The sequence below is a fragment of the Carassius gibelio genome, chromosome A3 (assembly GCF_023724105.1).
Source record: "Carassius gibelio isolate Cgi1373 ecotype wild population from Czech Republic chromosome A3, carGib1.2-hapl.c, whole genome shotgun sequence".
NCBI classification, from domain to species: domain Eukaryota; kingdom Metazoa; phylum Chordata; class Actinopteri; order Cypriniformes; family Cyprinidae; genus Carassius; species Carassius gibelio.
Window position 1 is genome coordinate 33,762,313 of NC_068373.1, and position 143,213 is coordinate 33,905,525.

General features: G+C 39.3%; 8 protein-coding genes and 2 pseudogenes across 14 annotated transcripts in view; all 10 read right to left on the reverse strand.

Moving 5' to 3' along the window:
* Positions 1-18, reverse strand: part of LOC127956616 (erythroblast NAD(P)(+)--arginine ADP-ribosyltransferase) — a 2,138-nt gene extending 2,120 nt beyond the window's left edge. The window contains exon 1 of the mRNA XM_052554680.1: positions 1-18. This exon is cut by the window's left edge and continues 81 nt beyond it. The gene's annotated coding sequence lies outside the window, so the exon portion shown is untranslated.
* Positions 19-6,156: 6,138 nt separating this feature from the next.
* Positions 6,157-7,391, reverse strand: LOC127956628 (NAD(P)(+)--arginine ADP-ribosyltransferase 2-like). The gene is made up of 3 exons (XM_052554704.1): positions 7,260-7,391; positions 7,056-7,171; positions 6,157-6,980 (listed from the first exon to the last, which is right to left on the reverse strand). The coding sequence occupies exons 2-3, from the start codon at positions 7,104-7,106 to the stop codon at positions 6,231-6,233; spliced, it is 801 nt and encodes a 266-aa protein (XP_052410664.1). The 5' UTR covers positions 7,107-7,171; positions 7,260-7,391; the 3' UTR covers positions 6,157-6,230.
* A 10,078-nt stretch (positions 7,392-17,469) lies between these two features.
* On the reverse strand, positions 17,470-22,137 carry LOC127956652 (cytochrome P450 2K6-like). Its single transcript, XM_052554769.1, has 9 exons — positions 21,878-22,137; positions 19,604-19,766; positions 19,350-19,499; positions 19,107-19,267; positions 18,843-19,022; positions 18,614-18,755; positions 18,269-18,453; positions 18,047-18,188; positions 17,470-17,965 (listed from the first exon to the last, which is right to left on the reverse strand). Exons 1-9 carry the CDS (start codon positions 22,085-22,087, stop codon positions 17,778-17,780), a joined length of 1,521 nt encoding a protein of 506 aa, XP_052410729.1. The 5' UTR covers positions 22,088-22,137; the 3' UTR covers positions 17,470-17,777.
* Positions 22,138-32,700: 10,563 nt separating this feature from the next.
* LOC127956651 (cytochrome P450 2K6-like) lies at positions 32,701-42,714 on the reverse strand (annotated as a pseudogene).
* A 2,988-nt stretch (positions 42,715-45,702) lies between these two features.
* On the reverse strand, positions 45,703-121,649 carry LOC127956667 (cytochrome P450 2K1-like). 3 transcript variants are annotated; one of them, XM_052554812.1, is made up of 17 exons: positions 63,506-63,781; positions 63,254-63,416; positions 62,974-63,123; positions 62,730-62,890; positions 62,442-62,621; positions 61,468-61,609; positions 61,195-61,379; positions 58,535-58,676; positions 57,469-57,626; positions 54,617-54,779; positions 54,006-54,155; positions 53,680-53,840; positions 53,387-53,566; positions 53,163-53,304; positions 49,982-50,166; positions 46,371-46,512; positions 45,703-46,171 (listed from the first exon to the last, which is right to left on the reverse strand). In XM_052554812.1, exons 1-17 carry the CDS (start codon positions 63,710-63,712, stop codon positions 45,984-45,986), a joined length of 2,799 nt encoding a protein of 932 aa, XP_052410772.1. In that variant the 5' UTR covers positions 63,713-63,781; the 3' UTR covers positions 45,703-45,983. The 3 variants fall into 3 exon arrangements, with proteins under 3 accessions (XP_052410772.1, XP_052410761.1, XP_052410752.1); XM_052554801.1 differs by lacking the exons at positions 58,535-58,676; positions 61,195-61,379; positions 61,468-61,609; ... (3 more) ...; positions 63,254-63,416; positions 63,506-63,781 and adding an exon at positions 121,570-121,649 and having other exon boundaries at positions 57,469-57,639; XM_052554792.1 differs by lacking the exons at positions 45,703-46,171; positions 46,371-46,512; positions 49,982-50,166; ... (4 more) ...; positions 54,617-54,779; positions 57,469-57,626 and adding an exon at positions 58,128-58,458 and having other exon boundaries at positions 63,506-63,780.
* LOC127956674 (cytochrome P450 2K1-like) lies at positions 64,903-73,980 on the reverse strand. The gene is made up of 9 exons (XM_052554827.1): positions 73,766-73,980; positions 73,526-73,688; positions 71,407-71,556; positions 71,177-71,337; positions 67,372-67,551; positions 67,126-67,267; positions 66,854-67,038; positions 66,639-66,780; positions 64,903-66,409 (listed from the first exon to the last, which is right to left on the reverse strand). The coding sequence occupies exons 1-9, from the start codon at positions 73,967-73,969 to the stop codon at positions 66,222-66,224; spliced, it is 1,515 nt and encodes a 504-aa protein (XP_052410787.1). The 5' UTR covers positions 73,970-73,980; the 3' UTR covers positions 64,903-66,221.
* LOC127956681 (cytochrome P450 2K1-like) lies at positions 82,532-92,878 on the reverse strand. 2 transcript variants are annotated; one of them, XM_052554848.1, is made up of 10 exons: positions 92,839-92,878; positions 85,610-85,773; positions 85,360-85,519; positions 84,989-85,138; positions 84,745-84,905; positions 84,409-84,588; positions 84,109-84,250; positions 83,820-84,004; positions 83,588-83,729; positions 82,532-83,211 (listed from the first exon to the last, which is right to left on the reverse strand). In XM_052554848.1, exons 1-10 carry the CDS (start codon positions 92,876-92,878, stop codon positions 83,024-83,026), a joined length of 1,512 nt encoding a protein of 503 aa, XP_052410808.1. In that variant the 3' UTR covers positions 82,532-83,023. The 2 variants fall into 2 exon arrangements, with proteins under 2 accessions (XP_052410808.1, XP_052410799.1); XM_052554839.1 differs by lacking the exon at positions 92,839-92,878 and having other exon boundaries at positions 85,610-85,837.
* LOC127956658 (cytochrome P450 2K6-like) lies at positions 100,226-104,196 on the reverse strand. Its single transcript, XM_052554780.1, has 9 exons — positions 103,948-104,196; positions 102,580-102,742; positions 102,315-102,464; positions 102,072-102,232; positions 101,803-101,982; positions 101,573-101,714; positions 101,213-101,397; positions 100,991-101,132; positions 100,226-100,911 (listed from the first exon to the last, which is right to left on the reverse strand). Exons 1-9 carry the CDS (start codon positions 104,155-104,157, stop codon positions 100,724-100,726), a joined length of 1,521 nt encoding a protein of 506 aa, XP_052410740.1. The 5' UTR covers positions 104,158-104,196; the 3' UTR covers positions 100,226-100,723.
* On the reverse strand, positions 112,930-116,909 carry LOC127956718 (cytochrome P450 2K1-like; annotated as a pseudogene).
* Positions 121,650-122,310: 661 nt separating the features above from the next.
* Positions 122,311-128,098, reverse strand: LOC127956694 (cytochrome P450 2K1-like). Of its 4 annotated transcripts, none has more exons than XM_052554881.1 (10): positions 127,882-128,098; positions 124,846-124,948; positions 124,594-124,756; positions 124,334-124,483; positions 124,090-124,250; positions 123,802-123,981; positions 123,172-123,313; positions 122,909-123,093; positions 122,676-122,817; positions 122,311-122,599 (listed from the first exon to the last, which is right to left on the reverse strand). In XM_052554881.1, exons 1-10 carry the CDS (start codon positions 127,974-127,976, stop codon positions 122,376-122,378), a joined length of 1,545 nt encoding a protein of 514 aa, XP_052410841.1. In that variant the 5' UTR covers positions 127,977-128,098; the 3' UTR covers positions 122,311-122,375. The 4 variants fall into 4 exon arrangements, with proteins under 4 accessions (XP_052410841.1, XP_052410827.1, XP_052410833.1 ...); XM_052554867.1 differs by having other exon boundaries at positions 124,846-124,909; positions 127,837-128,098; XM_052554873.1 differs by lacking the exon at positions 124,846-124,948 and having other exon boundaries at positions 124,594-124,777; positions 127,794-128,098.
* Positions 128,099-143,213: the final 15,115 nt, after the last annotated feature.

Below are 143,213 nucleotides of genomic sequence, written 5' to 3' on the forward strand. Positions count from 1 at the left end.
GACAGCAGACAACAGCAGTCTGAGAGATGAGGAAGTTTGTCCTGTTTTTAACATGGCTAATAATGAGTGTGTGTGTATTCTGAGCCTCCAAAATTAGAGAAATTAACAGGCACAGAAGACAAAAGACAACTTTTTCAATCCTTTCTCAGTCACTCAATGGCCAATAAATGCTGCCTGTCAAAGAGTTCTGTGTGTTTGCAATCTTTTATGCAATGATGCCACCACTGCTCTTTCAATGAGAGACATTTGCTGTCAATATACTAACTCGAAAAGCATGGGGATTTAGCATCATCAGATTAATGTTTAAATATTTAGCTATCTGAATAGATGTCAGTGGATGATAGACATCATAACACTGCCTTTCATTTGGAAACAGGCTTGTTTGAAAAACATGTCTACAAAATATTATTTTGCTCCTTCCACATTTTGCAGCACTTTCAAAGTGAAATATCCTCTTACATTGGACAACATTGTGTGGTTATTTGAAGTGTTCATGAGACTGCTGTGTTTCTTTTGTCATTTCACTCTCAGGTCCTCATTTCACTTTTTTTTTTTTTTTTCTAGAGAAGCTTTGCATCTCGATGTGAAACTGCACTTGTGCACATTCTAAAATAAACGTGTTTGGTTCCCTTGAGATTTCTTCTATCTCTGCTTATCTCGAGTTCAGGCTGGTGGTCTTTTCCCATTCCGGTTCCCTTTTACTCTCTTTACTCTGTTTCCTGTCTCATTTCAAACCATATCAAATTAAGCCAGAGAGGCCAAAAAATATAAAATTCTGCTGAAAAAAATCTTTATAGGATGTAACAAATGATAACCCCCCTTCCCCCGCCCCCCAAAGTTCTGTTCTTGAACACCTTTGACTATACAGACACAATTTTGGACTCTTTTGAAAGATAAGACTTCAGTCATCAAGCATCAGAGAGCACTGAATAATAAAAACTCTGGAAATTTCAGTTTTGTAATGCTGACCAGGAAGAGCGTTTGTTATACAATATAAGTGGGACTCCAGTGTTGCAAGGTCACTCCTTTTCCTTATATTTGCCAGTTAAGAAAAATATATAAATGAACCATAATGGACATATTTATATATGCAGATTTTAAACCACAATCATTTAATTTGCATTACCACAGACTTTAATCTTTTTCCGTTACACTTCTGTGTCAGGAAGAATATCATTCAGTGTCTGAGAAACAATTGTTTCAAGTTAATTCTGAATGTTAAGATGATGCATTTCTGTTTTTAAATTATAATAGTTACTAAAATTGTTTTATTGTTTCAATCCTGATCATTTTGCAATTGTAAACTGAATATGAAATCACCTGCCTGTTAGAATATGAAAGTGACATACAGCCAAGTATGGTGACCCATACTCAGAATTCATGCTCTGCATTTAACCCATCCAAAGTGCACACACACACAGCAGTGGGCAGCCATTTATGCTGCGGTGCCCAGGGAGTAGTTGAGAGTTCAGTGCCTTGCTCAAGGGCACCTCAGTTGTGGTATTGCCGACCCGAGACTCAAACCCACAACCCTAGGGTTAGGTGTCAAACTCTCTAACCACTAGGCCATGACTTCCCAATATGAATATAATTCATGAAATTGATTACAGAAATGTTTTATTTATTTTTTTATTTTTTTATGGTAACACTTTATATAGGGTCCAATTCTCACTTATAACTAGTTGTTTATTATCATGCCTATTATTAACATATTGGCTGTTTATTAGTGCTTATAAAGTACATATAATGCATGACATCTATAATCCTACCCAAATCTTAACAACTACCTTATAAATTTACATTGTATTTGGTCAGTGGCATAAGTTGAGTCCCTCATGTACTGAATAACAGACGCTCTCTCTCTCTCTCTACATACACATATGATAATAATTTTGAAGAGGTTCAGTTCGGCTGTTTTACTGTACATCCTCCTCTCTTTATCATAGCAAAACTAATTTTTTTTTTTTTTACAAAAATATGTTTTGAAATCCACACGTGTGAAGGGGATGATACTACAAAATATTCATATGAATACATAAAATGTACATGTGAACATTATTACATCCTTCGGTTCATTCTTATTTAGGACTACACTATATGGGTCGTACATCAGCAGAAGTATCACTGATACCATCACTGAGCTCAAACATTTAGACAGATCTATATTGTAAATAAAGCCATTAAATCACAAAGCCAAGCACAGTGATGATTTGAACCAAATTTGGTGGCATTAAGTCAAACTTTGACAGAGTAAAAATGATAAAAACATTATTTGAATCAGTTCAAAATGGCAGAAAGTTATATGACCCTTTTGGAATTTGGTACCAAGTCTGGGTTAAGTCCACTTTGACCACTGTGTGGTGCTGTAACCACTTTGCACAAGCAGAAGAGTTTTTTTCTTAAATGCAGCCATTTCTCACAACATGGAAAAAATTAAGCATACATTCATATAATAATTTACTTGTACGTGTATGCTTTGTTTGCAGAAGTTGATGAATCCTCCTCAGTCAAGTGGGCTCTTTGTATTCTGCCTTTGTTTAACTGTCCATTAAAGTTTCCCATGTTTAAACAACAGGTTGCCTGTGTATAATCATTCATCTGTCACTGAAGAACTTCTGACACATACAATACTGAATGAAAGTGCAGGTAAAACAAATATTGATGAGTGGCTGTTTTTAAGAATGGCCCATTGCTCTCGAGGGAAAATTATGGTCGAGGTGGCTTTGAAATGCAGACATTATGGTCGAGGTTGGTAAGAAACACAAAAGATGCATTAGACAAATGAATTAGATAAGATTGTGATCTCCCAAACTCCTCCATACAACAAAGCACTGCAAAGAAGCAAAGACTAAATAACTTTCCAGCAATAATCGTAAATAAATTGTTTAATTCTTTTTTTTTACCCAGTTTATTTTTTTTTTCTTTCATAATGCAGATTATTCACATTGTTACTATAATGATTTTGTAAATGGTTATCAGCAACCGATGATTGATAATGGGGAAGTTACTGCCTTTTGCCTTGGTGTGACTTCTCTCTTTTTGCAGACAATACAGAGACAGAGGAGGGTAACTTAAAAAAAAAGGGGGGTCAAAAGTCAAGTTTGTGGTCAGGATTTTTTTGAAAATCAAATTTTTTTTTATGAAAATCATTTTAATTACTAAAACATCTAATGGCCAGAATTCCAGTGTCCTAAATCATTTGGCTGGACAAAGAAAAAACAAATTATAGTCTTTTGCCCTTGCAGTTCAGGTTTTTATTTATACATACTCCAGTTGATTAAATTTATATACACTTTAGTATAGGGTCCATTTCTCACTAATAACTAGTTGTTTATTATCATGCCTATTATTAACATAATGGCTGTTTATTAGTGCTCATAAAGTACATATAATACATAACATCCATAATCCTACCAAATACCCAAAACTTAACAACTGCCTTATAAATTTACATTGTATTTGGTCAGTGGCATAAGTTGAGTCCCTCATGTACTCAATAACAGACGCTGGACAAAGTCTTTTACCATAAAGTCTTTTGCCCTTGCAGTTCAGGTTTGTATTTATACATACTCCAGTTGATTAAATATATATATATATATATATATATATATATATATATATATATATATATATATATATATATATATATATATATATATATATATATATATATATATATATAGTAATAACTATGTATAAATTATGTAACTTGTTCAGAATTATTTTTACTGACTTGAGCAGAACATAAAACTAAATTAAGAACATGCACCGGTTATCAGGGTCATTGTAGATTACTGTAACCCTTTGACCTGGATAAGTGACACTCTTCATAAATGAACATTTAACCATCAACAAAATTAGACATCCACAGATTCTTCCCCCTGCTTCACAGCCTTTTTAGGTCCAAAATGCACATGTATTTCTGGGACAACAGTGTTAAATAATAACAGAAGTATGCACTTTGCAGATAAAAAAATCAGTGTGTTCAAACACTTTACGGATTAGATTTCTCCAAAGTCCAAGTTAGAAAAACTAGAGTGGGACTTGTTTGGTTTGCTTAGTTTTGTCGTGGCCACATCATATAAACTCTTGGAAACATGATATACCCTGTGTTCCTTTCAGAAGGGCTCATCCGTATGCCCTAACTCCTTCCCTCCAGAGTCAGGGATTCGAAGGGATGAAGGGTGTAAGTTTTTTTTGCAATGCACTTCTGTGTCATCTCAACAAAACAATCAAGGAGGCTCTCATCTCACATTTTGTTTGAGCACTTTAGTTTTGAACAACCCTTCAATTCTTTGTTTTCACTCCAAAATTCCCTTCAGGGGGCTACAGTATATATATATATATATATATATATATATATATATATATATATATATATATATATATATATATATATATATATATATATATATATATATATATATATATATATATATATATATATATATATATATATATATCGAGTTTGGAATGCACCGAATATGTCATGTCAAGGTGATGAATAAACAGCAATGAAGAAATAAACAATTAACAAAGGTCAAGTCCAGCTTCGGAGCACAAATGCAGGATCTGGACTTATCCACAATGCACATCTACAGTATCTTATCTATTGTGTTCATTTTATCTGTCTATTTCATCTCTCCTATATTACTTTTATCTATATCTATTAAGCTTTTTCTTTTTTTTTCTAATTGATTTTATCTAATCTAAATTGAATAATCGTGTATTTATTTTATCACTCTTATCAGTTCTTAAAGAACAAGCATGTCTGGAAAAAAAGGACCTGGCAGCAAGTCAAGATTTAGTACAAGAACATTTTGCAGGCTGGTAGGTGACTTGATGCATATAAAAAAAAAAAAAAAAAAAAAAAAATATGTATATATATATATATATATATATATATATATATATATATATATATATATATATATACATATATATATATATATACATACATACATACATACATACACACACACACACAGGGGCACAGGGTGGCCCTCCAACCCAAGACTTGACAGCAGAGGAGCTGGCCCCGGAGTTGAATAAAGGGAAGCCAGTAATGGAAGGGATCCAGGGAGGGACATCCACTGACTCTGGCCAGCAAGATAGACTGGCCTCTTCATACAAAGTACATCATTGCCATTCTACTGCACATGGAAGACAATCAAATATTTATATTTGGTTATGTGGACTGTCTGACTTTGCCTAACCTTGCACTGGAGCCACCAGACAATGATCTGCTGACGAGTACTCTTTATTAAAACCATAGCCTTGACACATCCTGTCAAAGCTATTAATACAAGTTGTTAGGCACATCTGCGGCAGTTTATTGCACTTCTGCCAATGATGAAACTGTGTTGTGTCATGTCAAGTTTGTGTACATTTTTTGTCCATGATGGATAAGTACAGTAGTTAGCAATGTGTTGCTAATATAAAATATATTTTAAACAGGTTCCAGATGCTGTGCAGTCTGATAAGCAGCCTGGTAACAGTTCAAATTGCCTAAAGTAAATCTACATTATGCACAAATCCTGCTGTGCTAATTGTTAGGTGTTTTACAGATAGAGCTGGCAGAGGGCAAGATTGAAGTGAACAAAATAAAGCTTCACATGGACCTTGAGATGGAAATTAAAGGCAAGACACAGAGGAAACTGGATTTGGAAATCCAGAAACTACTACACATCTTTTACACAGAATCCCCCCCCCCCCCCAAAAAAAAAAAAAAAAATAAATAAATAAATAAGTTGTACAGAAAATGAAACAGCTTATATTTAATACTTAATATTAAGGTTGATCATTTTCTGAAGCACCTAATTTTACTGGTCATTTGTTATAGAAGACGAATATAAGAGAGACAATATCATTCTACATATTTAATCGTTTAGGATCCTTGTGAAAATATGATACATTTTTAAGCTTTAATATCAAGAATTACATAAACAATATAGCGTTTATGGTTTAATATAACATTTTCATGTAAATAGAATACAGTTTACAGTCTACTTAGTTTTCCCATAAACAGCTTACAGAGTAACATGTTAAAATTGGTCAAAAGAAGACAAAGCAGATGATTGCTAACTTTTATTACAGTGCAAAGCATCATTGTTGATTTACTTAAAAGCTTGAGATTATTATAAAAAAAAAAAAAAATCAGAATTAATCAAGCAATCATATATTATAATAGAAACAACTTTCACCCTTGAAGAAATACGGTCAACAAAGATTTAAAGTTTGGCCCTGTCTTTAACTAGTTTTACATCAACAACACAGTTCAGGTAACTTACTGTTCCAGTGCTTTTCAGAATGAACACAGTGTCACACCAGGCTCCTTTCTCCTCTTTTGTCATGACAGCAGTGACTTTAAACTTCTCATACGGAGGAATTAACACCTCTTTCTGGTCAGGATACTTGGAGTATTTTATCACAGAAACACCTTTACAAGTTTCAATTTCAAAACAAGATTTAGGTCCGAAACCACTTGCTACTGCTTTATCAAAAGAGGAGGATGTAAATGAGCCGAAACGAATTTCTTTGTTCACAACATCCTTAGCAAATTCAACTGTAGTACCACGATACGTTAAATAGCATTTAGTTTGTGTTTTCTTCAGAATCTGTGTTGCATCTGTTAACAAAAAGTGAAGTGAATACCATGAGAATGTACCGTCTTTGTACTTTTGTTTTTCACTACGGACAGCGTTGTTGAACTTTCGATATACAACAGAATTATTGTTAGTGTACACATAAATGGCAACTGAATGAATCTGTTTCAAATTATCCTCTGGATTCTTGGCTTTATTTTTACCATCAAGCCAAGTGTTTTTAAAATCAGTACATTTATTCATTTCCTGCTGCAGATATTTTGTTTTCACCAAGTTTGCCATTTTCTCTGTGCATCCATCATATTGATCATCAACAGAATTTGGTGCCATATCCAATGTATAAATCTCTCCTGTGGCAGCAGCTGCTCTGTGATCCTGCAGCAACAGGAATCATAATTATCAATCATCAGTATCCATGTCTGTAATATTCATACTAGAACACAAGCTTACCTGTCCTAGAGCAGCTAAAATGAGAAGAAGAGCTTCAATGATCAGCAGCATCTTGATTCAGTCGAATCTCTCAGATGATCTAGTAGATCTAGTGAAGATCAGATGCTGAAAACAACCTATAAACAAACACTATGCAATTAAACCTGACTGTGACATTCACTGATGGAAGCATTACATTGACTTTTACTTTAAGCCCAAACTTACCTGAGAATACTGTTGTCTCTTTCTGTCAGATTCTGTTTTCAGTATTTTTCTGGAGTTCAGGAGCAACAATTAGATTAGAACATCAGAAAAGTCACAGTCAGACAACAACGACTGTTCAACACAAGAGATGGGAGCTGTTTTATACCACTGATAATGTGTGTGTGTGTGTGTGTGTGTGTTGTGGGATATAACAGCTGAAGTGTGTTAAACAAACAGTTGAGCTCATCATAAAGGTCTATGTGTGAATGTCTATGTGTGGTTTCACACTGGACAAACTCTGGGCTTCTGGTTAGATGTGAAACAAAACTTCACACGCCTCAGGCTTTTACTCCAGATCAGTTGTTCTTTGGGTTGAAATTGAATTAATATTATTCAGTTTAGTTTGCATAATCATTTCCTGATCTGGTCTAGAGAGGAGTTTCATCAGTTTTCATTAAAAAATGTAAAAAAAAAATATTTTTCTGTTCATGTTATATCTGTTCCCCAAAAGTGTAATAATTCATTAACATGACTGATGCAAAGTAGGAGAAAATGTCAAGGACATACAGTACGTTTCTTTATTTCAAAGATAACGAACAAAGTCTATTTAAGGGGTATAATTTCATTTCACCTTCTGTCTTTAAAGTGATGAATAACTTATTGTCCTTTTATGACCGTAAAACTGAACAAACTGATATTTGTGTTCTTCAGTTTTGAGTAAGTCAATCAAAAAAAGTAATCCACTACAAATGACTAATTTCTTCTTTAAAATTGTAATTTGATTACTTTACTGATTACTGCATTTAAAAAAGTAATCAGATTACTAACTACTTTACTTTCAAGTTACTTCCAAGTTTACTTTATTTTTCAAGTAATCAAACCTAGAAAATACACTACAAAGATAAACTCATAGTTCTTTCATTGATTTAATAATGACTGAAAAATACACAAGTGCCCTATTATTTTTATAGCCTACACTACACATTTTTTTTTTTTTTGTAAATAAATCAAACAAATATGGTGCGCTTTATGCATTCAGTATCTGTGAAAATCTTCCTGAAATTAGTCACTAACATGAATGAAAATGACCTGAGAAATATAGTATATCTAAAGAGAGCTTGAAGTCTCTATCATTAAATTAAGTCATGTCAAAAACAAATATTCTCTCGTAAAATAATGCATATTAAGCCAACACGAGGTACAGTCTTTCCCGTCTGAGCTCACATACAATGAGTCCGCACTCATCGCGCACTATAAGATAATCATCTATGTGAAACCAGGCTTGAAGCTAGGTCCCCACACAGCCAGAGCTGTCTCTATCAGATCTTATTTTTTTCCTCGTCTCAAAAAATATCTGTTTTCACATGAAACCAAAACTGACAAAAATCGATACATAGTATACATACGTAGTATACATGCCAGACCAGTATGTGGCGCTGCGAGACATGGACTGATGACTAGGGATGGGTACCGAAACCCGGTATTAAAATGGCCCCGGTGCTAAATTATGAAAGAACGTAGTATCAGTAAGAATTGACGGTATCGGTTCTGCTTTTGGTACTGGAGGGGAAAAAATTTATGTACTATGTATTTTTGCTTAATAATGTTATCGTGCACATTTTATCTTACCAAACATTTCTAATGTGTGATCATATTAAGACTTTTGTCTGTGAGATCTCTCATGCGCGCCGTGGAGGCTTTCTGTCAGTCACACACACACACACCACAACGAGCGCGGCGCAAGCCAAGCCAACATCAAAGTTAGTTCACTAACTTTTAATTCTAGTTATTATTATTTTTCTTATGAGCCAAATTTTAGACACTATCTCCTCTTAGAGCTTTCAAGCTAGAACCACCAAACTCGGGTCAAAACTTCAGACTGCTCTGACTGGGTTTTCTATATCTTTTCTTACTGATCCAGCTTATGGTTTTCGTAAACCAGACTACCAAATCCATCTAAAACCCCATACACTTTGATTGAGGAAGTGCAATGCTTTATAAAATAAGACTTATGGTGTATTTAAGCTGTCTACTACCATAACAAACCTTAAAAGCTCTCTACTGAGAATATATCTAAAACCACCCTAAGCTAATTGGTCACTTGGCTGAATAATGCTAATGACATGTTAGTCACTTGCTAATAATGCTAACAACATGCTAGTCATGTTAATAACATGCTAGTCACTAGTGTTGCATATGTTAACAAAAAGTAAAGCCAATAGAGTGTACTGAATTTGTATTTTTGTTTCTCACTATGGAAAGCATTGTTGAAATTTTGATATACAACAGAATTATTGTTCGTGTACATATAAATGGCAACTGAATGAATCTGTTTCAAATTATCATCTGGATTATTGGTTTTATTTTCACCATCATGCCAAGTATTTTTAAATTCAGTAGAGTTATTGATTTCCATCTGCAGATATTTTGTTGTCACCAAGTTTGCCATTTTCTCTGTGCATCAGTCATATTTAATATCAGTGGAATTTGGTGCCATATCCAATGTATATATCTTTTTTGCAGCAGCTGTTCTGTGATCCTGCAGCAACAGGACTCATAATGATCAATCATCAGTACTCATGTCTGTAAAATTCATACTAGAACACAAGCTTACCTGTCCTAGAGCAGCTAAAATGAGAAGAAGAGCCTCAATGATCAGCAGCATCTTTATTCAGTCGAATCCCTCAGATTCTCTAGTCATTCCCTTTCAGTCGGTCACTCTCAACGTCACCTTGGTGACTGATGAATTGGGATATTGCTTCGATAGACCAATATACTTAGAGTGTAAACTAAATGAGGCATGCACATTGGACGCAATTATTGCATCCAGTTGCTGCTGATTACAGCGTGAGTATACTAAGGCAGCAGGTGCAAGGCATACCAGCCTATCGCTTCAGCACTAAAAGAGCATTTCCTAAAGAGCAAATTTCTCTAAAAGAGCTTCAGGGGTGCGTCTTTGTAAAGAGGACAGGATCCTTATAAGGTCCTTATAAGGATGCCATTTCACCCATGCGTTTCTGGGTGCGGTGGTTACATGACATCGGGTGATGGTCAGGATCGCTGCCTCATGTGTCTGGGCAATGAGCTTGCAGACTTGGCCTTCGTGGATAAGTCATGTTCCCACAGATGACCATCTCAGAGCTGCGAACTAGTCTCTGCTAACTTCAGTAGTTCTGCTACCATGATCTGGGGCTCGTTCTGGCAGCCGACAGATGAGAACCACTTCCGGCAGTGGCGTGGATGGTTTGAGGATTACAGTGGTGCCAAACCATGCAGAAAGCCAACCCTTTGGGGACTATCACTCCTCTTGCACCCCTGATCTAGTAGAGCAACCCATGGACACTAGGCCCTCTTCAAAGAGCATACCAGTGGTATTCAGTGGGCCTTAACTGATCCAGATGTCGGTCTCCACAACAGAAGGAGAGCTGTCCTCCATCACCCTTGGCAGCTGGACGTGGCGGGATATCCGTCCCCAGGCCTTCATGATAAATCTGTGAGAGCTGTGGAAGGCTGGGTTCTATATTGAGACCTAAGCAGGACTTGTATGTGTATAGTCCATAGTATAGCCTTAGAGCCTGTGTTTTCCCAAGAGGGTTTTAATCGCCCCAAATTTTTCCATATACACCTAAACAAATGTTATGTATATTTACTTCTGAAAACTCCTTTAGGAAGGATGAGGCTTCCGCAGGGTACATTTACCTGGTATTATCCATATACTGGGTCTCAGTCAGTGAGGTAGTACTTCCCAGACAGAAAGCAATTTTGGCTCACATTTGGCCCGCATGGATTTCACGCGGGCCAGATGTGGGCCGGTTCTGGGCTGAAATTGCTTGCTGTCTGGGTTTGACAATGGTGAGTGGAACTACTTGTTCTGAGCCCCAGCCTACACCTTATAGGAGTGCAAGGGGCTTGCAGAGGGCACTGGAAGGGGCAGCACCCATGGTGCTTTGGTAGGGGTTTTGCAATTCAGCCACTGATGTGATGTCAAGAGTGACCGACTGACAGGGAATGTCTTGGTTATGTATGGTAACCCTCATTCCCTGAAGGAGGGATGGCAATGTCCTGTTGCCATGGTTGCTGTACCACTGCTGAGCTGCCAGGTCACCAGTTTGTCTCGTCGATGAAAAGCTGGTATGCACTGCACCTGCTGCCTTATTATACTCATGTTGTGATCAGAAGCAGCTGGAGGCAATCATTTTATGCCAATGTGCATTGACTCATGTAGTTTAAAGTTTGATAGATTGGTCTATCGAAGCAATATCTCAATTCGTGACATCTCCATTCCGTCCTTCAGGGAACGAGGGTTACCATATGTAACTGAGATGAATAGAGTAATATACAGTTAAGATAAAGCATAACACAAAAACACTTAAGAAGAATGAAGAGTGTTATGTCACTTACTTTTATGTTCACTGATAGACCCAAAAGTTACCTGAGTATCCTCTTGTTTTTTTTTTCTGTCGGTTTCTGAATTTTTTTTTTCAGGAGTTCAGGAGCAGCAAGGAGAGAAGTCAGTCACTCACATCCAAACAACATTAGTCTGAGAGATAAAGAAGTTTGCCCCATTTTTAACAGGGCTAATAATAAGTGTGTGTTCTGAAAAATTAACACAGACACAGAGAGAGAAAAAAAATTCTCAATTCTCAATTACTCAATGTCCAATACAATTCAATGAGAGAAATTTGCTGTCAATATACTAACTCGAAAGGCATGGGTATTTAGCATCATCAGATTATGTTTATATACTTAATTATTTAAATGGATGTCAGTGGAGGATAGCCTTCATAACACTGCCTTTCATGAGGAAACAGGCTCGTTTAAAAATATTTCTACAAAGCCTTTTCTCACAACATGGAAAAAATTAAGAATACAGTCATATAATAATTTACTTGTATGCTTTGTTTGCAGAAGTTGATGAATCCTCTTCAGTCAAGTGGGCTCAAGCTCTGCAATAAGATGTTCATTTGCTCCTGCATTTCTCTCCTGCTTTTTAGCAGTCTCTACGTCTTCATCCAGAACCCAAGAACTGGACACATGAAGTACTTCTGCAGGTGGAGACAATCAACAACTTTAAAATGCATCTGTATCTCTTTATCTGATGTGAAGAAATGGCATTAAAGAGTTGAGAGTCCAAATCTTCTCAATATTTTCCAGTTGTAACCATTAGCAAAGATGATTCCTCTAGAGAAACATCCTTTCTACCGTGCAAAGGCAAAAGTTTGTAACTTTGTTTTGGTCTAAAATAAGTTATTGATATTGTGAGGGCATTCAAGACCTCGTAATTCATGTGGATCTTGAGTCAGTTTTTTTTCTTTCTAGAAAATAATAAACTGTCTTAACAGAGATTTCAAAAAGCCCATGAAGAAACCAAGTCAGAACCCTGTATAACATTAGTTACCACTCTTTGACTTTGTTTTTGATCCATTAAATTGAGTTACAGTATTCTGCCTTTGTTTAACTGCCCTTAAAGTTTCCCATGTTTAAACTACAGGTAGCCTGTGTATTATCATTCATCTTTCACTGAAGAACTTCTGACACACACAATACTGAATAAAAGTGCAGGTAAAACAAATATTGATGAGTGCTGTTCTTACTAATAGCGTTTAAGCATGGCCCATTGCTCTCGAGGGAAAATGATTGTTGAGGTGGCTTTGAAATGCAGATATCATGTTGCACATATTCTTTTCTTTTATAATGCAGATTATTCACTTTGTTCAAGACCTTGAAGGGCTGCTACAGTTACTATAATGATTTTGTAATCATTTGTTATTAGCAACCAAATGTAGATAATGGGGAAGTTACTGCCTTTTGCCTTGACATGACTTCTCTCTTTTGGCCGACAATGCAGAGACAGAGGAGAGTAACTTCAAAATAGGGGTCAAAAGTCAAGTTTCTGCGCAGGATTTGTTCATGAAGATCATTTTAATTACTAAAACATTTAATTGCAGGATTTCCAGTGTCCTACTTATAATTCATTTGGCTGGATAAAGAAAAAAAAAAAAACCTTGCAAGCTGTCTTTTGTCCTTCTAGTTCAGGTTTGTATTCGTACAACCATACTCCAGTTGATTTAATATATATATATATATATATATATATTTTTTTTTTTTTTTTTTATTCTTGATTCTCCAATTTGTCCATTTGTAAATTGTTCAGTATATTTTTTTACTGACTTGAAGAGATACCAACATGAGCTGAACATTAAACTAAATTAAGACCATCGGTTATCATGGTTAAATGAATATTTAACCATCAGTAAAATTAGACATTCATCCACAGATTCTTTCCCCTGCTTCACAACCTTTTTAGGTCCAAAATGCACTTGATACACTGAAATGGGACAACAGTGTTAAATAATAACAGACCCATGCGCTTTGCAGATAACAAATCAGTGTGTTCAAACAATTAGATTTTTCCAAAGTTTAAGTTAGAAAACTACAGTGAGTCTTGTTTGGTTTGCTTAGTTTTGTCATGGCCACATCATATAAACTCTTGGAAACGTGATACACCTTGTGCTTCATTCGGAAGGGCTCATCCCTACACCCTAATTCCTTCCCTCCAGAGTCAGGGATTCAAAGGGATGAAAGGTGTAGGGGTTAAAAAAAATAATTTTGGAACAGACTTCTGTGTCACCTTAACGAAACCATAAAGGAAGCACTTCAGTTTGGAAAAATCCTTCAATATGGAAGCCATGATTGTTTTCACTCCAAAGTGTCCTTCAGAGAGCGATATATCACGCTTGGAATGCACCAAATATGTTGTGGCCACAGGATAATTTTGTTGAGGTAATGACATCCTTATGTCCAAATGTGGCCACGAGATGTTGGATCCTAAGGAACGACATCCATTTCTTGTGAGTTGACAGAGTAAACAAACTGCGTCACCACAGCACCCTGTGATTATCAGATATTAAAGAATTATTAATATATATAATATTTGAATTAAGAAATTATCATGTTAATTATTATCAAATTATTATTATTATTTAATTACAATGTAGACAGCATTCAAATGAAGTTTATCATAAATAAATGTTACATAGGGCACATAAAATAAAATATGCCTTCAAGAAAACATTTTTATCAACTCCACAGTCTTGTAAGTGCATTAACTGATCATCTTTTTTATGTATATTTGTCAATTATTATTTTTATTATTATTATTATTATTATTGGTTAGATTTTTATATTCACTGTTAAGTATTGTTTTAATTAATCATTTGTGTTTTATTATACAGCAGTAAATACAATCAAAAAGTCAAAACTTAATAGGCATAATTGTCAGACCGAGCATGTGTGTGTACAGTATATATATATATAACTGAATTCACAGAACCTTTGACCCTTTCATCAAAATAAAACAATCACTGCAAAACCATTTCACTTGCAATCCAAATCAAACAGTGCTCTCAGATCACACACACACACACATTAATCAATAAACTAAACACTACAAAGCATTCATTAGACACTACAGAGAAAAGTGGAAAACACAGCTTACAGAACATTACGGAAACAGTATTGTAATGAGTAAACAATTTTGCAATTCTGTAAATAAAAGTATGGTAATTGCAACTGAGTAAGGTGAATAGATTGTATAGGCATCCTGTATGTACTGCAAGAATATAATTGCGCTGAATATTGAATAGTACTACATTTTTGTATATATTCAGCACTTGGATACTGTAAAAATATTGCAGTCCAACTGCAAAGGCCCAAAAGGTCAAACATAACTCTAAATTAACATAATTTTTTCATAAGTTGAGTAAAGTCAGTGACTTTATGCTTGAGTCCGTCCTGAGGACTTTGTCCACATCACAAGTAATGTTGTCTTTACAAAGAGAAAAAAAAAAACTCTTTTCTGACAGATCCAGCCTTGATAACACTCTAAATCTTACTCTTTCTCTCCTCATCATCTTCCTCCATATCTTCATCCTCCTCATCATCCACTTCATACATGTCCTCTTCCTCCTCTCCCTCTCAGATTGTTTCCATCTATTCTTTGTATCATCATTCAGTCACCTGTGCCACTTGTGCACTCTGAACTGACTCATATTTTGTAAAATTGGTTTGATCACATCATAAGAAACAAGTGTGAATGATTTTGATAGTGTGTAAACGATGACAACTGTTCTTTATTTGTGTTTAACTTTTGTCTCTTGTGTTTAGCTTTTTGCAGCACAAATTCATTGCAGTGTGATCAGTGTTTAAGTGAATGAGAATATGTTTAGAGTTTTCCAAAAAGAGTGCATGAGATTTGCAAATGGAGCCTAACTGCCTAAACGTGTATGAGTGCTTTAAAGGTTGCACCCATACCATCTCTGCACTTTGAACTAGCTTATATTTTGCACATTCACATATAAGTGTTCACGTTTTAAATTATTGTGTGTAAATGATAAAAGCTGTGTTGCAGTTGTGCTTAAATTGAGCTTTCTTGTGATTAGGGTTTGCATCCCAATTTATCATGGTGCAAACTGCATTATAGTGAGTGACAATGTGTTCAGAGTTTATCCATTCAGCACAGCCACACTTTTTGCGTTTAATGATATAAAATAATCAAAATGATTTTCTCATTTAAAACAAAACTAAATATTCTTGTGTGAGAGATTAATATTTTAATATAACTTTTTGTACTGAAATTAATATCTTGTACACTAAAAAAAAAAAAAAAAAGATCAAGTAAATCAAGCTCCTATGAACAAGGCCAATGAATTTCATGAACCATGCAATAAGTGGAACATATTTATTATTTTATCATATTTATTTGTAATTCTTATGCAATTCTGACATTCAGTTCAATGGGACAGTATAATTAGGAATGGGTTTATGCAGCCTGGTCTCATTGTTTATACATAGGCAGATATCTTATGCAATATGTAAAGTATAAACAAATCACAATAATTTACAGCAAAATGTCAACAGCAGTACAATAAAAAAATAGCTGTAGCTTAATTCACACATCACGTTCTCTCCTCCCCCTAAAATTGCATTTAACGTGCAGATATGTGAAGTTGTAATCCAAGCAATACTGGTTAATACTGTTGAAGTATTGTGATCAGTATCAGGTGATCGGATTGTCTATGCCGTCCTGCTCTGTTACAGTTTGATTATTTTTGTAAAATATCTCATATAATATTGTACTTGTTTTGGGCTTTTTTTTTTTTTTGTTGCTTAGTAATGTTATCTTGAGAGAGTTGGCAACACTGCTTATGGCTGCTTAGATGAAGCTTACTGAACAAAGGCTTGAGTTTGGTTCTGTTCCTTCCAGTCGTATGCATTTTGAAGATATGGATTACATTACCTATTTATCGCATACCAGGGATCATGGATCAGTTTGCATATGTTAAAATACTTGAAGAGGTCATGTTGCCCTATGCTGAAGAGGACATGCCCTTGAAATGGTTGTTTCAACAAGACAATGACCCAAAACACACTAGTAAACGGGCAAAGTCTTGGTTCCAAACCAACAAAATTAATGTTATGGAGTGGCCAGCCCAATCTCCAGACCTTAATCCAATTGAGAACTTGTGGGGTGAAATCAAAAATGCTGTTTCTGAAGCAAAACCAAGAAATGTGAATGAATTGTGGAATGTTGTTAAAGAATCATGGAGTGGAATAACAGCTGAGAGGTGCCACAAGTTGGTTGACTCCTTGCCACACAGATGTCAAGCAGTTTTAAAAAACTGTGGTCATACAACTAAATATTAGTTTAGTGATTCACAGGATTGCTAAATCCCAGAAAAAAAAAATGTTTGTACTAAATAGTTTTGAGTTTGTACAGTCAAAGGTAGACACTGCTATTTTTTTGAACACACCCCTTTCAACTAATTGCCCAATTGCACAGCCTTAAGAGCGTGCATATCATGAATGCTGGGTCTTGTTTGTTTTCTGACAATCTACTGAACCTACTGGTAACTTGTTTGCCACGTAGCAATAAAAAATATACTAAAAACCTTGAATATTCTTATTGTTATATGTTTTCGTTGGCACATTGATTATGTTGGTCAAGAAAATATAATCTTTGACATTTAGTTACTGGCACTACTAGGCAGTTAAATCTTAGCTAGTACATAGTTAATCAGTCATATATCAAATTGATTTTTGCAAATGACTGATTTCCTATAAAACATATCCTGATTTAACTGCTGTAATTATTAAATGTTATCAAATAGAATTATAAATAGGCATCTGCCATTTTATACAAATGCAAATGTAAAAACCAAAATGCACCAAAAATTTGGATATGTTTATTTATTTACGTAGTGATTAATATTTTAGTTAAAGAAAACATCTGAAGGCAACTGTTACTTTACATTGCCTCCAACTGTAAGTTCTGTCATCAGTTTTACCAATAACATCTGCATGATTTTAAAGTGACATTTACATATTTAGCAAGCTTTTATACTTGAAAGCAAAAGCACTATAGTTATTGATCTAAAAATAATAAGCATTCAATACATTTCCAGTGGAAATCTAAATAAATGCAATATACAAGCAAAAAAAAAAAAAAAGTCACAGACATTCTATAGCATGCATATAACTTTAAGACCGTTTGACTGCACACAGTTTGTGGGGGGCCGGGTTCAGAGTGAAGCCCACGACTGGTGAGAGATCCAGCTCATCTTCAGACACTCCTGGAGGAGGAGTGAAGCAGAAATGCTGAAGGAGGGAGGTGAAGAACAAGAAGAGCTCCATTCTGGCCAAACCCTCTCCAACACAAACCCTGCGGCCTGAGAAAAACAAACAAAGGATTTTAAAATAAAGCATTTGCGATGGCACAATATAAGTAGTGAATTTGAAGTTCACTGCACCTGCAGAGAAGGGCATGAAGGCATCTCTTTTGACAAATTGGCCTTGCTCATTTAGGAAATGATTTGGGTTGAAGCTGTCAGGAGTTTCCCACTCATTTTCATCTCTCAGTACAGATGCCAGTAGCGGCCACACACTGGTACCCTGCACAAAACACAGAAGATAAATGATAAATGGTGAAAACACGTAATCAACAACACTGCATTTTCTAACTGGAGCCAGACCTTCTTGATGAGGTATCCATTCAGGTGAACATCACAGGTGGTCTGATGAGGGGGATTAATGGGTATTACGCTTGCAAATCTCTGGGTTTCATGGATCACAGCATCTATATAAGGTAAGTTTTTCCTGTCTTCTGCCATTGGCTGACGTCCACCGATCACTCGGTCAATCTCATCTTGAACCCTGGCTACGTTAAATTAACAAGAAAGAATGAGAGTTCATAACATCATTACTGAAAGCTTGACTGTGTTTGATACTTTGCATGGCATATAATTTGATTTGCAGACATGCATAACTCAAATTGTTATAAAATAATGCAATACTCCTGGTTTTAGATGCAGCCATACCTTGTATTTCAGGGTATTTGGCCATGAGCAGAAGACTCCAGCGTAGTGTTGTGGCCGTAGTGTCAGTACCAGCACCAAATAAGTTGTTTATTGTACAATGTAAATTCATTGAATTGTACAAAGTCTCTGTTTTCCCAGATTCCTGTAGAAATCATGACAGTGAAAGACAAGGAAATGAGATGTCAGAATGTAATAGCAAATTGATTTAATTTAAAACTATGAGCAGTACCTCCTCTTTTTGCTGTCGTATCAGGAAACAGTCAGCGATTCCTCTGGGGTCCAGAGGGTTCAGTGTCTTTTTCAGACCTTTTATTATTTCTTCGCTTTGTTTGAATGCTTCTTTGACATTGTTCACAATACGTTTCTGATTGGCCACAAAAGGACGAATCCAAGGAAACATGTTGTAGAGCTGCAAATAAGTAAAACTGCATAATGTACCATTGAGCAATGTATATATACACTACAAAATAATGCATTAGAAATATCTGGGCACCTGAACTGAAGTAGATCCAGTCATTCTCATGTTTTCGTAAATTCGTTGGACCATGTGATGTAACTTGGTGTTGCTATACTCAAATCTGGTGTTGAATATGAGGGCAGCGATGACATTTGAAACAGCCATGGCAGCTGGCAGAGTTGTTTCAAATGGTTTTCCTGCACATGGATGAAGAAGATGTTAACACTCAAATCTGTTTCAGTCACAGCATCATCTCGTATTTTTACTTTGCAGTCTTACCTTCAAACTTCTCAAATTCCTCTTTTAAATATTTTGTTTCTTCAGTGATAATCTCTTCACTTCTTCTCTTGCCCATTCCAAAGTCTCGCAGGCTAGAAAGAGCAAATCGTCTCATTTCCCTCCAGTTTTCACCATTGGAAAACACGATCCCTACAAAAGAATCGTTTAACCATTACTTCAAAGTGCTGAATTAATTTGACATTTACATCTACAGAAAAACAACTTATCATCTGAAGTTGTGAAATCCTTCTTACCATATCCCTGGTTGAAATCATGAAATATGGGTGTAACATCTCTGTCTCCAAACTCCTCTGAAAGGTTCACTAGTGCCTGTTTGACAGCCTTGTATCCTGACAATATTACCACTTTTTTGGGGCCAAAGTGCACTGTGTAAACTGACCCATATTGTTTTGATAGCTGTAAGACAAAAAAAAAAAAAAAATGGAGCTATTGTCTGTCCGGTGGGTTTATAGCAGAAAGAATTGTTAGAACACAGGATTCAGAGAGCTTGTCCCAGCTTACCTTCTAACACAGTACTCTGTACTGTTGTGCTCTCTGTTTGCCTGCTGGCACAATGCCCATCTTCAAAACCATTCACTACCATTGACTCTTACCCTAGTCAGTATGAAAACTAGGTGTTCGATTTATCTTTTTTGGACACTGTAAGTGTGCCAGCGACTGCCTAATTGGCATGTGTACCATTTAAGCAATAAGGTACAAGAGGGAATACTCTTTTGACAATCTAGTCTAAAGGGCATTGTTGAGAAAACAGATTTTTATTATATCTATGACAGTGGTTCCCAAATTTTTCAACTTGCGGCCCACACAAGCAAACACATATGTTTGCGCGGCCCACTGCAAAAAAATATACCGACCCCGCAATTGTTGGGTTAATAACTTAGTACTCAGAAGCTAGATTGTTAAAAGTCTTTATTGAATGAACTAGGGCTGTGCGATGTAGACAAAAAAAAAAAAAAAAAGCTCAATTTTGTGATTTCAGTTTTAATCACGATTTTGACACACAGAGATGCTTTATAAATGCATTCAGGGTGAATTTGAAACATATTTCCAAAAGAAAACCAATTAGATCTTTATCAAAAACTTACATCTTTAGAACAGACATACGTCAAAATAATCACTATAGTTAAGGTGTAACAAAATGTATAGACTTATGGCAAAAAATATATATAAATAAATAAATCCTGTGTCCAGGTACTTTTTTTTTTTCTTTTATGCCATGCATTGTTCATAGTGCTCTCTCTATGCTCATGTGCTAGATATTAATTATGTTCGCACGTTTTTATTTCTAGCCTTTTACTGCATGCAGTGTGAATGCTCTGATTCGTTAACATGGGCTCGGAAAAAGGCGCATCACAGACAGTGTGTGAACCTAGAGTTAGGCATATGACCAGTCTGTTCTGTTCCCGCACTAGTCGCGGTGCATTCTGATTGCATCGGATAGCATACTGTGGGAGGTCAGGGCCGGAAAATCGTCCTATAAAACGATTTAGAAAACATGCACTCTAAAATCGTGATTTTATTACGATTTCAATTAATCGCACAGCCCTAGAATGGACTTGAAATGAACATAAAATAAATCGGGCTGGGTCCGCTCAGCAAAACGGGAAAACCAGATCCAGGCAGCGCTCGGCAGTGGGTAGACAGTAAGTGGAGCAAGCAGTCAGGAGGGAACATGTTGAGAGCAATTTATGCATTATTGAATTTGTTGTTCTGTAGCATATGCAGCAAAAATATCTGAGATAAATTGGTGGTTTATTCTTAAACCAATCAGTGAGCTCGAATAGTGGAAGCATAACAGTTTTATTGGTGTGTTCAAGTCATCTCGTATAGATTGTATTTACGAGTTGAATGCACATGAACACCACCACAATATCGTAAATACAAGTGGGGAGTTGGGATTTTCTTTTAGCCCCGATCTGTATGACTTGGGGGCATGTAAGTTAACATGGCGGAATATACAATACTTAAAGGTATTTAGCTGTGATATTGTGAGGCTTTTCTATTTACAGCGCAGCAAGTTAATCGACGATGCATAATATGATGGCATTATAATATAACCATGCAACTTGTAACAATAAAGTTGGCAGTGGCAACCGAACATTGCTGTATTTTGTTATTAATTAAGAGAAAGTACTCCGCCATCTTGCTCCGACGAAAGTGACTTGAACGCACATGCCGTCGTAAGCACGACTTCCCAACTCGTGCGTACGAACTTCCCAGGAGGACTTAACCACCATATATTTATTTAATTATATATATATGAAATGATGTTATTATGCTATGACTTTGACATCTTTAAATATTAGTAATAGTAATTGGCGGCCCACATACCACACGGACCACAGGTTGAAAAACCACTGATCTATGATATAATAAGGAATGCTTTATTGCTTTAATAAAATGGTACTAATTTAAGTAAAAGGTGGAAAACTATAGGTAAAATTATCAAAAATAAATTCAGCTGTCTGAATTAATTATGAATTAATTGTCTGAATTAAAAAACTCACCTCGCAAAGACTCATATAGGTTTTCTTGAGGTTGAGCGTGTGCAGGTTCCCCAAAAGTGGCAGTGGTTTGGGTCCCGGAGGATCATTTTTACCCTCATCCCGAGAGCTGTAGCTGATAGAGAACAGGTAAATAACCAAACACAACAGTAGGGCACCTAAAACTGTACCTGTACCAGGGCCCTGCGAGAGTAATGTTTCAATAAAAGTCATAGTCAGAGAGATCTACCATACACCTGCACAGAGTAATCATTCATTAAGGTCTGATGTGGGTTATAGTCCTGTTCTTATTTACTTTTGTCACGGTAGGGTTTAGGAGAAACACAAAGAGAGGGTTGGATCCAAATGCAGGTAAGGGTTTTATTTAAACAGAAGGGTAAATACAAAATAAACAGTCATGAGAGACAAACAAAACCAAAAGAGGGAACCGGATGAAACGGGGAACTCGGAAGAACAAGAAGGTAGAGGAAGTCTCGGGGAACGAGAGCATGAGACACATAGGGTAAGGACTCCATAAAGACGACAGAGAAAGACAGCTCTATATAGGGAGACTAATGACTAAGGATAGTCAACACCTGTGCGATTTAATTGGAGTGCAATTACTGTGACGACATGACCAGACAAGCGGAATTAAAGTGCCTATGGTGAAGTGCCTAAGGAGAAGTGCGCTCACTAGGGGACACCCAGGAAACAGAGACTGATAGCGTGACATTACCCCCTCCCCTACGGAGCAGCTACCAGATGCTCCACCTGAAACCCCGGAAAACCCAACAGAAAAAGAGGTAGGAGGGAGGTGAAGCGGAGGCGGACTAGGGGGAGGGACGGAGGGTCAGAAAACAGAGACAAACAACCAGGTGAAAAGGAGAGACAAAGACAGGACAACCAGGTAAAATGGAAGAAAAGAGACGGAACAACCAGACGTGATGGAAAGGCAGAGACAGGAAGGTGTAACACAAAACAAGGAGTCCAGGAGGGTGGTGGACCGGCGGAAGGAAAGAGGGGAGGGACGGAGGGCCAGGTCCAACAGAGGAAAATAGAAAAAACAAAAAACAAATGAAAACAAAAACATTGGTAAATGGAGGACATTAGGTGATGCCCACCCGGGCGGAACAGAGGGCCATCACCCCCATGTGGTCAAAGCAGAAGCCCCCCCAGGGCGGAGCGGAAGGCCACCACCTCCACGTGGTCGCGACCGAAGTCCCCCAGGGCGGAGCGGATGACCACCACGTCCTCTTGGTCACCGCCGGAGTCCCCCAGGGCGGAGCGGATGACCACCACGTCCTCATGGTCACCGTTGGAGTCCCCCAGGGCGAAGTGGTCTCGGGCACTGCATCGGGAACGGCCTCCGGCACCGCATCGGGAACGGTTTCGGGCCCCGCCTCGGTCTCCGGAACCGCAACGGACACCGCCTCGGCTTCGGGCCCCGCCTCGGCCTCCGGAAAAGCATCGGACACCGCCTCGGCCTTGGGCACCGCCTCGGCCTCCGGAACAGCATCGGGCACCGCCTCGGGCACCGCCTCGGCATCGGCCTCTGGAACAGCCTCGGGCACCGCTTCGGGCACCGCCTCGGCCTCGGGAACAGCATCGGCCTCGGGAACAGCATCGGGCTCCGCCTCGGCATCGGGCACCGCCTCGGCATCGGGCACCGCCTCGGCATCGGGCACCGCCTCGGCATCGGGCACCGCCTCGGCATCGGCCTCTGGAACAGCCTCGGGCACCGCCTCGGGCACCGCCTCGGCCTTGGGAACAGCATCGGCCTCGGGAACAGCATCGGGCTCCGCCTCGGCATCGGGCACCGCCTCGGCATCGGGCACCGCCTCGGCATCGGCCTCTGGAACAGCCTCGGGCACCGCCTCGGGAACAGCATCGGCCTCGGGAACAGCATCGGCCTCGGCCTCTGGAACAGCATCGGGCTCCGCCTCGGCATCGGGCACCGCCTCGGCATCGGCCTCTGGAACAGCCTCGGGCACCGCCTCGGGAACAGCATCGGCCTCGGGAACAGCATCGGCCTCGGCCTCTGGAACAGCATCGGGCTCCGCCTCGGCATCGGGCACCGCCTCGGGAACTGCATCGGGCACCTCCTCGGGAACAGCCTCGGGAACTGCGTCGGGCACCGCCTCGGGAACTGCGTCGGGCACCGCCTCGGGAACTGCGTCGGGCACCGCCTCGGGAACTGCGTCGGGCACCGCCTCGGGAACAGCATCGGGCACCGCCTCGGGAACAGCATCGGGCACCGCCTCGGGAACAGCATCGGGCACCTCCTCGGGAACAGCCTCGGGAACTGCATCGAGCACCGTCTCGGGAACTGCATCGGGCACCGCCTCGGGAACTGCATCGGGCTCCGCCTCGGCATCGGGCACCGCCTCGGCATCGGCCTCTGGAACAGCCTCGGGCACCGCCTCGGGAACAGCATCGGCCTCGGGAACAGCATCGGCCTCGGCCTCTGGAACAGCATCGGGCTCCGCCTCGGCATCGGGCACCGCCTCGGGAACTGCATCGGGCACCTCCTCGGGAACAGCCTCGGGAACTGCATCGAGCACCGTCTCGGGAACTGCATCAGGCACCGCCTCGGGAACTGCGTCGGGCACCGCCTCGGGAACTGCGTCGGGCACCGCCTCGGGAACTGCCTCGGGCACCGCCTCGGGAACAGCATCGGGCACCGCCTCGGAAACAGCATCGGGCACCGCCTCGGGAACAGCATCGGGCACCTCCTCGGGAACAGCCTCGGGAACTGCATCGAGCACCGTCTCGGGAACTGCATCGGGCACCGCCTCGGGAACTGCATCGGGCACCGCCTCGGGAACAGCATCGGGCACCGCCTCGGGAACAGCATCGGGCACCTCCTCGGGAACAGCCTCGGGAACTGCATCGAGCACCGTCTCGGGCACTGCATCGGGCACCGCCTCGGGAACTGCATCGGGCACCGCCTCGGGAACAGCATCGGGCACAGCCTCGGGAACTGCATCGGGCACCGCCTCGGGAACAGCCTCGGGCACCGCCTCGGGAACTGCATCGGGCACCGCCTCGGGAACTGCATCGGGCACCTCCTCGGGAACAGCCTCGGGAACTGCATCGAGCCCCGCCTCGGGAACTGCATCGGGCACCGCCTCGGGAACTGCGTCGGGCACCGCCTCGGGAACTGCGTCGGGCACCGCCTCGGGAACTGCGTCGGGCACCGCCTCGGGAACTGCGTCGGGCACCGCCTCGGGAACAGCATCGGGCACCGCCTCGGGAACAGCATCGGGCACCACCTCGGGAACAGCATCGGGCACCGCCTCGGGAGCAGCATCGGGCACCGCCTCGGGAACTGCGTCGGGCACCGCCTCGGGAACTGCGTCGGGCACCGCCTCGGGAACTGCGTCGGGCACCGCCTCGGGAACTGCGTCGGGCACCGCCTCGGGAACAGCATCGGGCACCGCCTCGGGAACAGCATCGGGCACCGCCTCGGGAACAGCATCGGGCACCACCTCGGGAACAGCATCGGGCACCGCCTCGGGAGCAGCATCGGGCACCTCCTCGGGAACAGCCTCGGGAACTGCATCGGGCACCGCCTCGGGAACTGCATCGGGCACCGCCTCGGGAACTGCATCGGGCACCGCCTCGGGAACAGCATCGGGCACCGCCTCGGGAACAGCATCGGGCACCGCCTTGGGAACAGCCTCGGGAACTGCATCGAGCACCGTCTCGGGAACTGCATCGGGCACCGCCTCGGGCTCCGGAACAGCAGCGGGCACCGCCTCGGGAACAGCCTCAGCCACCACCTCCGAAACAGCAGCGGGCACCGCATCGGGAATGGCCTCATGGATGGCAGCGGCCCGCTCGGGAACGTTCTCCGGGTCCTGAGGAACAGTAGCTGCCTGTCTCCTCCTCCGCCCTCTACGATGGAGAGTCGGTGGCGTTGAGTCGGCCATCTTGTGCTGTGGTGCTGGGCTGGCAGCCATCCTGGGCTGTGGCGCTAGGCTGGCGGCCATCTTGGGCTGTGGCGCTAGGCTGGCGGCCATCTTGGGCTGTGGCACTAGGCTGGCGGCCATCTTGGGCTGTGGCGCTAGGCTGGCGGCCATCTTGAGCTGTGGCGCTAGGCTGGCGGCCATCTTGGGCTGTGGCGCTAGGCTGGCGGCCATCTTGGGCTGTGGCGCTAGGCTGGCGGCCATCCTGGGTTGTGGGGCTGGGCTGGCGGCCATCCTGTGCTGTGGGGTTGGGGTGGGGGCCATCTTGTACTGTGGGGCCGAGCTGGCGGCCATCCTGTGCTGTGGGACCGAGCTGGCGGCCATCCTGTGTTGTGGCGCTGAGCTGGCGGCCATTTGGTGCCGCTGCACAGGACTGGCGGCCATCTGGTACCACGGCGCTGGCTCAGCCGATCTGTATCTCCCCTCTCCTCTCGGGACATCCTGGGGAAACGGCAGCCCCCATCCGAATCTCGGTTCGATGGGAGGCCACAGTGGCGATCGCTGCCGGACCTCCTCTCGACCGCCTGCTCCGGAGCGACCTCCCCTGGTCCCCCGGAACACCACCAGGCGAGAGCCCTCAAAACCATTTTGCTTGCTGGCTGATGAAGACATGGCAGCAGACATACCGCTGGATCCTAGATTGATGGAGTCCTTCTGTCACGGTAGGGTTTAGGAGAAACACAAAGAGAGGGTTGGATCCAAATGCAGGTAAGGGTTTTATTTAAACAGAAGGGTAAATACAAAATAAACAGTCATGAGAGACAAACAAAACCAAAAGAGGGAACCGGATGAAACGGGGAACTCGGAAGAACAAGAAGGTAGAGGAAGTCTCGGGGAACGAGAGCATGAGACACATAGGGTAAGGACTCCATAAAGACGACAGAGAAAGACAGCTCTATATAGGGAGACTAATGACTAAGGATAGTCAACACCTGTGCGATTTAATTGGAGTGCAATTACTGTGACGACATGACCAGACAAGCGGAATTAAAGTGCCTATGGTGAAGTGCCTAAGGAGAAGTGCGCTCACTAGGGGACACCCAGGAAACAGAGACTGATAGCGTGACAACTTTGTATAGGAGGGGCCATGAAAAGTAACCTTTGCACAGAAGCAAGGCATTTGGAATCAGATCCAAATCACATAATATGTACAATAATTAAACATCTTGGCTAACCATGATCATAATTTTAAATGTTGCCGCTTTCAACTATTTTTTAGACTCATTTTTTTATCACTGAATCCAGATAGAGAGATGTTTTATATACCTAAAATGTCATTCTAGTGTAGGATCCATTGGTAACACTTTATAATAACATTAAGGTATTTATAAGTGATGATGATTAACTAATCATTTACACAACATGACTATATATTCATAAATGATTAAAGGGGGGGTGAAATGCTATTTCATGCATACTGAGTTTTTTACACTGTTAAAGAGTTGGATTCCCATGCTAAACATGGACAAAGTTTCAAAAATTAAGGTTTGTCACAAGTTTCGGAAAGTTTTTTTCGAGTATGGCTCTGTGTGACGTTAGATGGAGCGGAATTTCCTTATATGGGTCCTAAGTGCGCGCTCTTCTGCCGGAAGAGCGCGCGCTCCAGTATAGGAGAGCACTGAGAGGCTGAGCACAGCCTGATCAGAGCGAGAGCGTCGCGAAAAGTCACAAAAGAAGTGTGTTTTAGGTTGCCAGGGCAAGACAACCCTGCACAGATTACCAAAAGAGAAACAGCATTAAGGGACCAGTGGATGGAGTTTATTTTTACATAGCATCAACGGAGTTGTGCAAGTGTTTTTGTTTGTTCCCTGCATTTCGGATTGCACATCATTTATTTCTTAAGGATAATGCAGTCCCAACGGAAAAGGGTCACGATTGTGTGTTGGAACCACATGCGGTGAGTAAAACTGCTTCAAATATCTCTGTGTTGTTAACTTAGCTATCAGCGTGTAAGCACATCAAGTAAACAACATGCGATGTTGTCATCAAACTGCACTTCCCACATGTACACCTTTAAAGAAAAAGACGACATAAAGTGGAACTTAATCATTTTCCAAAACCGCTAAGCAAATATATACAATTTCATTCTTTAGCTCCGCCCACACGTCACGCCTCTAGACGCTCGTGTTTTTCCGGGAAAAATCGGTACAGACTATCTTTCTCTTATAAATATAATAAAAATAAAGACTTTTGGGAGTTATGAAGGATGCAGTACTACTCTGTAGGTACTCAAGATTAACAGGATATTGAGTGAAAACGAGCATTTCACCCCCCCTTTAAGTAATATTCTAACGATTAACAAATCTGTTACAAGTTATCTTAAAATATAGCATATCATGAAATACTCAAACATTTCCAAATCATTATTAAGTTACTAGTTAATATATTACTAATCACTTATAAGCCATTGAAACGTCAAAACTGCACCATTATCTCACAGCGTTAAAAATACTCCATGTATCAGAGATGACATCTGTCTAAACCCTCACCAGTCAGCCCTACATTGCAGTACACACTATAAAGTATTTAAAACCTGTTGTGTAAATGCATGAATAAATTATATACAAAGCTTTCTGTATCCCTTATTCTAAAGTGTAATCTACTCATCAGTTGTAAATGTGTTATATATCATTTGTAGATCTTTCACCCCAGTTTGTACACACACACAACCTGTAACTGGCAGGTTTGTAAAACATTTACAAATGATGAGTAGTATACATTAATGATGCGCAGGTCAGGTTTTTTTCCAACCCGAAGGTCCCACTTTTATGAAATGATTTGGCCGGCCCCAGCCCGCCCCGCAAAATAAAGTAACATTTTACTACATTGTTACATTGTTACATTGTTACATATAAGTTACATTGCTACATAGGCCTTCATATTGTAAACTTATCAAAGAACCTAATAAAATATAAAAATAGATATTCCAAATACAGGCTATAGGGAGTTGCATACAACATATATGTTTTTTTGTTGTTTTTGTTTTTTTATGAAATGCAATAAACCGCCCTGCAAATATAGTGATAATTTCTTTAACTGCCACAAATCAACCCGCGCATCACTAGTATAGATTAGGGGATGCAAAAACCTTTGTAAATGACTTATTCTTGCATTTACACAACATGTTTTGAATAATAATAATAATAATAATAATTCCTTACATTTATATAGCGCTTTTCTAGGCACTCAAAGCGCTTTACATAGACAGGGGGTATCTCCTCATCCACCACCAGTGTGCAGCATCCACCTGGATGATGCGACGGCAGCCATATTGTGCCAGAACGCCCACCACACACCAGCTTACTGGAGGAGAGGAGACAGAGTGATGAAGCCAATCAGTGGATATGGGTATTGTTAGGAGGCCATGTTGGTCAGAGGCTAATGCCGAGGTCACACCTCTACTCTTTTCGAAAGACATCCTGGGATTTTTAATGACCACAGAGAGTCAGGACCTCGGTTTAACGTCTCATTCGAAGGACGAATACTTTGAATACTTTGTAGTGTGTACTGCAGTGTATAGGTTTTTAGATAAATGGTTACAATCAATTTATTTTTAGCTACGTTTAAATAAACAAATTTAGTTGACTAACATTCAAAAAAAAAAAATTGTTTGCAACCAAATACACTGAAATGAGCTCTGGGGCTGAAGCCGAAACTGGAGGGAGCTCTGGGGCTGGAGCCGAAACTGGAGTGAGCTCTGGGGTTGGAGCCGAAACTGGAGCGAGGTCAGGGGCTGGAGCCGACACTGGAGTGAGGTCAGAGGCTGGAGCAGACACTGGAACGAGCTCAGGGGTTGGAGCATACACTGGAGTGTGCTCAGGGGCTGGAGCAGACACTGGAGCGAGCTCAGGGGATGAAGCCGACACTGGTGTGAGGTCAGAGGCTGAAGCAGACACTGGAACGAGCTCAGGAGCTGGAGCAGACACTGAAGTGTGCTCAGGGGCTGGAGCCAACATTGGAGTGAGCTCTGGGCTGGAGCAGACACTGGAGCGAGCTCAGGGACTGGAGCCGACACTGGAGCGAGGTCAGGGGCTGGAGCTTACACCGGAGCGAGCTCTGGGCTGGAGCAGACACTGGAGCGAGCTCAGAGACTGGAGCCGACACTGGAGCGAGGTCAGGGGCTGGAGCATACACTGGAGCGAGCTCTGGGCTGGAGCAGACACTGGAGCGAGCTCAGGGACTGGAGCCGACACTGGAGCGAGGTCAGGGGCTGGAGCATACACTGGAGCAAGCTAAGGGGCTGGAGCAGACACTGGAGCAAGCTCAGGGGCTTGAGCCAACACTGGAGCGAGCTCTGGGCTGGAGCAGACACTGGAGCGAGCTCAGGGACTGGAGCCGACACTGGAGCGAGGTCAGGGGCTGGAGCATACACTGGAGCAAGCTAAGGCGCTGGAGCAGACACTGGAGCAATCTCAGGGGCTTGAGCCAACACTGGAGCGAGCTCTGGGCTGGAGCAGACAGTGGAGCGTGCTCTGGGGCTGGAGCCGGCATTGGAGCGAGCTCTGGGGCTGGAGCTGACACTGGAGTGAGCTCAGGGGTAGCCAGCGGACCTGACTTCAGAGCGGCCGGAGGGCTTGTCTTCAGATTGGCCAGCAGGTTTGAAATGAGGAAACAAGGGGCAAAACACACCCTTAAATACACATTAACAAAAAGGGACAGAACTGGGATGAAATGAACTAAACAGGGAACACCTGGAACAAATGAAACATAATGACAGGAATGGTAAAAACCAAATAAGTCTATAATAATCAAACTGGAGCACGTGTGGTGGGTGTCCCATGGCAAACACAATATATATTGTGTTTGCCATGGGACACAAAAGCCATTTTCTCAGACATAATGTGACTGATAAATACAGCAAAAATGCAACATAATTACAAAAGGATTAATTTTATTCACCCACTGTAATCCATATCTTCAAAATGCATACGACTGGAAGGAACAGAACCAAACTCAAGCCTTTGTTCAGTAATCTTCATCTAAGCGGCCATAAGCAGTGTTGCCAACTCTCTCAAGATAACATTACTAAGCAACAAAAAAAGCCCAAAACAAGTACAATATTATTTGATCATTTATTATAATCAAATGAGATATTTTACAAAAATAATCAAACTGTAACAGAGCAGGACGGCATAGACAATCCGATCACCTGATACTGATCACAATACTTCAACAGTATTAACCAGTATTGCTTGGATTACAACTTCACATATATGCACGTTAAATGCTATTTTTGGGGGAGGAGAGAACGTGATGTGTGAATTAAGCTACAGCTATTTTTTTTTATTGTACTGCTGTTGACATTTTGCTGTAAATTATTGTGATTTTTTATACTTTACATATTGCATAATATATCTGCCTATTTATAAACAATGAGACCAGGCTGCATAAACCCATTCCTAATTATACTGTCCCATTGAACTGAATGTCAGAATTGCATAAGAATTACAAATAAATATGATGAAATAATAAATATGTTCCACTTATTGCATGGTTCATGAAATTCATTGGCCTTGTTCATAGGAGCTTGATTTACAGTCTTGTATTATGCAAAAACAGCATTCTTCCACAGTGTACTTTGTTCACATTGACCTGAATTTCTGGGGCAGCTGCAAAATAGCTAAAAAAATAACAGAGCCATGTGAACTTGTGTTGTGTTGAACTCAGTTGAATCAGTTTCAATAGAAAACTTTCTCCTTCATGAAGAGGTCTATATAATGTATTCTAAATTTGCACACTGGTATTGTTCTACCAAAGAAGGTATCCAGTGCTGGGTGAAGGTTTGTTGTGTGTTGCAGAAGGTTTACTGAAATTTAAGTGCAGTACTAATCTGACTCCATTTTATTTTCTAATCTGACTATCTGATATTCTGATATACTGACTTCTAATCTAATCTGATATTTTACTATGACCTCGAATTTATATTGAAAGGCAAATTGGCTGATTGTCTATGTCTAATAACTAGTGGTGCTTGCCGGAGGCCGGAGGACATAATTAAATATCTTTCTCCCCAGCCTTGCACAAATGGCTCATAAAGTTCCAGGTTTTATGAAAGCCCACCTTCCAAAATACAAAATTTGTTGTGATTGGTTAGCTGTCCCAGTGCATCGTGATTAGCTAACAGTTTAGAAAGTGTTTCAGTAATGCCCCGCCCCTTGCCAAAGTAGCTAGTTCTGTCTACTCTAGAATTGTTAAGGATGGTGTCAATATTGCCGTATCAATTTGAGCCAGATTCAGAACTTGAAAATATTGACCAAGAGGCCCTTTGCACCTTTGCACGTATGGATATTGCAAGACATATTCGAGCGGTAATGCTATTGTTGTTTCTTTTTTGGGGGGTGGGGGGACTAAATGACGTTTTAGATATGATGTCAACAACCACTTAAAAATTTATGCATTTACTATGCACAGATAAGCGCAATGTTAATATGTATTATGTTTATTGTACTTTAATTCTAACATCATAAGATGAATTGCAGTGAAACCGTTATACATTTATATGTATTAGTAAAATAGTCTCATAATTGAAGTGATTCTCCAGATTACATCACTGTCCAGTATTCTACTGTCAGCAATTTATGAGAAACTTCTTCGTCACCTTGTTAGGGTTAGGTTAGGGTTAGGGTTAGGGTTAACCCTAACCTGCACTCAACCAGAGATTGTCTTACAATAAGGAGATGAAAGGGTCTGTATTAGTTACTATTAGAGAACGCATAATGGCTAACTTGGATCACGTGTGTGGTAATAACGAATTCAGTCGCGTTAACGGATAACATAGGAATGAATGAGAAGTGCCGTAAACTGAATCCCACCTGTCACAAAAAGTCAGTGACTTCTCTTATAAAACAGCATTTTATTCATTTATTTATTTATTTATTTATTTTTGTGGTAAACTCTACAATTAGTTTAATCCAAAAGTATTGTTTAGTGTAAAGCATGTTGAAGATTAGCAGATAGGCTGTCAATTCATTAAATGATGAGCCGTTTCGTCTATAAAAGGCTGTTTATTCATCTTAGTGAAGCCTCTCCTCCAATGACATCCATTACAAAATATATAAATAAATGATAAAATCAGCCTCTGGTCTCCTTTCCCACGTACTGCCAGCATTATATAAATTGTGAATGGCTAAAACTTGGATTTTCTTTACATATCTTTTTCTTTTTTTTTTTCTTTTTTAGAGAGAGGTGATCTAAATATCTGTTGCTTTGAAACAGATGAAAAGTTGATAGGCTTGTGCTGCAATTATGTGGATGTTTTCACAAGACTGAAAATTATTATTTCACAATGGGAATTCAAGGGAACATGCTCAGCAACCAATAGCATTGTTGAATAGGCTGAGAAGTGGACTGCCACAAACTGGCTGCACATGACTATAGCAGTGTATGTGTGATCAAAATGGCAACAAACTGTACAGGATGCAAAAATAAATAAAAATAAAATATCAGGGGCCTCATACAAAATATTGCATTGATTTAATCTTTTCAGGGGCAATTGCAAGATGTAGACCTATTTTATGTTTTTCTCTGTGTCGTGTATTTGATGTTTGTCTCTCCATTTATCTGTTTAAACAATCAAACAGTAACTTTGTTTTTTTTGTAAACACATGCAAACCTTTCAACAAAATGTGACTGAAGATTAAAAAAAATGAATATGTTTAAATCATCAGGAGTGTTTGACTGCACACAGTTTGTGGGGGGGTGGGTTCAGAGTGAGGCCCACGACTGGTGAGAGATCCAGCTCATCTTCAGACACTCCTGGAGGAGGAGTGAAGCGGAAATGCTGAAGGAGGGAGGTGAAGAACAGGAAGAGCTCCATCCTGGCCAAACTCTCTCCAAGACAAGCCCTTCGGCCTGAGAAAAACAAGCAAAGGATTTTAAAATAAAGCATTTGCGATGGCACAATATAAGTAGTGGATTTGAAGTTCACTGCACCTGCAGAGAAGGGCATGAAGGCGTCCCTTTTGACAAAATGGCCTTGCTCATTTAGGAAATGATTTGGGTTGAAGCTGTCAGGAGTTTCCCACTCATTTTCGTCTCTCAGTACAGATGCCAGTAGTGGCCACACACTGGTACCCTGAACAAAACAACACAAAAGATAAAGGATAAATGGAGAAAACATGTAATCAACAACACTGCATTTTCTTACTGGAGCCAGACCTTCTTGATGAGGTATCCATTCAGGTGAACATCACAGGTGGTCTGACGGGGGACGCTTATGGGTGCTATGTTTGCAAATCTCTGGGTTTCATGGATCACAGCGTCTGTATATGGTAAGTTCTTCCTGTCTTCTGCCACTGGCTGACGTCCACCGATCACTCGGTGAATCTCATCATTAACCTCAGCTTTTGTCAAGTCAGAACAACATTCACAAGAAGCAAGGACACAGCATCACAGCATTATTAAAAAAAATCCTGATTTGTAGGCATCTTTACAATTTATTGATAGAACAAGAAAGTTTGACATGCCTATATAAACAACTTACTTTTTAATATGGACTGATCAATAAGAACTTTATGAACAAATACTATCTGCAGATGTACCTTGTATTTGAGGGTATTTGGCCATGAGCAGAAGACCCCAGCGCAGTGTTGTTGTCATAGTGTCGGTACCAGCACCAAATAGGTTATTAATTGTACAATGAAGATTCACAGAATGGAAAAAAGTCGCTGATTCACTTGATCCCTGGACACATTATCATGGTGACATCCAAAGAAAATAAAATGCGATGTCAAAGCATTAAAACTAGATTGTGAACATACATTGATTATGTTGTGATTACAAACTCTAAAACAATAAACCTTATTCAGTCCCTTAACTATTTTTGCATGTCCTCCAAGAAGCTTGTTAGTGAGTGAGTGGCCCCTTGTGATTCCAAAATTAAAAGGCACTAAATATATTAACATATATAGGTCTTCAATAGTTAATTGCTAATTCATGTTCATTCAAAATATTCGTTACAGACTAAAAACTCATCTGTTTCGCTGTGTATGTACACAATTCTTATAAGTTTTAAAAACATTTTAATATGTTATTTTTAGGGCTGGTAAGTGATTCAATTTTTATCTAATTAATTACATGATATGATGATTAATTAATCTAATTAATCACACATCAAATTGGGATAAATTATTCTGAAAAGACGATTTAAAGTCATTGTTGTTTAAAACATCAAACAGAGATGGAAAAAAGTAGGTTCAGCGAAGAAATATTTTGTTTGATCAAATGTATTACATATAATATTTTGGACCATGTGAGTAAATGATGACTGAATTGTCATTTTTGGTTGGGTAAACTATAACTTTAATAATTTATTTTCTTAATTGTATTATTATTTATTATTACTGTGAAAATATTCAATTATTTCATTAATGAAATTATACTCTAAATAATAAACTAAAATTGCTAGTAGGTGGTGATAAGTGTCTTAATGATTAAGTCATTGAATCATTTTGGGGAAGTCATCCTTTGTGGTTAGAGAGTATGACTCCTAACCCTAAGGTTGTGGGTTCGAGTCCCGGGCTGGCAATATCACGTCTAAGGTGCCCTTGAGCAAGGCACTGAACCCCCAACTGCTCCCCGGGCATTGCAGCATAAATGGCTGCCCACTGCTCCGGGTGTGTGTTCACAGTGTGTGTGTGTGTGTTCACTGCTCTGTGTGTGCACTTTGGATGGGTTAAATGCAGAGCAAAAATTCTGAGTATGGATCACCATACTTGGCTGAATGTAATGTCACTTTCACTTATTCATTCATTTGATTCGTTCAAATGGCTGATTCATTCAGGAGTGAAGTAAATGGTTCATTGAATCACTGAATCATTAGGCTTGTTCGACTTGAAGTGGATCATCACCATGAGACCAATCGGTGTGTGACATCAAAGTGCCGCAAGATTTTTTAGAGAGCAGAGGACTCCTTGTGCTTTTGAATCGCTCTCGCTGTAATTTCCCCGGCCTATTTGTCGACCCAAGGATCGCTCCTTCTTGTCTGACAGACACGGCCGCCTAGCTCTGGGCTTCGTTGCAGCAGCTGCTGTCTGCTCAGCCAGCCACGCACTCTCGGGGAAACCACGGCTTGACCTCGCCTCTACCGGCGTCACTTCCAATTTTCCCTAGCATTTGCTTATCTTCGGTTTTGCCAATTGGGAAGTTGACCGTGTTTAAGTCTGAGGCAAACGCTGATTAATTCTGATACTCAGTCCTCACGAAGATAAACAAGCGGATCTGTACGATTTAAGTTATTAGTCTCCTAGCAATCAGCCAACCTCACTCCTAAATCCATAGCAAAGTTTGCATGGCCTGAACTCGCCTCGCTCCATTGCCCCGCTTCGCACAAGAACCGACCATCCCTAAGCACTGGGTCGCAGTGGCAGGCTTCCAACAAGCCTGGGCCGCGCCCCCGATCTCACCGCAGCAAAGCCCCACACATTTGCCCATCTGTTACCGCGAGTATTAAGCTCCCACCTGATGTCGGTGAGAGCTTCCCAGCTAGACATCTTTACCTTTCTATTCTATAGCCAGTGTGGCTTACCTGCTTACGACGTTGGACGTCCACGAGAGCCTCCAGGCTAGATAACCTTACCTTTTCCTTTCTATGTTCATTGAGGCTTACCCATTTGATGCCAGGAGTTCGATCTCCCATCAGATGCCATCGAGCGGCCACACAACTTAACCTTTCCATCTTACCCCTGGAGAGGTTTTCCTTGAGTAGGGAGCTCCCATCGGATGTCGGCGAGAGCCTCCCGGCTTGACAACCTTACCTTTTACATCCTTCAGCCAGCGAGGCTTACGCGGTCGAAGCGTGTGCTCCCATTGGACACCTTGCCTTTTTACGGTTGCCAAGCTGATGTATCCAATATGCAAATATCTAGCTCCTGTGGGAGCCTGGCGAGAGCCTCCTTTTTTCCATTATACGGTCATCAAGGCTTACCCGTCTGATGCTGCAAGTGTTGAGTGTCCATTGGATGTTTGCGAGACCCTCTCAGCCACACAAACTTACCTATACTGTCAGCGAGGCTTACCCATTCGATGCGTGTGCTCCCGTCTAATGTCGCAAGAGTCCTCCTTGTTGGTCAGCCCAAAGACATTTTATGTGCCAAACTGAGAGGACCCACACATCCATTGTCCTGAGTCTTAATCTCCAGTCGGAGGCTTCATGGGCCCTCTCGGTCAGCCATCTGCTCTTTGCCATCTGCTCTTTACTGAATAACAGGGGCTTGTCAGCCAGTAGGGCCCATACACCGACACCATGACCTATTCCAGTCGAGGCAACTCGGGCCCTCCTGGTCGTGCTATTTAATCATGCTGTTCCTCCCCAGCAGCTGGTAGGGCTCACCCGTTCCAATGCGGTGAGCTCCCGAGAGCTCGAGCCCTGCCGACCGGGCGCCCCAAAACACGTAGGTCATTACCAGCAGCCGTAAGGGCCTACCCTTCCAACGCATAAGTCGCTCCCACCAGAGTACATAGGCTCTTCCAGCTTGCCAACCAGCTGAATTCTCACAAAATTTGCTCCTGCCAGTACTCAGTGCTTTTTGGGGGGGGCGGGGGGGCTCTTAGTCTGGCAGCTGTCTTTTGCTTAATAGCTTTTTGGGGGAACTCTAGATTGTGGCCATTCCCGAGCTCGGAGACCTTACCTGGACAGCATGCCAAATACGCATTATCATACTTCAGCTAATTGTATGTAAGCGTGAACTCGACTTCAGGAGGAGCGTGTCAGATACTTAGCCTAATCAACACTGGTGTAGCACAATCAAGTAATCAACACCACAGTATAAATACAGCTGACTTACCTCTATCCATTGACGGTTTATCAACATCCTTCCTCCACCCCATCTCCTCACTTTAAGTTCATTTTATAACTATACTGGGAGAGGGGGAATACTCTAGGTTCGGGCCATTCCTGAGCTCGGAGCCCTTCCCTGAACAGCACGCAAAATAAGCATTATCATACTTTAGCTAATTATATGTGAGCGTGACCTCATGAAATTCATCCAAATGTGGATTAAGGAATGAAATGCTGCTGTGGGTTTCTCTGAGATGAACAGTTCTTTTTTTTTGTCTTTATATTTTGGTTGGCAAAACTTAGCAAAACAAATAACTTTGTGTCTAAAATAACACAATATTAACTTCTTAATGAACTGTTGTGTAAGATGAGAATCACATTTGCACTTGTGTGATATTGCACTTAGCACTTAGCTCGTGTGATATTTTTTTAACTGTGTGATGTAAATATGAGACAAAATTTCAAAAAGGGGCATTTTGCCCCATATCTTGAATTTAAGGGATATGTTCTAGGCTCCATCACGCGTAAGTTGTGCCTCATATTAGTTATAATATAGTTATAGTATATTTATAGTCATTATAGTTATAATATATATAATATAGACTGTATAAAATGACAGATGATCCACATTCTGTAGGTCTGGCAAGTTTGTCAAATTCGTTAATAATTTGAACCCATTATTTTTCTCCATAATTAATTGATCTAATTAATGTCTTAAATTACCAGCCCTAGTTATTTTTATTGTTGATTTTCTTTTTATGCATCTATTTTGATTATTTTACTCTGAATTAAAATTGTTTATGAAATATTCTATTTAAATAAAATTGCACTGGCTTCAACTGCAAAATGATGAAAATGTATAAGTAGAAATTAAATTAGCTGTTAATGTTAAATGCATTGTTAATGTTTATTTTCTAATACCTCATGCAATAATTAATGTCAATGAGTTATTGTTATGTGTTACCAAGATCATACACTACAAATATTGTAATAAAATGAGTGAATCAGCATCATGTCGAGTGAAGTGAACAGTGAGTTACCTTGTCCTTTTGCTGTCGAATGAGGAAAGAGTCAGCGATTCCTCTGGGGTTCTGAGGATTCAAAGTCTTTTGCAATGCATTCACGAGTTTCTCACTTCGTTTGACTGCCTCTCTGACATTGTTCAAGATACGTTTCTGGTTCTTCACAAAACAGCGAAGCCAAGGAAACATGTTGTAGAGCTACAAACAAGCATAATGAAAGGAACCAAAAGTTTATCATTGGGCATAGGCAGTTTCACTTTTAAGCTTGGGTGGGGGGAGACACAAAAAGCCACAAAAACCTTTTTAGTTGTTCTACATTTCATATATAATATTATATATTTGACCTTAAACATACATAATAATAAAAAAAAAAATCCTAACGCAGAAAACCCTAGCCTGGTAATACCAAACTCTGCTACTTCACTTTGCTTCGTAGACAGAGTCTGGAATGGCATAATAGAGAAGTGTTTTCTCTCTCGCTAGGGGGCGCTTGTCTGAAGTTTAAAATCATTGGTTACCCGTAAGCCAATCAGATACGTTTAGTTATGATGTATGTTATGCGCCTGTACAGCTGCATCGAAGCACAGACATCATGCATCGAACTCAAATCTATGATTTAACTTCCACTGTAAACCTGTTTTTAAACACTCTTCTTGTTCTGGCTTCAGTTTGAAAAAGAGTTGAATGTTCTCCATAACAGAGCGAATTGCATCCCGTGTTTCGTTTGCCATTTCGGTTTTTCGATTTCTCTAACCTACAATTTAAAACTCGGTGCTTAGCATCTACGTCACGGCTCTCAGCCCGCCCTCTGCTCGTTGATTGGCCCGGCTGTTTTCAGACCTGTGGCAAACAGAAAGCTCTGACGCTGTATCAGACTGAGTACAGAAGCGAAATGAAATTGAGCGGAAGTAGGAAGTCTGACGTAGTCAGGCTAAGAAAACCCACCTTTTTTTCCAAATTGTGAGATGACCATTGTCTTTTTTAGAACTAGCTCTTTTGATAGTTTTTCAGTAAAATCATTATCTGTGTGCAGTAAAGAAAGATCCGAGAATCTGTCCTGTGCCACTTAAGATCGGAGTCAGATTCTCCTCATAACTGAAAACTTATTTCTGATGTAGCCAAACCAGTGGGCAGTGTGAGTGCACACTGCAGTAGTCTGAAAAAGTTTGGATATTTTGGATACTTTCGTAGCCTACTTCATCTTTCCATTTCTCAAGTGTAATCGTTGATGCGAACGCAAATTTCACAAGATCCACTTCAGCTGTCACAATCCGAGTCTCATGGTTCTCAAGTTGAGAACCATGAGTCGCGACTTGCAAGGATATGGGGCTTAAATAATTTATTTAGTCCAAAACGTAGTTTTCTATACTAAAATAATTAGATAATACAAATAAAATGTGAATTTGTATTTTTTATTTTTTTATTAATAGCTCAGACAAAATCATAATTGGCTCTCATCTGGGGGGTAGGGGGGTTGTGTTATGTAGCTATTTGTGCATGTATAAGATCTGTTAAAAAAAAGTTAAAAACGCTCAAAGTCTCCGACCAAAGGAAATTTGCACTGTGTAGAGTATCACGTCTGGTTGTGTGCTTGAGAGAGAGACAGGGCCACATCACAGTGGATACAGCTTTCTTAATCGTGACTTTTGTACTGCAAATACATACAAGTATCATCTTCTCTGTACCTCCTTTAAGGCTTGAACTAATGGTAAAACTAAGGACATTATTTACTGACTTTACATTTATGTTGAAAGCTGAATCTCACAATTATGGAAAATGGCATTACATTTCAGACACGTGCTTGTGGTGTTTGGCCAATCACAATGCACTGGCTCAGCTGGCCTATCAGAGCAGACTGTGCTTGTTGGAAGGAGGGGCTTTGTAGAAAATGACGCTTATGTGAAAGGCGGGGCATAGAGCAACTACAATAATGTACAGTATTTGGAAAACAAAGAATAGGCTACACAGAAAAACACAGAAGTTCACCAGTTTAAGAAATCAAGATTAATTAAATTAAATTTCTAGAAATAGGTTGTGAAATAGGAATAGGTGTTTTCTTCATTTCTGGACCGGAACTCCAGCTGAATGAAAGTTGACAGATGATCGAAGCAGAGTCGAAAGTAGCCTTTTTTAATTTTCATTCTACATTTTTTTTTATCTATATTTCTCAAAAAAGATTCCATGAATGTGCATATCAGTACCACAATTTTCTATTTCACATAGCCTACTATTTATATGCAGAAATTGACTTTGGCGTGCAAAAAAACTGCATATCAAATGATAGACAAATAGAAACCAAAGTGAATGCGCAGATAGTGTACAGACAAACGAACATTTTTTGGGTTTGTTCCTCAATGAGTGAATAATTAAAATGACTCAAAACACGAGCAAGATAAGTAATGAGTAACAAATCAATTAAAAAATATCTACTAGAAAATACTCATTAATACATTACTATTTTTATTATATATTTTGAATTACTTTATTACTTTACACATTTGCTCAATTTAGGAATTGATTGTGGACTGCATACAGAAATGTCTGGGAAGCCTACCTGAACTGATGCTGATCCAATCATCTCCATAGTCGTGCAAGCTCGTCTGACCATTTGATGAAACTCAGCGTTGTTGTACTCAAATCTGCTGCCATAGACAATTGTAGAGATGATGTTGGAAACTGCAAGGTTTACAGGCTTAGCTGTATCAAATGGTTTTCCTGCAAAAAGCAATTTTATTTCATTCTAAGTAATGAAATAAGACAACACTTGGAGGGATTGGCATGGTAATGTACATGGCAATGTTTATGTATTTGGTCTTGGCGGAATAGATCTGCTACGCTGCTGCTGCTTCTGTACCAAGACTTGCCACTTCCAATACATCCACAACATGCTGCTGTGAGCATGTAAGAAATATTGCTGCTGCAAATATAATATACATGAAATAACCCTCTGATCTATACAGGTGGAGCTGGGGAAGTTGGAGGGTTTCATAAGCAAGCTGCAACTGCTACGTTAAGCCCTAGTCATTTATTTGAATCTTGACCAGCAAGCTAATTGGCTAATGATACAGGAAGGAACCAATCAGAGTTGCCATGTGATAATGATGTCATTAGGTCAGAACTCTGTATTTCTGCTTACAGTATGAACTTTAAAACCAAGAGCTTTATTTAGTCAACCACAGTACTATATTGCCCTTGTGGGTTTGCTGTCTTACCTTCAAACTTCTCAAATTCCTCTTTTAAATATTGTGTTTCTTCAGTGATAATCTCTTCACTTCTTTTCTTGCCCATTCCGAAGTCTCGCAGGTTTGCAAGAGCAAAGCGTCTCATTTCCCTCCAGTTTTCACCATTGGAAAATGAGATACCTGCAGAGGAATAATTTATACATTAATGTTATCAAGCTGAATTTAAATGGTTGAGATTCTTTTATCACATGTATAATCTTTCTTTCTCATTTGACAACAGTATTGTGATGGTATTGTACTAGATCATAATACCATGGAGCTTTACCATGATAATATACAATTAATCCATACCAAATCCATCATTGAAATCACGAAATATGGGTGTAATATCTCTGTCTCCAAACTCTTCTGAAAGGTTCACTAGTGCCTGTTTGACATCCTTGTATCCTGTCAATATTACCACTTTTTTGGGGCCAAAGTGCACCGTGAAAACCGACCCATATTGTTTTGACAGCTGTAAGACAAAAGATCATGAAAGTCTAAAAGCCATACATGTATGGCACTGCTTTATTTAGTTCTATCTTTACACTGTAATGTAATCAAAATCTCTAATCATCAGATTTTTTTGCTCAATAGCTCACCTCCCAAAGGCTCATGTAGGTTTTCTTGAGGTTCAGCATGTGCAGGTTTCCCAGCAGTGGCAGCGGTTTGGGACCCGGAGGATATTTTCCCTCATCCTGAGAGCTGGAGCTGATGGAAAACAGGTAAATAACCAAAACAGCAGCACAGTAGCAAAAAAAGCTACTGTGATGGACACATGCATGAGAAGCAGCTGCACTAAAGCCATAGTCAGAAAGATCTTCACAACATATCTCAGATCCATCATGAATTCGGGTTTGCCATAGGTTGTATAGTCTTGTTCTTATATACTTTGTAAAGTAGTAGGTGGTGCCAAGAGGTAACTTTTTTTTTTTTAAATCAAGGATGACCTTTAGTCACAAACAAGGTCCTTAAACAAGGTCCTTATTAATTATTAAGCATTTACATAACCAGGAGAGACCCTCGCTGAGATGAAAAATCTATTTTACAGGAGTGTCCTTGCCAAGATACAGTAGGTGACCCAGTTATAAAAATACACATATACTGAACAACAAAACTACACACAATATCATTAAAAATGCAGCCTTAGAAGCATTTGCAAATCACTAAATATTTTCTTATGCATGCAGTAGTGTTTTAAAATTGACAGACACCAAGTGATTTAGCATCAATTTCTTCCAGGCTTATACAAAAGTAAGAGAAATGTCATGTTGTTACATTTAGTGCCAAAGTTTCCTATTAATGTTAATCAGCAAGATAGATAGACATTATGAGGAAATAATTTGTTGCAGAGCAGCACAGTTCACACTATATGTAACAATAATGTCCATAAAAGTGTAATGATGATCACCTGTCATGATTAACTTAAATGCAAAGCTCTCTAACTCTTCACTTTTTTCTATCCAGTGACTAGTATTTTCAGTGTTATTCATAATTGACCATAATTTTGTCCATTCACAAGCCTCTTGGAAGTTTAAACTTTCTCACAAGTATTTATGATGATTTTAAAAAAGCAAAAAGGAACATTTCAAAATCAAAAATTAGAAAAGTTATTTTAATTAAGTTCTTTCTCATTTGAATTAACTTAATAAAGTCCACTCTTGAACTTCAGTTAATGTTTTGATCCCACAAGCCGACTTGTTTTGACTTCACCCGATAATATGTATGTATATGTATATATAGATGGTGATTTCACACTTTTAGAAAATAAATTTGCACTTCGCCAGAAAACACTGACACCAATTAAGAAAAGATGCTTTTGCTGCCAAAATGGTGGTAACTCACAACATTCAGAAAGTGCTTTAAACAGACATACTTCAGTTTTCTTATTTTATATGTGACATGGTTTTATGCTTGTTACAATATGTTATATATTGTCAGAACGATGTGACAGACCATGTAGGCTATGGTTAATCTGTGAGTCCTGTGTATTTGACGTCATTGAGATGCGCGAGCACGTGAAGTAAAGTGAGAGCACTGAGTAGCATGTGGTTGTGAGATTCCTTTATTTATATAAAAATAGAGATATTGACAGAGAGAACCAATAATAACAATGCTTACTATAACTAGAACAGTTCATTCATTGCTCATGTAAAAAAATATATAATTATTGCACTGGGTTTTTGGATAGTTTAAGTAATATTTATTAAACCTGAACCTTTTCCAGTTGATTGATCAGTTCAGTTGATGTTGAAACGCTGAAGGAGGGAGGTGAAGAGCAAGTAGAGCCCCATCCTGACCAAACTTTCTCCAAGACAATCCCTGCATCCTGAGAGAGAATAAAATAACATTTAGAATGGCTGCTTTTGAACATATTGGGACCAGGACATACCAAAAGTGTCATCAAAAAAACTCAAATATAATCAAGCCATTGACAACAGGTTCAAGTCTAATCAGCTGAGAAGGGCATGAAGACGTCTCGTTTCTTCAGCTTCTTCAGCAGTAGCACAACACATCTCCCCTAGATTTCAGAAGTAATTAAAAAAACATATTTAATAAAAAAAATAAATAAAAGAAAACAAAATAATCCTCTGACATTCTTCTTTACAAATTCTCATTTTGTACTTCTAATAGTGACCGTTGTTTTGTTTTGATCTCTCCCCTGGTTTTCCACATGCATCACAGTTAAATAGATTAATGACAAACAGTCTTGATAATATACGCACTATAATTTATATTTATTTATTAAGAACTAAAACAAAGGTTGGATTTTACTGAATTTACATTCATGAATACGAAATGTAGCAAAATATTATCTTAACTGTAGGGGGCCCCAAAGTCACAAAAATACACAGACAAATTTGTACCCAGATGTGAGCTCAACCTGACAAAACCTTGAAACCAGATATCAAATAATAAAAATGCAGCCAGTTTTCTGTGAGGGTTAGGGTATCTTATTTATAATTAGGGGTATATGAAACTAACAAAAGTTCATAGAATATGCCCATTTAGATGTAAGAATGTCAACCTATAACTACTTATGGGTTTCTTATTCTTATTGTAAACTCCTTAATGTCTTATCTTGTTCTTAGAAATTCAGTATAATGACTTAAATTGAATATGCAAGACAGAAATCAGTTTCAATATAATTAGTGAAATTCAGTATACAGTTCCTGAATTAGTTTTTTATCAATCCCACATAAACAAACAAAATGTGATATATGATGTCAAAGACGGAAGACAAAAGGGAACATTTTACACTTTAAAAAACCTCCAAAAAGAAACACACACTATTAAAATCAAATTAAATATAATGAAACATTATAGAAACTGTTAAATTAATCGTTTTATTTAATCAATATTTGCAATTGTCTTGTAGTTAGTTAATTTACCAGCAAGTACCAACATCTAAGGTGTTCTGGGGGCCTAAAGAACTTTTGACCTTTTGTGCTTTTTTCAGTTACTTCTAAACATATTCATGGCTAAAGTCTGAAAGCACTGTATTCAGTACAAACTGGGCTACTGTACAATACTATGTAAATAGCATGTATGTGTATATGTATGTGTTTTTGAGAAAACAACGATTATGTGTGGTTAGACGAAAACGAAAATGTTGAAGTCACTGAAATAAGGTCATAAAAGACTTTCGAGAACTGGATGTAGCCTAGAATGTTTGGCTTAAAAATGCAAATAGGGTTGTATTGACAGATCTTTTGTTACAAGGATGTGCTGTTTTCATTCAAATCACACTGTAAATACACATAGAAAACGTATCCTTGTGACGCGACTGACACAGAAAAGTGTACGCTGCCTGCATCCAACTCATATTCTCCAAAATGGCACTACAGAACAAATTGTTGAATAAAGTCGTTACTTTTGTTTTATTTGTGTACAAAAAGTACATATGTTAAATAACATAATAAAAAATGTTAACTTGTGTTCTGAAGATGAATGAAGCTTGGATGCAGCACATGGTTGCTTGGATGGTTTGGAAGTGATTAATGACACAATTTTCATTGTGTTTTTGGTGAATGCTTAACAATCATGATTTCTGAGCTTTCACCTTGCATATAATGCATGAACACACAAATGTAATGCAGGCTGTATTGTACACAAAATGCATCAACTTTACTATAAAATAATTCACAAGCGTTTGACTGCACACAGTTTATGTTGGGTCGGGTTCAAGGTGAAGCCCACCGCTGGAGTGAGATCCAGCTCATCTTCAGACACTCCTGGAGGAGGAGTGAAGCGGAAACGCTGAAGGAGGGAGGTGAAGAACAGGAAGAGCTCCATCCTGGCCAAACTCTCTCCAAGACACATCCTGCGGCCTGAGAGAGAGAGAGATAAATAAGGCCACTAACCTCTACACATCAGAATGATCAACACAGTTTTTAATACACTATTTGTATCCTTTCACCAGGGCATGGAAACAGAAGCTTGTCCCATCTATATTTGTTTGAGACCATTTAAAAAGGATATTTCATGAATAAAGAAGACAATCAAACCCTGCATGAAGTAAAACTGTACCTGCAGAGAAGGGCATGAAGGCGTCTCTCTTCACAAATCGCCCCTGATTGTCCAGGAAGTGTTGGGGGTTAAAGTTCTGGGGGGTTTCCCATTCATCCTCATCCCACAGCACAGACATTAGAAGAGGAAATACACATGTGCCCTGCTCAAGGGAAAACCATAGACAGTAAAAGAAATGGACACAGCGACCCCATTAGAACTCAATTGAGACAAGTGAAGCCCATTTTTAGCTATTTTTAGCACTTCCGTTTCTGACGCGCAGACTCAAACTAAGCTTGATGACGTCAGCAACCTGTCTGACAGATGTAAATCTTCTAGTAGCTGTGTGTGCAAACTGCCATAGTTAATCTTGCAGAGACGGCAAGCTTGAGCGGGGAGTTCTTTGTCGTGAGTGAGCAGGAGTAAGTATTCTGATTAATTATTTTGTATAGTATTTTAAAATGTAACGCCAGTACGCCATATTAAGTTTGAGTATATCACATACATCACATTAAGTTTCTCCTCCTGTCTGTACGGTAATGCGACAGAGAGTCGAGTGGTTATGACGCAATCGTTAGCCTATTTTTTTACAAAAACGGGGCCATAATGTAACATAGAAGAGTCTTTAAACGCCTCAGATTTAAAGTTATTCGCTGTCAAAGTGACGCCAAAATGAATGGGAGTCAATGCGAATGCTAACGCAAGTGAAGTTCTGCTAAAAGATGGCAGCCCCCACCCGACTTCAACTTCCGGTCGAGTTCCTTGCACCCTGGGAAAAACAGAGCATCTTAATGTTTCTCACAAAAAGGTGAATATTTTGTGCATTTAAAAATGTATGTTCATTTTTATCTATTTTTACACTGTAAACCATCACAGTCCAAATAAGTTATATGAACTTACTTTTCCCCTTTAAATTAAATTGTCACTTTAAGTTTTATATATCGAACTTATGTTTATACGTTATTGAAAAATTAAACATAAAATGATGTGTTGTCTTGACTTCTTCTGAGTTTTGTCTGGTTGTAAAAGTTCATTTAACTCGTGTCTGTAAGTTATATGTTGGGGGAGGGGCGATACACGGAGAGCGCGAAACACAGAGAGAAGCCATCGCCATTTTAAGTTAATACAGCTGGCTGGAGACCTTACACGAATTCGTTCCGAGAAACACAAAGAATGCGAGGAAGGTGAGTTTTTCTTTTTTTATTTGTAATGGTAAATTAATGATGTTGCGATTTATTGCATGTTAGTCAATTTGACTGTGCTTTGCGAATGTAATACGACACCACAAGTTTTTCCCTCGTTAATTCACTGTTTTCCAGAGCCTCAAATGCTAAAATAGTTATACCACTTTGGATCACGGTGCTTATATTTTAGTTGGTCTTCGACCTGAAGTCTGCAGGTATTATTGTTTATTGCATTGACCGTGCTCCGCGACCGCGGTCAGTTGAACCGCCGTCTGTGAACACCGCTGTGTATGGTGAACACCTGGTCAATCCTGCCGTCGTCTGGATTTTCCTGCACGTCTGTTTGTGGAATTAAGGTGTCACGATACAAGCGTACAAAAAGCGTCTTTCTCTGCTTTTGGGCCACGCATTTGTACTGTAATTCAAAAATAGACAAATGTTCAAATCCAGGCAGCGGCTGCTTGACCGGGTGTAACGTTACACAGATGAAGACGCACTTGACTGGGGAAATATAAGGACACAGGATTTTCCCTCGCTAATTTTACGGTTTACTAAAGCGTCAAATGCTAAAATAGCTTAATATTTCACTTCAGTTTTCAATGTTTATATTTTAGTTACTTTAATACGTTGCTGACAGCTGTTTGTCTAATACTTTTTCACTCCGTTACAGCGCTTCTTCTTCAAAGTTATTGTCAGCTCAAGATATAAGGTTGTCACCCTGCAGAGTTTTCAAGAAGCTGATTTTAAGGACATTCATGTTACAATGAGGTACAGTTAACACATCCTTACTGATATTAAAATCGTTTGCTGTTTAACTTGTATATTTGTTGCAGGCCTAATGCAGTCACACAACATATTTAATGCAGACCATACACTTATTTTTGTACAATTTCATATGCTTAGTCTATATTGCTTCTGCTGATATGCTACTGCTTTTCCACACCATTACAGCTGTTGATTCCTCTTCAAAGTTATTGTCACCTCAAGATACCTACACCCTACAAAGTTTTCAAGAAGCTGTGTGAAGGATGTTCATTTTACAATAAGGTAATTGTGAATTTGCTTATTTTTAAAACATTATTTATTCTTGATTTTATTCCTTGTGTCATGACCTATATATATGACCTCTTTAATCGTTTATGTTATAGGATGGCTGCCCACTACTAGTCTCTTTGGCTTCATTATTCCTCCCGTCTTGTGTCTGTTTCAGATGAGCACAGAGTTCACCATCGATCGTCTGCAGTCATTCTTGGATGGACTAGATGCCTTGGTGTCTTTTAGAGCTGTATAAGCATCTGTATCATCAAGCAGGAGCTTGAGCCTTAGCAGTCATACAGTGCCTTGATAAGGAGGTATGAATAAAAATGAAATGAATTTGATCAGTTTGCACTTATATAAGTGTTCTAATATATATATATTGAAGCCACTCAGTCTTGTTTATAATTGTACGTAGGACACAAATTGGAACAGAAGAAAAGCTGCCTTGGCCTTCTACGCTTCCTTTCAGAGGAGACTTCTGAGATAATCAAGATGTGTGATGTAAGAAAATATATTTAAATCTTGTGAATGTACTGATGATACTGAATTCATTGTACAGCAGTATGTGTAAGGAAAAAGTAAATCATTTATTGGAAATAGACCAATTTCACATGTGTGTTCTTATTGCTTTTAGTGAGTTTTTTAACAGTATTGTTCAACACAGTCAATGACCATGTATGGTGCAAATCATTCAAAGGTCAGAAAGCTACATGTATTTGTTTATATAGAGAACACTTATGATCTTTAAAGTGATTGATGAGCCGTTTTTTTGTATCATTACACACAGCCTGCCACTCCTCATTTTTTCCCCAATTCATGCCTTTTTCTTTCCCCCTCAGTTATATTTTCTATACCTCTTTTATACCACTCATCTACCTTTCTTCTTGTTCTGTATATTATTAGAGATGTTTTGATGAAATGGATGTTTAAGCGCTTGTGTTCTTAAATGGCTTTTTAAAACCTGTGTCCTTACAAGAATTTGTTTCTCAAACCAATGTTAAAGCTTGTACAACATTACTTGAACTTTTGAATATTTAAAAAAAAAAATTTACATTTTTGAGCAGACCAGTTACAAGTCTATTTATTATGAGCTGATTTGAGTGATCTAGAACTGATAATGTATCATAGTAAGTTGTTTTAACTCAGAGCATCAAGTTGAAACAACTAATGACCATTAGTTTAATAAATTGTAAAAATTAACTTCTTGAGTTGAAACAAAGAGTATCTGTAAGTTGAGTTAACTCACATTGTTAAGGCAGCAGGTGAACTTTCGTTTATAAGTTTAACCAACATTAAATATTTTACAGTGTACATATTATTTTATTTTGGTGGAATGGGGTAGTGTAGGAGGAATCTGCAGTTGTATTAGGAATTGTTTCTGTTTCTTATATTAATTAACAATATGCTAACCTTCTTGATGAAGTATCCATTGAAGTGAACATCACAGCTGGTCATATGTGGGATACTTATGGGTGCTATGTTTGCAAATCTCTGGGTTTCATGGATCACAGCGTCTGTATACGGTAAGTTCTTCCTGTCCTCTGATACCGGCTGCCGTCCACCGATCACCCGGTCAATCTCCTCCTGAACCCGATCTGCAAACACATCACACTTTAAATTTCACTTTCTAAGAACAAGACTTGCTCAAACATAGTTAGCTATATTCAACAAATCAATCACAGAAAAGTAAAAAAATAAAATTTCATGCCTTTCAACAAAAAACAAAACAACAAAAAAAAAAAAAAAACACTGACTGATAAAGGGTTTACTGATTCAAGGTTCAGAGCAAGTTCAGCTCAACGCATTTGTTGTACATTTGCTGTACATAATTTAGCTTAACACAAAATAATTTTCACACATCCATCCTTTTTAATTTTTATAAAAAATCAAGGAGGATCTTAAGTGGGGCATTCTTTGGAGGTTTAAAGAAAATGTTGTGTAGAATTTTATAAAAGCACCCTACTTTTATTCTTCAGTTAAAGCATGCCATTTGAGAAATCTATTCACCTTAGTCCCTTACTTTATTCATTGCACTTAGGAGTCTCCTATCCTCCTTTTTTTCAGGTTCAGGTTGGCCATTTCATGGGCAAGACCCAAATATTCCACCTCTACAAATGTGAATGAAAGATCCCATGGAAGACACCATGGATGCGAATACAGAAGTTGAATCCATCCATGAGTGTATTCATCCCCTTTAGTGAGATTAACATGGGACAATGTGTGTTCTCCTCTGAGGCAAATAGATCCACTCTTGTTTGACCATATTTGTGCCATGTTTCCTGAAGTACGTCTGGGTGGAGCCTTCATGCTCCCCCGTGAGGATTCCCCCTCAACAACGGTTCTCCCCTGATATTCATGTCTTCTGGCACGTGTGTCGCTCTGAGAGACAGCAAGTGCTTTTTGTTCCATAACAATATTTTTTCTCAACTCCTCGATCTGACTCTTCCGTGTTTATGTCTGATCATACTAACACATAACAGCCTCTTATCTGTGGAAGGAAGTGATTTAAGGCCAGAGAAACTGCAAGGAGTTCCAGACAATTTATGTGAATTATTTTGACTGGCTCTGTCTGTAAAAAATTCCCTGCCTCACTCATGTGTGAGTTAGAACGTGTCCAGACTTGTTTTCTGTTCGGCAACATCGAGCATAGTAGAGTCATTCGGAGTTTCCCTGGCTTTATTCCTTTAAAGTCTGTTTTTCCCTTTTGTGGTATTGCTGTGCCTTAATAATTAATAACACTATTTATTATCACAGTATCATGTGTTTCAGAGTGTGTCATTGCGTGATTCACTTTATTTTACCTCAGAAAAACTATTACATCGGTATAAATACAATGCTCACATATTCAACAAATCATTTGTTTATTTACAATCAAAGATGCTTATGTATTTGTATAAGAGCATTGCTTACAATATGTGTCAATGTACTATAAATATAAATTCAGTCAGCATTTTAACAACTATAACAAGGAGTACACAGGAGCACTATAACAGTGTACACACACACACACACACACACACACACACAGTGTAATTTGACACCGCTTGTAAGCAGCAGCAGCAGCCCCGGTCTGTTTACTAAAGCTGTATATAGTGCTCATACAGTATGTGAAAATAAGCTCTTGTTTAGTTTTGTTTACTATTGCCTCAGACAATTGTATAGTTCTATAAAGAGTTCCTATTGCGTGTATAGTTTTATCTTTGCATCTGTCATTTCTCATTTCATATTATATCATCTTCATTTGTTCTCTGACAGAAACTACATTTTGTGCATATCGACAAAAATCAATAAACACTGAAGTTGGACACTCTGGAGAAGCTGCAGCTCTTTCTAACTGAAGAATTAGGCCAGCTGAGTTCCAACCATCCAACTGCGCACAGAATATCCCAGACTGGGAATACCCCATTCACAGGTGGAACCTCCATGATCACTTCCCAACCCAGTGAGGACGCAACTGTGGTGACCGCCTTGCCATTTGAGACTACTCCCATTGCCATTCCTTCCAACAAGAATTCCCTGTCCCACCAGATGAACAGTGCCTTTAAGCATTAGGCTGAGACACGCATCTTTCTGTGTAAATATCTGGAGGGATTTAAGTAGCCCAAAATGCACTACTGCTATGACAGAAGCCACAAAGCCCAGCAACCTCAGACAGAGGCAAAAAGAGACCAGATGAAACTGACTTACAGTTCCTTAAATTCTCCCTCCTCTGTTCTGACAGAATTGCCCAGTCAGAGTTAACAAGCTCTTCTTCTGGTTTACTACAAAACCCAGAGCATTCAAATGCATTAACCCTTTTATACAGATCTGCCATCTCCTTTGACCCGGCACAAATTAACCATTCGTCCAGAAATACTAATATCCTTATACTCTGCTGTCTCAGCGGAGTTAGTGCCACTTCTTGATTGAGACACACCAAGTATATTACTACTGTTTCTCTTCTGTTGATGCACTGAGCAGCCATATTAGATTATGAAGTTGAGAGTGCATTCCATTTACAACTTTTAATGGGAACTCGGAATTTCCAGATTCTATATACAATTGGAACAAAGCATTAGCTTCACCCCTAATTGAATACACCTGAACCAGCTAATAAAGGACTTCAGGATTACTAGAAACTTCCAGGCAGGTGTTTTTGATTTGGCTGGCATTACTCTCTGCAGGACAGTTTGATACGTGGTGTACTGTAGGGCATGTTAACATGGAAATACAATGGATATCCTGCACAGTAGGATGCAAAATCTGTGAAGGTCAGCTTTTTAAAACAGAGTAAACTTATTTTTGTCATTCCACTGCCTTGCCTCTTGTGCTTTATTGTTGTTGTAGTTGTTTTTTTTTGTTTTTTTTATGGTTTATGGCATTTAGTTGTCATTATGACACTGTTTGAAATTTGTACATAAATTGAACAGAAAATCCTGTTAACAAATGTTGTGTGGCTGTACTATTGGAATAGCAAGTATTTTAATATTATGCCTCACTGACTCTAACATATATTTTGAAAAGGAAATGCATTTGATGTGGAAATATTATTCTTATTATGCCACAATGAACCCAGAATATTCCTTTAATGTTTTAAGAATTTCTATCATACCTTGTATGTGTGGATATTTGGCCATAAGCAGCAAGCCCCAGCGCAGTGTTGTACTAGTAGTGTCTGTACCAGCGACGAACAGGTTGGCAACTGTTAAAATGAGGTTCTGCTTATGGAAAAGTGAGTTCTTCTCTCCAGATTCCTGACCAAATGATACGTTAGAGATGTATAGAGTAAAAAAAAAAAAAGAAAAGATAAGAGTTCAAATTGACCTAAATAAATACCTCTGCATTCTGCATGCGGACGAGGAATGAATCCACAAAGCCTCTGAGATCCTGTGAGTTCAGTGTTTGATGTAAACTGCTCACCACCTCTGATATCTCTTTGATATCGAGTGCTAGGTTATTCATGATTAGTTTCAAATTCTTGAGCCATGGACCTAAGAACGGAAACATGTTGTAGAGCTGGAGAACAAAAACCAAGAGATGTATTTATGACCATACTGCAATACTGTATTCCATCATAAACCACTTATTTATCTCTATTCTCACTGATTAAATTTAAATAATATAAGAACCTGCACAGATGCTGTCCCGCTCAGCCTGACGCTCTCATTGGCTCGATCCACCATACTCCGTAGCTGAGGGTCTGTATACTCGAACCTGCGTCCATACACAATGGAACAGATGACACTTGAGGCAGCGTAGTTCATCAGCCGTGTGGTTTCAAAAGGCTTTCCTACGAAAGAACAAGCTGTAGTGTTCAGTACATCTGTCTGCATTGCTGTATTTATCTCCATGTGTTTTTTCAAGGAGACTTTTGTAACATTCTTACTGTCTCTTTAAGATAAATCATGTGTTGTTGCATCTTTCTTTGTTGGCTGAATTAATAACTGTACTTTACCTTCAAACTTCTCAAATTCCTCTAGTAAATGGCATGTTTCCTCTATGATTTTCTCCTCAATTTTTTTCTTTCCCATCCCGAAGTCTCGTAAGTTGGTGAGAGCAAACCGTCTCATCTCTCTCCAACTTTCTCCATTGGCAAATATAATACCTACAAAGATGTTTCATTTCTAAAATTAATCTTACAGATAATCTTATTCCTGTGGTGTTAGCAATGGTTTGATTCCTATGAAAAGATTGAATTTATAGAAAATAAAGGCCTTGTAAGCGAAACAAGTCATTTTGGATAAAAGTGTCAACAAAATGCATAAATGTGAATCATATGCAAGACTTTCATAACTGAATTCATACATCCATTAAAAGAGATCTGGTTAAAAATACTTTCAAAAGTGGTTCAGAAAAGTGGAGTTAGTTCTGAGAAAGAAATGTGACAATGTGATAATGTGAGATAAAATGTCAATAACATAATCTGAAATGTGAATAACAAACTATTATAAGTGTGACTTAAATGTCCAAAAGTGTCCAAAAACTTGTAACAGTGTATGTAACTTTGCATCATTGTATGCATATCATATGCTAATAAGTATAAAAATCAGACTGGGGTGATCTTACCATGCCCTTTAGATAAATCATGGAACAGTGGCGAGATTTCTCTGTCTCCAAATTCATCTGCATGATTAACAAGAGCTTCCCTCACGGTTTTGTAGCCGGCTAACACAACCACTTTCTTTGGACCAAAGTAGACTGTGAAAACCGGGCCGAACTGCTTTGCCATCTGATTAAGATTGAAAGAGATGTTATAGGGATATATGTATGGCGAACCATACCTGCAGAAATTACCAACAAATAAATATATGAATGAATAAATAACAGGAAAATAAATAAAGATATAAATTACTTGATAAAAACACATATTGTTAGTTTGTAATAAAAATGTAACCCTGAATTTATTAATTTTCTCCTTTATGTATTATTTTAATTTATGCATTTATTTTTTACATTTATTTTTTATTCTTTTTAACTTTTTAGTCTGCCATTTATTCTCATATTTGTTTATGTTTAAATGTATTTATTCATGTTTATTTCTTTTTGATATATATGTATTCCCAAATGTAATTATTTCCAAATTAATTAATTAATTAATTAATTTTTACTTCTTAGGGTGCAACATGGAAATGTGGGAGGCATTCCTTGCTGAGCTCCATAGGCAGTGCATTTACCTACCGCCAACCTGCCAAAATAAAAGCTTGCACCTTTCAGGTTTGTAAATGTCAAAAACTAATATAATAAAATAAAATAAAAACTATAAATAAATAAAATAAAATGTAAGTATTAGCTTTGTATTTAAGTTTTAATTCAATTTTTATTTGATAGCTATTTTAAAATAGTATCATCAAACTTTAGTAATGTGTTCATTTTTATAAAAAAAAAAAAAAAAAAAAAACGAGTTAAAGTGCAATGATATTATTATTAATTATTAAATTTTTTATCCACCTTTTTTTTTTTTCGTAAGCATGGGTGTGGCCATTTCTAAATTTTATAAGTCTGGCTTCCGGTGTCTTCCACCTCCAGCTATTTTTATCCGTACAAAACAGCTTGTTTTGCTGCCTGATATTGCAAATTGGTCTGTCTTACCATATTATTTTAATGCATTATCTTAATTATGAACACACTGAATTGTATTGCAAACTGTTTTACCATTTACTGCTCTTTGTAATTCTTCTCATTATTTCCATACGGGCTAATGAAACCGAAAGTCTCGCTGTAACAAAGTTCTTTCGTGGGAAGAAGGAGGCGGGAACCGGCAGACAATCAAAATAAAGACTTTAATAATAAAATAAACACAAACAGAGCGACAGCCCCTCGTGGACGACTGTCGCACACAAATAAAAACCAAACATAAAATAAATCCCAGGCCTGGTCCTCTCTTGTCCTTCACTGTAGTCGCTCCTCTTTTATATCCATGCATCTCCTTTGGAGTTTATGCAGGAAAAAGTAAAATTCTGTCATCATTTACTTATCCTTATATAGTTCCAACCCTACATGACTTATTTTCTTTTTTGGGGGACATAAAAAAAAGATATATTTTGTCCATAAAATGTACATTTTATGCAATTCAAAATATCTTCTGAGTTCCACGGAACAAAGGAGTCATGTGAGTTTGGAAAGACACAAGAATGAGTACCCTCACGAAAAAGTTTATTCAAGTATGCTATCAATATACTTCTTTTAAACTAAAAATAGGAAAGTATGCATTTAGTTTACTTTTTATGTACTTCTCAGAAATGGGCTTCATGTACTCAGAAATATACTTTAAATGACATTTAAATATACTTGACTTATACTTACAAAAATTCTAAATATATTAATAAAAATATAATATAGTAATATAGTTACTAGAATAGTCCTATTGATTATTATATGGTAGAGGGCACTAGTACACATCTTCTGCACAGAATTTCCAAAAAAACACAAGTGAGGGAGAAAAAAGGAACTCCAGATACTAACACGTAATCTAACACGATCATCTGACATGAAGCAGCATCAAAACTGTAACGTTATGGAATATAATGTCAACAGATGAAGAGGTAATAATTACAGTCTAGCTTTGGGATGTTGATCAACTCCATCTACATTTTGATTATCATTCTGAATCCAATTCATAGTATTTTTTTTTCAGCTTTTTGTTAAAAATGTTATTTCTTTATTTTTTATGAAACACATTAAAGTGTTTAAGAAAGAATGCATGAAGCTAGAATAAAATGGTTTTGCTTACAAGCAGATACCCTGATCTTTCTTTGGATTTTTTATATGATCAGATATTCATACAACAGATTATATACAAATTCAAACTTAAATAAGGACATGCTGTAGCAGTATACTTTAAGTGAACATTACATCATACTTTAAGTAAACTTATATGTATACTTGCAGTATAAAACTACTAGTAGTTTACTGAGACTATACTTCAAGGTATACAAAGTATTTAATTAGTAGAGCATGAGTAAACCTATAAGTTCACTTTCACTATAATTGGAGAACAAACTACAAACATAGAGGTAAAGTAGTTTACTACTGTTATACTTAAAGTATACTTAAAAGTATACAAAAGTATAAAAATATACTTACTTTTTTGTACTTTTATATACTAGTAAGTGGGACAATTTAGTCCCAAGAAGTATTGAAACAGAACACTTACAAGTATACTACTAGAACACTGATATTTGTATACTTGCTACATTAAGTATAATAAAAAATATACTTGAACTTAACTTAAGTATACTTAGTAAAATAAACTTTAAGTATACTACTTTTTCGTAAGGGTAAATCAAGATAGAATTGTCATTTCTGGTTGAACTATCATATATTTTCTTTCCATGAACTTGTTGGGCTGTTTTTTCAACAATCCCATCGAAGCAAAGCTGAACTGGTCGTTCAAAAGTACTGATCTCATTCATACTTACCTCACACAGGCTCAAATAGGGTTTGTTGACGTCTAACATTGGCAGATTTCCCAAAAGTGGCAATGGTTTTGGCCCTGGAGGTTCATTTTCGTCTCTCTGAGACCGGAAGAACAGGAGATAAACAGCTAAGAGCAGAAGCAAGCAGCAGATTAATGTTCCTGTGCTGGAAACCTGAAGAAATGCCTCCATGAGAGCCATGTTCACAGAACAATACCCAGAAGACCTTGAGGCTCGTGCAGTTCAAAGGTAGGATAGGTGAAGTGGGAGTGGCTACATTTGCTCTTGGAGGAGGAGACCAGTTTTGTTGTAGATGTACAGTAGATTACAGTTAAAGCAACAGTTCAAAATATTTTATCATTGTAAATTTGAAATCCCAGATTAGCAAAGATTGTTCATCCAATTATGAAAATACAACTTTAAGTTTATTATCTCATTAGCAATATTATTCTTATGTATATTAATATAATTTAATTTAGTCTTATCTTAAGTGGTTAAGATATTGTTGTGTGTTAACATGTTTAAGAAAATGATTGAGAAACTTTTGTTAAATTACCATTTTTTTTACTACAAAATTGTAACAGCATAACAAATACAGAAAATGAAAAAAATACAACACATGCACCTGCTACTTAAGAGAAGTTATGCCAAAAACATAACTAAGTAGTAAAAAAGTAAAAAAAAAAAAAAAAAAAGGGTTTTTACACTTTTCTCATCAGGTTTTTGAAGTTATTTGCCAACTAACATTTTGTGCATTTACTCAGATCAAGCTAAATCATGACAGTTCTTACTCAAAAATCAAGTATCAGGAGCGTCTGATCACACACAGCTTGTGTGGAGACGGATTCAACGTTATTCCGACTACTCCTTTGAGATCCAGCTCATCTCCAGACACTCCAGGTGGAGTTGTGAAGCGGTAGCTCTGAAGGAGGGAAGTGAAGAACAGGAAGAGCTCCATCCTGGCCAAACTCTCCCCAAGACACATCCTGCGGCCTGAGAGAATAAAAAATGTGTTTAATTACAATTCAAATGTTTATTTCTTCAAAACACTGGGTGAATTTGAACGAACCTGCAGAAAAGGGCATGAAAGCATCTCTCTTCACAAACTGGCCCTTCTCATCAAGGAAGTGTTCTGGGTAAAAGCTGTTTGGTTTTTCCCATTCGCTTGGATCCTTCAAAACAGACGTCAGCAGAGGAACTACAGTGGTGCCCTACAAAATGAAGAGAAAATACCAAAACATTGATAATAATAATAATAATAATAATAATAATAATAATAATAATAATAATAATGATAATAATAAACTTTATTTTCTTTAAAAGTTACATCTCAAAGCGCTTTACCAAGGCATACAGAACAAATAAATAAATAAAAATACATTGAGATTGACCATCAGAGAAACATATCACATATATGCTAACTGGAAAAAATACGTTTTAAGAGAACATTTAAAAATACTAAGTGATTCAGCCTGTCTGATTTCAGTAGGAATAGAGTTCCAGAGTTTAGGTGTCACAGAAGAGAAGGTCCGGTCACCCATAGAGCGTAAACGAGTTACAGGAATAGTTAAAAAGCCAGAATCCGATGAACGAAGATTACGCATTTGGGTGTAGACAGTTAAAAGTTCAGTCAGATATTCTGGAGCTAAACCATGCAGGGCCTTGTAGCTAAGCATAAGAATTTTAAAATCAACGCGAAACCTGACCGGAAGCCAGAGCAAGGACTCCAAGACTGGAGAGATGTGCTCACTTGTCCTGGAACTTGTCAGGACTCTTGCAGCTGCGTTTTGAACATACTTCAATCTGCCTAAAGTAGATTTTGAGACCCCCGCGAGCAAAGCATTTCAGAAGTCTATTCGAGAAAAGACAAATGTATTGATCAGTTTTTCAGCCACTGAAAAAGACAACATGGGACGTAGTCTTGCAATGTTTCTAAGATGAAAAAATTATACTTTAACCATGTTCTGAACATGAGGAACAAAAGTTAAGTTTGAATAAAATGTCAACCCCAGATTTTTTAATTTAGCTTGAAACTCCATAATAGACCCATCCATCTTTAAATTTAAGATATTAGCTTTACGTATTTGATGGGGTGAACCAATCAGTCTTGTCACTGTTGAGACAAAGACGATTTTGAGACATCCATATATTTACCTCCAATATTCAATGTTCAAGAAAGGCAACAGCCGAATTGTAACCAGGTTTTGAGTGAATATAAATCTGAGTGTCATCTGCGTAAAAATGAAACTGAAGACCAAGGGATCTTAGAAATAGCCCAAGGGGGAAAATGTACATACTAAAAAGTAAGGGACTCAAAACTGAACCCTGTGGAAAACACCAAACTGCACTGAGCCAATATTGGACCTGCAACCACCCAGGGACACAAACTGCCTAAGATCTGATAGATAAGACTTGAACCAATTTAAAGCAGTGTCAGTAACACCAAAAACTTTTCCAATTGAGAGAGTAAAAGAGAATGGTCTACAGTGTCAAAAGCTGCGATGAGATCGAGTAAAATCAGGATTGACAAAGAGCCAGAGTCAGCAGCAATTAACAAATTATTGGTGACTTTAACCAATGCTGTTTCAGTACTGTGCAGTTTGCGGAAGCCAGATTGTAGGGGCTAAAAAAGATTGTGCAAAGTAAGATGAGTATTTAACTAAGAGGCCACAATTTGCTCAAGTACTTTAGCCAAAAAAGGCATATTGGAGATGGGACGAAAATTATTGATGTTTACCCAGTCGACGTTGGGCTTTTTGGTACAGGTTTTACAGCAGCAATTTTGAGTGCAGCAGGTACAACACCCGTGTTCAGTGAGTCATTTATTATACTCAAGACGACTGGACATAGTGATGCAAAACATGATTTAAACAGGCAGGTGGGTATTGGATCAACTATGGAAGTGGCAACTTTCATTTGTGAAACCACATTACCAAGAGAGACTGGGTCAAGTAAGCTACAATTTGAGAAAAAAGTGCCGGAAAAATTAAGGATACTAGGAGCAGAAGCAGACGCAACAGATGTAATGGATTTGTGTGCATTAGCAATTTTGGAACTAAAATGATCAAGAAATCCATTACAAAGCTGATCTGAGGCAGGTACATTGGAGGAGCTGTTACATTTGAACAGTTTGTTAATGGTTATTTTGATTATTTTCTGAGAGAAATACTGAGATCTGACAGATACAATCTCTGCCTTATATTCAAGTAAGTGGTCTTTCCAAGCTTGATAATGAACATTCAGGCCAGAGATACGCCACTTATGCTCCAGCTTACGACCCGCTGCCTTCCACTATTATATCAGGGAGCAGATCATACAAAGGCCACAGACCGGGATTTCATTGGTGCAAATAAGTCTAAACCAGACAAAAGAACAGTATTTAACAGAGAGATGTTGACCTCCAGAGGGTCTGATAAAGTAAGGCCACTTAAGGAGGATTCAATAAAAGCAAAGAAGTAATTGAGATCAATGGATTTCCAATTGGGATAATTTACAGTACGGAAAGGGTAAATGTTAGTATGCGACAGTTCCATACTAAAAAGAATAGCAAAATGGTCAGACAATCCTAAATCCGTGACAGAAAACTGTGATAAGAATGATCCATGAGAGATAACCAGATCTAAGGTGTGCCCCTTAATATGTGTGGAGCAATCCACAAGATTGATCTCTTGAACATGCCACACATGGTATCTTCTCTTGGCTTTATACATATTTATTCTTCTGACTGACCTTCTTGATGAAGTATCCATTGAAGGTAACGTCACAGCTGGTCATATGAGGGAGATTCAAGGGTACTATGTTTGCCAGTCTCTGGGTTTCATGAATCACAGCATCTGTATATGGCAATTTCTTTCTGTCTTCCACCACTGGCTGACGTCCACCGATCACTTTGTCAATCTCCTCCTGAACTCGATCTGCACACAAATAAAACACATATTTGTTCCTTTGGACACCATTGCATTCAGCACTGAGGAAATACTCTTCATATAACTGTGTTTTTACCCTGTATATGAGGGTATTTGGCCATAAGCATCAAACCCCAGCGCAGAGTCGTTCCTGTGGTGTCAGTACCAGCAACAAACAGATTTCCCACCGACATGAGAAGATTCTCATGGTGAAAGTACGAGTCCTTCTTGCCGGATTTCTGACAAGTTCAAATCCACAAAGCACAAAATCATCCTTTTTACTAAAATAACAAGTAAAACTAAATATATATTCAATATAAAAATCATTGCAAGTTTAGCATATGGAGCCCTATTTAATGATCTAAGTGCATAATCTAAAGTGCAGGTGCACTCAGGGCATGTCCGAATCCACTCTTGTTAGTTTAATGATGGGAAAAGGGTTGGCGCGCCTGGTTGCATGTTCTAAACGGGTTCTCTCTATTCTCTTGATGAGTAGTGGGTGTTTTTTTGGGTGTAACATGCAATAAACCAATTAAAGTATTATCTCCCATTCCCTATAAGAGCCAGTTGTGCATTGTGGACCCGCCTAAACTAACATGCGCTCTAAACAACAAAGAAAAAACATTGTGCGAGATTTTGGGGCAGGCTTGAGTTGGTCTATGGTGCTGTCTTATTCAACGCTTATATAACGCATCAACAATGCACCTGAACACACAGCACGGTCTCGAGTCCCACGGAGGAGATCGGAAGGATACAAAAGAGGAGTGACGTCAGTGAAGGAGGAAAGAGGACCAGGCCTGGATTTTATTTTGTGTTTGGTTTTAGTTAGTGCACGGCAGACATCCACGAGGCGCTGTCACACTGTTTTGTGCTTATTTCGTTATTAAAGTTTTGATTTAAATGTCCACCGGTTGCCGCCTCCTTATTCCTGTGATGATGAAGTTTTTATAGTGTTACAGGCTGAAACTAGCAAAAACATTTGAACCGCACGCCTATATTGGTTTACTAATCAAAGCTACTGGTTACTTTTTGCTTTTCCTGTATTTCTATGCTACATTGTGATTTCCATACCTCATCACTCTGTTTGTGGATGAGAAAAGAGTCGACAAACCCTCTTTGGTCATGTGGATTTAGAGTCTCCTGCAGTCCAGTGATTAATTTCACAATTTCTGCTCTATTTTTCTTCAAATTCCTCATAATAATCCTTTTGCTGTTTAGGAATGGACCCAACCATGGAAATATATTATATAGCTTATGAGTACATATTCAGAGAGAGGAAAGAAATATGTATTAATGATTTATAAAATAATTTCAGTCACCAAATAATTTCTGGTTAACATATAAATCCTACTTCCATACCATCATAGATGCCGATCCACTAACCCGAACATTTTCATTTGCTCTGTCGACTGTTTCAGTGAATCGAGGGTCAGTGTATTCAAATCTGCTGCCGTACACGATAGACGAGATGATGTTTGACACAGCGTAGTTCACAGGCTGTGTCGTGTCAAAGGGTTTCCCTGTGAAGAGGAAACAACAAAACTTCTCTCAATGGATCTTATGAACTAAGAACATAATTACATGTGTGTGTCTCAGCTTGTACCTTCCAACTTATCAAATTCTCCTTTCAGATATTGAATTTCCTCTATAATTTTCTCTTCACTTCCTCTCTTGCCCATCCCAAAGTCCCGAAGGTTGCTGAGAGCGAAGCGTCGCATTTCTTTCCAGTTCTCTCCATTGGAAAAGAGGATCCCTGATCAACACAAAACCATCAGACCATGAGCCTATTGTCCTAGGATAATAAACCATATAAGGACTGAACACAATAAGGTGGTAAATTATGAACTGATTTAAATGCATGCAAAACATTTAGTTATTATTACCGTGACCATCATTAAGTATCCTGAAACCAGGTGTAATATCTCGCTCCCCAAACTCATCTGCATAGTTGACAAGAGCCTCTTTGACGGTTTTGTATCCAACTAATACCACAACTTTTTTAGGACCCAAAAACACTTGGAATATGTTCCCGTGGGTCTTGGAGAGCTGGAGGACACAGAGAAAGACATTAACAAACAAATCTCAAAATGAGAGGCTAGTATTACTGTTTGAATGTGTTTATGTCAAGTTCTCACCTCACAAAAGCTGTCAAAAGGTCTCGTTAGGTCAAGCGTCAGCAAGTTTCCCAATAGTGGCAAGTGTTTGGGTCCCGGTGGCTCTTTCCCTTCTTTCTGAGATTTGTAGTCTGAGGAAAGGTGAGATAAGAGCAATAACACCAGCAAAGCTCCCAGTAATGTACCTGCGACACCTGGAATATACAGCAGAGACTCAACAACAGCCATTTTTCAGTTCTGCAAAGACACTCTGTTGTCTTCAAACCCTTATAATAAGTACAAATGGGAGGAGCCTCGAGTAAACCCAGGGAGAATTCCTCATTCAAAACAAAGTAACCATGAGAATATAGAGCTGTTATAGTTGCATCAGCAGCTTGATACATCTTCACTGAATGATCAATTCAACTAAAGCCATAAAAGTATGCAAGTAAAAAAAAAATGTACATAATATTAAACACCTATTTCATCACATAGAGGTAATATAACCAAACAAGCTGTTTGTTTTGTATGATACTGTATATACAATGAGATTGATTCGATTTTTTAATTTATCCATTTTATCATTTTTAGCCACAATGATTTACAAAAGAGGAATGATTTATTGGGCTAGGCATACTATACAAGCAGGTTAAACTGGTTTGCATTAAACACATGCACTTTCTAAATAGACATGACAGCCAATCCTGTTTCTGATTGGCTGAAAAATCTGGGCTACTCCCCCGACTTGATTTCTTGGGCTTCGTTTTCGAGAAAACACAATGAGAGTTACCTTCCGATAACGAAATGTGACTTTAGCTGGGTTCCGATTTCTGAGAGGATTTTTTTTCGGGCAAAAACATTCAACATTCAGCCAAGATAATCAGCTTATTTTATGAAATTGAAAGGAAGTTACTGCTTCACAACTCCACCTGGAGTATCTAGAGATGATATTTTATGCTTGAATCGTGTTGAAATTATTTGGTCTTTGAATGCTGATCATGATGCTTCAGGGAGAAGAATTATCTGATATGAAGCACAATGCTGTGAAAGTCTCCAACGATGAGAAAAATAAATAAAAGAAAGGTGTTTAAAATATATATATATATATATATATATATATATATATATATATATATATATATATATATATATATATATATATTTTTTTTTTTTTTTTAATTGGCATATAAGACATATTACTTTTTATTGTAGGCTAATATAACTCTTAATGAATTAGCCTAATAAAAATTTCATGTCCATTTGGAAGCAATTGCACTTGCATCGGATGTTTCGGTTTTTTCGATTTTTAGGAAAGGACATATAGTGCAGTACATATAGAAAATAAAGTGCAGTACATAAAGTACTTGATGTTAAAAGAGTTATTAATCATGATACAACACACACACACAAACTTTGACATGGTCTTACTCAATCAATACTAAAGATATCAAGGTTTATTTTCACAATGTTCTTTACATTATGTGTGTTGATGTATGTGGTTTTCAAAGAGAGGGTCACAAATTATTCATAATTTATTGATTCATTGATTTAACATAGTCACACATGTAACAGTTATCCTAATTTAAGACACATGGTCTAAAATGCATAGCAAAGCACTCAGATTTTTTAGAGAATAAACTAAATTAGCCAATGTGCGCAGGCAGTAGCACAAAGAACTATAGTGTGCTCTATGGGCACAATGTATTTAACACAATTAATTTTTTTTTATTAAATAATGGTATACCTGACTTCAGCAAGACATATACTATGGAGCATACTATACTATGAAATACACTCCACAAATACACTTCCCTTAAATACTCAGACCAAACAACAAAGAAATCTTCAAATCAGTTGTTCTTTAGGTTGCCGTGATCACATCAGGGTCACACCTGGCTGGAGATAAGCATTCTCACAGACCCCTATAGGGGAACACACCCCATTCTCAGCAAAACACCATTCTACAAAAGTTTTGAGTTCTTGGCATTTCTCTGTCAACTTTTAGTGACCCGGACCATGTACCCAGGGGGGAAGGATGGGTGAAGGGACCAAATTGCAAATGTTCTTTCGTCTAGATCTTCATATCTGATAAAATCATTGCGAGAGTTCCTGAGAGTTTAGCTTCACAAAGAGATCAAAGCCCTTGTTTTGTGGTATGGCATTTGCATTGTGAGAGTTCCTGAGTGTTTGGCTTCATAAAGAATTAATTTCATGAGTAAATAATTTCATTCCTTTCAACAACAAAAAAAAAAAAAAAATCCTCCATGCTCATTGTTCATTATCTTGAAAATAGAAGTTATATCTCGGTCAATAAACTCCTCGGCAGTTTTTTATCCAACTGGACCAAAAAAACTAACCACTGTAACTTTCTAATATTTTTGTATTCTATCCGTTTTCATTTCTTCTCAGTTATTATACAATTAACAAAATCAAAAAAGACCTCTAACACGAGTTTGCTCTATTCTTTTTATATTGTATCTGTCTTCTTTTTTTTAATTATATTTAAAAACTCCTTGCTATGTTTACTGTGTTAAGCTACTGTAACTGAGACTTGTTATAGCACTTGTATATCATTGCTCTTTTTGTAGATTTTGATTGCTTTCACTGTCCATATTTGCAAGTCACTTTGGATAAAAGCGTCTGCTAAATGACTAAATGTAATATAAATGTAATGTGATGACATAAAACAACAATCACCCAATGCATTCTAAATGGAGGTGAGAAGGTTTCTGGTTTTTTTTTCTGATATTTTCTTCATTCAGGAGCGTCTGATCGCACACAGCTTGTGTGGAGACGGATTCAACGTCAATCCGACTACTCCTTTGAGATCCAGCTCATCTCCAGACACTCCAGGTGCAGTTGTGAAGCGGTAGCTCTGAAGGAGGGAAGTGAAGAACAGGAAGAGCTCCATCCTGGCCAAACTCTCTCCAAGACATATCCTGCGGCCTGAAAATATAATTATTCAAAATGTATGACAGCATTAGAGTGAATGTGTGCATATTTTGAAATAAAAATATATTTGCAAGAAGTTATGCAATAAACTTCAATTCTTTTACTGTTTTTTTTTCTTTTAACTAAATTCCTTTAAATAAAAAAAATACCATAACTATCAAATACTGCTTTGACCTCCCTAATGTGGACATGGTTTGGGCCTTGAGCTGAAGTTTCACTGTACCTGCAGAAAAGGGCATAAAAGCATCTCTCTTCACAAACTGGCCCTTCTCATCAAGGAAGTGTTCTGGGTAAAAGCTGTTTGGTTTTTCCCATTCGGTTGGATCCTTCAAAACAGACGTCAGCAGAGGAACTACAGTGGTGCCCTACAAAATTGAGAGAAAAGATCAAAACTTTAATCTTCTCTTGGCTTTATATGTATTTATTCTTCTTACTGACCTTCTTGATGAAGTATCCATTGAAGGTAACATCACAGCTGGTCATATGAGGGAGATTCAAGGGTACTATGTTTGCCAGTCTCTGGGTTTCATGAATCACAGCATCTGTATATGGCAATTTCTTTCTGTCTTCCACCACTGGCTGACGTCCACCAATCACTCTGTCAATCTCCTCCTGAACTCGATCTGCACACAAATGAATTTTTTTTTGTTGCTTTTGACTCAGACTTAAATTCAGCATTGAGGTCATAATCTTCATATGACTGTTTTTACCCTGTATATGAGGGTATTTGGCCATAAACATCAAACCCCAGCGCAGGGTCGTTCCTGTGGTGTCAGTACCAGCAATAAACAGATCTGTCACAGACATCATAAGATTGTCCTGGTGAAAGTATGAGTCCTTCTTGCCTGATTGCTGTCAAATGCAATCCACAAAATGCATATTTATTTACCAAATGAATATCTGATTATTACAGTAAAGGGGATCATCAAAAATTTTGTGGAGCAATAATTACATACCTCATCGCTTTGTTTGCGGATGAGAAAGGATTCGACAAATCCTCTGCTGTCATGTGGATTCAGAGTCTCCAGAAGTCCATTGATCAACTTAGTCATATGTTGTCTACTTTGCACAATATTTTTTACAATAATCCTTTTTTGTTTTAGGATTGGACCCAACCACGGAAATATATTATAAATCTAGAAATGCAATTCAGAGGCACAAGAAAGACTGAATGACAGATGTTCTATAGAGATGCACTTTGTTCCTTTACTACATTCCATAGCATAATGGTTGAAACAACCAACATGGGTTCTTCCATTTCATTTAGCAATATCAAGACCATTGGTCTATCTGCTCTTTCTGAAGGACTGGACAATTTCTTCATGAGCAATGCTTTCTCTAGATGACTTGGTTTCTTATTTTAACGAGGGATTGCACAGTGTACTCGATACACTTGCACCCTTAACACCTAAATCTTATTACTACTATAATATAATTGGGTTAAATTAAGGGAATACAAGTTCCTTGTTTAATACAGTAAATAATATCTTAAAGCCTCCTTAAACCCTTCCTTCCCATCTACACTCACCTAAAGGATTATTAGGAACACCATACTAATACTGTGTTTGACCCCCCTTCGCCTTCAGAACTGCCTTAATTCTATGTGGCATTGATTCAACATGGTGCTGAAAGTGTTCTTTAGAAATGTTGGCCCATATTGATAGGATAGTATATTGCAGTTGATGGAGATTTGTGGGATGCATATCCAGGGCATGAAGCTCCCATTCCACCACATCCCAAAGATGCTCTATTGGGTTGAGATCTTGTGACTGTGGGAGCCATTTTAGTACGGTGAACTCAATGTCATGTTCAAGAAACCAATTTGAAATTATTCAAGCTTTGTGACATCATGGTGCATTATCCTGCTGGAATTAGCCATCAGAGGATGGGTATATGGTGGTCATAAAGGGATGGACATGGTCAGAAACAATGCTCAGGAAGGCCGTGGCATTTAAACGATGCCCAATTGGCACTAAGGGGCCTAAAGTGTGCCAAGAAAACATCCCCCACACCATTACACCACCACCACCAGCCTGCACAGTGGTAACAAGGCATGATGGATCCATGTTCTCATTCTGTTTACACCAAATTCTGACTCTACCATCTGAATGTCTCAACAGAAACAGAGACTCATCAGACCAGGCAACATTTTTCCAGTCTTCAACGGTCCAATTTTGGTGAGCTCGTGCAAATTGTAGCCTCTTTTTTTCTATTTGTAGTAGAGATGAGTGGTGCCCGGTGGGGTCTTCTGCTGTTGTAGCCCATCCGCCTCAAGGTTGTGTGTGTTGTGGCTTCACAAATGCTTTGCTGCATACCTCGGTTGCAACGAGTGGTTATTTCAGTCAAAGTTACTCTTCTATCAACTTGAATCAGTCGGCACATTCTCCTCTGACCTATAGCATTAATAAGGCAATTTCGCCCTCAGGACTGCCGCATACTGGATGTTTTTCCCTTTTCACACCATTCTTTGTAACCAGCCTGTCTGGCACCAAAAACCATACCACACTCAAAATTTCTTAAATCACCTTTCTATCCATTCTGATATTCAGTTTGGAGTTCAGGAGACTGTCTTGACCAGGATTACACCCCTAAATACATTGAAGCAACTGTTATGTGATTGGTTGATTAGATAATTGCATTAATGAGAAATCGAACAGGTGTTCCTAATAATATTTTAGGTAAGTGTATATTCATGTGATAATTTAATGACCTTTAATACTAAAATTGTTAATATTCAACAACAATTCATTTCTCAAAATAATGTGGTATCTGATCTGTCGTATTTATAGATTCTCTTTTGTCGCTATTTTACAGTATCGAAATTCCAACTGTTGATGAAATATCAGGTTTTATTAAACAATCTAAGTCTTTCACTTGTCAGTTAGATCCACTCCTCAGTCACCTGGTCAAAGCTTGTTTACTTTCTCTATCAGGTATATTAGCTGATAATATACACTTATGTCTCAACTCTGGTGTGGTTCCTTCATCTTTTAAGGTTGCAGTAATCAATCCAAGACTTAATAAACCAGGAGCTGACACCAATAATCTAGCTAATTTTTGCCCGATTTCCAATTTGCACTTTCACTCAAAAAAATTTATAAAAAAATTGTTGAATCTTATGTTCATTCCCATCTTTTAAAAAAATAATAGTCTGTTTGAAAAATTACAATCTGGTTTTCTGCCGTTTGCATAGTACAGAGGCTGCTGTTGTAAAAGTTGTCAATGATCTGCTGATGTCAGCCAATTCTAGACTTTTAACTATACTTATTCTACTCGATTTAACACCAGCCTTTGATACAATTTCTCATTAAGTTCTCTTAGTTAGACTACTCTGTATACTGTAGGTATTACTGGAGTCCCTATTAGTTGGTTCAGATCTTATCTCTATGGGCAAACAATTTGCTCAACTTAAATTCAGATAATATGTTTCACCTGTTATAGCTGGTGTTCCTCAAGGCTATGTTTTGTGCCCTCTTGTATTTATTATTTAATTACTACCCCCTTGGTAACATTTTTAGGAAATATGGCATCAATTTTCATTGATATGTTGACGACACCCAGCTTTATTTATTTTCTAAGCCAAATTCTACCCTTCTACCCAAATTCTACCCTAAGTTCGCATAACTTTCTCAAGCTGAATATTGACAAAACAGAAGATATCCATTACATTTATTCATTTAGCTGACGATTTATCCAAAGTGACTTACAATTGCTATATATATATATATATATATATATATATATATATATATATATATATATATATATATATATATATATATATATATATATATATATATATATATATATATCAGAGGTTGCACACCTCTGGAGCAACTAGGGGTTAAGTGTCTTGCTGAGGGATTGGTGTCATTAATGTCTTACAGTGAATTCGAACCTGGGTCTCTCACACCAAAGGCTTGTGCCCTATCCACTACACCAACACCATCCCCATTTTAATGTTTTGTCAATATTCAGCTTGAGAAAGTTATGCGAAAACTAGGAAAGAAGGGTGTTTTTTAATTTACTTGGCAGTCAGTTGGAAAGTCACAAGCCTCACGGTTTTCATTTAAAATATCCTAAATGGTGTGCAGAAGACAAACAAAGCTTTTACAGGTTTGGGATGACTTGGGGGTAAGTGATTAATGACATTTTTTTTTTCTTTTTTGGGGGGGGGGTTGAAAATCCCTTTAAACCCTTTTTATGGGATCAGTGTGACTGATTGTTTGCTATGGACTTAAAACCTTAAATAAGCACAAATTATTGCATGCATCTTCTCTGCTGCTGTGGTTTCAAATTCTATAAAACTACTTTGCTTGCATAGTGTTCATGTAGCCTAGTGTTATGTCATTTTAATACGGTTTGTGACCACATATTTACACACATTTTGTTTTACCTCAATGGGGTATATTTTCCATTTATTGCATACTTGAATTATCAGTAACATGATATTGAACTTGATTAAATTGATATTGTAATTTCAAGAGTTGTAATGGTGTATGACATGGTTTGGTAATGATTTTTTTTTTTAATTTGTAGATCAGTACATAAACGTCTACACTAATCTTATTTACTTACTTTTGTGGAGTTTTATTTTTAAGGGCAATCTGTATTTTTACTCAAGTACAGTACTTGATTTGTGTACTTCATCTAACACTACAAAACAGGTCCACATGCATTATTAATAGATTTTTTAAAGCCTCTTGGTAGTTGACAAACCAATGTCATATAGACCAATGTCAGCATATAAAGCATACATACCATCATGGAAGTCGATCCAGCAAAGTAAACATTCTCATTTGCACTGTCGACCATTTCAGTGAATCGAGGATCTGTATATTCAAATCTGCTGCCATACACGATAGATGAGATGATGTTTGACATAGCATAGTTCACAGGCTGTGTCATGTCGAAGGGTTTCCCTGTGAAGAGGAAATGACAAACTGTCTCTAAAAACATGAATGCATGTGTGTACGTGTCTCAGCTTGTACCTTCAAACTTATCAAACTCTCTTTCGAGATACTGAATTTCCTCTATGATTTTATCTTCACTTCCTCTCTTGCCCATCCCAAGCTCTCGTAGGTTGCTGATAGCAAAGCATCGCATCTCTTTCCAGTTCTTTCCATTTGAAAAGACGATCCCTGTTCAAAAAAAAAAAAAAAACATCTCAGAATCCCAACAACACTAGTAGAGAATGCTCATGCAGTGAGTCAAACTTACTGGCAAACAAAAATGTAAAAGAAAAGAAAATGTTCTGCCTACATATACTCACTGAAGACATTTTTTTTTACATTTCAAGTCAAAAACTTTAATGCATTTTTGTTTTTTCATTGTTTAATCGGCTGTTTCCCACTCACTTGTGTATGACTCCTTATAACGAGCTCATATGTGTGCCAAGTTTATTTCATTTAATTAAGTGATGTTTTAATAACAAATTTCGGGAGGAGCACGCGCAGATAATTAAGACGGCCGATTCATCATCAGTAATCACATCTATCTATCCAATCACTGAAAGAGAGAACCCCTATAAATAATCAAAATCCTACCTTCATTATTTCTAGTCTTTCAGCTTTCAGTTCGCTCCATTTGTCATCTTATCACAGACCCAATTTCCCATCCAATGAAGAGAACTATACCTAGGATTTTTTTTTTTCAGATCTGCCAGCCCCATGATCAATCCTACCCCACCAGATACTGCTGCCGAGCACCAGGCTTTGTCGCACCTGCATCTCTTCTCGACCAGCCACGCACTGTGGCCAAAAGACCGTACAAAGCCACTAGCTCACCTCGCTCGTCACCACCATTTTCCCGCACAGGCCTTCAATGAGCCTGGGCCATGCCCCAGATCTGAGCTTTCTTTCTTCCGAAGACCATGTCTTGCAAATTAATTCATTTTCAGGTGAAGTTTTTCACAGCTAAAGTTTGTTAAACAACATTACGACTCAATTGTGTCTGATGTTCACTTTTTAACCATGAAGCAAATGAGTTTATCATCCACAATGAAATGTCTGAAAGTATTACATTTGCTTTACTGTGCATATACAAACCTCTTCCTTCTCTCCATCTTCCACCACATCCCTACCCATCCCTCCGAACAATCTCGCCTTGGAACCACCCCCCGTAGTAAGCAACATCAGGACACAGATTTTTCTCAGAAGGCAGAGGCCTTCAAGACTTACGTGCCGTCAGAATGATTACATATCAAAGAAGCTCACCGATCCCTCATCTGCCAACCCATTTAACGCCAGTCCAGCCCTGTTCACACAAACTCCTGACCCACCATAGCAAGTCCCCTTTATCATCCCCTAATCCATCAATAATTACCTATCCCTACTCCTGCCATCCCAGCAGCATCCCACTCCTGCAGGAGCCTTAACTAATTCCCACAATGCCGCAGCAGTGTCCACTCCCACAGGAGCCTTTTCTGTATTTCTGTCCTGCCACAGCAGTGTCTGTTGTGCAAACTTCATACAGCTTAAACTGTACATTATACTTCTTGTTACAATTATGGTAGAACCATCACCTCTACCACAAAAGACTGCTTTGTAAGTAATCTTCCTGATGTATCCCAATTCCTTAGCATATCCAAAACCTCAGACCAACTTGATGATGTAAAAGAAAATATGGAGAAATAAAGCATCAAAAGGTGTTGACTCTCAGAGAAACTCAGAGTCAACCTACTCAGAGTTTACTGAACTTGCACAATTCAGCTGTTCTGAATTCAAAAATTCTGAATGTCCCATCTCAGAGTAAGTCAACTCAGAGTTCAAATTTTAACTTGTTACTAGTTTAACTAGTTGGTGGAAACTCCTTTTGAAACGGGTCTATAGCACCATCAACAGGGAAACAACAAAAAAGTGCTGAAACACAGTATATATATATATATATACATATATATATATATATATATATATATATATATATATATATATATATATATATATATATATTGAGCTGAACTAATGGATAACTATGGAAACTAACGAACAGATGAGTGTAAATGGGAAAAAATAAACAACAAACTTGCAGGGTAACATGAGGGGAACAAAGCAATAATGAAGACACAAGAAACAAAACAAAAAAAAGAAACAGGAAAAAGAAACATCCTACCATTCTCATCATTCATTATCCGGAAACTAGGTGCAATATCTCTGTCGCCAAACTCTTCTGCATGATTCACAAGAGCTTCTTTGACTGTTTTGTATCCAACTAAGACAACCATTTTTTTAGGACCCAAAAACACTTGGAATATGTTCCCGTAGGTTTTGGAGAGCTGGAGGATGCAGAGGAAGACATTTACAAACAAATCTCAAAAGGTTAGGCACATGTTTAAATGTGTCATGTTCTCACCTCAAAGAAGGTGTCAAAGGGTCTCGTGAGATCAAGGTTCAAGAGGTTCCCCAACAGTGGCAGTGGCTTGGGTCCTGGTGGCTCTTTCCCTTCTTTCTGAGATTTGGATCCAGAGGAAAGCAAATACAAACCAAGAAGCAACAGTAAAGCTCCCAGTAATGTACCTGTGCTGGAAAACTGCAGCAGTGAGTCGACAACAGCCATTTTCTCTCTGAGGCACTCTCCTCAACTGATGCACTCGCACATTTATAGCAGCTGTGTATGGGAGGGTCCTAAACCTACAAAAAAAAAATTAAATCCATGACAAGAAAAGGTTGGTGTGATTAGCAGGTATGTGTCATGCTGTGATTATTTGGCAATCTTCTTCAGCATGTTAAAACAGGACAGAAATGTATAACATATAACATAATATAACAGGCCATAAAACCAAAACTTTAGTTTGAACACAATCTTTGCACCAATATATTGCATGCTTTTCATTTTATATATGCACTTAATATTGTGATATTTTCTCCAATTGACAATAATCAGCACATAATGAGCATGTCTGAACTATAACACAGATATCTGTGACCTTTATTAACCTTTAATCCTGTGTAATCTCTCATCTATACCTTATGATGTGTACAGAGACACCCATGTTTAATATGTAATAAAACAAAATTATAAAAAAAAATGTTATAAGCTCTATTTTTTATTTTGTGTGCATTATTAACTTTATAGGAATTAAATCAGACACACACACAAATCATCCGTGTTTTTGGATGAGTATTAAAACCAAATGGATGGATTTTACCAAAACTGAATTCAAGATTCCTTTTCTGTAATAAAACAATCAAATTCACTAATCTGAAAAGAGGATCTAAAGCTGGCCCAATTTCACCTCTTCCTCCTCATGAGTTCATGACTCCTCACAGCCTCTCCTTCCCTTCGGGTCTTAGTCTTCTACAAGCTGTTTTAAGTGTGGTCAATATAAATACTTCAGGTATGACTGGAATATGGTTTCACCCTAGCATCAACAGAAAAGAGAAGAACAAAGAAAACAAAACCTGTTCTACTGATGTGGGAGATCCCCCATTAAAGATCTTCGATAACATTTGCTTTCATCGCTAAAACTAGGTGTGTGACTTTTTGACATTAGACTGATTATATCTCACATATCACATTCAGTGATAATGTGTTTTATATTAAAATTGTCCTTATAAAAAATCACCTTGGAATTATAAGGTTCTATCTGCATTCGGAGCCGTTTCAAGAAATTGAGCTTTTAAGTTTTTGCATTCCATATATTGATGTGGGAGATAGGGTTTCTTTCATACAAAAGTGCCAAAATGTACACAATTTTAAAGGTCCCATTTTTCGTGATTTTTTGAAGCTTTGATTGTGTTTACAGTGCACAATATAATATCTGTTTCACGTGTAAAAAAACACAGTATTTTTCACACAAATGTGGTTTTATTAACAAAGTTCGGGAGAAGCACGATCAGATAATCATCCAATTTGGTACAGGTGCATCTCGTTTAGCTAATCATCTTATAGCACGCACGCGTATATATATCCAGTCTTCCTACCTCCTGTCCCACGACAGTTTTTCGGCAACCCTCCTCCACCCCAACTCCTCACTTCTAATCTATTTATCCCAAATTGGGATAGGGGGAGTTATTTGGGTTCGGGCTATGCTCCGGGCCCGGACCCCTCCCCCAGGACAGCACGCCAAAATATGCCTACTATTTGCCTTCAGATTAGATGTAAGGGTGAACTCGTGAATTCACCTGCTGTTTTCACTGTCATAAAAATGGGCTGATCACTTCTTGTTCTATAGAGTTCCTCCTTCAGAAATAGGTAACAAGTTGTGATTGTGCCAGCGGTCCCTGTGTAGTGATTCGATACCAGCTTAGAGCATGCGGCCCTCCTGTAAATACGATTGGGCTAGAACACACGTGCTGGAGATGTACTTATAATCACAGGAGCGTTTTTACTGAAGAGATGCGCATGAAATCGCATTTGAATTTTTTGTACAGCCCTAACATCTATTTAACAAAGCTAAACAGTATTGCCCTTTGTGTAATAAGATACAGAAACTGTTAAATGCAACAACTTAAATAATAAAATACACTTACCGATTGTGGTCCATAAACAACGCCTTCTTCCAGACAAAGAGGGAACTGCTCCATCTTTCAGGAATAATCAATTCCTCATTGTCATTGGGATATTTCCCCAAAACCTTCAAACTGGCTGTTATTAAGCCTCTCATAAAAAAAAAACACACACACACACAACTTGATCCCAAAGAACTAGTTAATTATAGACCAATCTCGAATCTCCCTTTTCTGTCCAAGATAATAGAAAAGGTAGTATCCTCACAATTATATTCCTTCTTAGAAAAAAATGGTATCTGTGAGGATTTCCAGTCAGGATTTAGACCGTATCATAGTACTGAGACTGCTCTCCTTAGAGTTACAAATGACCTGCTCTTATCATCTGATCGTGGATGTATAGTCTCTATTAGTTCTGTTGGATCTTAGTGCTGTGTTTGACACAATTGACCACAACATTATTTTGCATAGACTTGAACACTTTGTTGGCATTAATGGTAGTGCATTAGCATGGTTTAAAACGTACTTATATGACCGCCATGAGTTCTTAGCAGTGAATGAAGAGGTATCATATTGATCAAAAGTGCAGTATGGTGTACCTCAAGGCTCAGTCCTAGGGCCGCTACTCTTCACGCTTTATATGTAACCTTGGTAGATATCATCAGGAAACAAGGTGTTAGCTTACAGTGTTATGCTGATGATACTAAGATCTATATTTCTTCATAGTCCGGTGATACACAACAATTTGAAAAACTAATGGAATGCATAGTCGATATAAAAAAACTGGATGCTAGTAATTTCTTACTACTAAATTCTGAAAAAAAACAGAGGTGTTAATAATAGGACCTAAAAACTCTGCATGTAATAACCTAGAACACTGTCTAAGACTTGATGGCTGCCCTATTAGGAACCTAGATGTGCTATTTGATAGCAATCTTTCCATAGAAAGTCATGTTTCTAGCATTTGTAAAACTGCATTTTTCCATCTCAAAAATATATCTAAATTACGGCCTATGCTCTCAGTGTCAAATGCAGAAATGTTAATCCATGCATTTATGACCTCAAGGTTAGATTATTGTAATGCTTTATTGGGTGGTTGTTCTGCACGCTTAGTAAACAAACTACAGCTAGTCAGCTAGTCCAAAATGCAGCAGCAAGAGTTTTTACTAGAATCAGGAAGTATGACCATATTAGCCCGGTCCTTTCAACACTGCACTGGCTCCCTATCAAACATCATATAGATTTAAAAATATTGCTTATTACTTAAAAAGCCCTGAATGGTTTACCACCTCAGTATTTGAATGAGCTCCTGTTACATTATAATCCTCCACGTCTGATACGTTCTCAAAACTCTGGTAATTTTATAATACCTAGAATATCAATATCAACTGTGGGCAGCAGATCCTTTTCCTATTTGGCGCGTAAACTCTGGAATAACCTACCTAACATTGTTCGGGAGGCACACTCTTGCAGTTTAAATCTAGATTAAAGACCCATCTCTTTAACCTGGCTTACACATAACATGCTAATATGCTTTTAATATCCAAATTCGTTGAAGGATTCTTAGGCTGAATTAATTAGGTAAGCCGGAACCGGGAACACTTCGCATAACACCCGATGTGCTTGCTACATCATTAGAAGAATGACATCTAATATTAGTCTGTTTCTCTCTTATTCCGAGGTCACAGTAGCCACCAGATCCAGCCTGCATTCAGATCAGAGGGTCACTGCAGTCACTCGGATCCAGTACGTATCCAGACCAGATAGTGGAACGGCACATAGTACCTCTACATCCCTGAAAGACAGTGGAGACCCATACAACTAGAGCCCCAGATACAGATCCCCTGTAAATACCTTGTCTCAGAGGACCACCAGGACAAGACCACAGGAAACAGATTATTATTCTGCACAATCTGACTTTGCTGCCAGCCTGGAATTGAACTGCTGGTTTCAACTGGTCAGAGGAGAACTGGCCCCCCAACTGAGCCTGGTTTCTCCATTCTGTCACCGATGGGGTTTCGGTTCCTTGCCGCTGTCGCCTCTGGGTTGCTTAGTTGGGGTCCCTTCATCTACAGCGATATCGTTGACTTGATTGCAAATAAATGCACAGACACTATTTAAACTGAACAGAGATGACATCACTGAATTCAATGATGAACTGCCTTTAACTGTCATTTTACATTGACACACTGTTTTCCTAATGAATATTGTTCAGTTGCTTTGACGCAATATATTTTGCTTAAAGCGCTATATAAATAAAGGTGACTTGACTTGATAGTTAATGTGATTAACCTCTGGCTCATCTACTTATAAATAACTAAATAAATAAAGATAAAAGGTAAATGAAGAGAAAAGATTGTGCTGCATTTAAGACACGTGTGTAAGACACATGTGATCCCATGCAGCGAGGTTCACATATTTATAAGTGACTTCAATACATTTTTGTTGCTGCAGTACTGAAAGAAGTGGTGAACCTTCACTTGTCTGAGGATGATTTGCTTTAATTACTTACTGTGTCAAGGGTTGACAGGAACATGTTTTAATTTTTACATACAAATGCTAACAGGTTTAAGAACACAAAAGCTCAAGATTAATAATAGCATTATTATAAAGTGGAATATTATGTGTTTTTTTTAAACCATATGCTCTCAGAAAACAAAATATGCTAAAATACGCTAATTTACCTTTAAGGGACCAATAGAGTATGTAGAATTTAGAGATAATTAAGATTCAAATATTTATCTTTAGCTTCTGAACCTTATGGTACTAACACCTTCTGATACGGTTAATAAAAAGTGTGCACGGTGACATTTCCAGTGCGGCGGTGGCTGGCCAGTAAACAAGGATCTGCCATTACCAGCCCTCCTCGGTAGGGACTTGCCGGGGTTCGACCTCCTGCTCGCCTCTGTCACCCAGCCTGCTATCCCCGCCAGAAACCGCCCAAACCAGAAGACCATGAGGAAGTGTCGTCGGTGTCCCATGTTGCTGGCCTTGGACAGCCCAAAGGACGGTGAGTCGCACCCTCGAAGTTCTAATCTCTACTTTGATCTTTACCAGCAGGTGACTGGGGCTGGGGGTTTTGCCAAGAAGCAACATGAGGACAACCGCTTAAAACACTATTGTGCCCAAGTGAGAGGGAGAGAGCTCCAGCCAGCACCCCACCAAACTCCTCACTTTGTGGTGAGAAATGGCCTGATTTACTGTGTCGCCATAAGACCCGCATGGAAGCCAGGAGCTGTTCCTTCTGTGTAGCCGGGTCAGAATGCCCTCCCAGATACTGACTAACCAGGGCACTCCTGTTCATGTCCCGGATGATGGCGGACCTATGCAAGCTCCTAAAGGTCCAACAGCTACGCACCATGGTGTACCACCCCCATACCAACTGGCTCGTCGAGCGGTTCAACCAAACTTTAAAGCAGATGTTGCACCGAGTGGCTGCCGAAGATAAGCGGGACTGGGACAAGATGTTACCCTACGTGCTCTTCAGTATCTGAAAGGTCCCTCAACCCTCCACTGGCATCACACAGTTTAAACTCCTCTTCGGTCAACAGCCCCGCGGACTACTTGACGTCACCCGAGAGGCCTGGGAACAACAACCTGCAGTACACCGGGCCACCATGGAACACGAGCGGGAGATGCAAGAGCAGATCGACCGAGTCATGCCCATCATCGAGGAACACCTCGCCAAAGCTCAACAGGCCCAGCAGCGACACTACAACTGGGCGGCACAACCACGGGAGTTCCAGTGAGGAGACCACGTACTGGTTCTGGTCCCCACGGCTGCCTGCAAAAGGTGCACAGTTTCATTCACACAAACACTAAACACCATTATGGTAACACACAATACTGAAATAATGCAATAAACATTCATTTAACAACTTTAGATGAAATATAAAACCCACACAACTTGACAGGAGAAACAGGCTGGATTCAGTTGCGGGTTTACATTGTGCTTTATTAAAGCAGAGGATTAACGTTCCACAGTTTAGCTCGTAGTAAGGGGGTGAGAAGTCGAAGCAGATGAGTCAAAGCAGATGAGTAACGTTCCACAGGATAGTTCATATGACAGCTGAGACCGGAGGAATGACAACTGAAAGCTTCTAGGAGCTCTGGGTTTGTGAGAACAGGAGGCAGAGAAAACAGCTGAAGACACTGGAGCCTGAGGACAAGACACGACAAGGTGAGTACACAGACCAGCTGGTAGATCGGCGCTATTGGTACGAATAACAACAGTCTGACAACACAGGGAATTATAAAGGGAAAGAATTAGAAGAACATTGAGAACAGGTGGTGAGCAATTAAGGTTAAAAACAGAGAAACAAGGAGGGCAGGGGGGAACTCAAATCAAACAGGCAGACGCAGTGAGCAAACACACACACAAACACATCCACAACCCCAACAACTGATAAGAAAAAACAAAAAATAATAATAACAAAAATAAATATGAAGTGTCATGCAAGGAATTCTGGGAGTGTCAATTTACAATTTTTCACTCTAATTTCAACGACTTATTCTTTTTCACTTACAAAAACTGTAATTTTAACATTATTTTAATGTAAAACTACATTAAATGTAATTACAGTTATTCACCGTATATAGTATGGAAACTTAGTGATAACCAATTAACAGGTTTTTACTGTAGCATTTTTACAGTTTTTTACTGTTAAGATTACAAAAAAAACTCTGCAGTGTAGACCTATATTTGAATGCGGAGCAGCGAGCTCATTGGCTACCAATACAGGAGGGAACCATTCAGTTGTGCCATGTGATGATGTCATTAGGTCAGATTGAGTTATGATGGGTACACACCAAAAGAAAATCGGGCTGATTATAAAAATTAACTAAACAATATCTGTGTGATCTTGTGACCATAGCTCACTCTGTAACTTGTACAGACCATGTCCCTGCCATTTACACGACTTCATGCTAACCTTTTTCTTTCTTTTTTTTCTGTGAATTTTCTGTGAAAATCATTCCAAACACTATCATTGCAATTTCTTCCTGCATATCGTCCACAATGCTTATTCTGAAGTCTCGCGAGATTTTCCAAGATTTCCTGCGTTCACAGTTGAGACTCTGTTTGTGTTGAAAATATGTTTGTGCGTGGTGTGCTGTCATTATCATTGAAATCACGAAATATGTGTGTAACATCTCTGTTGTCATGCCTGGTTGCCTGCACCACTGTGAGACTTTGAAGGGCGCTCCTTGTTGTGTCTCCTGGTTAAGCTGTATTATATATATTAGTGTCTCCCTGGTTTAGCTGTATTCCATTTCCTGTTTGGTCCTGGTTTGTGTATATTAAGCCCTGGTCTGCTATTGTTAGTGTGAGTGTGAATTTTCATTAAAAGGTCTTAAACAGCATTTGGACCCACTGTCTGTAGCCTACTTCTGCTCATCCGTAATATATGCGTCCAAACTCCTCTGAAATTAACATCAACAAAAGGGTCTTTAGTGAAAAAGCATTCTTTATCCAAAAACAAAAAAAAAGGTCATTTTAAGAACTGTCAACTGAAAGGATCATCACTGCAAAACCCTCTTTTGAATGGTCAAAGAACATTAGAATGCAATAGCAGAATGCAAATGCACAGAAAACAAGGCACACATTGCCTTTAAGCAAAGTGTATGGAGGTAAATCAGTAACTTAACTCGGGAGCTTGTTTATCTGAATGTGAGAACTTGTCATATTAGCATTCATACTTGTAAGTTGAAATTTACACTCACAGCTCTGATGTGAAAAGCTGAATCTTTCAATTTGCACACACAGACAATGATCAAAACACACATGATTTGAATTGGAATGACATTCACACAAAGAAAATGACATACACAATACTTCAGTTTTGCTGCAGAACATCAAGTCAGCACTTACAACCTCTCAGATCTGGCAGTACAAGTTCAAATCCTAGCACTTTGACTTTTGCTACTCATTCTTTGGTAGTCCTGTTGCAAAACTCAATTGTGCACTTTTGTATGCAAATGTGAGAGAGCAGAGCCGGGGTGGGGCTTTGGTGCGAATGAAGACATTTTATTGATCAATGCCTGAACAATGTCAGCCAACGTGACTTGCCAAGAAATATATTTTTGTTTTATGCATATGACATATGATGATATGATGTATCAGTTATTTGTAAAACACTGCAAACTATTTTCACTGAATATCCTTAGCTTTTAGTTGTAGACAAATAATGGAACATCTTGCATATGTATTTCCCACTGCATCACTGTACCAGAGTTCAGATAACAACTCTGTTGTTTTTATTATTTTAATGTTTTGTAAAAAATAATTTAAACATCTTCATTGACTTAAATTCCTAGTATAAGCAGTTATGACCAGCAATACTGTTTTGAGCAACTAGAGCTAAATACAGGATCAACTTACTATGGTGTGTATTTTCATCAGTTTCAATATGAAAAATAACTGTCATATTGATTCAATGGATTTATTGTATTTATTCATTGTATAATAAATCTTTGAAAATCAAAATCTGGGTTTTAATTTTTTATGTTATTATGAACTAAAGATCTTATGTGAAAGTTTGAAACAGATAATAGTGCTTTTCATCTTGCCACTTTCTTGCCACTTGTTTTGGATATCACAAGATCCACGGAACAAAGGAGTCGTATGAGTTTGGAAAGACACAAGGGCGAGTAAATGAAGATAGAATTGCCATTTCTGGGTGAACTATTATATATTTTCTTTATGTGAAAAACAGAATTATGCTCTTTAAAATCTTGTCAGGCAGGTTTGTCAACAATCCGATCGAAGCAAAGCTGAGCAGGTCATTCAAAAGTTTTTAAGTTTATCTTATTAGCAATATTATTCTTATACACATTAATATAACGTAACGTAGTCTTATCTTAAGTGGTTAAGATATTTTTGTGTGTTAACAGGTTTAAAAAATTGATTGAGAAACTTTTGTTAAATAACCTTTTTTTTACCACAAAATTCTTACAGCACAACAAGTACAAAAATGAACAAATACAACACATGCAGAAGAGTTATGCCAAAATAGCAAAAGAAAAAAAAAGTGCTTTTCCACATTTCTCATCAGGGTTTTTGAAGTTATTTGCCAAATAAACATTTTGTGCATTTACTCAGATCAAGCTAAATCATGACAGTTCTTACTTAAAATAAGTCATCATTTGTTTTGAGTGTGAAGTATCAAGAGCGTCTGATCACACACAGCTTGTGTGGAGATGGATTCAACGTTATTCCGACTACTCCTTTGAGATCCAGCTCATCTCCAGACACTCCAGGTGCAGTTGTGAAGCGGTAGCTCTGAAGGAGGGAAGTGAAGAACAGGAAGAGCTCCATCCTGGCCAAACTCTCCCCAAGACACATCCTGCGGCCTGAGAGAGAGAGTGAGTCAGTTGCATGGTCTGTTGGGCTTGAAATGCTGTCTATTTAGGCAGCACATTAGGTTTTGGAACACAGCTAATGAGAGCTGCATGGCCCTCAGCAGTCTAACATAATAATATAATGTGACAAAAATTATTAACAAAGCCGTTTTCAACATATTTAGCATAGGCTAAGATTAAAGCATGGACAACTGCATTGAGATTTTTTTCGCCCTCGTGCAAAACTCCCAATCATGTTGAAATGACTGTATTTGACCTGCAAAAATTTTTCAAAACAAGTCTGCAGATTTTGGACATTTGGATAATGTATTTGGACAGCTGATAGAGTATGATGGACACAAAATCTAATTCTGAAGTTTCACTGTACCTGCAGAAAAGGGCATGAAAGCATCTCTCTTCACAAATTGGCCCTTCTCATCAAGGAAGTGTTCTGGGTAAAAGCTGTTTGGTTTTTCCCATTCGCTTGGATCCTTCAAAACAGACGTCAGCAGAGGAACTACAGTGGTACCCTAAAAAAAAGAGAGAAAAGACCAAATATTCAACATGCACATGGTATCTTCTCTTGGCTTTAGATATATTTATTTATTCTTCTGACTGACCTTCTTGATGAAGTATCCATTGAAGGTAACATCACAGCTGGTCATATGAGGGAGATTCAAGGGTACTATGTTTGCCAGTCTCTGGGTTTCATGAATCACAGCATCTGTATATGGTAATTTCTTTCTGTCTTCCACCACTGGCTGACGTCCACCGATCACTCTGTCAATCTCCTCCTGAACTCGATCTGCACACAAATGCAACACACATTTGTTCCTTTGGACTACAATAAATAAAATGGGGAAAAATAAATTCAGCATTGAGGAAATATTCTTTATATTGTCTTTTTACCCTGTATATGAGGGTATTTGGCCATAAGCATCAAACCCCAGCGCAGAGTCGTTCCTGTGGTGTCAGTACCAGCAACAAACAGATTTGTCACAGACACCGTAAGATTCTCCTCATGAAAGTATGAGTCCTTCTTGCCCGATTTCTGTAAAATGCGAAAAAAAAAAAAAAAAGTGTTCAAATAAACTAAGATATAATAAGATAAAATAAAAAAACCTATTCAGATCTTGAGCAAACTGCTAATTTTCACCTGCCACCTGAATATTCTGATTATTACAGTAAAGGGGATCATTGAAAACGCACCATGTCGTTTTGTTTGCGGATGAGAAATGAGTCGACAAATCCTCTGCGGTCTTGTGGATTCAGAGTCTCCAGAAGTGCTTTGGTCAACTTCATCACCTGTTCTCTATTTTGGATAGTATTTTTAACAAACATCCTTTTCTGTATGAGTAATGGACCCAACCATGGAAATATGTTGTAAAGCTAGAAATGGACAATCGGAGACATAAAAGAGAATGTTATCTAGAGATGCACTTTCAGAAGTTCATTCTACAAAATGGGTGCCGTATATTAAATCATTGATTTTGTAGTATCTGTGGACAAAATGTAGTTTCTGGTTAACATATTCATTATACTTACCAAGATAGAAATTGATCCACTAATCCGAACATTTTCATTTGCTCTGTTGACCGTTTCAGTGAATCGAGGGTCAGTGTATTCAAATCTGCTGCCGTACACGATAGATGAGATGATGTTTGACACAGCGTAGTTCACAGGCCGTGTCGTGTCAAAGGGTTTCCCTGTGAAGAGAAAACAACAAACTGTCTCTCAATGGATCTTATGAACTAAGAACATAATTGCATGGGCATGTATCAGCTTGTACCTTCAAACTTATCAAATTCTCCTTTCAGATACTGAATTTCCTCTATGATTTTCTCTTCACTTCCTCTCTTGCCCATCCCAAAGTCCCGAAGGTTGCTGAGAGCGAAGCGTCGCATTTCTTTCCAGTTATCTCCATTGGAAAAGATGATCCCTGATCAACACAATTAGCAACATTATTCTTCCTTATAATGAGCTCATATCATATAACTATAATGAAAATGTATTAGTCGTACACATTTGAGTACATTCCATTAGCCTGTAGAATGCCACGAAGATCTAAAAGTTTGTGCAACATGTTTGTCTTGTAAAATGTTTAGCATTTACAGTTTGCACGTTCATCTGAGGCAAAAATGAAGAAATGAAGCATCCTACCATGCTCGTTCAGTATCCTGAAACTAGGTGAAATATATCTGTCGCCAAACTCTTCTGCATGATTCACTAGAGCTTCTTTGACAGTTTTGTATCCAACAAGGACCACTGTTTTTTGGGGACCCAAAAACACTTGAAATATGTTCCCGTAGGTTTTGGAGAGCTGAGAGGACGCAGCAAAATACATTTACAAACAAATCTCAAAATGTTAGGCTACTATTACTGGTTGAATGTGTTTAAGTAAAGTTCTCACCTCACAAAAGCTGTCAAAGGGTCGTGTGAGGTCAAGGTTCAAGAGGTTCCCCAACAGCGGCAGTGGTTTGGGTCCCGGTGGCTCTTTCCCTTCTTTCTGAGATTTGGATCCAGAGGAAAGCAAATACAAACCCAGAAGCAACAGTAAAGCTCCCAGTAATGTACCTGTACTGGAAAACTGCTGCAGTGACTCGACAACAGACATTTTCTCTCTGAGCTTCTGAGCTCCTGCACTCGCTCATTTATAGCAGCTGTATAAGGGAGGGACCTTGTGTGATCACAAAAAGCAACAAAAATAAAAAGGGGGGGGGGGGGGGGGTTGGTGTGATAACATCAGCATTTATGTGACTCCCTTTCGTGCATCATTCATCATCTACAACCCGTTTAACCAAGGCAGGTTCATTAATCAAGCAATAAATCCAATATGTCAGGTTGACCACAATCACAGACCTAAATTATTACACTTGATTCATTATATTTAACTTAAAACATGATTTTTGGTTTATTAATTGACTAAATACTGTGATAATCTGTTTATTTGCCAGCAAAATGTGCTGGTCTGAATTGTGACCCACAGAGATATTGTGAGTTATCAAATTTCAAACTACGAACCAGCTCAACCTCTTGCATGCTGCCAGCTCGTTTCATGATGAGCAACACCAATCAATATTTGACTTTAAATTGCTATTATGAGCCTTTATCACTTTATTTACATTTACAACTTTGTAATAAATATATCAGCCACACATATTGTAAAGGAAGAACATTTTCACACATTTAAACATTATTAAAACTTAAAGGCTGGAGGGATGTGGTTTGTGATCGGTGATCATTATACAGAAACTGAGCAGAAACCAAACTGAACCTGTTTTGAACAGAATCTGCCACAGAACATGAGAAAAAGAATAAGAACACAGAAGCAGAATAAAAGTGATTCGCTGTATGTGTGCTATATGCCAAATCTTGTATGTACCATGAGCCATGTGCATTCAACTTGTGCTGTGTTGAATCAGTTTAAATAGAACAACTTGCTCCTTCATGAAGAGGTCTAATGTGTTCTAAATGTGCACACTGCTTTAGTTCTACCAGTTTATCTGAGGTTAAAAGTTTATCATGTACAAAGGCATCCCCGCTGATAAAGAAAAAAAAAACAGTCAAAGCTGATTTGCCTGTGTATTCATTTTATGCTCAGGTTATGCTGAGAAAGGACTGTGTTCTGTTCCGATACCTCCATCAATTCTTGTAATGATACGACAGCCTGGAGGGGTGTGGGTAAAATTTGTACAATGACCCGTTTCACCTGGTAAGTGTCGGTATGCATGTGTGTGGTGGGTTGGGTGGGTGTTGAGCTGAGCAGGACAGTAGATCAGCCACAACATTGTCTGTGCCTGGGGTGAACTTCAGGTCAAAGTTATTTTGGCAAAGATAGTTGGACCAGCGAAGTAGTCTCAGTGCCCTGTGGCCTGTCTCAGATGTGAAAAGTAGTGCTGTCAGGGTCTGGTGATCTGTCCTTAGGGTGGAAGTGCGATCATAGAGATACACATGCTACCTCTTGCAGGCCCAGATGCAGGCTAATGCTCTTAGCACGTGCTGACCCTTGGCTCCCAAGCAATGCAGTACCACCATTTTTTTGCAGGCTGCACACACGTCAATCAGCCCCACTGCCAAGATGAAAGTCTTAAAGGACTGTAACCAGCGAGTCCAGGGAATCGGAGGCTTGCCCGGTAGAGCAAGGAAAGGATCAGGATGTGGTAGAGCGATTTCAGCCATCCTTGTCGCCAAATGTTGCTTTTGATAAGGATCAGACTGATACAGGTATTAAAATCAACCTATCGTGTGTTTAAAACACAACTTTAGAACACAACATGACCTCTCAGACACGATGGAAATATCCTCAAATATACTGAAAAGAAAATGAGAGGACTTACTTTTGGTCTCCCCATTGCCTTCAAAAGATCTGGATAATGCAACTTCCTGTTGAAAAAATATATTTTGGAATGTTCCAAGTTTGTTCAGAGGGGGAAATGTGTTATGGTAGCAGGACTGAGTGAAAACTAGGGGACATGACAAAATTTGTATTTTATCAAAAATGTTATGGATTTTTTTTTTCTCAACACTCAACACCACAGGGCTGTGTGCTGAGCCCATTCCTTTACTCCCTTTAAACCCATGACTGCAAGCCTGTGCATGGATCCCACTCCATCAAGTTTACAGACGACACCACAGTGATTGGCCTTATCAGTGACAAATTTGAGACTGCCTAAAGGGAAGAGTTACAGCACCTGGCCACATGGTGCGCTGACAATAACCTGCTCCTTAACACCAATAAGCCTAAGGAGCTCATTGTGGACTTCAGGAAGAAGAAAGGAAGCACACATGACCCCATCCACATTAACGGGATGGTTGTTGAACGTGTCTCCAGCTTCAAGTTCCTGGGAACTACCATCTCGGATTATCTGTCTTGGACCACAAACACCTCCAGCCTGGTCAAGAAGGTTCACCAGTGCCTCTTCTTCCTCAGGACACTGAAGAAGAACCAGCTGACTTCAAACATCCTGTTCAACTTTTACCGGTGTACAACTGAGAACATCTTGACCAGTTGCATCGCAGTCTGGTATGGGAACTGCTCAGTGGCTGACTGCAAAGCACTGCAGAGTGTGGTGAAAACCTCCCAACGCATCACAAGGACACCCCTTCCTGCTATGGAGGACATCAAGAGGAAACGCTGTCTACATTGAGCTTGCAGCATTCTCAAGGACTCCTCTCACCCTGACCACAGACTGTTTAACCTCCTGCCCTCCAGTAGGTGCTTAAGGAGCCTCAGGACAAGGACCACAAGATTCAGGAGCAGCTTTTTCGCTACAGCTGTCTCCTTGCTGAACTCTGCCCTCTGACACCCCCCCCCCCCACACACACACACACACCACACACACAGACTCCTTGCCACATCTAGTTAAAAAATACTCAGCTTTTCAGAATGATGCAAGCGCACCAGCTCATGTGAAAAGAAACAACTCAATCAGCTTCCTTCTGGGTGAAATTTCCCATTGTTTTTGAAAAATGGAGTCCCAAACTGAAATATCATTGTTGTAACGTATACAGGGAAGTCATGGCCTAATGGTTAGAGAGTCGGACTGGCAATTGAAAGGTTGTGAGTTCAAGTCTCGGTCCGGCAGGAATTGTAGGTGGGGGAAGTGCATGTACAGTTCTCTCTCCACCTTCAATAACATGACGTAGGTGCCGAGTTCTACAAGTTCTCAAATTTTAGGATTGACATGCAAAGACAGAGCAAGATACACCAGCCTCGAAATTCCCTCAGCCTTGGAGAGCAGAACACATCCTATGTTGAAAATTTAAGATCAGAAATCCTGATGTGTTGGGGGAACACCAAGGAAAAATGTGCGCACGCTCTGGAGATTATCACGTGAAATGAAACAATATCCCGTCGGAAAGTGAGATGATGGATGACGGAAGAAGTCATGGCACAGTACAAAGTGATATTGATGTGGACAGCTGAGATGGAGGATCAGCTTGTTGATTTGTGGCAACAGCATGTGTTGGTTAAATCTAGGATTTTTTATCCTCATATTTGTGGTCTATCACATTTAGAAAATCTTACAAGAGGTAAAAAAATATTTTGGTGTACCCAGCATAAGTCAAGAAGACTCACTGGCTGTTTTCTCTGCTGCACACACATCCTTGTGTAAGTGTTCTTTAGCCTGTTGATTTTCATTCATAGTATTCAGCTATAGGAAATATTTTGCAATAAGACTTAGAATTAATGTGAATGATATATAAGACTTTTTATTTATTTATTTATTTGTTATGTTTACCCTTGTGACGAGTGGGGCGGGGCCGAGGGACGTGGGAGGAGCAAGGCCGGTGGAGTGATTGGAGATGAGCTACACCGGTTCGACCCACCAGTCTCGAGGCCCACGGAGGAGATGGAAGGATATAAAACTGGAGCGACGACAGTGAAGGACGAGAGAGGATTAGGCCTGGGCTGTTAGTTGTGTTTGCATTTTATTTGTGCACATCAGTCGTCCGTGAGGGGCTGATGCGCTGTTTTGTGTTTATTTTTGTAATTAAAGTTTCATTTGATTGTCCGCCGGTTCCCGCCTCCTTCTTCCCGATGATTATGGAGTTTATATTATTACAGTGGTGCCGAAGCCCAGGAGAAGGAGGGAAGCACTGCTGAAGATCCCTCGCCACTGTGGTGAATCCGCGGTGCCATCGAGCAGGTGAGGAGTGTGCCGCCATGGATTCTCGAGGCGGTGGTCTGGAGCGAGTTGCCAGGGACGGGTGAGCTCGCTACCGGCCGCCCGCGATGTGGAGGGGCGGTTGCCATCTGTGAGGGAGCAGAAGAGTCGGCGCCGTTTGCCAGAGAGCCGGAGCCTGCTGCCGTCCGCCTGAACGGGGAGGAGCAGGGAACGGGGGACTCCTGCCGGCTGCCCAAAACCGGAGGAGCCGTCGCCATCCACCGGGCGGTGGAGGAGTGTCGTGCCGTCCGCCGAGGGCCGTCCAGTGCCACCACAGAGGAGATCACCCAGCTGGTGGAGGGCCGAGCAGCAGTGCATCTGGGAACCGGAATTTTTTTTTTTGCTCTCCCCTCGTCTCTGTCGCTCTGTCTGTCCTTCCCCCAGGTTCCTGCAAGTCCCCGTGAGCGGGGTAGTTGAGGGGGGGGGGGGTTGGGGGGGTTGAGCGCAGTCTCTGGAGTACCCCCCGGCCTGCGAGGGCCGATGGGGGTATGTGACGAGACAAGTGGGGCGGGGCCGAGGGACGTGGGAGGAGCGAGGCCGGTGGAGTGATTGGAGATGAGCTACACCTGTTCGACCCACTGGTCTCGAGTCCCAAGGAGGAGATGGAAGGATATAAAACTGGAGCGACGACAGTGAAGGAAGACAGAGAAGGATGACAGAGGACCAGGCCTGGGCTTTTTTTTGTTGTGTTTGCATTTTATTTGTCCAGCCTCCTTCTCCCCGATGATTATGGAGTTTATATTATTACAACCCTATTGGAATTGAAATTAGGAATTGACAAGAATCGGAATCATAAAAGTTCAAATGATGGCCAGCCTTACCCATACCCCACATAATTTTTTTACTGGCACATTTCTATTTAGATTGTTTTAAAACTGTTTTTGCTTTTGCCCTTCTTAAAAGCAACCACATAATCTTGAATGTGAATGTACTCAAAATGAGTTATAAAACAGTTGCTCCTTGTTGTATGCTCCAGTCAAGACTGCAAAGCCTTGGAGAAAGTTGTGCATTTAGCTGAGCGCATCTCAGGTTCTGCTGTTCCCTCGCTGCAGGACATCTACCTCAAACGCTGCAAAAGCAGAGCTGTTAAAATCATTAAGGACTCTAACCACCCTGCTAACTGTGTTTTCATTTTGCTGCCATCTAGTAAGTGCTTCCGTAGCCTGATGGCAAAAACTGAGAGACTTAGGCCATCAGGCTCCTAAACTCAAACTCAGTCTCTTAACTTCTACTTGACTTCACTTAATTATAAGTAAGATTCTTAATATACTAACACTGTCACTTGCACACAGCTTTTCTTTAATAGTTGCACTGCATTTTTACTTTTAAAAAATGCCTTAGAAAAAACATTACTGGTGTACATTTTGTCTAATTAAGTAATAATTAACTTAAACATATTATTTTATACTGTTTTAACACTTAAGCACATGTAAAATAATTTTAATTTCAACTAATTTAAAATATTTTAAATTTTAACACAATAATGCACTTGAAATGTATTTTTCTTCTAAACTTCAATAAGCTTACTTATCCAGTATAAATTTTCATCACCAGCCCCTGCTCTATGAGGTACATTTTCTGCATAATATTGATCAAAGTGTAGGGTTTGACACAACCAGTATTATATAAAGTGCTATACAAACAAAGGTGACTAGAAGCAAAAGTTTAAAAATGTAAACAAAATTCAGTTGGATTCAAATACATTTTATTTTAATTAGCATGCTGCCCCAGTAAAGATCTTTGATAACATTTGCTTTCATCCTCAAAACTAGGTGTGTGACTTTTTGACATTAGATAGCATGCTATAGATCACCTGAGGAACAATTCCACTCATTCTTTACTATAGGAGAGGAAGAATTGTATGAACCTGTTAAATCATCTAAACCAACAACATGTATGTTAGAACCTATTTCATCTTAGCTCCTAAAAGAAGTGCTTTTAGAAGTACAATTTTCTTTTCTTTTCCTTTTTGCCCGTGAGATACGATGAAAATGATTAGTTCAATAACCTACCTTGCCAGTTTTCAGCTTTGATATTATAACAGAGATAAGAATTAAACTTGCATTGAGTCTGAAGTATGCAGATGTTTGCAGGAGATGCTGGCATGGTGAATAGTAGTATTGGAGCTCTATTGATCATGGCTTTTCTTAGTTGTGGTGCACGCGGGAAAACTCAGAGTCACTTGCACATTTCAGCTGTTCTGAATCCAAAAATTCATAATGTCCCATCTCAGAGTAAGTCAACTCAGAGTTCAAATTTTAACTCATTACTGGTCTAACTAGTTGGTGAAAACTCCTTTTGAAAAGGGCCTACATGACCAGCAACAGGGAATCAACAAACAAGCGCTGAAACACAGTATATTTATATACTGAGCTGAACTAATGGATAACTATGGAAACTAACAAGCAGATGAGTGTGGTCCAATGAGTGTCCACGGTAACAAATTAGCAGGAAACATGAGAGGAACAAGGCAATAATGAAGACACAAGAAACAGACAGGGATTTTGACAGATTTACAGTTTGAACGTTCATTTGAGACAGAAAAAAAAGAAGCATCCTACCATTCTCGTCATTCATTATCCGGAAAATAGGTGCAGTATCTCTGTCGCCAAACTCTTCTGCATGATTCAATAGAGCTTCTTTGACCATTTTGTATCCAACTAAGACCAACATTTTTTTAGGACCCAAAAACACTTGAAATATGTTCCCGTAGGTTTTGGAGAGCTGGGGGATGCAGAGAAAGACATTTACAAACAAATCTCAAAAGGTTAGGCTGGTATTAAGGTTTAAATGTGTCAAGTTCTCACCTCACAAAAGCTGTCAAAGAGTCTCTTGAGGTCAAGGGTTAGCAGGTTCCCCAACAGCGGCAGTGGCTTGGGTCCTGGTGGCTCTTTCCCTTCTTTCTGAGATTTGGATCCAGAGGAAAGCAAATACAAACCCAGAAGCAACAGCAAAGCTCCCAGTAATGTACCTGTGCTGGAAAACTGCAGCAGTGACTCGACAACAGCCATTTTCTCTCTGAGGCACTCTCCTCAACTGATGCACTCGCACATTTATAGCAGCTGTGTATGGTCCTAAACCTAATCCACTCTCCGCACGATCACTCAGCCATGGACACTTACCTTCGGCTCTGTTCCCAGCAGTTCCTGTGCCACTCTCTCCTGCTGCCTCACGCCGTCAACACCTGGATTCCTCACCTTCTCTCCACTACCGTCTGGACTTCTCACCGCCTAAACCATCCCTCTGGAGTGTTGCTGTATCATCGTCTTTGTGTGTCTGTGTACCAGAATCAAATCCTCTCATTAAATACTTGTACTCGCTATTGTTTCCAGACTGTCCTTTCACCAGCCATCACAGAACGATCTCACCCACATGGAAGCAGCAAGCACCAATACCCTCACTGACTTCATGCACCACAGTGGTCAACGCATGGATCAGCAGCAGGAGAGCATCTCTAACACCGGACACGCTATCCGAGCGCTGGTGGCACAGGTGTCAGAGCTCACCCAGCGGATCCATCAGCTCAAATCTCCCACTGCGCCCATTGCACCGCCTGCGCCGTCCGTTCCCCCGGGGATTCCCCAGGATCACTTCCGACCAGAGCCACGACTTCCGGCGCCGGAGAACTACGCTGGTGAGCCTACTTTTTGTAGAACATTCCTTAACAAATGCTCGATGCATTTTGCTCTGCAGCCCCGCACTTTCACTACGGAGGAATCCAAAGTAGCGTTCACGCTCACACTTCTTTCTGGCAAGGCTGCCTTATGGGGAATGGTGGTGTGGGAAAATCAACATCCGCATGGGTTATCCGACCGTGTTCAGCAGGAGATCTACCTCCTCAAGCTGCCCCCTACTCTCAACGAACTCATAAACCTGGCGTTGCGGGTGGAGGCCAGGTTTAATCACCTGGGCCGCCAACACAGTCCTTCCAGACATCCATTCTCTCCTGGTAGGGGGCGCTTGAGTCGAGAGAACACGGTCGGTTCTGTCGACGATCACGAGCCCATGCAGGTTGGTCGAGCTCGGCTGTCCCGGAGGGAGAGGGAATGGCGGAGGTCCCAAGGACTATGTTTATACTGTGGAGGCTCTGACCATAACAACTACTCATGCCCGGTTAAAGGACCCAGCCTGGTAGTAAACCTGAGGCTACTATCGGGTGGGATCTCCACTGAGAAGTCCTCACCCACATCATCGACCCTCCTTCCGGTGAAACTGCAATGGAGAAATTAACATCACGAGTGTCACGCCCTTCAGGACTCCGGAGCCGAAGGTAACTTCATTGATTCTTCACTGGCACATCACTTGAACATTCCTGTCCTCACTTCACCCATCATACTGAACACATCACACTCATCACATCTGGCAACCAACAAGAAACCATATCCTGTTTCCTAATGTACTCCCCTGTTGCTCCCATTGTATTAGGTCACCCCTGGTTGTCCAAACATAATCCACGAGTGGAATGGGGTTCTAACACTGTCACATTGTGGAGTGAAAGATGTCATGAGTCTTGTCTGGTTTCTGCTTGTCCTGTTGTTCCTGTTTCTGTCTTTCAGAAGGAGACCATGGCTTTGCCAAACATGCCCGTTGAGTATCTGGACCTGAAGGAAGTGTTCAGTAAGTCCCGGGCTGCTTCTCTTCCTCTACATCGTCCCTACGACTGTGCCATAGACTTAGTGTCAGGTAAATCTCCGCCTAAAGGCAAGTTATACTCTCTTTCTATTCCTGAGAGGGAGGCCATGGAGAAATATATTTCTGATTCCTTAGCCTCTGGGTTCATCCGTCCTTCCTCTTCTCCAGCGGGGGTGGGGTTCTTTTTTGTGGGTAAGAAGGATGGTTCTCTGCAACCTTGCATTGATTACCGAGAGCTGAACAACATTACTATTAAGAATACTTATCCGTTACCACTCATGTCTTCAGCTTTCGAGAGGTTGCAGGGAGCATCTGTATTCACAAAATTGGATTTACGTAATGCTCATCATTTGGTCCGCATCAGGAAGGGGGATGAATGGAAAACTGCCTTTAATACCCCTAGAGGGCACTTTGAATATTTGGTGATGCCGTTCGGGCTCTCTAACTCGCCCGGGGTTTTTCAAACACTCGTGAATGGCGTGTTGAGAGATATGGTAGATCAATTTATATATGTTTACCTGGATGACATACTGATTTTTTCTTCATCTCTCCAGGAACATGTTCAACACGTCAGACGAGTGCTCCAGAGGTTATTAGAGAATGGGCTTTTTGTCAAGGCGGAGAAGTGCGTATTCCATGCACAGTCGGTCCCCTTCCTAGGGTATATCGTGTCATCTGAGGGAATACGAATTGACCCTGACAAGGTAAAGGCTGTGATAGATTGGCCATCTCCAGATTCCCATAAGGCCCTCCAGCGGTTTCTGGGGTTCGCCAATTTCTATCTGCGTTCTATTCGTAATTACAGCCAACTAGCCTCACCTCTGACAGCCTTGACCTCCCCCAGTCCTCCGTTCAGGTGGTCTGACGCAGCTGAGGCTGCGTTCTCTAACCTCAAGAACCGCTTTGTTTTGGCTCCCATCCTTGTCGCCCCTGATCCCACATGGCAGTTCGTGGTGGAGGTTGACGCATCAGAGGTGGGGGTAGGAGCAGTGCTGTCCCAACGTGCTGCTTCAGACGATAAGGTACATCAGAACTGCCAAAAGACTCAATTCCAGGCAGGCTCGGTGGGCACTTTTTTTCGGCCATTTTTTAAAAATGTTAAACCCGATTCTATGTCACGTCTTTTTGATCCCACCGCCCATCCCGCTGCTCCCGAGTGTATTTTGCCTGAGAGATTAGTAGTCTCAGCACTCGTATGGGAGGTCGAGTCGAAGGTCAAGACGGCCTTAGAAGGGGTAATGCCTCCGTCCGGTTGCCCACCGAACCGCTTATTTGTGCCGGATGAGTTAAGGTCCGAAGTTGTCCAGTGGGGTCATTGTTCCAACATGGCTTGTCATCCAGGGATTAGTAGAACTAATGGGTTGGTTAGACAACGATACTGGTGGCCACGTATGGCTCGCGATGTCCGCGATTTTGTTTTGGCTTGTTCAGTTTGCGCCAGTGGTAAGTCATCTAACCGACCTCCTGATGGGCTTCTTCAACCGCTGTCTGTCCCTTCTAGACCCTGGGCACATATCGCACTAGATTTTGTCACCGCCCTCCCGCCCTCTAATGGCATGACAGTCGTTTTGACTGTAATGGACCGATTCTCGAAGGCGGCACATTTCATTCCCTTTCCCAAATTACCTACAGCCAAGGAGACAGCGGTTACTGTTTTAGATCACGTCTTTCAGCTTCATGGCCTCCCGGTAGACGTGGTTTCAGACAGGGGATCTCAGTTTATATCCAAATTTTGGAAAGAGTTTTGCAAATTATTAGGAGCGTCAGTTAGCTTGTTGTTGGGTTATCATCCCCAAAGCAACGGACAATCTGAGCGAGCCAACCAAGATTTAGAGAGGGCGTTGAGATGTTTGGTCCCCAAGAATCCTTCTTCCTGGAGTCAACAACTCTCTATGGTGGAGTACGCCCACAATTCGTTGCCAGTGTCAGCTACGGGCCTCTCTCCGTTTCAGTGTAGTGTAAGGTACCAGCCACCAGCGTTTCCCAGTCTGGAATCTGAAGTCGCGGTCCCCTCCACTCACGCGTTTGTCCAGAGGTGCCACCGCACCTGGACTAGAGCCTGTGAGACTCTGCTCCGGGTGAGGGAGCGCACTAAGGCCAAGGCCGATCGCCACCGGTCAAAGCCTCCCGTCTACGTCGTGGGTCAAAAGGTGTAGCTTTCTACCAGTAACATTCCATTGCGATCCATTTCTAATAAACTAGCTTCCAAATATATCGGCCCGTTCACTATCACCAAGATCATTAGTCCGGTGACAGTCCGCCTCAAACTACCTCCTGCGTACGAGAGGATACACCCCGCCTTTCATGTGTCCAAAATTAAACCAGTGTTTTATGCACGTATTAATCCGCCTACTCCGGTTCCCCCACCGCCGCGTCTCGTAGATGGGGAACCGACATATTCGGTTAATCACATTCTGGACTCGAGACCGAGGGGATGAGGATTCCAGTATCTGGTGGACTGGGAAGGTTACGGTCCGGAGGAGGGAGTTGGGTACCTGCTAGGGACATATTGGATCACTCCCTTATTGATGAATTCAATCAGCAGGTAGGCCCTTCTGGGAACTCTTAGAGGGGGGGGGGGGATACTGTCATGGTTGGTAAACCGTGATCTCGGGTTGTTTACACTTTGTGGTGAATTCTGTGTGTTCCGCGTCTGCACTTATTAGTTGTGGGCGTCTCCGTTAATTGTATCAGCAACAGCTGCCACTCATTACCCATCGACTATATAATGGCTTGTCTCACGTTCTGTGTTTGTGAGATCATTGTTTCATGTCGTTGTGTTTATCCCCGTCTGGCTTCTGTGTAGTTTGCGTTGGATGTCTGTGTTTCCCCAGAACCTCATCCACTCTCCGCATGATCACTCAGCCACGGACACTTACCTTCGGCTCTGTTCCCCGCAGTTCCTGTGCCACTCTCTCACTTAATATAGTGGTATTTTCTCCAATTTACAATAATCAGCACATAATGAGCATGTCTTAACTATAACACAGATATCTGTGACCTTTATTAACCTTTAATCCTATGTAATCTCTCGCCAATACCTTATGATGTGTTCAGATGAGTAACATAAAAAAAATTTGTAAGCTCTATTATTTATTTTGTGAGCATTATAAACATTATAAGAATTAAATCAGACACACACACAAATCATAAGTGTTTTTGGATGAGTATTAAAACCAAATGGATGGATTTTACCAAAACTGAATTCAAGATTCCTTTTCTGTAATAAAACAATCAAATTCACTAATCTGAAAAGAGGATCTAAAGCTGGCCCAATTTCACCTCTTCCTCCTCATGAGTTCATGACTCCTCACAGCCTCTCCTTCCCTTCAGGTCTTAGTCTTCCACTGTTTCAAGCTGTTGTCAATATAAATACTTAAGGTATGACTGGAATATGGTTTTGCCCTTGCATCAACAGAACAGGCAAAAATAAAGAAAATAAAACCTGTTCTACTGATGTGTGAGATGCCCCAGTAATGATCTTTGATAACATTTGCTTTCATCCCCAAAACTGTGTGTGACTTTATGACATTAGGCTGATTATCTCTCACACATCACATTCAGTGATAATGTGCTTTATATTAAAATGGTCACCTTGGAGTTATAAGGTTCTATCTGCATTGTTTGTTCATAGCCATTTCAAGAAATTGAGCTTCAAAGTTTTTGCATTCCATATAGTGATATTGGGGGTTAGGGAACAATTTTCTTTTATACATCAGTGCCAAAACAAACAACAACAAAAAACTTCACCTGATGTAAATAGGTTTTCAAAGAATAAGAACGTGAATAAATAAATTTGGACAAAAATGGAAAATAGAACCTTATATGTCCGGGGTGATGAAATGTTTGACCAGATTAAGAGAGCAGCCTGGAAACTATAGTGCAGCAGGGGGAAAACAAAAATAGAGGTATTTCATATTGCTTGGCAGGAAAGTACTTTTTTCTACAAAAAAGCATTAAAAACTGCTAGATCTGATTACTTATCTTCTATTTTACAAGAAAACAAACATAAACCCAAGGATTGTATTCCATACAGCAGCTAAATTAATGAAAAATCATTACTATACTACACAGCTATTTCAACAATTCTGATCTGACTAAAAGCAATTCAATGACTGTTGTGTTGTTGTGCTTTTATACCTGTACTTCAATAAATGAAAACATTAGTGGATCATGATGATAGTAACTGTGATGAACCTATGGCTCATTCACAAAAAAATAAAATAAAATAGATAAAGATGAAAAGTTAATAAAGAGAAAAGATTGTGCGGCATTTAAGACACATAGACATGTGATCCCATGCAGCGAGGTTCACACATTTATAGGTGACTTAAATACCTTTGTGTTGCTGCAATACTGAAAGAAGAAGTGTTGACATTCAACCTCATTTCCCATGGCTATACCTTCACCTGTCTGAGGATGATTTGTTTTAATTACTAACTGTGTAAAAGGTTGACAGGAACATGGAGGCCGTAAACATCATGTTTTGATTTTTACGTACGAGTGCTAACAGGTTTAAGAACACAAAAGCTCAAGATGAATAATGGCATAAAATAGTAGAATATTATGTGTGTTTTATTTTATTTTTTTTGAAGACAGGTGACACCCTTCCCAAATACGCTAATATACCTTTAAGGTACTAATACAGTATGTAGAATTTAGGGGTAATTAAGATACAAAGATTTATCTTTTAATGAATTTGATTGGATTTGAGTACAAAAATGTGGGTATAATATAGAATATTAGAGAAAAATATCATTTGATAATTAAGTGTAATAATGTAAGTGTTACATTTGATCATTTTCCCACTCAGTTTTCTCTCTTTCTTCTGCATAACACATACTATATGTTGAAAAATATTTAGAACAAACAACAGTGGAGTTATTCTGTTCTGTAGAAGTCATTCAGTATTTATAAATTTGCAATAACAATAATAGTAAAAAACAAAGTCATTCAAGAACTTAACTGAAGATAATTATTACCTGACAACAGCTGGTTTATCTTTATTACATAATGGACTCACATTTCTGGATTTTGAGATGGAAAGTAAAGTAGATTAGTATTGCTAAATTTAGTTAATTATTGCAGAAATTAGTCATTAGTGGGTGAACGATAATAAAAAATCTAAATGAAAATGAAGCAACTGCAGAACACAATTCCTTTGCATAAGACATATTTAATATAAAAGAAAATGACAAATACTAAGATTTTTCACAAGGTTAATTTAGTGATACAGTACACAAGATTACAATGTAAATTCCTTTTTGCATTATGGCATACATTTGAACATTTTTAATAAACACTGTCATCATTAACATTCATAAGTTTGCCTTCTCAATTCTCAAAATGCAATATTTTAAGTTTCAAAGAAACAGCTTTACGTCGACTAGTCTCCGGTCCTATAGAGGGTGCAACAGGATGAATCTTTGAAGGACTTCCTACAAAGCAAATCAGTCAAGCACTATTAAGGACATTGACAGCCAGGGCCGTATTAAGACAGTGTGGTGCCCCTGGGCCCTACCTCAAAAGTGTATTTTTCGGACTATAAGTTGCACCTAAGTATAAGTCGCATCAGTCGAAAAATACATCATGACAAGGAAAAAAACATATAGAAGTCGCACTGGACAATAAGTCGCATTTATTAACCAAGATCCAAGAGAAAACATTACCATCTACAGCCGCGAGAGGGCGCTCTATGTTTTCAGTGCTGGACTACAGGAGCACTGAGCAGCATAGATCGCCCTCTAGCGGCTGTAGATGGTAATGTTTTAACTTTAACTTCAATGGTAAACAGGGAGAGTACAGTCAATCGCTTCTGTGTCATTGTCGCCCTGAGCTCATTCTTCACTCATTTAAAAAAAAAAAAAAAAAACTTAGATCCCTGGAACATTTTGAATTTTAGCTAAACATCTAGAGTCCTTGTCTGTCTTTAACTTTCTTTTTGCAAAACCACTCAATTGACGTCTGTCCATTTTGATTCATTTTCTGTAGCCGTTAAAAAATTGACACATGTGCGTACTTGTTGTGGACCAACTCAACTCTGACAGATTGGACGGAAGGGAGGAACTGATAGTGGTTATAATTTATTATTATTATTATTGTTGTTAAGTTAGTGTTCATAAACGAGTTATGTATGGTATTTCAAGACAAGACAAGACAAGACGGGTACAAGTGAGGAGAAAAAAAACCTAAAGTAACACACATTATATAGCATCCATATAACTTTAAGACCGTTTGACTGCACACAATTTGTGGGGGGCCGGGTTCAGAGTGAAGCCCACGACTGGTGAGAGATCCAGCTCATCTTCAGACACTCCTGGGGGAGGAGTGAAGCGGAAATGCTGAAGGAGGGAGGTGAAGAACAAGAAGAGCTCCATTCTGGCCAAACCCTCTCCAGGACAAACCCTGCGGCCTGAGAAAAACAAGCAAAGGATTAACAAAAAACATTTGCGATGGCACAATATAAGTAGTGAATTTGAAGTTCACTGCACCTGCTGAGAAGGGCATGAAGGCATCTCTTTTGACAAACTGGCCTTGTTCATTTAGGAAATGACTTGGGTTGAAGCTGTCAGGAGTTTCCCACTCATTTTCATCTCTCAGTACAGATGCCAGTAGCGGCCACACACTGGTACCCTGCACAAAACACAGAAGATAAATGGTAAATGGTGAAAACACGTAATCAACAACACTGCATTTTCTTACTAAAGCCACACCTTCTTGATGAGGTATCCATTCAGGTGAACATCACAGGTGGTCTGATGAGGGGGATTAATGGGTATTACGCTTGCAAATCTCTGGGTTTCATGGATCACAGCATCTATATAAGGTAAGTTTTTCCTGTCTTCTGCCATTGGCTGACGTCCACCGATCACTCGGTCAATCTCATCTTGAACCCTGGCTACATGAAATGAACATAAAAGACCACAGTATGAGTTTATAACATAATTACTGCATATTTGACTATGGTTGACACTTTGCATGCTATATACAGTAATTAGATGTGCAGACTTGCATACAGTAATTCAAATTGTTATAAAATAATGCAATACTCCTGGTTTTAGATGCAGCCATACCTTGTATTTCAGGGTATTTGGCCATGAGCAGAAGACCCCAGCGTAGTGTTGTGGCCGTAGTGTCAGTACCAGCACCAAATAAGTTGTTTATTGTACAATGTAAATTCATTGAATTGTACAAAGAGTCTGTTTTGCCAGATTCCTACAGAAATCATTAACGGTGAAAGCCAAGAAAATGAGATGTCAGAATGTAATAGCAAATTGATTTAATTAAAAACTATGAGCAGTACCTCCTCTTTTTGCTGTCGTATCAGGAAACAGTCAGCAATTCCTCTGGGGTCCAGAGGGTTCAGAGTCTTTTTCAGACCTTTTATTATTTCCTTGCTTTGTCTGATCGCTTCTTTCACATTGTTCACAATGCGTTTCTGATTGGCCACAAAAGGACGAATCCAAGGAAACATGTTGTAGAGCTGCAAATAAGCAAAACTGCATAATGTACCATTGAACAATGTACATACCACCTCCACTGCCAAATAATGCATTAGAAATATATGGGCACCTGAACTGAAGTAGATCCAAACAACCTTGTGTTTTCGTGACTTCGTTGGACAATGTGATGTAACTTGGTGTTGCTATACTCAAATCTGGTGCTGAAGATGATGTCAGAGATGACATTTAAAACAGCCATGGCAGCTGGCAGAGTTGTTTCAAATGGTTTTCCTGCACATGGATGAAGATGATGTTAACACTCAAATCTGTTTCAGTCACAGCATCATCTCGTATTTTTACCTTGCAGTCTTACCTTCAAACTTCTCAAATTCCTCTTTTAAATATTTTGTTTCTTCAGTGATAATCTCTTCACTTCTTCTCTTGCCCATTCCAAAGTCTCGCAGGCTAGAAAGAGCAAAGCGTCTCATTTCCCTCCAGTTTTCACCATTGGAAAACACGATCCCTACAAAAGAATCGTTTAACCATTACTTCAAAGTGCTGAATTAATTTGACATTTACATCTACAGAAAACAAAGTGTTTATTAACTGATCGTCTGAAGTTGTGAAATCCTTCTTACCATATCCCTGGTTGAAATCATGAAATATGGGTGTAACATCTCTGTCTCCAAACTCCTCTGAAAGGTTCACTAGTGCCTGTTTGACAGTCTTGTATCCTGACAATATTAATACTTTTTTGGGGCCAAAGTGCACTGTGTAAACTGACCCATATTGTTTTGACAGCTGTAAGACAGAAAGGATGGAGCTATTGGAATATATAATTTATCTGCATCATCTCATCTGTGGTCTGTCTGGTGGGTTTATAACAGAAAGTATTGTTAGAACACAGGATCCAGAGAGCTTTCCACAGCTTCCCTTCTTAGACAATATTCTCTACTTATGTGCATTTGCCTGCTGGCACAATGCCCATCTCTACAACCATTCATGGCCATTGACCCTTACCCTACTCAGTATGAGAAATAGGTGACCTATTTATCTTTTTTGAAAATTGTGTGAAAAAAGTGGCAGCGAATGCTTAATTGGCATGTGTACCATCTAAGCAATAAGATACAAGATGGAATACTCTATTGACAATGTAGTCTAAAGGGCATTGATGAGAAGATAGATTTTTTAGCTATGATAAAATATTGAATGCTTTATTGCTTTAATAAAATGGTTACCAACCAGACCTATCTATCTATCTGTCTATCTATGGCTCTAGCATGATGGCGCCAATGTGTATGGCTTGCCGTTCGCTGCCTGGTGCGTCTTCGCATTTGTTTATTTTATTATGTTTTATGTTTGTTATTTTATGAAATGCTTCATCACTATTAATGCATGATAGACAAACTCTGCTTCACATAAAATATATCACAGAAAAGCTACTTAATTATGTCCAAAGTGGTACTTAGTTTGTTCCACTGCAATCATTGACACCTATACTTGATTATTTGTGCCACGTGCAGTGCCTTTTACCGGGGAGGAAACGCCACAGGAGACGGGGAGGATGTGGAGGTAACATGGTTAAGCTCAAGTGGCTTCTGTCATCTAAATCGGGATCCTGGAGCCAGCATATGCATGGATTTTACAGATTGGCCAGAATAACATCCAATGCTTCGTTGACCTCACCTCTGAGGCAGAGTGTGTTCCTGCAATGCTCTATCCTTGCTCCAATCTTGCTCTATCTATCTATCTGTCCGTCTGTCTGTCTGTCTGTCTGTCTGTCTGTCTGTCTGTCTGTCTGTCAATCTATCTTTATTTATCTATCCTTCCATCTATCTATCTATCTATCTATCTGTTCCTTCCGTCCGTCCGTCTGTCTTATTTTGGAAAATGCCTGAGATCCATTCATAACCTTGATGAAATATATGCCTGTTTACAGGTAAAAGTTAGAACCCTATGTAAAATCATCAAAGATAAAATCAGTTGTCTGAAACATGTTTGCTTACCTCACAAAGACTCATGTAGGTTTTCTTGAGGTTGAGTATGTGCAGGTTCCCCAGAAGTGGCAGTGGTTTGGGTCCCGGAGGATAATTGTTACCCTCATCCTGAGAGCTGTAGCTGATGGAGAACAGGTAAATAACCAAACACAACAGTAGGGCACCTAAAACTGTACCTGTGCCAGAGCCCTCCAAAAGTAATGTTTCAATAAAAGCCATAGTCAGAGAGATCGTCTATACACCTGCACAGAGCAATCATTCGATTAGGTCTGATGTGCGTTGTAGTCCTGTTCTTATGTACTATATAGGAGGAGCCATAAGATGTAACCTTTGCACGGAAACAAAGTATTTGGATCAGATCTAAATGAGGAAACATCACATCACTGTCATAGGTTCGGTAATTTAACATCTTGACTAACCTTAATTATAATTTAAAATATTGCTGCTTTCCAATTTTGTCAATGAATCCAGATAAAGAGATGTTTTATATATCTTTCTGGTGTAAGAACATTCATTTTATTATAATTTATTTTATCTTGGTCCTATACAGAACAGCCTGTTGATAAGTACAGTACCTCAGATAAAACATTAGTGGAGGGATTTAGAAGGGCATAAATTGTGCTAAAGAGAGCCTTAGGTCTCTGAGAGTTTTGTGCAATTAAATCAGACATATATTTAAACTGTGCTTCCCTAACAGCATTTTGATATTGCCTGAAAATGTTGTATGATATATGATGTTTATCTTTCCTCCACTTGCATTCAGCATGCCTGCACTCTTGTCTGGCCGAGTGAATGAGCCCATTTAACCAGGGCTGCACTTTTTTCACCACACTGGATTTACAATGCAGGTACTATCAAAAAAGTCAATCAGAATATCAGGGTGAACGCAGGTGGAAAGAATTCAACAACATTAGGGGTCTTAGGAGATAAGTAAACATCAATGAAGGACTTAGCGGTAGAAGAATCAAAATGTCTAGATAAACGTAGAGAGTGATATGGTTTTGAGTGCGTACCAACTAATACAGAGTCAAAAAACACTGGATAATGATCAGAGATAGCAATGTCCAAAATTTCAAGGCTAGTCACTGGAAAACCAAATGAGAACACCAAGTCCAGGGTGTGACCCTTCTGGTGCGTGGGTCAAGAAACAAACTGTTCAGAATTAAGAGAGCCCATGAAACCTAAAAACTCTGTGGTAACACTTTCTATGAAGCCTTTATTTATAATATATTATAAAGGTTTTCTTAAGGCATTATAATGAATGCATAAAGCATTATAATAAATGTTATAATATTATAATATGTTGTATCATCTCATTAATATTCATAATAACAATTTTAATATATTATAATATTTACCTATTTGTGGTTATAACTTTTAAGAGTATGATTATTTATAACACAATGAACATGTTGCATCCACTTTCACAATGGATTATACTTCTCATAGTTATAATGTATTATAAGTCTCATATTTTGCCATTTTTCTTTACTTAAAGCGGTCAAAGACCACTTATAAGTAGTAGTAATAATAATAATAATAATAATAATAATAACAAAAAAAAATTCTTAAACAGCCATAAAATCACATATCAGATCAGATGAATATGTAATATGACACATTTGCTTTGGACTATTTTTATTTTAATATCAGTTTGATTATTTTGATGGTACACTTTAGACAGCTGTTGATAAGTAACTCTGCAACTACATCATCAGAGTATTAGTATGTCTGCTACTGTAAATACTATAAACAGATAAACTGACTATACTGTAAGTGTCTTTGCAAGTACATCAGCTTATTCTGCAATACTAGATTCTACCATTCTTAATACTAATACTTAAGATTCAGTTGGTATGTAGTGGCAAAGACACTTATAGTCGACTGATTAAGGGGGAACATCAAAATAAAATGATACCATGTAAAACATTGGTTTTTTGTTGTTGTTGTTTGTTTGTTTTAATAGGAGTAGTAAGCTATTGAGAATAAATTAACATTTATTCCACGGGAAACACTCAAATAACACTCAACATCTAACCACTCACAAGATGCAGTAAGATACTGTGCAGATCTTAAACAATGTCAAGATATGATACAGTCCATTATACTGTAAATTAAGTAGATTTAATATGGTGATGATTGTGTTATAAATAATCATACTCTTAAACTTATAACCACATATACGTAAGTATTATGATGGATTATGATTGTTATTATGATTATTCATGAGTTGATATAACATATTATAATGGTATATGCAATATTCTTTAGAATGTCTTAAGAATACACTTATAATGTATTATAAATACGGGCTTCATGGAAAATGTTACCAACTCTTTCACTAAATGTTTAGACTGGCAGCAGACATGAATATTAAAATCACCCAAGATCAGAAAACTAATTTGAATCGACTGACAAGCCAAATATGTGTGTGTGTATATATATATATATATATATATATATATATATATATATATATATATATATATATATATATATATATATATATATATATATATATATATTATTATTATTATTATTATTATTATTATTATTATTATGTTTACTTTATTGGAACTGAAATTAGGAATTGACAATAATCTGAATCATAAAAATTAAAACGATGGCCAACCTTACCCATACCACACATATTTTTTTACTGGCACAATTCTATTTAGACTATTTTAAACCTTTTTTTATTTCTTTAAACCCTCACTTACCCATTTTTGCTGTTGCCCTTTTTAAAAACAACCACATAATCTTGTACGTGAATGTACTTTGCAAAATAAAGCAGTTGCTCCTTTTTGTATGCTCCAGTCAAGACTGCAAAACCCTGCAGAGAGTTGTGCACTTAGCTGAGCGCATCTCAGGGTCTGCTCATTCCTCGCTGCAGGACATCTAACTCAAATGCTGCAAAAGCAGAGGATTTTAACCACCCTGGTACTGTCTTTTCATTTTGCTGCCATCTGGTAAGTGCTTCTGTAGCCTGATGGCAAAATCTGAGAGACTTAGGAGGAGCTTCTTCCCCAGGGCCACCAGGCTCCTAAACTCAAAAAATTATTTCACGTAATTACCAGTAAGATGTAAAATATTACCAGTAAAATATACTAACATGGTCACTTGCTATGTAAATATCCTATATAACCTGTTTGCACATTCTTCTCTTGTACATTCCCGTTCATCTTAATATTTAAGTCTGCAGTATACTGTCCTGCCTATTTTATTTTATAAGCATTTTATTTTATTCTTACTTTTTTATCTTACTGTTTCTATACCATATTTATATATAATTTTCTTCTGTTTGTATTCTTTAATAATTGCACTGTCCATGGAGTGGACCTCACTGACATTTCACTGCTGGTCATATGCTCTCCATATAACCATGTATGTGACAAATACAAATCTTGAATCTTTAATCTTGAATCTTGTATGTTGCAGTTGTATGTCTGCTTAACATAGAGTCAAACATGATAATTTATGAGACTAATATTGTTTTGTTTCAAAATCACAATATAACATCAGAATTGTTTGAAACAGCTAGCTTCTGTGGTTCCATGTTGCTTCTTATCACAGTGAAACAGAAAATTATTTATTATTGTACTGCTGTTGACAGTTTTGCAGTGAATAAATTATTGTGATTTATCTGTATGTCATGTTTTTATTTATCCTGTGCATATTTATAAGAAATAGCCTGGTTATGGTTAGGTTTCAAGGTAGGACTGGGATTAGCAACTATAAAAATATATTTGTAATGCTATATTGTTACTAATATGGACATTTCCCTGCGTATTTCGATCAATTACATTTTATATATTTAATATGATTTATGAAATTCATCAGCCTTGTTCATAAGAGCTTGCTTTACAGTCTTGTATAAGGCAAGAACAGCAATCTTCCACTGTGTACTTTGTACACATTGACCTGAATTTTTGGGGCAGCAGCAAAATAGTTTAAACAATAACAGAGTCATGAGCATTCAACTTGTGCTGTGTTGATCTCAGCTGAATCAGTTTAAATAGAACAACTTAGTCCTCCATGAAAAGATCTATGTGTTCTACGTACAAAGACATCTATGTACAAAGGCATCCCTGCTGAAAAAGGAAAGAAAAAAAGTCAAAGCTGATTGCCCTGTGTATTCATTTTATGCACACACATCTCAGCTGGCAGGTTGATAAGTATGTCTGGAGCCTGTGCAGGAGCTATCTGAGGGGTCAGCTAAAGTGTTAGGGTTTCCTGCCAAGATGGGGTGTTGCTTGAGGTGCAACCCCTGTTGTATTTGCTGGAGGCGGCACTTTGCGGAAGCGGCTTGCATGCCACTGTGTGCCGTCGCTGAGCAAGAAGGTGGCTGGGCCCAGCTGATGAGTAATTTGGAGAGGAGCAGACCAATATACCAATAGACCCCCATCGTAGAGTGTTGGGTGGCCCTGTAGTGCAGCATTGTGTGATGAGGAAGTGCATGTAGTGACTGATGGAAGCGTTCGATGCCACCATTAGCTTGGGGGTGATAGTATGCCGTGCATATGTGATGAATACTTTTGTTAATGAGGTATGTTGTGAACCATTGTGGGCCATTGTCAGTAGTGGTAGTGTTTGGAAGGCTCCAGCGGGAAAACAGAAAGTCGAGGAAGTTACTTATGACTTGAGACGTCACAAAGCCAGTGGCAATGAGCTCAGGCCATTTTGAGCTGTGATGGCCAAGCAAGAGTTTGTAAGGTTGGGAGATGGGGGGGGGGGGGGTCCGTGTGTGTGACAGGGTGTGGCTGAGTGGAGCAGGACAGTAGATGGCTGGAGTGAACTTCAGGTGAAAAGGTTTATAATGATGAAGATTGTCGGACAAGCGGTGTAGCCTCAGTACCCCACTGAGTACCACTGCTCCATCTGATTGAGGGCCTGTGACAGTGCAAATTTGATGGGCTTCTCAACACCCTGCTGGGTCTGTGACAGAACTGCTCCTATGACTGTAACTGAAGCATCGCAGCTTTTTTTGACATTTCTGAAGAAATGTTATACATTCGGGAATGTCCCGAGTATAATTAAATACAAGTTTAGTGAATTGGGGGCCACGAACAAATATTGGAAATGGGCCCTTAACATTTGAGGATCTTTTTTTGTGTGTGTGTGATGCTTGCTGCTGCACAATGGTGCAACGTTGTGTCCAATGTTGCTAAATTTTTTATTTACATATTATACTGGGATTATAATATAATATAATTTGCCTCGCAGATGGTTGTACGCTCTCTCCGCGCCAGAGCGCGAAGCGATGGAGAGGTATTTAAGTGATTCTCTGTTAGCCGGCATTATTCATTCCTTTTCTTCTCCGGCCGGAGCGGGGTTCTTTTTCGTGAAGAAGTAGGATGGCTCTCTGTACCCCTGCATAGACTATCGAGGGCTGAATGACATCACCGTTAAGAACCGGTACCAGTGCCGTTGATGTCATCAGCCTTCGATCTCTTGCAGGGGGCTGAGTTTTTTACGAAATTGGATCTTCATGATGCTTACCATCTGGTACGGATCAGAGAGGGGGACCAATGGAAGACCACGTTTATGTGGCACTTTGAATATCAGGTTCTTCCCTTCGGCTTATCCAATACCCCAGCAGTCTTTCAAGCACTTGTCAACGACCCGGGCCCAAAAACGTTAAACCATTTGAGTTGTCACGTCTTTTCGCTTCTCCAGGTGATCTGCCCCCCGACACTATAATACCTCCGGGATGCATGCTGGAGACGCTTACCTGGGGAATCAAGAAGCTCGTCAGACGCAGGAGGGAGTCGGGGTGCCTGCGGGGTGTCACACAGGTCTGCTCTTCGTGCCCGAGTTGGTCCGCTCTGCCGTTCTCCAGTGGGGTCACTTCTCCAGGATCATGTGCCATCCAGGAGTGAGGAGGTTGCCATCTGCCAGTGGTTTTGGTGGCCTGCCATGGCGGAGGACATATGCCAGTTTGTGGGGGCGTGTTCGGTCTGTGCTCAAAATAAATCATCTTATTCTCCTCCCACTGCTCTGTTAATGCCGCTTGCCATCCCATCCCATCCCTGGTCCCATATTGCCCTGGATTTCGTGGTTGGACTCCCTCCATCCAGTGGCAATACGGTTATTCTCACTGTGGTGGATCGCTTTTCCTGAGCTATTTTTTCATGAATTGGGTTTTTGGTTTTTCTGGACACTAGGCCTTCCTTCTGATAATAAAGTTACAATTTTTCAGCCTCATCTGCCCTTATCTGTCCTGACACCTGAAATATCCGAGACTCATAATAGTTTTCAGAGACGTCCAGGATACTGAAAACTGAATACTTCTTTTTTACAAAATCCTCTAGATTGTTCAGGTATTAAAAATATAATAGAACATTTTAAAGCTAGCTCACGTTCTGCTATTGCAAAATGGGAACTTTCTAAGTTTGAGTGTGGGAAATTCTCTATACAGTATGGCAAACAGCTTTCTAAGGCAAAGGAGTTGAGAAGCTCTGCAATTATAAAGAAAATAAATAATATTTTATGTCTGTCCTCTTCTAGTGAGCAGGACAAGAAGTTATTTTTATTGAAGGAAGATCTTGATGTTCTTTATGCAGAGAAGGCCAAATGTTCATTTGTTAGATCATGGGGAAAATGGTTAGAATTTAGAGAAAGAAATGGATTTAATGGGTTTAATGTCCTTGATTTTAGCACTATTAATATTATTTAAAAAATCAATTGGATTAAACATTGCTTGGCCCACAGTAAATCTATATAGTTTTATATCCCCAACTTGTTTTTTGAAAAGTGAGGTGGCTTATCCTTTCTACTATTGTGTGACTTCAAACACAGTATACTTTATAAAATGATCTAACTTGCATAATCACTAGAAGCATGGAAAATAGCCTTTAAGCATATTTTTTCTCCACATACATGCATACTTTGGAATAACCAATTTGTATTGTCTAAAAACAAGAGTATATTTAAAAAAAGTATGGTTTGATAAAGGAAATATATTTATTTCAGACTTACTGTATAGTGTTGAGATTTATACTTATCAGCAATTTGTTTCTTTCTCAGGGATTGAATCTTCCTGTAGAGATTATAATTTGGTTATGAAAAGCATTTCCCCTTATTTGCTTTACCTTGTGAAATTACACCTCAGTTATAATTCAATGGTCCTACAAATTCAAAATCTTGTTATTGTAGGTATTAATATCATGGATATTAAGTGTAATAACTCACATATTAGAAAATGTCTTACTTGTGATGTCAGCTGTTATCCTAAAGCACTCATAAAGTGGAAACAATTCTTCTTCTTACCTTCCACTGAGAAAATATGGTTAGCAACTAATACATTTTTACTGCCAAATAAGGCAAATGAAATACATTTTAAGATACTGCATAGGTACTATCCTTGTAACACATTTATTAACAAGTTTAGAAAAGATGTCTCACCAAAATGTTCTTTTTGTAATTTAGAAAATGAATCCCTTACACGTTTATTTTGTAACTGTATATATTTTGAAGACTTTTGGAAGCATGTATATATGCTGGGTTTTTTTATATATATTTGATAAAATAATTAAAATAAATGAATCTATGATCCTTTTTTTGAATTGTAATACTGGATCAGATTTTGAAGATGATAAATCTTCTTGGGAAGTTCCATAAAGCAAAAATAATATCCATCACTCCCTCCTTTATGGTTTTATGTAAAGAACTTACAATATTTTATGAATCATTGATTTCAATCACTAGGAACAAGAAATGTATAAAAATATCTTTCATATTGAAAAATGTTATTTGTAAAATTTATTTTTTTACCCTTCATGATGTATATTTGTTATATATATCTTTTTGCTATATGTATATTTTTGTTTTTGTATTTTTGTTATGTTCTGTTTGACGTTAAGTATATATGTATGTTTGTTTTTGAAAGAGAAAAAATAAAACTAAAAGAAATGAAAATGAAAAAGAAAAAGAAATGATTAACAGACATTAATCAAAAATTAAATAATTTTGAATAAACCATTATTGTTATTGTTATTACATTTTATGAAAAGTACAGACATAGTCAATGTAATCAGAACTGCAATAACACATACGACAAAAAGCACACAGCCAGGGTGTAGGCAAATCAAGTAAATAGGTTAATGATAAATATAATTTATATTTATTTTTAAGAACCAAAACAAAGGTTGGATTTTATTGAATTTACATTTATGTATACACAATTTATCAAAATATTATATTAACTGTAGGGGGCCTCAAAGTCACAAAAATACACAGACAAATTTGTACTCAACTTGAAAACTAGATATCAAGTAGATGAAAAAAAACCTTGAAACTAGATATCAAGTAGATGTTTTCTCTTTCTTTTTTATAAATAATTAAAAAGGCAGCAGGTTTCCATGATGGTTAGGGTATTGTATTTATAATTAGTTGTATATGAAATTAACCAAAGTTAATAGAATATGCCCAATTAAATATAAGAATGTAAACGTATAACCCCTTATAGATTTCTTATTCTTATTTGTAAACACCTTAACCTGTTAAATGTCACCCCGTCCCGTATACGGGACGCCTATGTGACTATACTATATTACAATCAAATCTAATCTAATCTTGACAAACTATATATCATTGGAAAGGTCTAAGACTCCCAAATATATATTTTACCAATATTTTTTGTTAAAAATTATGTAGGAAAAGTTATAGATGAATTTATGACAAGAGTGCACCCTCAGAAATCTACATTACAAAATGAGCTTTGACCTTTGTTTAAAAAAAAGACTTCCTCGTTGCCTTTTTCTCTATCACATTTTAGAAATCATCAGAAGTTATATATCACTTGAAAACATAAAATCTCAAAATTCATCCTTCAAAACCCATTTTCAAATCAGATATTGCATTAACATGTAAATGGTACATCAAAATCATGTTACAAAATGTTTTCAGTCATGAATTATAAAAATTGAGGTTGGTATCATGCACATTCATGTCTATCTTCAAAAACGTGAGTGACAGTTAACAGGTTGTCTTATCTTGTCCTTAGAAATTCAGTATAATGGCTTAAATTAATGCGATACAGAAATCATTTAATCAAAAATCAACACAAATAATTACTGAAACTCAATATACAATTCCTGAATTCGTTTTTCAATCCCACATAAACTAACAAAATATGACCCATGATGTCGAGGAAGACAAAAAAAACAAAACCAAAAGACCATTTTGCACTTTTAAAAACCTTCAAAAAGAAACACACATTATTCAAATCTAATTAAATATCTATGAACTTAATTGTTTTATTTAATCAGTAAAATCAGTCATTTTATTTTATTGTAATTAATTTACCAGCATGTTAAAATGCAGATAGGACTGTAGATAGGATCTTTTGTTCTGTACTGTATGGTACATCCAGGTGAAACTGATTGTCAAACAATAAAAACACTGGGCTTTGGCTCTATCTTCTGGTTGTTGACTGAATGGAAACAGATCTCTGAGATTGCAGTCGAGTGAAAGAAAGGGATGGGCTTCAGTCTGCCAAACACCATTTTGATTCAAAATGGCAAGGTAAAAAAAAATAGTGCAAAGAAATTACAAACTTGATTATGACATGGTTTTCATAGTGTTTTTTTATTTTTATTTTTTAAATGTTGTTGTTTTTGTTTGTTTGTTTTGGTGAACGCAGAATTAAATGAAATCATGATTTCTGAGCTTTCACCTTGCATATAAAGAATGAACACAAATGTATTGCAGGCTGTATTTGTTTGAACGCAAAATAATTCATCAACTTTCCCTTAAAAGAGTTCGTTTGACTGCGCACAGTTTATGGGGGGTCGGGTTCAAGGTGAAGCCCACCGCTGGAGTGAGATCCAGCTCATCTTCAGACACTCCTGGAGGAGGAGTGAAGCGGAAACGCTGAAGGAGGGAGGTGAAGAACAGGAAGAGCTCCATCCTGGCCAAACTCTCTTCAAGACAAGCCCTGCGGCCTGAGAGAGAGAGAAAGAGAGAGAGAAAGAAGGCCACTAACCTCTACACATCAGAATGATCAACACAATTTTTTCAATCCTTTCACCAGGGCATACAAACCGAAGCATCATCAACATTTGTTTGAGACCATTTAAAAAGGATATTTCATGAATAAAGAAGACAATCAAACCCTGCATGAAGTAAAACTGTACCTGCAGAGAAGGGCATGAAGGCGTCTCTCTTCACAAATCGCCCCTGATTGTCCAGGAAGTGTTGGGGGTTAAAGTTCTGGGGGGTTTCCCATTCATCCTCATCCCACAGCACAGACATTAGAAGAGGAAATACACATGTGCCCTGCTCAAGGAAAAACAGAGCATCTTAATGTTTCTCACAACAAGGTGAACATTTTGTGCATTTATCTATTTTTACATATTATTTTATTTTGGTGGAATGGGGTAGTGTAGGAGGAATCTGCAGTTGTATTAGGAATTGTTTCTGTTTCTTATATTAATTAACAATATGCTAACCTTCTTGATGAAGTATCCATTGAAGTGAACATCACAGCTGGTCATATGTGGGATACTTATGGGTGCTATGTTTACAAATCTCTGGGTTTCATGGATCACAGCGTCTGTTTATGGTAAGTTCTTCCTGTCCTCTGATACAGCCTGTCCTCCACCGATCAACCGGTCAATCTCCTCCTGAACCACATCTGTATCATTATAATCAGTAATTATGTCCCTACTGAATGCAACAAATGGCTCATTGTTAACGAGTTTTAATGCTGGGAGACAGCATCACAGTATGTTAAGGGGCGTAACATTTCTGTCACACGCTTGAGACATTATGATTCGGCCAATCACAACGCACTGAATAGCTGGCCAATCAGAGCACAATTCGCTTTTCACAACAACGAGCTTTGACACATTTCAGAAAGGTGGGGCATAGAGGAGAAACTATAATATACAGTATATTGAAAATAATGCATTTTTTCCCCCCTTAAACTGCATAAATTCATTACATTACACCGTATACACCAAATAATGTTTTTTTATAGCAAAGTCAAATGACCCCTTTAAGAACCCATAAAACGGTATTTTGCACAGATAATGCCATAGTATCATGTCCAGAAATTGGGGACAGTAATGTGTGCATGTGTTGTCATGATGAGTGTTTGAAATGTGGACATAACTTGAACAGAAAATCTTGTTAACACACGTTGTGTGGCTGTACTATTGCATCACCATAACACAGATATTTTTTAAAGGAAATACATTTGATGTGGAAATATTATTCTTATTATGCCACAATGAACCCAGAATATTCCTTTAATGTTTTAAGAATTTCTATCATACCTTGTATGTGTGGATATTTGGCCATAAGCACCAAGCCCCAGCGCAGTGTTGTACTAGTAGTGTCTGTACCAGCGACGAACAGGTTGGCAACTGTTAAAATGAGGTTCTGCTTATGGAAAAGTGAGTTCTTCTCTCCAGATTCCTGAACAAATGATACGTTAGAGATGTATAGAGTTAAAAAAAAAGATAAGAGTTCAAATAGACCTAAATAAATACCTCTGCATTCTGCATGCGGACGAGGAATGAATCCACAAAGCCTCTGAGATCCTGTGAGTTCAGTGTTTGATGTAAACTGCTCACCACCTCTGATATCTCTTTGATATCGAGTGCTAGGTTATTCATGATTAGTTTCAAATTCTTGAGCCATGGACCTAAGAAAGGAAACATGTTGTAGAGCTGGAGAACAAAAACCAAGAGATATATTTATGACCATAATGCAATACTGTATGCCATTATAAACCACTTAATTATCTTTATTCTCACTAATTATATTTAAGAGAACCTGCACAGATGCTGTCCCGCTCAGCCTGACGCTCTCATTGGCTCGATCCACCATACTCCGTAGCTGAGGGTCTGTATACTCGAACCTGCGTCCATACACAATGGAACAGATGACACTTGAGGCAGCGTAGTTCATCAGCCGTGTGGTTTCAAAAGGCTTTCCTATGAAAGAACAAGCTGTAGTGTTCAGTACATCTGTCTGCATTGCTGTATTTATCTCCATGTGTTTTTTCAAGGAGACTTTTGTAACATTCTTACTGTCTCTTTAAGATAAATCATGTGTTGTAGCATCTTTCTTTGTTGGCTGAATTAATAACTGTACTTTACCTCCAAACTTCTCAAATTCCTCTAGTAAATGGCATGTTTCCTCTATGATTTTCTCCTCAATTTTTTTCTTTCCCATCCCGAAGTCTCGTAAGTTGGTGAGAGCAAACCGTCTCATCTCTCTCCAACTTTCTCCATTGGCAAATATAATACATACAAAGATGTTTCATTTCTAAAATTAATCTTACAGGTACTCTTATTCCTGTGGTGCTAGCAATGGTTCGATTCCTAGAAAATGCTTGAACTGATAAAAATAAAGACCTTGTAAGTGATGCAAGTAATTTTGGATAAAGGTGTCTACAAAATGCATAAATAAATGTAAATCATATGCGAGATTTCTGCATTTACAGTGGCATTGGGGACTTAAGCCACAATTAAAATTGTATAAATATATTTGCATTATATAACAAAACATCATGGTATTACAATACATTTTAACATTTAATATTATTATTAAATCAAGATTGTTTCAAAATATAAATCCATTATTAATATAAATACTTATATAAAATATAAATACTTATAATATAAGTCTTGGAAAATACATTCAGAACTGAATTCATACATCCATTAAAAGAGACCTGGTTAAAAATACATTAAAAAGAGGTTCAGAAAAGTGGAGTTGGTTCTGAGAAAAGATTGAGCATCACCTAATCCATGTGAAATGTGACATCTAAAATGTGAATAACAGACTACTATAAGTGTGACTTAAATGTCCAGAAGTTTCCAAAAAATTGTAACAGTGTATGAAACTTTGCATCATTGTATGTAACTCATATGCTAATAAGTATAAAAAAATCAGACTCAGGTGATCTTACCATGCCCTTTAGTAAAATCATGGAACAGTGGCATGATTTCTCTGTCTCCAAATTCATCTGCATGATTAACAAGAGCTTCCCTCACGGTTTTGTAGCCGGCAAACACAACCACTTTCTTTGGACCAAGGGTAGACTGTGAAAACTGGGCCGAACTGCTTTGCCATCTGATTAAGATTGAAAGAGATCTTATAGGCAGTTATGTATGGAGGACCAAACCTGCAGAGATTAAAAATAACTAAATTAATTAATAAATTGTCTTCTCTTCCGGGTTTGTTGTGAGTGCGACTGCTGTGACTGTTGATGTACGATGCTACTGACATGTTATCTTTGTTATCGGGTGCACCAGAAAACACGTCAGCAGCGTCGTATGTCAACAGCCACAGCAGTCGCACTGACAACAGACCCGGTAGAGAAGACTATGCTGAATAAAGTAATAATTTTTGTTATTTTTGGACCAAAATGTATTTTCGATGCTTCAACAAATTCTAACTGACCCTCTGATGTCACATGGACTACTTTGATAATGTTTTTACTTTTTGGAACAGGAACACATTATTTCAGAGTCAGTCACAATGCCGGTTTATTATACAATAATAATCAAGTGCTAAGATTATCACAAATTGAACAAGATTTTGATGAACATCTTTCTAAATCGTTGTACTCCACCTCGTACTCCACTTGATAGAAAATCACTTTACTGTAGACCTGTTCCACATAATAATATTAAATAAAACTGTATGTTAACACGTAGGAGCTGGCTGCATGAATCCGAGGGAACGGATTGCGAAAGCGTGCGCACGGATTATAAATTCGTGGGTACGGTTTACAAAATCTGAGTGCACGGATTTGTTAAACCGAGGGAACAGTTTATGAATTCGTGAGTATGGTTTATAAACTCAAGGGACGGATTGCAAAACCGTCACACCATGGATTGATTTTTTTTTCTCCTACAGGTGATATGCAGGTGTTGTCCCCAATTTTGACCCCCTGCCGAATTAATCGCTACCTGATTTCCTAATCCTAACCCCACCCCTAATCCTAACCCCTCCCCCACACAGACTCCTAAACCTACCAATACTAGGGGGGTAATAATTCAGCAGGGGGTCGAAATTGGGCACAATACCGGGCTCTGTGTGATAGAGAATCACTTAAGACACTTTGCTGTAGACCTATTCCAAATAATAATATTCAATTAAAACTGTATGTTAACATGTAGGCACCAGTGTTAATTTCGTTGACTAAATATTTTCGTCATTATTTTCGTCACGAATATATTTTTGCAGACGAAAACGAAACGAGAACTAAAATAGAAGGCACTGATGGAGACTAAAACTATGACTAAATTGATTGACATTATCGTCAACGAATAAAGGACGAGACGAAAATAGACTGTGACGAAAATCAAATCAGCAGACGGGAGAGATGCGAGGAATGAACAAAGACCCGGCAAAACGGAACAGGCCAGACTGCATGAGAGAAGAGAACCAATCAGAGCCTGACTTACTGAGACGTGAAGCGAAGGTCTTCAGTTTTTAAATGAGCTCCCGGGAAGTCGGCATTCGAAGAGGTGATGTCTAAAAGAGCGACAAAATGTCCACAGCTCACTTCACGTTTGACGACGAACAAAACAAAACAAACTGTAAAGCACGCGGAGCGCTCATTCGTGGCAACACAACCAATTTGAAAAGACATTTACAGACCAGCCACCCGGACATTTTCTCAAATGTAATTTCACAACGATGTTCTTTTGTTTATTGAGCTAAGCAAAAGTGGAAGACTGCAGTGCGTAGATGTTGTAGCATTAAATATTACGAACTGAAAAGTACTGTAAAATAGCCCCTTCTTCAAGTTAGATGAGAACACAATACTAATACGTAATATTATGATACATACATTTGATTAATACTAATGTTTAGTATATTTTATAATGTTCTACTTGTTGACAATATCACAAATATTTCTATATTAGTCATGTGAAACATGAATGTTCACATCCTATCATTATACATACAAATCTAGCAATATTGTAGTATTTAAAACATACAATATTGCTAGACAAATGAATACCTTATAAAATCTTGTTACTTTTTTTTTTCCACCTAGCTGCCAACTTATTAAATATTTACTTTAAATGTATGCACTTATTGTTCAGCTCAGCTGTAAGCTTTAAGGTCCTGGACCTAACTTTATTTTTCTTTTATTGATGGTCAATTGGCAGCTAGTTATTGTTTACATTATCATGACAGTGTTTGTTGCTGCATAAAAGCTTTTGAATCGAAATAAAGACACAGTTGTGTTGAAATAAAGTTGAATTTGTGTTTTATATATTTTGGTTAAGTTTGTTTCCTATACCAGCTGTAAAAAAATGTCTAGTAAATCTGTTATTGATTTTAGTCTTATTTCAGTCGACTAAAATACCAAGCAATTTTAGTAGACTAAAATAAGACTAAAATTAAAACAAATCAGATGACTAAAACTTGACTAAAACTAAAAAGAATTATAGTCAAAAGACTAAGAATAAAACTAAATTAAAATTTCGTGTCAAAATTAACACTGGTAGGCACTTGCTGCATGAATCCGTGAGTACAGTTTATAAATCCGTTGGAATGGATTGTGAAAGTGTGCACACGGATTCAAAAGCCGAAGTGTACGGTTTACAAAATCTGTGCCCACGGTTTACAGAATTTGTGAGCACAGTTTATAAACTGAGGGGATGTACTGCAAAACCGTCGCCACGGATTGTTTTTTCTCTATCTCTCTCTTACAGGTGACATGCCAGGCTCCGTAGTATTTAAATAGTATGTTGAACTTTTTAATTGAACAGATGGCTCTGTAGTAAGCAGTTTATAAAAAGTGTTTCTGTTGCTCATGAAAACGTTTCTGAAACGGCCGTGTATTTGACAAATGTTGCATCTAATTCACTTCATCTGTGATCAATTATGCAAACACTGTGCGGTTTCTGTGCGATTTCGGCAAAGTACCACCTCACACTGCACGAGTAGATCACATGCGATGTAAATTCAATAAAGCTCACGATTTTTATGTGCTCACTGTACAGTCCGATCGTTGAGTTGCGATTTGACTGCTCACACTATACGTGGGGAATCAACACGTTGGATCCCTCAGAACCCGGATGTTTGTTGTGATATGTGCAATCCTTGAGCTGAAAAGTCCAACAAAAAAATAAAATAAAAATAAAAAAAGGCATCAGCATATCTGGTCGCCAGGTGGCTAGGAAGACATGACCAATATGGTTTATCCATTTTGCAACGCAAACTGTTTTCTTCCCTCTTTTAGTTTTATTTTTCTTTGCCATAATTCCACAAGTTTTCCCTCCATCACTTCAGGTCACACTACACGCCGTGTCGCCATGATTTCGCGCATGTGCAGTGAGGGAAACACGGAAAATAGGTTCATAGCCCTGCTTCAATAGTGTGATACCTCACGAGGGGCGACCAAAATTCCTGACATGTCAGAAATCCATTCCGACCAAATGATTGTTGGTCGGGAGAGGTTAATCGCCTCTCGTTTCCCCCTTGTACACTGCACGAACACTGCACGACAAACGACACACGAAAATGCAGAAAATCGGCCCGACCCGAAAAAGAAACGCACGGGTCAAAATTCGGCTCAAAATCGGATGAAAATCGCACAGTGTATGCCTTTATGCCATAGATCACTGACAAGCTACTGTACGCTATATCGTGTTCATTGGATGAATCGCATTTTATGAACGCGATATTGCGTAGCTCGTCAGGGTAAGTATTTGGGTAACACTTTAGAATAAGGTTCCATTTGTTAATGTTAGTTAACTACTTTCGTTAACATGAACTAACCAAGAACAATCCTTCTACAGCATTTATAAGTCTTAGTTCATGTTAATTTCAACATTTACTAATGCATTATTTAAATCAAAAGTTGTGCTTGTTAACATTGGTTAATGCACTGTGAATTACCATGAACTAACAATGAATAACTGTATTTTCATTAACTAACATTAACAAAGATGAATAAATACAGTAATAAATGTATTATTCATTGTTTGTTCATGTTAATTAATACATTAACTAACATTAACTAATGGAACGTTATCCTAAAGTGTTACCAGTATTTGTAGTAACGCTATTTATGTTTTTGTTTAGACAGCATACAGCATTAGTCAACTAAATGAATGTAATATGGCAAAGATGACTGCACTTTTGGAGGTTGAATGTAAGGGAAATGTCATTGCAAAAATTGTGTGGTTTAAGGTGATGTTGTTCATGATGAAATTTTGTTTTATTGCTGTAATTAATATTAATTATTATATATAATGATATTATTATTATGAATATTATAGCATTAACACGATAACCTGTTGAATTCATTTTGGGAGTGAGTAAATGAAGATAGAATTGTAATTTCTGGTTGAACTATCAAATATTTTCTTTCTGTGAAAAACAGAATTATGCTCTTTAGGAACTTGTCAGGCAGTTTTTTTTAACAATCTGATCAAAGCAAAGCTGAACTGGTCGTTCAAAATTACTGATCTCATTCATACTTACCTCGTTACCTCGTCCATACTTGACGTCCAACATTGGCAGATTTCCCAAAAGTGGCAATGGTTTTGGCCCTGGAGGTTTATTTTCATCTCTCTGAGACCGGAAGAACAGGAGATAAACAGCTAAGAGCAGAAGCAAGCAGCAGATTAATGTTCCTGTGCTGGAAACCTGAAGAAATGACTCCATGAGAGCCATGTTCACAGAACAATACCCAGAAGACCTTGAGGCTCGTGCAGTTCAAAGGTAGGATAGGTGAAGTGGGAGTGGCTACATTTGATGTTGGAGGAGGAGACCAGTTTTGTTGTAGATGTACAGTAGATTACAGTTAAAGCAACAGTTCAATATATTTTTTAAACATGTTCACTGTAAATTTGAAATCCCAGATTAGCACAGCTTTTTCATAAGATTATCTATTTTAAAACGTTTACTGTACCATAGTGATTTTATTTTTCCTTAAATTTACAGGTCTGAAAAAAATACTGACAAGGCTTTCGTACAGCATATTTGTTGTCAGTAATGAATTTTAAAAAAATTCACAAGATCTAGCAAATAGCAAAGGGTGGGAAATATTTTTTTTTTTTCACAGATAAATGAGAAGATAAGTGAGAACCAAAATGATATTAATTAAAAATATATATAGTACAGTATATATACTGTATACCTTTACGTTTATCTCATTAGCAATATTATTCTAATAAACATCAATATAACTTAATATAGTCTTATCTTGTTAAAATATTTTGTGTGTTAACATGTTTAAGAAAATGATTAAGAAACTTTTGTTGAATTACCTTTTTTTACCACGAAATTCTTAAATCACAACAAGTACAAAAATGAACAAATACAACACATACAGATGAGTTATGCTAAAAAATAAGTGATTTTACACATTTCTCATCAGGTTTTTTAAGTTATTTGCAAAATATACATTTTGTGCAGTTACTCAGATCAAGCTAATTCATGACAGTTCTTACTTAAAATAAGTCATCATTTGTTTTGAGTGTGAAGTACCAGGAGCGTCTGATCGCACACAGCTTGTGTGGAGACGGATTCAACGTTATTCCGACTACTCCTTTGAGATCCAGCTCATCTCCAGACACTCCAGGTGCAGTTGTGAAGCGGTAGCTCTGAAGGAGGGAAGTGAAGAACAGGAAGAGCTCCATCCTGGCCAAACTCTCACCAAGACACATCCTGCGGCCTGAGAGAATAAAAAATGTGTTTAATTACAATTCAAATGTTTATTTATTCAAAACACTGGGTGAATTTGAACGAACCTGCAGAAAAGGGCATGAAAGCATCTCTCTTCACAAACTGGGCCTTCTCATCAAGGAAGTGTTCTGGGTAAAAGCTGTTTTGTTTTTCCCATTCGCTTGGATCCTTCAAAACAGACGTCAGCAGAGGAACTACAGTGGTGCCCTAAAAAACAGAGAGAAAAGAGCAAATATAAATGTTTTTTACATGTATTATAATTAATTTGGTTATGTAACGATTCCTTCTTGTCTCTGACCTTCTTGATGAAGTATCCATTGAAGGTAACATCACAGCTGGTCATATGAGGGAGATTCAAGGGTACTATGTTTGCCAGTCTCTGGGTTTCATGAATCACAGCATCTGTATATGGCAATTTCTTTCTGTCTTCCACCACTGGCTGACGTCCACCGATCACTCTGTCAATCTCCTCCTGAACTCGATCTGCACAAAAAATACAACACATATTTGTTCCTTTGGACACCATTGCATTCAGCACTTTTCATATAACTGTGTTTTTACCCTGTATATGAGGGTATTTGGCCATAAGCATCAAACCCCAGCGCAGAGTCGTTCCTGTGGTGTCAGTACCAGCAACAAACAGATTTCCCACCGACATGAGAAGATTCTCATGGTGAAAGTATGAGTCCTTCTTGCCGGATTTCTGACAAGTTCAAATCCACAAAGCACAAAATTATCCTTTTTACCAAAATAACAAGTAAAACGAAATGTTGCAAAGTACTTAATTTATTATAATTCATTCAAAATGCATAATGAGTAATGGGTGTTTTTTGGGTGTAATTGAAACGCGTTCTTTAAATAACAAAGAAAAAATTGCACCAAACTTTAGAGCAGGTTTGAGTTGGTCTATGGTGCTGTCTTATAGTGAGTTCCTCAAAATAGCAAAACTCCAACAATGCACCTGAACACACCTCATGTTCAGACCAGCATGCCCATGAGCGCACAAATGGGTGCAAATGCATTTTCTATTTAAACAACATGATATAGGCCAGGGAAATGAGAACTGCGTCGGCCCTGAAACTAGCAAAAACACTTGTGCCGCATTGCGATGGGTGTATTGGTTTACTAATTATAGCTAGTGGTTACTTTTTGCTTTTCCTGTATTTCTATGCTACATTGTGATTTCCATACCTCATCACTCTGTTTGTGGATGAGAAAAGAGTCGACAAACCCTCTTTGGTCATGTGGATTTAGAGTCTCCTGCAGTCCAGTGATTAATTTCACAATTTCTGCTCTATTTTTCTTCAAATTCCTCATAATAATCCTTTTGCTGTTTAGGAACGGACCCAACCATGGAAATATATTATATAGCTTATGAGTACATATTCAGAGAGAGGAAAGAAATATGTATTAATGATTTATAAAATAATTTCAGTCACCAAATAATTTCTGGTTAACATATAAATCGTACTTCCATACCATCATAGATGTCGATCCACTAACCCGAACATTTTCATTTGCTCTGTCGACTGTTTCAGTGAATCGAGGGTCAGTGTATTCAAATCTGCTGCCGTACACGATAGATGAGATGATGTTTGACACAGCGTAGTTCACAGGCTGTGTCGTGTCAAAGGGTTTCCCTGTGAAGAGGAAACAACAAAACTTCTCTCAATGGATCTTATGAACTAAGAACATAATTGCATGTGTGTGTCTCAGCTTGTACCTTCCAACTTATCAAATTCTCCTTTCAGATATTGAATTTCCTCTATAATTCTCTCTTCACTTCCTCTCTTGCCCATCCCAAAGTCCCGAAGGTTGCTGAGAGCGAAGCGTCGCATTTCTTTCCAGTTCTCTCCATTGGAAAAGAGGATCCCTGGTCAACACAAAACCATCAGACCATGAGCCTATTGTCCTAGGATAATAAAATTATGAATTTTATGAATTTATGATTTAAAAGCAAACAAAACATTTAGTTATTATTACCATGACCATTATTAAGTAACCTGAAACCAGGTGTAATATCTCGCTCCCCAAACTCATCTGCATAGTTGACAAGAGCCTCTTTGACAGTTTTGTATCCAACTAATACCACAACTTTTTTAGGACCCAAAAACACTTGGAATATGTTCCCGTGGGTCTTGGAGAGCTGGAGGACACAGAGAAATACATTAACAAACAAATCTCAAAATGAGAGGCCAGTATTACTGTTTGAATGTGTTTATGTCAAGTTCTCACCTCACAAAAGCTGTCAAAAGGTCTCGTTAGGTCAAGCGTCAGCAAGTTTCCCAATAGTGGCAAGTGTTTGGGTCCCGGTGGCTCTTTCCCTTCTTTCTGAGATTTGTAGTCTGAGGAAAGGCGAGATAAGAGCAATAACAACAGTAAAGCTCCCAGTAATGTACCTGCGACACCTGGAATATACAGCAGAGACTCAACAACAGCCATTTTTCAGTTCTGCAAAGACACTCTGTTGTCTTCAAACCCTTATAATAAGTACAAATGGGAGGAGCCTCGAGAAAATCCAGGGAGAATTCCTCATTCAAAACAAAGTAACCATGAGAATATAGAGCTGTTATAGTTGCATCAGCAGCTTGATACTTCTTCACTGAATGATCAATTCAGTATCTGATATGAAGCACAATGCTGTGAAAAAGACTGCAATGATGAGAAAAAAAATAAAAGAAAGGTGTTTAAAATGTATATTTTACAGTGCCTGGGAGAGGACACAAGATGTTAATTTGTGGGAATGTCATATTATGTCGTTACCACGAGTTTATTTGACGGGGTAGCACTTTATTTTACAGTCCTGTTCCTCATGTACATACTATGTACTTATTATAGTAATTACAATAACTATGTAATAACTAGGCACTAACCCTGAACCTACCCCTAAACCTAACCATACCCCATGTAGTTACTTGTATTACCAGAACTTTCTTAGATAAATACACTGTAAGTACACTATAAGTACATGTTAGTACACGTACTGTAAAATAAAGTGCAACCGACATCCTTATGTCGTGGCCTCGAAATTTTAAGTTGAGGGAACGACATGTTTTTCTCGTGGCCATGAGTATAATGCATTAAAAAACCTGCGTGACCACAGCAACCCGGGATTATCAGAGATGCATTCATTAATATTTTATTTTGAATAACTATTAGAATTATTATAAAAAATTAATTCGTAAATGAAAACACAACACGCTCATTTATCACCACATCATGTCAAAACTTTATTGGCATAATTGTCAGATAAACGATAAATGAGCCTGTTGTGTTTTCATTTACAAATTAAACTAGGGGCTAAGCAAGTTTCTGATGGGGCTAGCGCCTCCACTGGCACGTAATAAAGTCCTGTAACCAAGGTATATGGTTAATATGATAATTTCATAATAAAATATTTTCTATAATAAATGATATAATATTTTCTTAATTCAAAATAATATTATGATGAATAAATCTCTGTTAAACCTGGGTTGCTGTGGTAACGCAGGTTTGTTTACGCATTAAACTTGTGGCCACGAGAAATTTATGTAGTTTCCTCAACATACAGTAGCATCTCGAGGCCACGACATAAGGATGTCGTTATCTCGACAAAATTATTTCGCGGCCACTACATAATACGACCTTCCCACAAATTAATATCTTGTGGCCACGACATATTATCACGTTCCCACTAATTATTATTTTGTGGCCATGACAAAACTAATTGAAACCATCTTCTCTCCCGGACACCATAATATTGTCATTTGCCTATAATACATATTATTATAAGCCTAATAAAACATTGCATGTCCTTCGGAAACAAAGGACTTGCATCTTAAGTTTTTGGTTTCAATTTTTAATAAAAGAACATGCATGAATGAGAAAAAAAGTGCAGTACATGCTTGATGTTGAAAGAATTACTAATCGTAATAAAACACACACACAAAAACCTCAATGCGGTACTCACACTGACTGACACATACTCACATACTTGCAGCAATTCTGCAACTCAAAATATTTTTCTATATTTTTTATTATTTATTTATTCTTAATTCTTTTTTTTTGGAGTGCCAGATTTAGGCTACTAAAAAATTTGCACAAAGCCTCAACACATGAATTAGATTCTCTTCTTACATTTTATACATTAATTTATTAGACATTTTCTACTGATATTTAATTTTGCTAATAAGTATATAATAATTATTTTAGTGAATTAACCTTTTCATTTAACAATTACTTGGTAATTGTTGCAAAACTGAAACTCTTATGGTCCCTCCCATTCCGTTAATTTTTGCATTAAAGTTTAATTTATCACTGAAAATAGGAGATTTAAAATGGTATATGGCACATAGTAGTCCGGATAATTATGGTTCAAATGTGTTGCAGTTTTAAATATAAGCTTTTCATTGCATTTGAATTTCTCAAAAACATGATTTGAGTCAGAAATTAAGCAAATCTTTGACATAGTCTAACTCAATTAATATTAATATAAAGATATTAAGGTTATACTTTCACAGAATGTTCTTTTTAATATGTAGGACGGCCGGGTCAACAAAGAGGGTCACAAATTATTCATAATTTATTGAGGTAGGGTTCCCTAATTCTTATTTTTTCTCCCTTAAATGTACCTTTCTAAAAAATTCTACTGCTTATATACATTAAGAAAGTCTTCCAGGTTTATGGAAATGCACATGCCACATTCAACATATTTTCCACTTAAGACCTTTATTAATAACTGTACAAAGCAAGCACAATTTCATAGCCAATAGCCCCATGATTAAATGTATTTGTAGGTTTTTCACATGTTTAAGTGTCTAGTTAATTTTTGTGTTGAATTGAATGCAAACAAATGTTTTTTAGTAGACATACACTGACTAAACATCTGAATTCTTGTGCAACATCTTTGTTTTGTGAAATGTCTTGCATTTACTGATTCATTTGAGACAGAAAAAAGAAAGAATCCGTCCATGCTCATTGTTCATTATCTTGAAAATATGAGCAACATCTCAGTCAACAAACTCCTCTGCATGGTTCACAAGAGATTCTTGACAATATTGTATCCAACTAGACCACATTGTTTTGGGATCCAAAAACACTTGGAATATGTTCCCATAAGTTTTGGAGAACTGGAGGATGGAGAGAAAGACATTTACAAACAAATCTCAAAATGTTAGGCAACTATCGATTTTAAATGTAAAGTATCTTATTAGGTCAAGGGTCAGCAGGTTCCCCAACAGTGGCAGTGGTTTGGGTCCTGGTGGCTCTTTCCCTTCTTTCTGAGATTTGGATCCAGAGGAAAGCAAATACAAACCCAGAAGCAACAGTAAAGCTCCCAGGAATGTACCTGTGCTGGAAAACTGCAGCAGAGACTCGACAACAGCCATTTTCTCTCTGAAGCACTCTCCTCAACTGATGCACTCGCACATTTATAGCAGCTGTGTAAGGAAGGGACCTTGTGTGATCACAAAATAAATAAATAACAGTCCATGAGAAAAATGGGTTGTTGTGAGTACATCAGCATGTACAAGCAACTTCAGAATATTCTGAATATCATTGCAAATTGAATCATCATCCATGTGGGGAAGAATGATATTCGGAAAGAGCAGTGAACTCTTTGAAACACTTTGAAGACTCAAAGTTCAGTCGTTCATCAGTTGACCACTCACAGCAAGGGGGACAAATAAGTTTTCACGGTTGCTTGGGCTGAACACATGGCTACAAAGATCTTGCAATATAAAAGGAGTGAACTGCATCGACATCTTCAGTTTTTTCTGGGGCCGTAGACAACATAGTAAACTTGGTGCAAGAGTGCTTAAGGACAATATCTACTTCTCCCTCTGTCATCCTTCTTCAGAGTGTCAATCCATTCAGCACACAGACACCTGGTCCGAGTCGTAATGTGGTTGATAAATCCCACGAGGACGCTGATAACACCACACAATCACAACAAACACTGCTCAAGGACATCATCCCGGCTGAGCCCTGAGACACATTATCCCTCTCTCCAGCATCTCCACTCCTATGCTTCTCACAGAAAATGGAGGAATTGGTGTTTGCTGGGACCAAACTATCCCACTCTTTTGCTGCAAGCACCCAGATATCAACTAAAAAATGGCGGGCCCCCCAACCATACATTCCTGAGTGCCCTGTTCCAGTGAGAGCTCTCTGACCGCTGCCACAATGCCAAGGTCCAAACCCCTCCATCTGCTCTAGGTGAACCAAAAACAACTAAAAGCAACTCTCAGTGATATGTGTCAGGTCCCCTTTATAATAGCAGCAACATTCCACTGGAACCCAGTGTGCCTGTAGCTTTCTCTATTTCAGTTTTATCACGTGATAGAAAGTCTAAGGCCTTCTCAAGCCGAAGGGCAAACTCATCTAATCTGTGGCCAGTTAGGCATCAAACTAAGATTGTTAGCATTTTTAAACATTTGCTCACTAAAAATAAATCATTTCTAATCAATGACTTAATAACCACAAACAATTTGGATTTTATGTTTCTAAATGCTGTTTTATAACAAAGTTCGGGAGGAGCAGTCACAGTTCATTAAGCTGATTAACACAAGTGGAGACCAATCAGTAATCAACTCATGACAAGGTATTAATAACAGCAGAACCTACCTCTGTTCATTGACAGTTTTCAGCATCCCTAATTTCCTGTTTTGCTATTGCAGGGGATTTTAATAATCACATAGATAATGCATAAAACAAAACTACAAAAGAAATGATAACGGTTCTAAACACTTTTGACCTGATTCAGCATGAGCATGGACCCACACACACACACAAAGGTGGACACACTCTAGACTTATTCATCAGTAGGGGTCAAAATATTTCATACATTATTATTAACGATGTAGTACTATCTGATCTTTTCTGTATTTTCTTTGATACATTGATCTCTGCTTCCACTGACTCTAGATCTGTCTCTTTCAGAGAGATGCATTAACGAGAACACAAGTGTACTATTCAAGGAGGCTATATCTTTAACACCAAGCATTTCTGCAGACTCTGTTGATCTTCTAATTAATTCCTTCAACTCCAAAGTTAAGAATGTTATTGATGATATTGCTTCAATAATAGTCAGTAAGAAAACAAACAGACAGAAATCAGCTTGGAGAAAATCAACAGCAGTACAGAGTATGAAAAGACAATGGAGAAAAGCTGAGCGATGTGACAGCCTTTGTGCTTTCAATGTGGAACTAGCCACAGCTAGACAGAGATTCTTCTCAGACCTTATAAATAGTAACTTAAACAACACTTGCACTCTTTTTGCTACTGTTGAGACTCGAGAGATTGACAAACCCCCCAAGTCAGATTCACAGTGAAATGCTCTCAGACAGCAAATGCATCCTTTTTTTCTTAGAAAATCATTATTGTCAGGAAGGGGATTAGCACATCCCCAAGTTATGAAGAGGTCAGACAGATTCGGCCTCAATGACAAAAATATACTATACTAGTCAATTTTTTAAGCAATCGATATTATGTGAGTATAGGAGAGCATCATTCTAAGTGGATGTCCATGACATGCGGAGTCCCACAAGGCTTGATTCTAGCACCGCTCTTGTTTAGCCTATATATGCTCCCACTTACTGAAATAATGAGAAAGAACCAAATTGCCTATCACAGCTATGCTGATGATACCCAGATTTACTGCCCCATTGACACCCTCTGCCAATGCATTGATTAAATTAACAGCTGGATGTGCCAGAACTTTCTTCAGTTAAACATGGAAAAAAGTCATTGCATTTGAGAACAAAGATGAAGTGTTCAAGGTGAATGCATACCTAGACTCTAGGGGTCAAACAACTAAAAATCAAGTCAGGAATCTTGGTGTGATTCTGGAGACAGACCTTAGTTTCATTAGTCATGTCAAAGCAGTAACTAAATCAGCATACTATCATTTAAAAAACAATGCAAGAATTAGAGGTTTAGTTTCAAGTCAAGAATTGGAGAAACTTGTTGATGCCTTTATCACCACCAGGGTGGACTATTGTAACAGAATTAGCCATTCTGTTTAGCTGTGCATTTATTGAATGAGCACTATGGGATGTCCAAACTGATTGCACTATATTTTATGTATTGCACTGTATTTTATGTCAAATCATTTTCTATTTTTAAACTGTCTTAAATTCTTTTGAGGTATTTTTTTTTTAATGATTTTCGAAGTTTTTAAATTGCTTGTTTTATTTTTGTGATTATTTTTCTTAAAGATTTTTTTATACTTTATTTTATGTAAAGCAATTTGAATTACCATTGTGTATGAAATCTGCTATATAGATAAACCTGCCTTGCCTTGCCATGTACTGTATGTGAGCCTATTCAAATAAAACAAGAACATTATTCAATATTACTGCATATAATTAAAAGTTTAGGTTTATCACAGTCATTGCAGTAATATTACTGCATTCACATTAAAACATGCATTTTGGTTTATATATCCACTTAATTTTATTTACTTTTCCAACAATGCACAACAAATAACAAGCAGGTCTGATCCACATATATACCTATCAAAAATCTAACTTTAAACCAGCATAACCTCAGCATAATCAGATCAGTATAACTGAAGAACATGTGCACACATTTAAACATTATTACAACTTGAGATTTTAGGCTGGAGGGATGTTGTATGTGATCGGTTGTTGTTGTACAGCAGTAACTGAGCAGGAACCGAATATAAATCTGTTTTGAACTGAATCTTTCACAGCACACGATAAAGAGAATAAGAACACAGAAGCACCATAAAAGTAGCATAAAAAGGGATTCATAATCTGTATGTCTGTGATACACCATGCAGACCATATGAAGTTAATCATTACCTTAAATAACAGTCTCATATAATGTTAAATTCTGCAACCTTGTATAATGTTTATTTAAAGATTGTTGTTTAAAATATCTGCATATTTACATTTGAATGTTTAGCAAAAAATTTTTTAGCAAAAGTTACTGAAAATTTTAACTTTTGCTAACTCTTGTACTGAACTATACTAGAAAAACACCATAAACTAGGGTAAACATTAACCTGCTGTATATTTACTGGGTTTTAAAGTGAGATGTTATTTTATCCACAGCCGTAGCCAGCTATGAGGTCACCAAGGTCTGGACCTTTGTAAATGTTTTATGTTCAAAAATAAACTTTGTTCTCTGGATGACTAATCTGTTGTTTAAAACTCCTCATGTGAGTGTCTGCATGTATAATTAAGTTTAGATAGTACTGAAAACTGATACAGTAATATGTGTTGTTGCATGAATATGAAACTATGATAAAAATTATTCACCCTAAAGTATTAACCAATTTTGATACAGTGAATATGGTATAATTTCACACCTCCAAAACAGAGAAAACATCTTTCACAAACATTTACGAGTCTCTCTTTTAAAGCATTTAGTGTATAATGAGCTGTATTTAATAGGGGTCATTATAGCACAATTCTTAACCCCACCCCAGACCTCACTAATTTTCAAACCCTGGCTAAGGACATGATTACATCCTTTAAGGTCACAATGTGAGATGAGAGAAATGTTTATAAGTGAGAAGTCAAATCTGACTCCTGCAGCTCATGTATGGATATAGGTTTGCCATGAAACATTTTGCATTCTACGTATGATAAACTGATAGATATTAAGTTTTGTGAAGGAGGGCCACTATAGTAGGGAGCCTTTGAGCTGTGTTTATGATATACATGACAGTGATCTTAAAATATGTCTTAGGCTATGGAAGTTACATATTTAGAGTTTTTATATTTGAGATGGTCATTGCGCTACTTTTGGGCTGTTTTTGACTGGTATGGGCTAGTTTTGTCACACCTGGCAAGTATGGCTGTATGAGCAGTGTAGATGCTGCAGTTAATTTGATTTCTATTTCTATGAAAAACTAAATAACAGTAGAGGAAAGTAATGTAATCGGTGTGCAACTAAACACTGTGTAAACACCTGTTTATGTACCTCGGGATGAGGGGACCCTCGCCACATTTTTTGATCGTCCATTCCAACTGCTCCTGCGAGATTTTCAATCCCTGTGCAGCCCTTGAATTATCAACAAAGCTGGTTCAACAAGCTATATAAATAAGTGAATAATTTTTCATTCCTTCGTAAAATTGTTTTGTTTATTCCAAAAAGCTACTTGATGACTGTATAAAAGTCATAATTATGGCATAAACAAATTAGAATATTTCACAATAATGACACAAAGTAGCAGTCTGATTTCTGCACATGCTCTGTGAAAGAGCACTTATGCTTCGCTAGAGGTTATCCAGATAAGCATTCAGTGAATAATAATCTGGCAAATAGCCTCAAAATGTTTTGTTACTATAGAACTGAAACAACCTTTTTTATATGACGTATATTTTATTACATATATACTGTGGCGGGGGGGCATGGTTTAGCGAAGTTTGCAGCGGGAGAGAGGATCAGGAGACGATCGGTAAGTGAGTGGTTTGGGCAGAAATTATTATCACCTGTTTCTTGTTCTAGTAATTGGCGTGGAGCGGGTATAAAACGCCAGGAGAGACGGAAGCAAGTGAGAGAGAGTGGGACTGCTGACGGGAGTCGAAACCGGAAACCGGAAGCCGGAAACCGGAAGCCGGAAAGCGAAAGCACCGAGTGAACGCAGCAAAATAGAAGTCACCATATGGTGTTTGAAAACGTTTGTTTAATTTCAGTTAATAAATATACGTCAGCAGTCCAGCCGACCCCTTGTCCTCTTCCTTACCCATACGAACTCACAACACTGGTGCCGAATCCCGGGAAGGAAGACGGACCGACGCCGCCGGCATGCAAAGCCCGTCCTCCACGACGCTTGCGGACATCATTTCTTCCCTCGCGGTCCTCCACCGCGAGCAACACCAGGCGCTGCTGGGTCTGAGGACCGACCAGGAGCGACGGTTCCAGGCCATCGTCCAGGCCCAGCAAGAGGACCGCGAGAGGTTCCGGGGCTGGTTCGATCGGGAGGTTCGCGCTGAGGCCGCCGGGCCGCCCGCCATGCACCTGCCACTGCACAAGATGGGGGCCCAGGATGTTCCGGAGGCCTTCCTGGAACTTTTTGAAAAGGCGGCTGAGGCCTGTGGGTGGCCCCGTGAGCAGTGGCCGGTGCGCCTTATTCCCCTGCTCTCCGGCGAGGCCCAGGTGGGCGCACAACAACTGCCAGAGGTGAACCTCCTGGTCTTTGACGATCTGAAGAGGGCCATCCTCCAGCGGGTCGGCCGATCACCCGAACAACACCGGCAACGCTTCCGCTCCCTGGACTTGGGCGAGGCCGGCCGACCCTTCGCGTTGGCTCAACAGCTCCGGGACTCCTGACGCAAGTGGCTACTGGCCGAGGGAAGCGACGTGGAGCGTGTCATCGATCTGTTGGTGCTGGAGCAGTTCATCACTCGGCTCTCCAAGAAGACGGCCGAGTGGGTCCAGTGCCACCGCCCCGCGTCGCTGAAATCGGCAATCCACCTGGCGGAGGACCACATGGTGGCGTGCCCAGGGGTCGGCACACCCCCACCTACTAACTCTCTCTCCCCTTCTCTCTCTCCCCCTTCTCTCTCTCGCCCTGTCCCTCTCCCTAGGTCCCGTCCATCTGGCCCTCCTCGTGTCCCACCCCGGGGGCGGAGCGGGACAGACCAAGGCCGCTTCGTGTATACAAGGGCCCCGCCCAGGGGGGCGGGCCTCGGGGCTGCGGGAGGGGACAGTAATTCCGTCTCTCCGCTCTCTCCACGCCAATTCCCCTCTCCACTCCCTGCCATTGGGGCGGCGGGTAGGTCTGGGCTGGCCTGTTGGCGTTGCGGGGACCCGGAGCATTTCGTGGACAGGTGTCCAGTGATGGAGGTGGAGATGATGGTCCGGGTCCCGGACGACCCACGGGCCACCCCCGGTCAGGCTGGCGAGTACCAAATTCCCGTGAGTATCAAGGGGGGTACATACCCGGCCTTGGTGGATTCAGGATGCAACCAAACCTCAATCCATCAAAGCCTGGTTCAACCGGGGGCATTGGATACAAGCCGCGTGGTTAAGGTGCGGTGTGTACGCGGGGATGTGGTGGAATATCCGGTTGTCCCAATTTTGATTCAATTTCGGGGACAAAAACATAGTGTGGAGGTGGCGGTTAGTCCCCACCTCCGGCATCCCGTAATTTTGGGGACGAATTGGCCCGCGTTTACAGTCTTATTGAGGTCGTTATGTGCGGATGCCTCTTGGGGAAATATGGCACGGAAGGGGACCGCGCGGGTGCAGGTGGGGGAAACTGAGCCAGGACCGCTGAGGCCGGCTTCAGGGGAACCGAGTGGAATCGGGAGACTAATTCTCTCGGACCACGATGACTTTCCCCTGGAGCAGTCTCAGGATGAGACGCTAAAACATGCGTTCCAGCAGGTCCGCACCATCGATGGCCAGCCTCTCCGACCAGCCCTTCCGCTCTCCTATCCCTATTTTGCCATTTTAAAAGACCGGTTGTATCGAAGGACCCAAGACGCTCAGACAAAAGTAAATACAACCCAGTTGTTAGTTCCAAAGAGCCGCAGGGAAATGCTTTTCCATGCGGCTCATTCTAATCCTATGGCGGGCCATTTGGGACAGGCAGCCACACTAAATCGCCTCATGACCCGATTCTTCTGGCCGGGCATTCATGACAACGTGTGCAGGTGGTGCGCGTCTTGTCCGGAATGTCAGTTGGTGAACCCACCGGCCGCCCCAAAAGCGCCGTTGCGCCCTCTCCCATTAATGCAGGCCCCCTTCGAAAGAATTGGTATGGACCTCATCGGGCCATTAGAGCGATCGGCACGAGGACATCACTTTGCATTAGTCATAGTTGATTATGCAACATGATATCCTGAAGCAGTGGCCCTCCGCAACATTTCCGCTAAAAGTGTTGCGGATGCCCTGTTTCGTCTTATCTCCCGGGTGGGGGTTCCGAAAGAAATCCTTACTGATCAAGGCATGGCGTTTATGTCACGTACGCTACGCGAACTATACGGATTGTTGGGCATTAAGTCGATTCGAACAAGCGTCTATCACCCACAAACGGACGGCCTGGTCGAACGATTTAATCGCACTCTTAAATCCATGATCCGTAAGTTCGTTCAGGAAGACGCCAAAAATTGGGATAGGTGGCTAGAGCCCTTGTTATTCGCTGTGCGAGAGGTCCCACAAGCCTCCACGGGGTTTTCCCCCTTCGAGCTTCTCTATGGACGCCAGCCCCGGGGGGTGCTGGACGTTCTGAGAGAAACTTGGGAGGAGGGACCATCTCAGGGCAAAAACTAAATTCAATACGTACTGGACTTGAGAACAAAACTCCACACATTGGGGCGGCTATCAAGGGAGAATTTGTTACAAGCCCAGGACCGCCAGAGTCGGCTGTATAACAGGGGAACTAGCTTACGCAAATTTGCACCGGGAGAGAAAGTACTTGTATTACTCCCAACGTCGAGCTCTAAATTATTGGCTAAGTGGCAGGGGCCGTTTGAGGTCGCACGCCAAGTCGAGGATCTTGGACCCTACCGGGCCGCACTAACCTAATTCAGCACCATATCGAGACCGAGCCGGGCGTGGTAGTTCGCAGCCGGCCGTATCGCTTACCTGAGCACAAGAAAAAAGTAGTTCAGGCTGAATTAGGCGCTATGCTTGACATGGGGGTAATAGAAGAATCCAACAGTAACTGGGCGAGCCCGATAGTTTTAGTTCCGAAAACGGATGGCTCAGTCCGGTTCTGTGTGGATTATCGCAAGGTGAATGCTGTGTCGAAGTTCGACGCGTATTCAATGCCACGGGTTGACGAGTTGCTTGATCGGTTAGGCACGGCTCGCTTTTATTCGACATTTTACTTAATGAAGGGTTATTGGCAGATCCCCTTGTCTCCATTATCCCGCGAAAAAACTGCTTTCACAACGCCGTTTGGTTTACACCAATTTGTTACCCTTCCCTTTGGCTTGTTCGGGGCGCCTGCAACCTTTCAGCGCCTCATGGATAGAATCTTGCGGCCCCATGCTGCATATGCGGCTGCCTACCTGGATGATATCATTATATTCAGTAATGATTGGCAACGGCATATGCAGCATCTGAGGGCTGTTCTGAGGTCGCTGAGAGGAGCGGGCCTCACGGCCAACCCAAAGAAGTGTGCGATTGGGCGAGTGGAAGTAAGGTATCTGGGCTTCCACTTGGGGCATGGACAGGTGCGTCCCCAAATTGATAAGACAGCCGCTATTGCGACCTGCCCACGTCCCAAGACCAAAAAGGAGGTGAGGCAGTTCTTGGGGCTGGCGGGATATTATAGGCGGTTTATTCCTAATTATTCGGACCTCACCAGCCCCTTGACTGACCTCACTAAAAAGGAGGTGCCAGATACGGTCCAGTGGACGGAGCCGTGTCAGCAGGCTTTTACCCAGGTCAAGGCTGCTCTATGTGGCGGGCCGTTATTACACTCTCCTGACTTTTCTCTCCCTTTTCTGTTGCAGACAGACGCTTCGGACAGGGGGCTAGGGGCGGTCCTGTCCCAGGAGATAGAGGGGGAGGAACGGCCGGTGCTGTACATTAGCCGCAAGCTCTCAAAGAGAGAGGCTAAGTACAGCACCATTGAAAAAGAATGCCTGGCCATCAGGTGGGCCGTCCTCACCCTCCGCTATTATCTCCTGGGACGGGAGTTCACCCTCTATTCGGACCACGCTCCGCTGCAGTGGCTCCACCGCATGAAGGATACCAACGCGCGGATCACTCGTTGGTATCTAGCTCTTCAGCCTTTTAAATTCAAGGTGATCCACAGGCCGGGTGTTCAGATGGCGGTGGCTGACTTCCTCTCCAGGAATGGGGGGGGGGGGGGATGGGCTGCAGGCCGGACGGCTCCCCGGCCTGAGTCGGGCGGTGGGGGTATGTGGCAGGGGGGGCGTGGTTTAGCGAAGTTTGCAGCGGGAGAGAGGATCAGGAGACGAGCGGTAAGTGAGTGGTTTGGGCAGAAATTATTATCACCTGTTTCTTGTTCTAGTAATTGGCGTGGAGCGGGTATAAAACGCCAGGAGAGACGGAAGCAAGTGAGAGAGAGCGGGACTGCTGACGGGAGTCGAAACCGGAAACCGGAAGCCGGAAAGCACAGAGTGAACGCAGCAAAATAGAAGTCACCATATGGTGTTTGAAAACGTTTGTTTAATTTCAGTTAATAAATATACGTCAGCAGTCCAGCCGACCCCTTGTCCTCTTCCTTACCCATACAAACTCACAACATATACATTTACTCAAAAGAAGAAATCATCCAACTCATACTGAAAGGAACGGAGATGTTTGGTCTTTTTTTCTTTGAAAATGATATTTTCATCATTCAGGAGCGTCTGATCGCACACAGCTTGTGTGGAGACGGATTCAACGTTATTCCGACTACTCCTTTGAGATCCAGCTCATCTCCAGACACTCCAGGTGCAGTTGTGAAGCGGTAGCTCTGAAGGAGGGAAGTGAAGAACAGGAAGAGCTCCATCCTGGCCAAACTCTCCCCAAGACACATCCTGCGGCCTGTGTGAGAGAGTGAGTCAGTTGTATGGTCTGTTGGGCTTGAAATGCTGTCTATTTAGGCAGCACACTAGGTTTTGGAACACAGCTAATGAGAGCTGCATAGCACTCTGTAACAGCAACAAAACACCTCAGCATTCTAACATAATAATGCAATGTGACAAAAAATATTAACAGGAGCCGTTTTCAACATATGGGCTAAAATTAAAGCATGGACAACTGCATGGAATCATGTGGATCCCTATTGAAATGACCTGCAAAATTTTTGACCTGCAAAATTTTACAAAGCCAGAATATGCTTTCGCTAGATTTGTAGTCTGGAGAAGTCAGAGCTAGTTGCTGAAAGTCAGAGCCAGTCTGCTGATCTTTTTTTTTTCATTTGGCTTTTTTATTTAATGCGGATATTAGATTAAAAAAAATAGTACCTGCAGAAAAGGGCATGAAAGCATCTCTTTTCACAAGCTGGCCCTTCTCATCAAGGAAGTGTTCTGGGTAAAAACTGTTTGGTTTTTCCCATTCGGTTGGATCCTTCAAAACAGACGTCAGCAGAGGAACTACAGTGGTGCCCTAAAAAACGGAGAGAAAAGATCAAATATTCAAGATGCACATGGTATCTTCTCTTGGCTTTTGTTACGTTTTATGGGTCTATGGGTTTAAAAGGTAATGTAACAATATTAAGGATTTGGGAAGAGCATTTACCCGAGCCCCTGCCACAGCATAGCAACAACAACAACAACAAGGTCACTGTTAAAAAGGTTTTATTAACAGCTCAGTGAATGCTGGGAGTAAACAATTCTCAAAGAAATATAAAATTAAGAGGGAAGCAAAACTTCAGGAGGGGAAACAATGCCAAAATAACAGTGTGTCTATTCTGGGGATTAGATTCTTTCTAAACCTGTCAAATGAAAATAAAATCAACAACAAAGTTATAAACTCACTGCCTATCTAATCCTCAAACCAGGAGAAAAACATGTACAGGACAAAAGAAAAAGGCACCAACCTCACTACAGCTTCCAATAAGGGTAAGAATCAAACAACAGAGTAAGTCAACAGTACTTCAGATTAATGAAGAAAGGCTTCAACAAACTGCACTAGGCCAGGCTGGACAAAGGGCATGCTCTGGAGAAAAGTTTTCATCTTCTTTAGTTCCTGCTCAGCTTTTATACTGCTTCTCCTTCAGTTGGTAAGTAGATTCAGTCGAAAAAGGCAATCAGCTACCGTCAGTTGCACATTCTCCCCAGGAATACTAGGGGATTATGATCAGTGTAGACTACCACTGGAGTACAACTACCCCCCAGGTAGACCTCAAAGTGTTGCAATGCTGACAGTAAGGCCAAGGCCTCTTTCTCAGTTGTACTGTACAGTTGTTGACACTTGATAAATTTCTTGGAGAAATAACTCACAGGATGTTCTACACCAGTTACATCTTCTTGCAGTAATACAGCCCCTGCCCGAGAGGAACTAGCATCCACCTGCAATTTGAAGGGCAACCTAAAATTTGGAACAGAAAGAACGGGGGCATGGCACAACAAGTCTTTAGCAGCACTGAATGCACAGTTACATGTTGGACTCCACACAAATTTCCTAGAGGTACTAAGTAGATCTGTCAACGGAGCAACTATAGAAGCAAATTTTTTACAAAACCCCTTGTAGTAACCAGCCATACCTAAAGATCTTATCAATTTTCTTTTGTTAGTAGGAGTGGGGAAAATAAGTATGGCAGCAACCTTTTCCTCAATTGGCCTCACCTGCCCTTGGCCAACCTTCTTACCAAGGTAAGTAACTATGGCCTTACCAAAGCCACACTTAGTCTAGTTCAATATCAATGATGCCCAAGATAACCTACAGAAAACTTGATTTAGACCAGTGATCCTCAAATCTGGCTCGCGAGATCCAGTTTCCTGCAGAGTTTAGCTCCGACTCCAATTAAACACACCTGCCTGTGATTTTCTAATGATCCTGAAGACACTGATTAGCAAACTCATGTGTGTTTGATTAGGGTTAGAGCTAAACTTCGCCGGAAAGTGGATCTCGCGAGCCAGATTTGAGGATCACTGATTTAGACTATTCAGGTGGTTTTCCCAACTAGCAGAATAGACCACCACAATATGCAAGTAGGCCTCGCAATTGGTTACTCCTGACAGTACCTGTTGCATTAAGCCCTGGAAGGTCGCAGGTTCATTTCGCATTCCAAAAGTCATAACAGAGCACTGGGGAAACCTTTTAGGAGATCTAACTTGGTGACGTAGCAAGCAGAACCAGCTCGATCAACACAATCCTCTATTCGTGGAAGAGGAAAAGAGTCAGGCTTGGTGATACTATTCACTTTGTGGTAGTCAGTACAAAAACGATGGGTTGAGTTACACTTTGGAACGATTAAGCACGTGGAACTTCAGGGGATCTGGATAGGCTTAGCAAAAACCATGTTGCAGCAGGTATTCAACTTCTTACTTCATTATCTCCCGTTTAAGAGGGTTTACACAGTAGGGGTGTTGTTTTATAGGAGCAGAGCTACCTACATCAATATCATGCATGAGTACGGTAGTCTTGCTGGGCATATCTGATAACAGGGTAGGATATCTACTCATTAACTCAATGATATCTGTTCGCTGGTCATTTGGCAAATGAGCAAGATATGCATCCAAGTCATTCAGGACCACCAAATTGTTTAGACGTCTACAAGACATTCGGTCTTTATGTACAACCAGGTTATCCTCCACAGGAGAATATGCTGCAGACAGCACAGTAGCAGCAACTTCAGGTGTAACATTGTCAACACAAGCTTTGGAGGTTTCTTTGGTGACATAAGTCTTTAACATGTTCAGATAACACACTCAACTCTTTCTCCTATGATCTGGAGTTGAGATCACTTAATCGGTGTCATAGAGTCTCTTATCAACAGCATAATGGCCTGCAAACTTAGCCTGCAGTGCTGAGTCTGGAACAGGAACCAAAACTAAAACTAAATCACCAGGTTGAAAGACACGTTTTACACTGGTTTTGTTGTAATGCAACTTCATCTTGGACTGTGCAGTCACCAAATGAGCTTTTGCCACCTCACAACCTTTATGGAGGCGTTCCCGGAAAGCACTTACATAGTCCATAATGTTGCTAGACACAGGATGTTTGGACAACAACTGCTCACTCCGCAATTTTAAGGGCCTCCGGACAGTGTGCCCGAACACCAGCTCTGCAGGACTAAAACCCAATGACTCCTGTACAGTTTCCCTGATTGCAAACATTAATAATGGTACACCTTCAGCCCAGTCCCTATTAGTACTTAAACAATATGAACATAGCATTTTTTTGAGGGAAAAAGCGCTCTAGTGCCCCCTGGGACTCTGGATGTTATGCACTGGAGATCTGATGATCAACTCCTAACTCTTTTAACACTTGAGAGAACAGCTTGGAAGTGAAGCTAGTACCACAATCTGTGTGGATAGCTTTAGGTAATCTAAATGTTGAACAGAACTTAACTATTTCCTTCACAATGGCCTGGGCTTTAAGAGTGTGGAGTGGCATGGCTTCTGGGAACTGAGTTGCAGCACACACCAGAGTTAAAACATATTGGTGCCCCAATTAGGATTTTGGAAGTGGCCCAACGCAATCCAAAATTAAACGCTCAAAGGGCTCTCTCCCGACTGGAATCGGATGTAGTGGGCCAGATGGAATGGTCTGATTCAGCTTACCTGCCAGTTGGCAAACATGGTAGCATTTGCAAAATCTGGATACACTAGATTTCAATCCAAGCCAGAAGAAATATACGTTATAGGTTTTATTAACCCCAAGGTGGCCAGGGAGGGGATGCTCATGGGCAAGCTGCAATACTTGAGGATGATAATCAGAGGGTAAGACTATTTGATAGACAGCTAAAGCATCATCAACTTTGCCTGGCCTCCAATGACGCATTAATTGCCCCCATCTTCCCAGAAGAAAGCTATTCTAGCACTGCATGAACCATCCAACGGAACAGCTGCCTCAACACAGGGTGCTAGAGATAGGTCAGATCTTTGGGCAGCAATTAGGTAATCTTTGTCGAATTTCAGATCTACTGCTTCTGAATTAGGGTTTCCAGGATCAATAGACGAGGCTGGAGGTTTAATAAATAGGGTACACTCCAGAGAATCTTTTGCTGGACCCAGGAATGAGTCAGCAAGGTTCACAGTCTCTTCCCAATTCTGAGCCTGTGCACGAGTTACAGCACAAGAAGGAAACACCGAAGGGAAATGAGCAGCAACATCAGGATCCATACCCGTCTTATCTACAACAACCGGAGATGGAAAGACCTTACCACCCGCCAAGTCATACCCCAAAATAAGGCTCACACCATCCACAGGCAGCTCAGTTTGCACACCAAGAGGAACTGTACCTGTAACCAAATCAGACTTTAGATAAACCCTGTGTAATGGCACCCTTACACATCCCAATTCAATTCCCCAGACCAACACATCTGTACTGGAGTAAGTTTCTGGTGAGAATGGAGTTGAAATGGCCTGAGCAAACACCACACTTTTAGATTTCCCAGCAGCATACTTCTGCTTCCACACTTTACAATCAGAAATCAGGTGCCCTGAATCCAAACAATAGAAACATACACGTTTACTACTGAAGCGCCTTACATCAGCCTTACGACCCTTGTCTGCCCCTTCCCTTTGAACACTGGAAGTTTCCTTCCCCGATTGCTCAACATTCAAATACTGGTGTTTGGACTGCCGTGAAACTGGGAACACTGCCTTTTGGGTGCCGCCTCAGAGCGTGTGCCTACCTTTTGTTCATTTAAGTGAACAACTAGGGCTTCAGGAGCACTATACTTTAATTCTTCGAATAGAATAAGCTCCTGCAACTGTTCAAAACTCGTCACCTTACTATCGAGGTACCACTGTTCAAAAAGTGTTTTATTCTCCCTCACAAACTCTACATATGTTTGTTTGGCTGATTTCAAGTTCTGGAAGCACTGCCGGTAGGCTTCAGGAACCAACTCATATGCTCTTAATACTGCTGCTTTGACCATCTCATAATCAAGAGACTGTTTAATCGGAAGTGAAGAACAGACCTACTGTGCCTTACCTATAAAGTTACATTGCAGGAGGAGACCCCACATCTCCTTCGGCCACCCTAACTTTATGGCGATGCGTTCAGAAGTG

Coding starts and splice junctions, on each gene's coding strand:
- LOC127956628 (XM_052554704.1), bottom strand. CDS start 7,106: ATGCTGCTGATCATTGAAGCTCTTCTTCTCATTTTAGCTGCTCTAGGA. Junction 6,981..7,055: donor TTTTAGCTGCTCTAGGACAG/GTAAGCTTGTGT, acceptor CTGTTGCTGCAG/GATCACAGAGCAGCTGCTGC.
- LOC127956652 (XM_052554769.1), bottom strand. CDS start 22,087: ATGACTTTTATTGAAACATTACTCTCGCAGGGCCCTGGTACAGGTACA. Junction 19,023..19,106: donor CTGGATCTACTTCAGTTCAG/GTGCCCAGATAT, acceptor ACTTATTTGCAG/CTCTACAACATGTTTCCTTG. Junction 17,966..18,046: donor CTTCATGCCCTTCTCTGCAG/GTGCAGTGAACT, acceptor TGTTTTTCTCAG/GCCGCAGGGTTTGTGTTGGA.
- LOC127956667 (XM_052554812.1), bottom strand. CDS start 63,712: ATGGCTGTTGTTGAGTCTCTGCTGTATATTCCAGGTGTCGCAGGTACA. Junction 57,627..58,534: donor TTTCATGCCCTTTTCTGCAG/GTTCGTTCAAAT, acceptor TTTCCAGCACAG/GAACATTAATCTGCTGCTTG. Junction 50,167..53,162: donor CAAATATCCACACATACAAG/GTATGATAGAAA, acceptor ATGTGTTTGCAG/ATCGGGTTCAGGAGGAGATT.
- LOC127956674 (XM_052554827.1), bottom strand. CDS start 73,969: ATGGCTGTTGTCGACTCACTGCTGCAGTTTTCCAGCACAGGTACATTA. Junction 67,039..67,125: donor CAAATACCCTCATATACAGG/GTAAAAACAGTC, acceptor ATTTGTGTGCAG/ATCGAGTTCAGGAGGAGATT. Junction 66,410..66,638: donor TTTTATGCCCTTTTCTGCAG/GTACAGTGAAAC, acceptor TTATATTTTCAG/GCCGCAGGATATGTCTTGGA.
- LOC127956681 (XM_052554848.1), bottom strand. CDS start 92,878: ATGGCTGTTGTCGAGTCACTGCTGCAGTTTTCCAGCACAG. Junction 84,005..84,108: donor CAAATACCCTCATATACAGG/GTAAAAAGACAA, acceptor ATTTGTGTGCAG/ATCGAGTTCAGGAGGAGATT. Junction 83,212..83,587: donor TTTCATGCCCTTTTCTGCAG/GTACAGTGAAAC, acceptor TCTCTCTCTCAG/GCCGCAGGATGTGTCTTGGG.
- LOC127956658 (XM_052554780.1), bottom strand. CDS start 104,157: ATGGCTTTTATTGAAACATTACTTTTGGAGGGCTCTGGCACAGGTACA. Junction 102,743..103,947: donor CCTACATGAGTCTTTGTGAG/GTAAGCAAACAT, acceptor TCTGTCTTACAG/CTGTCAAAACAATATGGGTC. Junction 101,133..101,212: donor ATGGATACCTCATCAAGAAG/GTGTGGCTTTAG, acceptor TGTTTTGTGCAG/GGTACCAGTGTGTGGCCGCT.
- LOC127956694 (XM_052554859.1), bottom strand. CDS start 125,052: ATGGCTGTTGTTGAGTCTCTGCTGTATATTCCAGGTGTCGCAGGTACA. Junction 124,757..124,845: donor CTTTTGACAGCTTTTGTGAG/GTGAGAACTTGA, acceptor TGTGTCCTCCAG/CTCTCCAAGACCCACGGGAA. Junction 122,818..122,908: donor ATGGATACTTCATCAAGAAG/GTCAGAGACAAG, acceptor TCTGTTTTTTAG/GGCACCACTGTAGTTCCTCT.